The sequence below is a fragment of the Poecile atricapillus genome, chromosome 25, assembly GCF_030490865.1.
Source record: "Poecile atricapillus isolate bPoeAtr1 chromosome 25, bPoeAtr1.hap1, whole genome shotgun sequence".
Classification (NCBI taxonomy): Eukaryota; Metazoa; Chordata; class Aves; order Passeriformes; family Paridae; genus Poecile; species Poecile atricapillus.
Window position 1 is genome coordinate 5,820,185 of NC_081273.1, and position 139,140 is coordinate 5,959,324.

General features: G+C 49.8%; 4 protein-coding genes across 13 annotated transcripts in view; 3 read left to right on the plus strand and 1 right to left on the minus strand.

Moving 5' to 3' along the window:
* The first annotated feature begins 8,515 nt into the window (after positions 1-8,515).
* NCAM1 (neural cell adhesion molecule 1) lies at positions 8,516-93,042 on the plus strand. 10 transcript variants are annotated; one of them, XM_058857077.1, is made up of 22 exons: positions 8,630-8,810; positions 49,577-49,651; positions 49,785-50,003; positions 50,608-50,751; positions 51,392-51,529; positions 51,931-52,048; positions 52,696-52,865; positions 53,626-53,768; positions 57,639-57,668; positions 61,400-61,550; positions 61,974-62,158; positions 62,555-62,651; positions 63,240-63,410; positions 64,042-64,173; positions 66,066-66,080; positions 68,221-68,256; positions 76,171-76,295; positions 77,281-77,461; positions 85,201-85,408; positions 86,096-86,212; positions 87,162-87,917; positions 88,951-93,042. In XM_058857077.1, exons 1-22 carry the CDS (start codon positions 8,747-8,749, stop codon positions 89,063-89,065), a joined length of 3,390 nt encoding a protein of 1,129 aa, XP_058713060.1. In that variant the 5' UTR covers positions 8,630-8,746; the 3' UTR covers positions 89,066-93,042. The 10 variants fall into 10 exon arrangements, with proteins under 10 accessions (XP_058713061.1, XP_058713062.1, XP_058713069.1 ...); XM_058857078.1 differs by lacking the exon at positions 57,639-57,668 and having other exon boundaries at positions 8,516-8,810; XM_058857081.1 differs by lacking the exon at positions 87,162-87,917.
* A 2,488-nt stretch (positions 93,043-95,530) lies between these two features.
* On the plus strand, positions 95,531-106,947 carry TTC12 (tetratricopeptide repeat domain 12). Its single transcript, XM_058856850.1, has 20 exons — positions 95,531-95,594; positions 95,701-95,904; positions 96,587-96,664; positions 97,175-97,296; positions 97,788-97,847; positions 98,165-98,236; positions 98,581-98,641; positions 98,723-98,911; positions 99,407-99,473; positions 99,974-100,062; positions 100,600-100,765; positions 101,368-101,460; positions 101,629-101,692; positions 102,421-102,555; positions 102,886-102,987; positions 103,493-103,561; positions 104,300-104,401; positions 104,884-104,983; positions 105,828-106,050; positions 106,813-106,947. The coding sequence occupies exons 1-20, from the start codon at positions 95,531-95,533 to the stop codon at positions 106,886-106,888; spliced, it is 2,136 nt and encodes a 711-aa protein (XP_058712833.1). The 3' UTR covers positions 106,889-106,947.
* An 11,949-nt stretch (positions 106,948-118,896) lies between these two features.
* ANKK1 (ankyrin repeat and kinase domain containing 1) lies at positions 118,897-125,662 on the plus strand. Its single transcript, XM_058857121.1, has 8 exons — positions 118,897-119,084; positions 120,822-121,116; positions 121,486-121,637; positions 122,483-122,532; positions 122,617-122,772; positions 122,973-123,091; positions 123,968-124,013; positions 124,323-125,662. The coding sequence occupies exons 1-8, from the start codon at positions 118,897-118,899 to the stop codon at positions 125,660-125,662; spliced, it is 2,346 nt and encodes a 781-aa protein (XP_058713104.1).
* Positions 125,663-137,470: 11,808 nt separating this feature from the next.
* The window catches only part of DRD2 (dopamine receptor D2), a 9,247-nt gene continuing 7,577 nt past the window's right edge, over positions 137,471-139,140 (minus strand). Inside the window, 2 exon segments of the mRNA XM_058857189.1 lie at positions 137,471-138,097; positions 138,568-138,907. Of these exon segments, the coding sequence (XP_058713172.1) occupies positions 137,904-138,097; positions 138,568-138,907 (534 nt within the window). The 3' untranslated portion in view covers positions 137,471-137,903.

The following is a 139,140-nucleotide window of genomic DNA, read 5'->3' on the forward strand; positions in this document are numbered from 1 at the left end:
GGTGCTGCGGGTTTTCCTCAACAGAGGATTTCTTTTTTCTCATCTGCAGGTGCTTCCAGACGATGAACAGGATGGGAAATCTGGCCCAGTCCACCTTAAATCTCAGGGTTTAATGGAATTTCAGTGTTCTGTCAGGCTCAAAGGCTGTAATTACTGACCAGGACATAATCACCACTCGCACTCAAACACTCCAACTTTCACCCCTGTCTTTGGTAAATTTCAGACCTGCTCTGAGCCAAATATTTTGCTTCCTAATCACAGTTTACACCCTTTATTCCCAAACATTTGGTTGCAGCAGGAAGGGAAAGCCTGTGTTTTATCAGTTAAAGATTTCTTTATTTCAGCCTTGTTTTTAACACTATCAGCTAATCCCCAGCACCAAAACAACGTTGGAACTTTGTCAGGAGTTTGCTGCTGATATCCAGAAATATAATTACATTTATTTATCTCCCACCTCCAAATTTTAATGGAATTTTTTCCCCTCACAGATAACAACAAGGACACAATGGGCCACAGATAGGCTGTAAATGCAAAGTCACAGTTGTCTCCTTCCTTTTGAGCTCCTCTTGGGACAAATGCAAGCAGCACAGCAGGACCAGGGCTGCAGGGATGTCACAGCAGAGCTGAGGGGTGAGCCCAGATCCCGTGTCCCTGCAGGAAACTGGATTCCACCCTGATGGTGCAAATCAAAACTGCCAGGAGGCTTTGGAAAAATACAGATTACCCTCATCAGAGCACCCTGTTCCTGCAGTTTAGGGCCTTTTCCTCACACAGCATTACCCCACACATCCCCAGTCCATGGAGATCATCCTTCTGGGAGATTGTTCCAGTACCTTCATGAGACGATTCCAGCAGCAGCAATTCCCATTTTTCCTGCAGCAGAGCATCCTGGCAGCTGCACTGGAGCCCAGAGCTCCACCAGGGCTGGGGGAATTTTTGTTTGCCCCAAAAAACCTTGAGCTACCCCCACATTCGACGCAGCCCTAAGATTCACACAGCTCCAGGAGCTGGGTGGGAGCTTTCCCCATCCCCACTGCTGGAATGGCAGAAACCTCGGGAGCAGCTGCTTGCAGGAGCTTTTGGCGTGGCTCTGGTAAATCCAACACATTTTCTGCTCTGAGCACCCCCATAATAACACAGCAGAGTTCTGGCCCAGGCAACTGTTTGGAATTGGGTTTTACTGCCAGGGTGCAGCTTGCTTGTAACAAATCCTGGACTTTTCCAAGTTGGCCTTGTCACGTTCTGCTGAGAGAAACCTTTCATTTTTAATTCCATTCTGGCTTTTTTTTTGGTTTTTTTCATTGCTTTTTATTGGTTTCTCTGGAAAATAAGACAATCCACTCAGGGAATGTTCGAATTGAAATTATTCTTGCAGAAAGTCTTGCAGATTTGCAGGAGGTTAAACCAAGGAAAATTGGGAGCCATTATCTTCCCAATGCCAGAAAATGTGTTGCCTGAATTAATGGCTGATTTCAGGAATACACGCTGTAACGCCATACATCAGAAATGAGATGCTAAATTACCAGCAATAGCCCCGTTCTTTATTAAACACTTTGGCTAATTAGTCTGGGAACATTTCACAGGCTGGGGCACTGTGAAGAACTGCAGAAGGTCACAGCAGAAGGCAGCAGGCGATGGATTAGTGAGCACCAGGACTCAGCAGGTCTGTTCAGCCTCTGAAATCCGACTGCCTGAGCTCCCCAGCCCCGGTTTTTCCACCTGTAACCACATAAAATAAAAGTGAATAATGATTATTATGGTGAGGAGACCATGAAAATCGTTCCTTCTGAAGAGGCTTGAAGCTGCCAGTCTGAGCTGAGGACCAACTGCACCGAGTTTGTGTGAACCCAGGTTCTGTGCAGGATTCATCCTGCAGAGGGGCAGGGAGCCCACGCTGCAGCCTCCAACCAACCAGGGGCAGTAACAAATTCACCACTTTTTACGGGATACAGCGGGAATTCTCCCCTGCCACTGGCAGCAGGGGGTTTGGAGCTGTGGATTCTCACAGGCTGAAGCTCCCAGCAGAAGGAGAGGACCTTTCTCAGCCTGCATGATGAGTGTTGATACAATTCCCCTGGCACAGACCCCAGCCAGGTGATTTCCCTGTGCCTCCCTCTCTGGGATGCTCTGTGGTGATGCTGGCAGCTCTCAGGGCCTTGCCAGGACACCCCAAACACGACCTTTAAGGGATTCCCCCCTCTCCTTCTATAAAAACCTCTTTGGTGTCGAGTGACATCGTCGCTGGGGATCAGTGTTCCAGGGGGGATGTGCTGGAGCCCCCAGCTGGGATTGTTTATGTCCAGCTCTGCCCTGACAGGGGCTCTTTGTGCTGCTGGGCTTGGAGTGGGACAGCAGGGAAAATGATGCTTCTGTTCATGGGTAAGCACCAATTTCCAACTGGGATTTTACTGCAAAAAGGCCAGAAATACAAAATTACTGCTCAGCTAAGGAAGTAGAAACCGGGTCTTGATGTACAGAAGATTGTTATGCAAAAAAAGCCCAACCCTGGGGCTGCATTACAGAAAAAAATATGATGAGCTGTACTTTCAGCTTAAATGACTCAGATATCAAACTAAAAATCCAGGGACTAATTCCATAAGTTATTGCTGGATTTTTAATTATTTTTTTTTTCCCTCATGAAGTTGGAAAAGAGTGAGGAAAAAAACCCCAACAGTTTCAGGTGACAATGCTGATCCCAATAGTGATTCTCCCCCAGGTCTAGACAGGTGCCCCATGTCAGCTCCCCACACCTAACCCTGTGTATCCCTTAAATGAACTGGAAACACAGCACAGAAACATGAAATGGAATCTTCTGCTCTTGCATTTCCCTTTCATTTGCTGCATTTGTTCCGTGGTTGATATGGAGAGCACAATTTGGATGATTTCATCGTGCCAGCAGCGAGACCACACACCCTTCATGCCAAGATGAATTATTCTGCAGCCTTTTCCATGCTGTTAAATCAAAAATGGGGGCAATGGGCAGAAGATGAACCTGTGATTAAGCAGGATTTTCTTTTTTCACGTAGATTTCCCGATTTTGAAATATTTCTTGATTACATCATAGGAAGTACTTTTGGGGGAAAATTTAAAATAAGTGTAATAAGTTTAAAAATAAGTGTTCAACAAGTGTCCTGCAGGAAGATGCACGTTCCACATGCATTATAAAGGCCCTACAAATAAACAGCTTTGCTCCCTCTGCTGAATATTTTGATCTTGGTAATAAAAATAGGAAATACCAGCCTGACACCAGGACAGGATCCTTTCCCTACAGGCTCAGAAGGAACTTTTGTAGTGGGATTATTTTAGAAGTGAAGCTTGGTCAGACACATAAAGATGGCAATTTGAAATATTGAAAGTGATTTCCTGCAGTGCAACAACTTTGTTAAGCGTTTGACTGTTTATAAAATAAAAACTGATCTTAAAGTTAACCCCAGCACAAAGGCTGTGTTTGATGGGCTGGTGCTGTGGCTGGATGTGACTCCTGCCCGTGCTGGGAGTGAAGTGCAGTGTGGATATTGATTAGCCCTGGAATCATGAGTCATTTCCTCTGATCCACTGCTGAGTGTTAGCGTGCCCAAGGGGCTGGTTTAGGCTTCAAAAAAAAAATGGGCAATACAAAGGGAGTGTGGGCTGTGGAATGGCAATGGCTTTCATTTAGAAAAAAAAACATCTCTGCAGAAGAGCTTGGCTTTGAGAAGGAAAATATTTACATCCCTTCTAATCTGGAACTGGAATAACAAGAAACGAACCTTGAAATGGCAAAAAAAAGGGGCAAGATCCCACAGTTGCAAAAGCTTTGTAACATTAAATACACTTGAAAGGACAAATCACAGCTTAGGTTTTAATTACTCACATTATTGTTATGGAGTTTACATTTGGAGAAGGGCATGAGGGAGAGGGGAAGGGATATTTTGTTGTTCTTGCATTTATTTCCATCCTCCTGCTCTGAGGATTGGCCTTGTGCTGCACGGTGTAAGCTCTGTTTTCAGCTTCCTTCTGGCCACAGGTTCCCTACAGGGAAGCACGAGACACATCACTAAATCAAATTCCTAAATGTGCTCAGCTAAGGTGACTTTGGCCTGTTCTGGCTGTGCCCTCAGCAGGGGCTGTGCTGGTAAAAGACGCCGAGTTTGGGGTTTCAGAGCAATTTGGGCTTGGGGAAACCGAGTTTTGTGAAATGGGAAATATGAAATAATGGGGGAAGGTGCTGAATTCCAGCATCTCTCCAGGGCTGCTGCTGGAGTGCAGGGGAAGCTGCACAAGCTGAGCTGTATTTAGGGGTGATGATGTGTTTGTCTCCAGGAGATTTATCAAGACAAGTTACGGGCCCTGGGGACACCCCTGATTGCCAAGGGCGGTGTCTGTCCCTGATCATCCTACCTGACTGGGATCAAAATGGCTTCAAAGAGGATCCTGAGTGATAGAAAAAAGGGTTTATGTTGTTTTTTTCCCCTTCCATGATGAGCACAGCCCTTCTCCAGGAGAGGCTGGAGCAGCTGTGCAGATGGCAGACATCTGCCAGAGAAATGCATCATCTTACATCATCTGGCACCGCTCCTGCCAGCACAGAACCGCTGATTTGTCGCCCAACAATTCCTCATCAGAGATGAAACTTGTGTGAAGAGAGCTAAAGCCACACTAAAGATGTTCTCCTGATCCCATCTGCATGGCTTGAGTGGCATTCACGCCAACCTAAAACCTCCTAACCCTTACATGTAGATAAAAACCAGCACATCTATTGCTGCTGAATGCTTTATATGAAGTACCTGTGTGTGGAGCAGCATCTTGTGTTTAGGAAATCATTTCATAGCACTTCAATTCAGACTGGAGCACAAGAGCAGCAGCAATGAAAACTGACTAAAAATCAAGGGTAGGTCCATGAGGCAGAGCTCTGAAAATCGTGGTCAGGGCTGGAGGGGCAGCACAGGGGTCTTGGGGTGATGCTCATGAGTGAATTCGGGCCCCCAGACTGGTGATGGCAAAGATTAAATGCCAAATGTGGTGCCCAAAGGTTTCATGGCTGAATTTTAACATCCAGATGTGCCTGGGAAGTGCCTGAAAACAGCCTGGATGTTGTAAATCCCAGAGCCTCCATCCAGGCTTTGCTAACAAAGCAGAGGATGTATCCAGTTCCAGAAAAAAATGATTTTTGTCTCAACAGCAAGAATTTTCCAGGATCTTTTTCTTTCTCATTGCATTTCAGCACCATCTTAAGACCATTATGTAAAAATAGAAACACTCCTTTACTCATATTTTTATCCTCTCCACAATATTTTTAGAGAAATGTGAGGCTGACATAACACAGAATCAGAGAGTGAGATTCTGTTACAAGTTTTGTTCTTCTGTGCCTGAAATCCAGTCACAACCAAAAAATGTTGGGGAAACATTGAGCTCTGCTCTGGGCTGATTTAAAAATGGAATGATTCCTTTTTCTCATGGAATGACTGCCTACCTGCCTGCCTTGTGGGCAATCAGCAGAATCCTGTTTCGCTGCCTCTCAGCAAGAGGAAAGTTTAAAGCACAGTTCTGCTCCAGTGGATTCGTCTTCTGGAACTTTCCCTGTGGTAAGGAAAGAGAGGAGCAAAAAGTTGTCAATTACTCTTGGTTTTTTTGCTGGTTTTTTTGATAGTTCTGTGCATTTTGGGGCTGGGGTTCATTAAATTTCTAAGTGGGTCCAGTGGTGGCTGGTGCTTTAGAGGGAATTGTGTGGGATAAATCTGCAGAGTGTGGGTCTGGCACTGCAGCTCCATGTGCACAGAATGTGGTTCCTCATAACTTTCACATGTGCTTGAACATTCCTGCCGGGAATATTTATACTTTTTAAAATCAAAGCAGACTGAGGGATGGGTTTTTTCAATTAAAGCAATCCTTTATTGCTTGCTACCATGAGACACCCTCTTGTTTTAGTCTCTTCTACGCTAATTCTGCACACACTGGTTTTACACTTGCAGTAATGCGCATGACATGATGGTGAGGCTTGGAATTAAGGTTATTATAAATAAAAGCAGCAACTAGAACAGCTGTTCTTTTAAAATAGCCAGGTATTAGTGATGCTGATATCTGTTATTTAGAGGCACTGGGTGATGGAGGTGCTTTAAATATCCTTAATATTTTAAATTTAAACAGAAACTGGTGACACCACGGGAAGAGAGGAAGAGAGCAGTCAATTAATCCTCATGTACTCTTTACACCCCTCTTAATTTCTGCTATTCTGCTCAGCTGATAATCCTCTTCTTCTCTGAACTGAAGCACCAGAGTTGACTGGGTAGGTTAAAAATATTAAAATGAGACATTTGCTGCACACTGGCAGCGTGTAATGGTTTTATACATGGAAGCGTGCATGTTAAATTTAACATTTTGGCTCCAGAGATGGAAGATTTCCTTTATTCCCACAAGTGCCAGGTGACTTCCAGGAACGCCATCAGCTGGGTGACATGTGAGCTGTGAGTCAGGCTGACAGAGCACGGCCATGAGGTCCCTTTCCCTGGATATTTCCATGACTAACAGCTCCACACCCCTCTTCTCACAGCTCGGGGCATGGAAGGAGAGCTCCAGGAGAAATCCAGGCTCAAGCCTGGAGCTGGCTCCAGGAATGGACATAAACCAGAGCTTTGGAGTGCTGGGATTCTCAATTTGTGGGCTCTAATTTTACCTCTCCAATCCTTTGACTTCACCCTGATTCCTTTTGACATCACCAGAGCACACGAACATCTTTGTGAGCCACGGCGTCCAAACAAGGAAAGGGAGATTTTCTTCTCTTCTATATAAAGACTTTTAAAAATAATCCATGACAAGGAGAGGGATGTTTCAAGGAACTATCTCTGCTTTTATAGCCTGGCTGTGAAGAATATTGATTTGAGGTCATTTTGCATAGTGTTGTTATCCATCACCATAAACGTCTGCAGAGCACAGAATAATCCCTGTCTGAGCAGGGGGAATTCTGAGGTGCACTCCCTAATTATGTCCCTTTTCCAGAGCCTACAAATAAGGGAGAGCTCTGCTTTGTGGCTTACAAATCTGGGTCTAATATTTGTGAAATGCCTCTATGGTTAAAATTCACTTTTATTATATTTGCATAGCAGAAGTGGAATTAATTTGACAGATTCCACCGCTGCTGCTTTTAAATGTGGCAGAAAACTTCAAATTTCCTGCTCCCTTTTATGCCAAGTACCCGGTGAAGTCAATAACTGAAACTTGCACTTCAGTTATTGATTGATGGGATTTTTTTCCCCCTTTTCATTTTATATATTAACTAAAAGAAATGCACGTGCACGGCCCATAAACCTCTGTTAATGGCCAAAAAAAAAGGGAAATGTGTCAGGTAATGTACTTGGAGCACCTCATTCGATTTGGATATGCCTGGGACTCGCCTCCATTGGATTTTCATCATAAAAATCCATTATTTTGTTTTTAAATCACTTGGAGGCTTAAATTCAGGCTAGACACTTGGTGTCTTTGCTCTGTGGAGTATTTTTCATATTTCTGGAATTCTGCTACAGGTGAAATGGTGTCTCCAGATTCTCCTTTATTCTGCCCCATCCCTGAGCTGGAGGGGGTTTGGGGTGATTTTTCCTCTGCTGAATTCCCCGTGAGTTCTTCCCTTTATCCACCCTGGGAGTTAAAATTCCCACACCATGGACTGAAATGTTGTTTAATGGGAATAAAGATCTGCTGGAACAACCATACACAAAAATTCATGGTATTTGTTGCCTGCAATATTCTCTCTTCACATAACTTCTGCTCCAATTTTTGGGGATGTCAGCTGGCAGGGAAAAAGAGCTGCCTTAATTGAGGTAATGTTCTCTCCAAGACTCCTAATAATTATATATTATATATTATAATACTATTAATTATAATTAATAATAAATTATTAATAATATATATTTTATGTTAATGTGATAATAGTGATGGCATGATAATTGATAATAATAAATATAATAAATATAATAAATATAGTACAATACAATATAATACAATACAATAAATATAATATAATATAATATAATATAATATAATATAATATAATATAATATAATATAATATAATATAATATAATATAATATAATATAATATAATATAATATAATATAATATAATATAATATAATATAATATAATATAATATAATATAATATAATATAATATAATATAATATAATATAATATAATATAATATAATATAATATAATATAATATAATATAATATAATATAATATAATATAACATAATAATATAACATAATGTAATGTAATGTAAAGTAATATAATGTAATAATGTGATGATAATTGGTAATGATGCTATGATGATAATCATGTGACAAAAATTAATACATACGATAATATATTAATAATACATTATAATGATATTATAATATATAATTATAATATGTAATTTATCATATATAAGAGCATAATCATGCGCTAATAATTAATAACGATGCCATGACAGCTACCAACAATGCGACAGCAATTATCAAAGCTGATCAGGGGGTTTATTTATTTATTTGCCGGTTCCAGAAGCAGAGCGGGTTCGTTCCGCGCGGTCCCCGCCGGGCGCGCAGCGGGCACTATTTGCCGTGGCGGAGGGATCATGTCGGGCGGGGGCCGGACAGACCGGGCGGAGGGATCGCGGCGCTGTCAGTGAGCGCGGCGGCGCCGGGACGCGGCGGGCGCAGCGAGCGCAGCGGAGCGGCCACACGGGCTCGGCTCTCCGCGCCCTCCCCGCGCCCGCAGCCCCGGCGAGCGGCTCCATGGGTGCGATGCTGCTGCCGCTCGCCGTGCTGCCCTGCGCCTTCGTCCTGCTGCGAGCCGCAGGTACGCGGGGCGCCGGGGGCGGGGGCGCGCCGCGAACAATGGGGTCGGGCGGACCCCGGGGTGCTGCGGGGGGGCCGCGCGGCCGCAGCGGGAGGACGGCGGTGGCAGCGGCAGGAGGAGGAGGAGGAGGAGGAGGAGGAGGAGGATGAAGAGGCGGCCGGGCTGCCCCTGGGAGGGGGAGCAGCGGCGGGGCCGTGCGGGTCGGTGCGCGGGGAGCGCAGACAATGGGCGCGGAGGGGATGCTGCGGCTGTCGCGGCGGGCTCGGTGCGCACCGCCGGGATGCTCCGCGGCCGCCGCCCTCCGCCAGCCGGGCACGGACGCGGCCGGGGAGCGAGCGAGGGATGCGATGGCCGTGGAGCGGCTGGAATGATGAAAAGAGAAGGAGGAGAAGGAGAGAAAAAAAGAAAGAAAAAGGAGGGGCGCGGGGCGCTGCCGTTGTGGAGCGGCTCCGGGCGCGAGCGGTGCGGCGCTGGCCCCGCCGTGGCCGCTCGGGAGCCGCCGGTGGCCGCCCCAGTCGCCACCGCCCGCGTTCGGGAGCGGCAGGTTGGGCTGGAAGCGGCAGGATGGAGCGGCCACACCTTCGCCGGCCCCGCCCCAGCCGGCATCCCTCCTCCGAGCCGCATCCCTGTGCTGTCCATCCCGTCCGGAATGCATCCCTGTGCTGTCCGTCTGTCCGTCCGTCCCTCCTCCCGGCGCTGTCCGTGCCGGCGCTCCCCGGGGAGCGCTCCCCGAGCCGCGCTGCGCTCCGCCGGTGTTTGCTCCCTGTCCCGTCCTGTCCTGCTCAGCCCCGTGTCCCCCGTCCCTCCAGAGCATCCCGGGCTGGCTGTGCCGCCGCCACCTCGCAGATGTCACCGAGCCCCTCTCGGCTCCGCTTTTGGTGTCCGGCTCCCGGCGCTGTGTCCGTGTCCCTGCGCTCCCTGGAGCTGTCGGTGTGTCCTTGCCGTGTTCCATCCCTGGCTCCGCACCCAGCACCCCTCCCCAGGCTGAGCATTTCTATCTCCGTAAGCAATTCCCGCTGCCGGGGCTCTCCCTGCTCTCCTGGTGACAGTCGCTGTCGTGGTGACCAGTGCCACCAGTGTCCCCAGGGCTGCTGCCAAACCCCAGCCACCTGTTTAACACCAGCGCAGCACCCGCCCTGATCCGAAGCGCTGCACTTCAGCCTCTCTTTAATGCCAAAAGCCCAAAAAGCAGCGTTCACGAGAGGGTCTGTGCAATAAAGGAGGGGTTGCGCTCCCGGTGCCGGCAGCTCTTCCCGTATCCAGCTCCGCATCTGGCCCGGCCACACCCTCCCATCCCCGTGGCTGCACATTCCTGCTCTCCGTGCTCAGTGCCAGACTGCTCCCTGCGATTGCACAGCCATCGCCTCCCTGACACATCCACACTGCCTTTCTCAGCTCTGGGAGGGCACAATAAAGCGCCTTGCTTTGGGGTTTTTGCTGGTTTTTTTTTTCCCCAGGGGAAATAAATGGGAGTAAGCAAAAGAAAAATTATCTGCATATCATCTGTTGCCCCACTCAAATACATGTTTATCCAATAATAATAATTATGAATATGGAGACTGCCTAGGGAGCTGCACAGCTGGAACTGTTAAATCAGCATAAAATGGAGAACACAAAAACCAAATAAAATATTAAAAAGCTAGAACAAAGCAGCAGCAGTGTTTATGGTGAAAGCAGCACCAAGCACATCCAGCTCTGCTTTCCACCCTAAAAGATGCTCTGCTCTTGTACCTCTTTCCCAGCTGAGCTCACCAGTCTGTGATGGGGGAGAAGGAATTTTGCTTTGAAAGCTGTGGAGATGTCAGTTCAAGAGGGTGTTTTATTTATTTCTATTTATTTTATGATTGTGCTGCTAAAAAAAAACCCTTAAGCTTAAATATAAGAGGAGGCAAGAGAGAGATATTTTATCAGTGTGGATTTCCTGAGGAAACTGTTGTGGGGGGTAGGTTCACAAGCAAACCGTGTCTTTTATGTCTTTTAGAATAATTCCACATTTTGTGTGTATCTCTGTGGCCTGTGCTAGCAATGATTTATTTAGTCTGCTTTAAAATGAAAACAATCTCTGATAATTTAGAAGCTGATTTATAGACAGAGCAGATGGCTCCTCTCCTTTCATGTACATCCTGAGAACTGTGGTTTCCTAAAGAATAGAGAGGATTTTGTATCAACTTTATCCCCTTGACACATGAACTTGAAAATTCCCGACTTGACTCTCGGGCTGGTTTTTTTAGTCTTGGGTCTTTTGGGTGCGGGTTTTGTCAGAGGGGTTTTTTTAAGGACATTTAATACAAGAGTAACTCAGTGAATACCCAGTTTTTAAGTGTTAAACATTGTGGCTGCTCTCCAGGCTGAAAGTGCCTTCACTTTTCTTGGCTCGTCTCCAGAAATGTATTTTCAGGCTAGACTGCTCTGCCTGGGTACAGGCGCTGGTTTATCGTGGATAGAGAACACCATGGGGGTTTTTTAGGGGTTTTCCTGTTTGTTTGGGGTGGGAGGGCGATGCCATGGATTTCCTCCACGGGCTGCCAGGGAAGCAGAACCAATTGCTGGGGGAGGAGGAGGAGGAGGAGGAGGGGATCCTGCATCTGCTGCCATCAGTCTGCGATGAACAGAGGGATAGCTCGGCGAGGAGACAAAGCACAGTTCATTTCCTCATTTCAAAAGCCATCCCGCGGTTTTTCTCATTATTTTACACACCTGGTGATATAAAAAAGGGCATTTTCGGTGGGTTTCTGGGGTGGTTTTGGAAGCATTGGTTTTGCAGTGTATTCGGCTTTAAGATGGGTATTATGAACTTCCCCAAATGCCTCTGTAAGCGGCCTGGGGGAAGCTGTTTCCTTTGGAATTGTGTCCTGGCTTTTACACAGGGAATCCTGAGCAAGGTTCGAGGATCTGATGCTACCAGGGCAGTGTTTTTCAGGTGCACTGAAAGGAAGATGCTCATTTCTTTGTTTATTTCCCAATTCTGTCCCTTCCCAGGGACGTGAAATGTGATGGGAAACAAGCGAAGTGTAAATCCCGAACCTGGAAAGTGACGAGGAAACAGAATTGAATTTTCCTTGTTGTTTATAAACAGGGAGAATGGGAATAACTGTGCTGAGGGTGTGTCTGGCAGGGAACTACGGCTCCCAGCAGCTCCTGTCTCCTGGCTGCTTCCTTTGCACGTGTTTTTTAGGAATTAATGTGTCGCTTTTCATCCCAACACTCTCCCCCCGCCCTCCAAAAATAAATAAATAAAATATAAATAAATAAAAAAGAGCCACCAGGCAAATAGACTTGGAGCCATCCAAATCACAGGAGCAAATTTGAAGGTCAGCTCTGGGCTGGCTGTGGCTCCTTTTGTTTAGGAAAACACATTAGCATGGAGCAAAGGGCTGGCTGTGCACAGGGATGGAAATGAGCAGGGTTTGGCAGCAGGGCCATTATGGCCCCGCAGTTCCTGGTGGGGAAATGCAGCTGCTCATTAGGAACGAAGCCTTTTGAAGTGACCGTGAGAGCCAAATGGCAGCGCCTGCTCCTGCCTTTGGGGTTGGCTCCCAGCTCTTCCCCGGGTTTGGGGTCTGCAGCGTGCATGGAATGGAGGAAAGTAGATAAAATCTCAGATTAAAATAGTTTTATGACTTAAAATGCAGTGTTTTCCACTATATTGATGGTAAGGCAGATAATCCCTCTCCATGCAGTGGTGCCTGCAGATTCCAGACCTTCCAAGGATAAATGACAGACACAGGATGGAGTCACCATCCCTGGAAGTGCCCAGAAAATACCTGATTGTGGCACTTGAGGCTGAAAACAGTGGTGGTGCAGGGCTGACAGTGAGACCTGGTGATCTTAAAGGTCTTTTCCAGCCTTAATGATTCACGAATAGCAGTTTCAGGAGGAATTTCTTCATGGAAAGGGTTAAACACCGGCAGGGGCTGCCCTGGGAGGTTCGGATTCCTCATCCCTGAGGTGTCCAAGGATTGCTGGACAAGGTGGGGATTGGTCACAGCTTGGACTCGATGGCCTCAGAGGGCTTTTCCAAGCCCAGTGGCTCTGTGATTCCATGAAAAACCCCGTGCCAGAACGCATTGGGGTGTCCAGGGGAGGTGCTGACGTATTTTAACATACCCAAGGCCACCTGGAAACTTCCTCAGAGCATTTTTTGGACCCTGTTACAGCTGTGGCTTCTGAGGTTGCTTTTGCACCAAGAATTTATGTACAGGAGGTGCTTCAGCTAATTCCTGACTTGGACAAATGTGGGACATCAACAGCCTCAGTCCGGAGAGCTCCAGATCTGCAGGCAGCTGCCGGAAAAGCTGATTTTTGGGGAACAGCACACAATGGGAGGTTTATCCTGCAAAGCAAGTGCAAATTGCTTTAAGATTCCTCTGAAGAAGCAGCAGCAGCAGCTGTGGGGTAGAGTCACATTGGGCTGTGCTTAAGAGCTGGGGGGGAGTTCTCCGAAATCTGAAAAATGAAGAATAATTAGGATGGAGATGTGGTGTTTGCAGCAGAAGTCACGGAGCCATGTAGGGTTTGAACAGGATAAAAAATAAGATGCTTGTGCCTGGGGATGAATGTCTCCCCTTCCCTCTGCAGAAGCAGGGCTGGGCTTGGGATGTGGGGGCATTTTCAGCTCTGGAATCGCTCCCTGAGGCTTCTGTGCTCCTGCTGTGCCCAGGGGATGGAGGGACAGAAGGGGCTGGGTGTCCCCAGGTGAATTCAGGCTGGAAACCAGGTCAGAGAGGGGACAGAGCCCAGGGAGCCCTGAGGCCACAGGCAGGGATGCAGCCCTATACCCGTGCCTGTGGTGCAGGGAAATTCACTGCAGGCTGCAGGCAGGAATGGGATATGTGCTGATCCAGCCTCTATTTTCATCCCAGATCCTGTGACAGGACAGAGGCAGGGGCTGGTGGGGAAATGGGAGTTGGAAATGGCATCTCAGGGATGGGAAAACGGTACAACCTAGAAAAATATTTGGGAAATCCACTGAAATGGTCGATTTCTTAAAATGGGGAGCACATTTGATTTATTTTTATTTAAAACAAATGTCCATCGCTTCACCAGGGCTTTATTGGCCAGGACAAAATCCAAAAAGAAACTCTTGACTGCTTTGATTGTTCCAGAATTGTCAATCTCATCATGTCTTGAACAAAAATATTTATGTTTTCTTTCTAGCTGAATTTTTAAGACTGGTGCAGCCATTGGGTAAATCAGGGTAGGTACTTTCAACCATTTGTAATTAAAATCAGGCAAGTCAGGTTAATTTTCTGAAAATCCTAACCCTGACCTGCTCCTCGCTGCTGAGGCCACATTTGGAGTGCAGGGTCCAATTCTGGGTTCCCCAGTGGCAAAAATAAATCTGTGGATTTACTGCAGAGTCTGGAGGAGGGACTGGAGGAGCATCTTTGGTGTGAGAAGAAGCTGAGACTGGACAGAGAAGACTCGAGGGGATGCAGATGGGGATAAATCCCTGCTGGGAAGGAGTGGAAACAGCCAGGATCTCCCCAGAGATGCCCAGCGACAGAACAAACTGGAATACAGCAAATCCTCTCTGAACATATGAAAACACAACAAAATCCCTCTTTTATTCTGTGGGTTTTTTTTGTTGTTTTTTTCCTTTTTTTTTATTTTGTTGGATGAATCCTGGAACAGGTTGAGTGGAGAGATTGTGGATTCTCCATCCATGGACTGGATAATCTCAAGATGTCCCTTCCAACCCAGATTATTCTGTGATTTTTCCTACCTCTACTCTTATAAAAACAGTTACAATAGAAGCTTATTTGAATATTTAATTTACTTTTCCTTCTTTGTTTATACTCATGCTATTTATCACCCTTGAATCTTTAAGATAAATAAGAATGTTAATTGTTTGTTGCTGGTTTATGGTTAATTATAATTTACCACATTGATTCACTTGCAATATAATTCCAAAGAATGGGAGTGTGTAAATCTGTGTACAGAAATGGGGAGCTGGGTGAAATGAAGGGTTGGAGGAAGAAATGAGCCAGGTGAAATATTCGGGCCACATTTTGGGCAGAGTTTGGTCTGAATCAGTGCTTGAAATTCCAGTTCCTTTCCAGAGGAGAGCCCTGGCTGAGCTGTAGAGTTGAGCAGGTGATAGATGATGGAATTAAGTGGTATAAATTTTAGACAATGTAAATAGAAAATTGTTGCCTCCAAATTCGAATGGGCTTTTCCAGATGTTTAATATCTCTTGTCCCAAAAGCAACTGTATAAAAAAATACTTCAAATGTTGCTGCAACTGCAATACATTCCTGCAAAATTTAGTTAATTGTCCCTGAAATCAAACTGTAGGATTATAAATGTCCTTGCTTTATGGAAAAAAAAAAAAACCCTAAACATTTATTTAACAAGTGCAGCTCTTTGCAGCGGGTTCCAAATGAAGATTGATGTGCATTAAGCATTGAAAAATTCAAATCCCATTTCTTCCTATGTGGGATATTCCAAAGGAGGAGCAGCCAGTTTGGTGTTGTTTGCACAATATTGGCAAATTGGGCTTTAATGTGTGGCATCATTGCATAATCTGGTGTTTAAAATAAACACGGGGCGGTAATTGAGGGCAGCTCGGGGTTGGGGGATGCTCGGTGGTGGTTCCTCAGAGCCCAGCCTGTCCTTGCATATTAATCACCCTCTCAAAGGAGCTCTGATTTGCATTGTGCAGGCCCTGGGATTGTTGTGCTCAAAAGGGTTTTTTATTCCATTCAAGTGGTGGGGCTGAGAGCAGCAGAATCCGGGCAGCGTTTGGGTGAGGAGAGCCCCGCTCTGCTCCCTGTGAGCCCTGCCCTGCCAAGTGCCCACACCAAAACCCACACTGGGCTGCAAAATCAAATATTGACCCCTTGCTTTTGCCTTTTGGGATCACAGCAGGCCAAGCTCGAGGTCTTGTTCCCTTTGGGGAAATCTCAAATTGTGGGAGTTTGGGGGTTACAGGATTTCCCACTCCTCTGGTGTGGTTTTCTGGAGGTTCAGCTGCTCCTCTGGGGCACTGTGAGATGCTGATGAGCTGTGCCTGTGTGGAAAAATGCAGAAAATCCAAAAATAATCCAGATTTTGGGTGCTTTTCTTTGTACAAGTCCCAAAAAGCCTGTAGATATTGAGCCATGGACTTCAGTGAGCAGCAGAGATGTTTCAGCGGGTGACAGGCTGGTGTAGAGAAGGAGAAAATGGGCAGATAAAATATATAATAAATAAAATACATATCTCTATCTCTAGCTAGATCTAGATAGATACAGATTTACATACAAACATTGTACTGGAGGATAGTGGGAATTGTATTTTATTGCTATGAGTAGGAGAATTGGGCTGCAAATTGTGGTTGTGAATTACCACCAGCTCACAGGTGAAAACTGATCCTGGCTGTGCTGAAGAAAACCTTTTGTTGGAAGGAAAAATCTGCATTTCAGACAACAACTATCACAGTGCTCCCCAAATCCAGAGATGTTATCCTGGGTTTGTGTTTAATCAATATTATTGAGCTGTTTGCTGAAGTCCTTGGTGTCTCTTTGCTTGTGCTTTTCCTCGTTTTATCAACTCCTTGGGCACATTTTTTTACTCTTGATTATTTTGTTCTGTGAGAAAATTGGCAGCGAGTTCCCTCTTAGTGTGAATTTCAGGGGTGAGGTTATGTAAAGCAGCAGTTTCCAAACAGGACTCCAAGGAGCTAAAAAAGCCTGAGCAGCCTTGAGTGATGATCTTGGGGCTGAGCTGAGGTTGGTTTTAACGTGGAAAGGTCTTTGTGGAAATGAATCACTGGAGCAGAGCTTTTGGTGTGTTTATTGTTGTTCTCCGTGTTCAAAATGGCATTTTCAGGGTATTTTTGTAGGGAACATGAGGAATTTTTGTGTAATTTGGTAATGCTGTTAAGGCAACAAGACAGGGAGAGCGTTTTTCTGCCAAATGTTCATTTTGCTGTATTTTAGTGAGAGTTGTTGGGTTTATGTGTGGATGTTTTGGGGTGGGAATGGGTGGATTTTCATGCTGTAGCAGAACTTTGCCTGTGTCACTGCAGTCAGAAGGAAACCCTCAAACCATCCAGGCCACACAATTCCCATTTATTCCCCTCATAATTCCATGTAAAGGAATTGCAGTATTTCCAGATGAAGTGTAGCAGGAAATACTAAAATACTAAAAATACAAAATATTTCCCTTTAGTGACAGCTGCCTTCAGATTGGATTTATATCATTAATATAATATTAATATTGTATATCATTAATATTAATTGTGTGCAAGCTGTGGCGCTGTTCTGATGAACCCCTTAGAGCCCCCCTGTGTGTGCTTTGAAAGCCTCAAAACAACCATTTTAAATCTTCCTTTTAAATTTGTTAAGGTGCATCACAGATTCCACAGGACCCAGTGAGCAAAATTCCCATTCATGAGGGGCTGATTATGACATTTGAGGACTTAATTTTGCATTTTTCTCTGTGTTAATGGCGAGAGAAAGACGCTTGTGCGTGGCATTTTGGCAAAATACAATCCTGTCGTAGAGAAAATTCAAAATTCCTTGCTTGGAACTTCCTGGATTCTTGTGAGGCTGCAGGAATGAAAAGAACAGAGCTGGGAGTGTGTTGCAGTTGTGTTTGCAGCAGATAATCCCCCCCAGAGCAGCGTGCTCAGGGGCTGGGAGCAGACACACGGAATTACTGCCCACTCCCTAAATCCTCCTCACTTTAATCTCTCCATCAGCTCTGCAAAGGCTCCCAGCATTTATTCCCTGCTGCCTGGGGTTTGTCAGGAATATATGGAAGGAATAAAAGTGTAAATTTATTTATTGTAGACAGCCTGGAACAACTTTTATTGTTTTTGGTTTTTTTTTTTATTCTTCATTTTGCTTTTCATATTGGTTCACTTCGGCCTTTGCCATTGTATTTTTATTTGGGGATGGGCTTTGGCCGTTTTGCTCTCTAATTTTTCTCCATCTCTCTATAAAATGAATATTTCATGAAATAGAAGCAAACTTGGAGTAGTTTGTGCTTCGTGGACAAAAATAACGTAGTGCTGCAGTGATTTTTTGTGGGTTTAATTTCCCCCTTCAGGCCAGCATGACTATTAGCTCCAGAGCAAGAAATACAGTGAAATATTTCTGTTAAATAAAATAAAAGTTATTTTTCTCTAGAAATGGGTAGGATTGGTAGGATGCTTTTATTCCTGGCCAAAAAAACCAGTGTGTTTTTTGTGGTCACGCTGGTGTGCAGTTTGCTTTTGCACAGTATCAGGCATGAGGAGGTAAATCCTGCTTTTATCCAGTGCCAGGGAATATCCAGGGAGGAATTTCTCTCACCTGCTCACAGGTACTGAGGGATCCTTACAAAAATTCCAAGTGCCTGCTTGAGTAAAGATCAATGTAAACCTGCACAAGGGCCGTTTCTTTTTAAACAAATGACTTGTGCTGATCTTTCCTTACACCTGGTGAAAAACCAGGGTTTTAATTGAAAGAGAAAATGTTGTTTTTTCCCACCCAGACCCTTCCTTGCTGCTCACACTGCAATTAATGTGACCTGCTGCTCATTAATGGCTTGCAGTGGGTGTGGAGGGAAAAGCGCAGTAAATTCATATAAACAGTGCTCTTTTCCTTGCTGGGTGCTCCCAGCTCTGCTGAAGGGGAGCTCTGGGAGGGTTTTTAACCAATCTGTCGGCATTTTGTGCCGTTTCACACTTGGCTTCTGTTGGAAGAACAAAAATCTCCTTCGCTTGCAAGCAGCAAAGCTCAACATCATCAGCAAAGCATTGAGCAGACTCAGTCCTGAGAGATTTCTGCTCTTCCAGAAGAAAACCTGAGCTTCAAACCCTTTGATTGGGCTCTTTTTTAAAACACGCATTTTTCTGGAGCTGCTTTTTCCGTGATTTTACTGAGGAGTCACTGAATATTGGAGGTGAAAAGGTGCACTCGGAGCAGGAGCTGTTGGAGCGTGTTTGCCTTGGAATTTTTTGTGTTCTGGGCAAACACACTTCAGCTATTTCTGCTTTTATCAGTGGTTGGTGTTTGCTGATAAAACAATGGTAGAAATAAGTGATTTCTACGCAGGCTTGTGGGTTTGCATGGTTTTAATGTGAAAATAATAGCTTGTGGGAGATGGGAGAACTCTAAAGGCTGTTCTTCAGGACAGTCTCTGTTAGTGCTGTGTAATACCAATAATTAAAACTTTTTTTATGCTTTTTAATATGTGTGCTTCAGTTTCTGATAACCTGTCTCTGTTAATCCCCAAAGAAAAGGCTGAATGTGCCAGTTAGCTGCAGATGAAAGTCCCAAATTTTGGAATTCCCATTATTTTGGTTAAAAGAAGCCACTTTTAGATGAAAAATTCTTGCTTTGAGACTGGATCTGGATTTCAATGAAACCACAGAGCTGCTGTGGACCATTTTTGTTGCGTTTAACCCTGAATTTCAGGCTCTGGTTTGTAGCTGCAGTCACTCTGGCAGGTCTGGAGGGTGATCAGTGCCCTATTCCAAAGCTTCAGTGAATTCCCAGGAGTTGCTTTTCATCAACCTAAATTGCTTCATCCTCGAGACAAAAATAGCAAATCTCACACTCCCTGGTTTGGGGCGTTCAGGGCCTGCATTATTGATGGATTCCTGCAGCGTCCTCTGTGTCCAGAGGATTTCTTGTGTGTGATTTATTATTTAGTGGCACATGCAGAAGCACCTCCAAGCATTAAAGAAACAAAAGATAAAGGTATTTTCTTATCAGGTGAATGGTTCTCTTATCTCCTTTTCCTTGAAGATTGCAGTGAGTAGTGGGACCAGAGGAATTTAGTTGGAGTGGTGAGTGAAAGCAATGCTGCTGATTCCCTTGGAATTTAGCACTTTAAATGGATTAGAACTAAAAATATCCCTGCCTGGCATTGCGTCAGATGCAGAAGCCTTTCAGAGTATCTGCATTTCCATGTTTGATGGCAATTTCAAAAGATTCCCACGCTGGAGCAAAGTGGGAGCGTGGCGAAGGGGAGCCAGGATTCTTCAGTGGAGCAGCAGCAAATTGTAAAATTCCTGGGTGTTGCTGAAGTGGGAGCCCACAGAAGCAGCGTTTGGGAAGGAAAAGGGGATTTTTGTTGCAGGCAGGGTGGGAAATTCTCTCCTTGGACGTGTGGAAGCCTCAGTAGGAATCAGTTTGTGCCTTTGGGGTGGGATCTTGCAGCCTCTGGTCCACATCTTGTTGGTCAATTCTATTGCCAATTAATTCACTCACAGCTCATGTTTGGGCTTTTTTGTTAATAATGGTGTGTGAACACTGCAGTGGGGCTTGAGATGCGCTCCTTGTAATCCCAAAAACCAGGAAGGGGATTTTAACAATGGCAAGGGAAACAATCACGTTTTGTGCTTGTCTAAAAGCCTGGAATTTCACCATCACAAAGGAGGGGACTTTGACTGAACTCGTGGCGTGTGCTCCTGTTTTGTTTGGAGAAATTTGACTTTCCTAGAGCAGTGAAATGGTCTCTGTGCCCTTGTAGAGGAGCTGAACCAGAGCAATAGAGAATCCCACAGTGCTAATTGGGGTGCTTTCAATGAAATGTGGTGGTACCACTGTGTTAAACATCCTCATGCATTATTAGCTCCTAAACTGCTGGAAAATCCCTATAAATCACTGCAGTCATTTTTTCCCTTCTGCTGAACATTTCTGTTGATTTTTGGCCCATATTTCATGTGACTGCAGAGCTGTTGGCTGCACATTCAGGAGCTCTAAAGGTGAGTTTCTGCTGGTGCTGGGAGTGTGGTTTGGCTCCAGGTGTTGGTCCTGCAGGTTTGGGAGCTGGAGTGCGGTGTTCAGCTCGTCTGTTTGATGGATCAGCTGCCTGCACTGCAGGGAAGCTTCTTTGAGAGGTTATAAATTCAAGACAGGTAAGATTTGGAAGCTGTGGTCCAGGTTAACATTTTGGACTCCACTAGATGGCACTGATTTATTGTGCTGTTGATAAAAAACCATCAAATGCAGTGGGAGACTTTTATTTTTTGAACAGGAACCATAAAGGAGGTGATGAGGATGCTCAATATTTATCTGTTTGTCTGCTGGGTGCAGTGAGAGTTTCCTTCATGACCTCCAGCTTCTGAAGTGAAGTTTTGGGGAGATGGGGTAGGCCAATCATGAGCATATCTTTGAAATATTTAGCAATATTTATCTCTAAATAAATACCTGTCTTTTCTTATCCTCTTTGTGTGAACTTCCTCTGTTGGTGAAGGAAGAAGCTGGGCCTGTGTTGGTGCAGGCAGCTGGGTTTGCCATAATTGTGTCTCAAACCATCAGAGAATCCAGGATAAATAACAATTCTTATCTTTCTGATAAGAAAAGAGTATTCCTGCTGGGTTACAATCACACAGTTCCAGTTCTGGTTAACAGCAAAGTGATTTGAGTGTGGTGCTGCTGGAGGCCCCTGCGTGTGAGCAAATCATTAATTACTCCAGCTCCAGGGGCAGAAATGAGAGAGGAGTTTTGGTAAATCTGGTGCCCAAATTCTCCCCAGGAGCCTCTGTGTCCTGCTGATCAGGGTGGAAGAGCAGAGAGTTATCCCAGGAATCTGGAATTCCATCTCTCCTGTCTCTTCCCTGCATCCCCAGTGCCACCAAATGCTGGCCTTGAAGGCGTCACAGATGTCACGTGGAGCAGGAGATGTTCTGCTCAGCATTTGGGATGCTCCATGAGGATAAACCTGGAATAAGGCTTGGTTCTACCTCCTTCTCCTCCTCTAATCTCCTTTCCCTGGCAGCTGAGGGGGAGCTGAGCAGTTCTGCAGTTTGGCCTCGCTTGACTTCAGCACTCGTGGGTGTTTTAATCTGGTGCCTCACGAGAGAAGTTGTTCCTACAGAGAGCGTGCAGCTCTCCCTCCCTCCCAAAAGCAAAGCCTGGCTGGTTCCTTGCCTTCCTTTCAGGGGATTTGGAATGGAATGGTTTTCCGAGGAGATCAGCCTCCCTTTTCCATTCAAAGATGTGTTTTCTGTGGTTGGAGGGGTGCAGCCTTTCAGGAGCCTCAGATAAATCCAGCAACGACTCCAGCATTGAGCGTTTGGTAGATGCTGCTGGTTCCTGGAGCTGTGCTTTTTGGGGCTGTGTGTGGGATTTCTGCAGCTCTGGGCGTTTCCCTGGGGAATTTGTGTTTCCCCTCTCCAAAAACTGCGGGGGGAGCTTTGCAGGGGTTGAGCAGCCGAGGCACTGCAGCCATGCAGAGCTGGAGCCCACCTGTGTGTGCCTGGAGATGTGACTGATGTGCTGATATTCTCTGCCTGCTCTGGGCTTTCTTGGTGGTTTTCCCTCCTCTCAAGCTGGAGATTCAGTTGGTTCTTTGGCCTGCAGTTCATTTTTGGTGATGTTTCTCAGCCCTCTGCAGTCTGTGGGATTCCTTCCTGTGACATTGACAGGGTTGGGTTTTTCTAAATCTCCTTTTTTTTTGTCCCTTTTGACACCATGAATTTTTACATAAATTTAAGAATTTAACCCTCAGTGAGGAAATATCAGGTGATGTGTCCTGGCTTTGAATTAATTCTTAACACCATTGTTTCCTAAGTCCATGATTTATATATATTCCATTTAATTCTGGGATTTCTATATTATTAATTCCTAATTCCATTCTTTCCTGACTTTTCCCCATTGCCTTTTTTTTTCTTCTTCTTTTTTCCCCAACGTTTGTCTTTTGTTTGCTGTGTGTTGAAGTTCTGGTATTCCTGGATAAAGGGGTTATTGATAAATTGATGATGTGCAGTGCTTGGGAGCAGCCTGGCTGTCCCCAGGGCCAGGTGGGGACCGGGTGCCTGCTGTCCCTGGGATCTCCCAGATCTGCTTGGGAATTGGCCCCAAAAGGGGAATTCACTGGTTGGGAATCAGTCAGGGCTGGACAGGCACTGTTTGCTGTTCTGTTTTCCAGCACAGAAGGTGGAATAGTAATTTATTATCTGACATTCTTGTAAAACAGATGGAAACCACTCTGCTTGTGAATTTGCAAGGGAAAGGATTCTGGGAGCAGGCTTTGCATATGTCCTTCCCCCCTTGGATTTTTTTTGCATGCTTAGAAAAACAACAGTGAAGTCATCCCTTGTTGTTGGAAGGAAACTTGTGTGGTGTTCCCGCTCCTGCTGTTGAGATGGATAAAAACTCCCCAAACCATCTCTGAACATGGTAAATGGGGGGAAGAAACGGGAAGAAAATAATAGCTGAGAAGTACAATGAGCTCTGCTCGGTTCTCATCCCACATTTGCATTTTTAGTGTAGGGAAAAAAACCCTCTCTTGGATAGAACGACCTGGTGAAGAAAGAGGAGATGTTAAGGCTAAAAAGATTTAATTAAAACCCGAGCAGGTGAATAAATGGCTGAGGATCAGTGAGCAGTGAACGTGCCCTTTGCAGCAGTGACAGGTTTGTGTTGTAGTTCGCGTTTGTTTGTAGCTTTTTCAAGAGGGCAATTAATTAACTTGTTTCTTTGTTTTGGTGATGGTGTTTTGCCTTTAGCGAGCTTCACCCGGGGAGTTCTCGCCCTGCAGAGATAAGGAGGGGGCTGTGGGTTTGGGAGTGCAGATAAGAGCATTTGGGAGCTGGGATTTGGCTGCTTTGGGAATTGGGTATCTCTGGGTGTGTGCTCTGTGCTCTGCAGGCTTCCAAAAACACGGATTGCACTGAAACAGCAGCAGCCTTTGTGACTGGAGCAAAATGCAGGGTGGCAGTGGGAGGAATCAGACAGATGGGTGCTTAACCTAAATCCCTGAATTCCCTGGGGACTCAGAGCTGCTCTGGGAGGTGAGGGAGTGTTCATTCACTCCCAGGGTTACACTGGACATCCCCAGGAGAGGGAAACGCTGCTCCCAGTGGAGATGGCACCAAGGATCTCCCAATTCCCTGCTCAGAAACCTGCTCCACTGGGGAATTCCTTCCCATTTACAGCTTCACTTACAACTCCAGGGAATGTTTGGCTTTCCCTTGGAACTAAAAAAACAAACATGGCACGAAGGTAGACGAGTAGGAAACTCACATCCATGCGCTAACTTACATCAACCACTCATACCTATCAGTCCCATTTATAGAATATTTTCACCATCTGATGTTAATTTTAATCTCTGGAGCTCTGCCTTTCTGTTTCCCAGCACCCATTATCTCTGAATTTCACCCCTGGATCCTGGAAGAGGCAGAATCGGGTGCAGTGATTCCCTGTGAGGATGAGCAGCTCCTGCCTGACCCTCTCCAGGTTCCTGCTGCAGAATCAGAAAATCCCTCTCTAAATCGTGGTGCCACTGCCAATCCATCAAAGCCAGGCTCCAGCCCCGTGTTCCTTGTCCTGGTGCCCATCAGGAGCAGCTGCCTGGTGCACTTTGATGTCCTGGGAGGACAATGGGATCACTGTTCCAGCTCCAAACTGCCTTTCCTTGCTGTTTTCTTTCTTTGGGGGCTGTGGCAGTGGGGAAGACGTGAGGGGGAACACGAGATGTAAATCTCTGGCAGGAAATTGCTCACAAATGCCATCACTGGAACGTCAGGATTTTAGCAGGGATGCACTTGGAAGGCAGCAGAATTTTAATGCTGGCGAATAAATGAGGATGAAGGGGAAAATTGTCCTCATTGAAGAGGGGAAAATCCAGCTTAATTCAGAGCAGAGTGTAATTAAGGGGGAGAAAACTTCTGGCATAGATGGAGAGAGCTGAGAGATTGCAGGAAAAGTTCCTGTGCACAAATGAAAATTATCTATTCCTGTCTGATTTTTTTAGGGAATATGCCCACATTTTCCTGGGGTTTTTAATGAAGTGGACACCCAGAAAATTTGGGTGTAATTCCCTCCAGATCTGTGCAGCAAAGGAGGTGTCTCTATGCAGGAATTTGAATTTTTGCCAAGTGAGGTGCTTTAAAAGCAGCAAGAAAAGCAGAGGTGGTGGATCCTTGTGTTTCTGAGGAGGAAGGAGTCGGGAGGGATGGGGATGGGATCATGGGGTGACAGAAGCACCATCCCAGTGGTTTGGGTTAAGGCTTGATGTAAAATAACACTAAAAGATGCTTCTTTCTCTCCTCTCTCTAAAAGCTCTCATTATTTGCCTCATACACCCCAAAACTGAGGCTCTCTGAAGCTCAGAGATAAATTCTGATTTCTAGTTTCCCCATAATTCAGTGTCAGGATCCCAGTGAGTCACCTTCTCCGAGGGTTTTTGTTGCTGTTCACTAAATGACAGAAGTGACTGAATTCCTGCTTCCAGGCATGTAGGAGATCCCACATTTCTGGTGCCATCTGTTACCAAACTTTGCGGGTTTTGTTTTTCCCAGTTTGCAGCAATTTGAGGGAGAGTAGGGGAAATAGAGCAGGTGATTAAAAGGAGAATTGGAGTGATGCAAAACATTGGTGTAATGACCAGGAAATAAGAGAGTCTGGAGTGGGCCTTTAGTCAATTCAGCAGCCTCTGACAGAAGATGATTTCACTCAAATATTCTGACAAAACCCGCAGGTTCACCCCGTCATGAACCAATTTTAAATTTATTTCTTTATTTTCAATGGTGTCTGGCTGTAATTGCTGCTCATTATCTGTGTTGTGATGAAGGCAGGGGTGAGGATGTCCCAGGAGGTGCTGGCTGATAACAAAAATCACCTTGCAGTGAGCTCTGAGTGCCAGGCAGGCCTCCAGAGTGCATTTTTTAATGAGCTCACCCCGTGGAAAGATCCATTGTTCCCTCCACACACAATTGCTGGCTTGTGCTGTTTGCAGTTCTCTGCTTGGGCAGAATTCTTGGTTTCTGTGGGAATTGTCCTTTGGGTTTGGATTTTTCTTCAGTAGAGATAAAAAAAGGCAAAAAAAAAGGCAATAAAAACCCCATCCAAATACATATTTAATTATTTGTGTTTTAGTGATACAAAGCTTCCACTTTATTATGTGATGCTCGAAGCAGACTTTTAACAAGGATGAGCAAACAACACTTTGTGTTTTTCCCACAGGGGAAGAAAATGGTTCTTAAAACTGAAATCCCCCGTCATTCATGAGTCAGGGCTGATTTTAGGAAGGAGTTGATTGGACGTGAATTACGTAGATGCTACTCCAGAGTTGAAATTATCTTGGGTTACTGTGGGTATTTTTATCTGTGCAGCTGCAGGATTGAAGGCAGAACTGTGCCTACAGCTCTGCTTTCTGTAAAGGAGAATTTATAACAGAACATTTTAATCCTTTCCTTCAAATATTCAATTAGCAAGCTTTGATTTTTATCTTTTTCTGTCACACAGACAGATTCCATCTGCAGTTTGGATTCCCTGACCACACTGACTTAGGCACAAATCCTTTTTTCCCCTCACTGCATGAAGAGTGTGTGACTTCACCAGGCACATCTGTCCCCAGATGTGAGGGTCAGGTTCGGTTCAGGGTTGTGGTTTTGGCTGTTTCTGCCTTGAACCTGGCATTATTTTAGATATCTCAAAGTGGAATTGTGCTTAAACCTGAAACAGAAGCAGATGGATCTCGGCTGGTCCCATGTGGGGGCTCCTGGGGCTCCTCAAAGTCTGGTTTTGTACACCCTAAACCCCTTCATCCTTTTACACCTTTGACTTTTATACTTATTAATATTTATTTTTCCTAGAAGGCATAATGCATTTATTAAGAGCTGTGAATGATCTTGTTCAGGTATTTCTGAAACCTTTGGGGAGGAGCAGCCTGAAGTTGTTCCCGTTCTGTTTCTCACCTCAGTGACAATCACAGATCAGCTTTGGCTGCTGTGCCCCGTGTAAGGTATTATTAGCTGTGCTGAGCAGCCAATCCATCCAAATCCAGCAGCTAATCCCGTTGTTTGAAGGAAATTGTAATGCTGCAGTGTCAGAAACGTTTGTTGGTGCTTCTGTGCGTGCTGTGTGCTTGCTGAGTGCTTTGGTTAAACTGGAGTCGCCTTCAGGACGGTTTTATTTGCTGGAATGTCACTCGGGCTGGCCTGGGTGAAGGAATTAAATGAGTTAAGAGTGACAGCTCTGGGGGGAACAGCCCTGGCTGCTGCTGCTGTGCTGGATCCCAACAGGCTGAGCGTTACTGACGTGCAGGAGGCGACAGGAGAAGCGTTAGTCAGAGGAAGATGATGAACAATGAGTAACTGGGCTTTAAAAAACACTTGCAAGCCCCACTGGGTGGTCTGGGTGTGGAAGGCACAGAGCTGGGAGCTGGCAGTGGCTGTTTCTGCAGGGATGTGTCTGTGCTCAGCCCTTCATTGAGCACCGAAGGCATCAGAAAATCCAAATATCTTCGTGTGGCTTCGGCCCGAAATGAGCTTTCCTGAGCATCCCCAGGGAGTTCTGGGCTCTGGGAGGTGCTGAGTGTCCTGCCCTGGCTGCTCCTGATGGAACAGGTCCTGAAGGAAGGTGGGGAATGCTCTGCTGGCCCTGCCTGTGCTGCTGCAGGGGGGCCCAGAGAGTCACCCCTCACCTGCTGCCCTCCCGAGATCTGACATCCTGGGGATTGTCCTGAATCCCAGGGCTGTGTCCTGCACCCCAGGGATTGTCCTGCATCCCAGGGATTGTCCTGCATCCCAGGGCTGTGTCCTGAATCCCAGGGATTGTCCTGCATCCCAGGGATATTCCTGCGTCCCAGGGATTGTCCTGCATCCTGGGAATTGTCCTGCATCCCAGGGATTGTCCTGCATCCTGGGAATTGTCCTGCATCCCAGGGATTGTCCTGCATCCAGAGCTGCTGCTGTCTCCAGGTGTCTTTTCCTGGCTGATAAAATGGGATATTCCAGGAGGGGCAGTTCTGGATCTTCTGCTCTTACAAACAAAATCCCAGCTGGGAGCACGTTGCAGGGCACATCCCGAGTTTCTGAGTCCTTAGAGGATCCCCCTGCAGAGACTGATGTTGGAGAAGATGTGCATTAAATCCCTTGGCTTTCCTGGCCTCGGGTATCCTGCTAGCCACAGCCACTGACCCCTTTTAGAGCCCTGTTCACCCTTTTTATCACATTTTCTCTCTGTTCTGTGTTATTCTCCGCTGCTCAGAGAAGTTACTGCCATATTTAAATTGAGTTCTTCACCTTCAGGTGCTTCTGGAGAGCTCTGTGGAGACCTGATTACCCCTTCAATTGGCCAGAATTGGCCAGAAGGTTTGTTTTAGGGGATCTGGATTTTAGTGTGTCCTGTGGGGAGCCAGAGGCTTCTCCCTGGGCAGCCTGAACTCCTCCACCAAACTCCTGCCTAACTTGCAATCCACAAACTTCACTAAAAGTGTCATTTTTTAAAAGATGTGCCCAAAATGAGCATGAAAACCCTGCTCAGCACAGATGGCCTTTTCCAGCACTGGGGTTCCTTGTGCAGGGAGCCCCATCCCGTGCAGCCAGAGGAGGGAGAAGCGGAAATAATGGGAAGCCAGCAGTGCTCTATGGGAGCCTTTCACTGCCTGCCCACGGAGCACTTCCAGAAAAACTTGGAGCCCACACTTCCCTTGGCAGCAGCTGCTGCATTTTTGGTGGTTTTTTTTAAATTTTTTTTGAGTTAATTTAAATTATCATCTCCTACAGACAATCCTGACTCAATGTCCTTGGTTTAAGACCTCTCCAAACCAGGCACACGAGGCTGTTCCTGCTGGATGTGAGCAGCTGAAATCCCTGTGGATCCTTGGTTGTGGGGAGGATTTTGGCAGTGCTGGGATTTGATTGATTATGTTTTTTCCCCCCAATAACGTGATGTTGCTAGAATTTTCCATGAGTGGGCAAGCTTGTCCTTATATATCTTTTTTTTTTTGGAAGTTGTGTGGTTGAGGGGGTTGGGAACACACCCTGAAAGAACTGACAGCAAGTGGAATATCTGAATGGAATGGGGAGGCTGCTGAGTCCCTGGGAATGGGGATATCCCTCCCAGTTTGGGGTTTTTGGGAAGGCCACTGCAGCATTCTGGGGTCACAGCTGGCATCCAGGATTCCTGTGACTGGAGCTGATTTTACCCATTTTTCCCTGCTCAAGAGCCAGTTCTGAGCCCTCTGAGTGGGAACAGATTTCCCTGTTCTTCCTTCAGGGAAGCTTCCTTCTGGGCCAGTGCAATCCTGGGAGGAATTTCTTGTTTCCAAGGTGTGGGGAGGGCTCAGAGCTTCCCTGCATGGCTGAAATCTGCCGGGGACAGACGTGCAAACTGTGGTTTAAAAATGATAATTGTGCAAACAAAACAAGCACTGAGCTGTGAAGGAGGGCAGGATTCTGTGCAGGGAACAGAATGTGCCTGTTCTCAGGGCAAGAATTCCAGTGTTTGGGTTTCTGATTGATTTTTAATTGCTATAAATATTTCCCTCTGTGTGTGTGGACAACTCACAGAGGTTGTGCTGTATTTAAAACATCTTTCTTACCACACCACTTGAATTTCCAGTTGTTTTTTTCTCTTACCTAATTTAACATGGTGCCAAAGGTGTTTTCTTTCTTCTGTAAGGAGATTTTCCTGTTAATTCAGTGTGTCCCAGGCAGGGAGGCTGAAGGAGTCACTCCCTGCCAGCCTCAGCCTTTGGGAAGTGCAGCTTGGATTATTTCTGGAGGAACTGGAATTCCCAAGGGGCTCTTACCAAGAGCTCACTGAACAAAAATGTTGGGGATTCTTTGCACATCTGCTTGGGAAGGAATCCTTGGAGTGCTGGTGGGGGTGGAGCTCAGGGGTTGTAATTAGTGGCCGTGACTCTAATGAAGGTGGCAGTGTCCCACAAAGACAAACCCCATTTCCTTCTTGTTCTTCTCCAGTGGAAGCTCCCAGAGCTCAGGGCAGGATTTGGCTGCACTTTGTGCCTTGTGATGCCCTGGGATGAACAAGAGACCTATTCATGGCTAGAGTTCCCCTACAGAGACAATATAGAAAATAAATAAATTGTATCACTTCTTGTCCCAAAACATATTTCAGTTTGAATTTTCCTTGTTTTCACTCTTCCTGGATTATAAATCATATTTCCTTTCCCTTTTTTTGGTTGCTCCCAAGAGCTGCATAACATTTTTAAATAATAGAATGTATATTCATCTTTGGTGTTGCAAAAACCCCTGGGATTGTATTTCGGGAGTCGGTGGCTGTGTTGGATCCTTGACTGTGCCATTTCCCTGTGAGAAATCTGCTTTCTGAAATGATTTCTTGAATGGGGCTCATTGGAAAACAAACACAGCTATGTATTATTTACTTCTGAAGGGAAAGAATTATAAAAAAACGGCCTAAAAGCATCCCAAAGCTGCTTTAGGTTTTAATAGAATAGAAAATTCAGATGGAAAATGGTCGTGGTAGGACACGTGAGCTTGGGGAAGGTGCATGGGTTTGTAATCAATGATCAGGGAATCCAGTTCCATCATCAGTGCCCCTGTAGGATCACTTCTGCACAGCCTTTTCCCTTCCCTCTTCATTTTTTATTGCAGCTCATTTTTTCCTGGTGTTTCATTCTTTATCATCTGTTCCCTTTTCAAAATAATTAAGGAACGAAACATATGATTTATGGCAATTATCTTGCACATTAGAGGGGGGAAATACACAGTTTGTCTGGCTGCTTTGGTGTTGCAGTTTGCAGAGTTGATAAGCAGCCCCAATTTCCTGACACATTCATTTTTCAAGTTGTTTCGAGAGAATCTGATGTGACACAGTGAACAAAAGACTAATCTAATTTATCTTTTTTATTTTTTTTTTCTCATCTCTCTCTCATCCCTGTAATATTTCTGCTTGGCTGGCTGCATGTGTGAATGGGTTTTGTGGTGGCATTTCAATTTTGGGGTGGATATTGAGGCAGGGAACAACGTGTCTTCCCCTTCCTTGTGAAGACAGATTTCAGAGAAACACCAAAGTCAAACTGAAGCAAACCTCTCATTTCCTCCAGGGAAAAAGACTGGTGGTATTTTTCAGATTCATTTTCAAGAAGCAGGACGTGAACTTTGTGATGTTTTTACGGTTGATGTGCAGGAGGTGATGGAGGAAAGGCAGGCAGGCTCCGAGCTGGATGTTCTGTGCTGCTCAGGGCTGGCTGCATCCAGCCAGGAGAGGAGCTGCTCTGCTGGTGGCTCAGGGGGTGTCTGAGCAGGGAACCCCTGAGCTTCTGAGGGTCTTTGGCAGTGCCCAGGCACTCTGGGGTGATCCCATCATCTGCCTGCCCCCGGCCACTGCTGAGGTTTGATATCCCAGATGGGCTGTGCTGCCGGCTGGGCTTCACATCCCCCGATAATCTGTTTTACACCATTGCCTCCCGTCCCTTCACCGGCCCAGCCGGAGCTCAGCTGCCTGGAGGAGCGGTTTGCTTGGTTTTTAATTCCTTTTCAAGGGGTGAGCAATGAAATGTGTGTGTGGAAGGAAGCTCTGCAGACAACAAATGCTGTTTATGTGCTGCTGCTTTGCACCGAGGCTGGCTCCGGCCTTAGGAAGCGGCTGAGCCCTGAAAGGAAGGACCAAGGGGTTTTTTCCACTCCTGTTTTACCTCGTGGCAAAATCTATTCTTGCATCTGTTGGTTTTTAATAGTGCTGCCCCCAGGCATTAAACCAAGGGGTTTAGAAATGCCTGGTGATGCAGGAGATGTTGTTTTCATTGATGAGCTGTGGGGAGCGCGGGGAGCTCTGCGCGTTCATCTCCACAATCACGGCGATGGCAGTGGACGGGCACGTGCTGGGAGCTGAGGACAGGATTGCTCCTGGCACTGGGGAATGGCTCCTGTCCTGCCCATAATTGCACTGATTTGGGTGACAGGACTGGTGCCCTATTGGATTTGTCACCAACCTCAAGGAAATATGAAAATAACGAGTCAGGCTGAAGCATCGCAGGAGGAGCACGAGGATGGGCAGGGTTTTGCTCGAGGTAAAGCAGAATGTCAGGGGCAGAGTTCAGAACTGCTTCATCATTTCAGTAATTCAGGCTAGAGAAACCTCCTGTTCCTGCTCTCCCCTAAACCCAATCTTCACGCTGCTCACAGATATTGGGTATTAGATAAGGTTATCCCACGACTCCTCTGCCTCGCAGAATTTGCCACTTATGAAATGATTCCATTTAGCAGATTAGTTTCTGTAACTGCATATTGCTTTTCATTAAAATTTCATGGGGCTTTTATTTAACATGCACTGGAGCCTTGTTTATGTGGGACCTGTTGAAAGCAAAGTGGATTAGGCCATTTAAGCCATGTATAATCCATTCCCTATGGACTTGTGTTTCCTCCTGCCTGCCTGCTCCTCGTCCCCGTTCCCTGTTCCTGTCCATCCATCCATTCATCCTGCCAGGAGCAGGAGTTCTGCATTTGCTGCACAAGAAATTAGCAGTGCTTTAATTGCGTGATGACAAACTTGTTCCAGGCCTCTCCTCAGCTGAGTTCCAAATTCTGCTCCGTACTGAAAGCCCAGTTTTGGCTCTGGAATGGTGCCAGTTCTTGTTTGCAGGAGCTGGCTGCTATTTACATGAAGATTTCTGCCTTGTTTTCATGGATTGAGGGCAGGTGGAGGCTCCAGTTTGTGTAAAGGTTTGTCCACTGTGTTTGGCTGAGTCAGTAAGGCAGTGCTTGGGTTTATTCCTTGCCCTTTCCAAGGGTTTCTTGTGTTTATTCCCACATGTGGCACTGAATTTGGGGAGGATTTGATCCATTATGGGTTCCACACATTTGCAGCACGGGAAGGAGCACAGAGCCCGTGGAGCACAAGCTCAGGCACTTCATTCCCAGCTGATCCCATGGCCAGTCCCAGCACGGTGCAGGATGCTCCTGGGAGGCTGGGATTCCTCTGGGATCCAGCTTGGGAAAAGCACTGCATCCTTCCCAAGCTCTTTAATTACAGACCCAGCCTGTTGTGTCAGGGAACAGGGGAGTTCATTCCTGCTGGGAAATGTTCCCATCCCCACACGTTTTCAGGGAAAAAAGATGGAATTTCAGATGTGAATCCACCTTGGAATTGTGCAGGGGAGACAGCACATCCACAATTATTGACACCTCCTTCTGCAGGAGATTATTTCCCCCTCAATTTCATCCATTAATTGGCTGTAAATGTCCAGCTTTTATTTTAAAGCTGTCTCCATTCATTCCTGATGTCTCATTTGGCCATGGGGTTTGAAATAATTCTCAAAGCCCCTGGCTTTGGGATTGTTGTGCTCCAAAAGCTTTTCTCAAGGCTGTTTCAGGGCTCTGATCTTGGGGAAATTCCAGCTTGGATCAGCTCCTGCTGTCAGTGAGGTGATGGGAAGCTCTGGATCAGGTGTCAGGAGCTGGAGGAGTCACTGGTGAGGATTTTGGGTGGCATTCCCCAATTCACCTTCCCATGGGAATTTCCATTGTAGTTTTACCAAGGCAGGACCTGCAGTGCTGTAAAATCCACTCTAAAACATCTGAGGCTGAGAGGAGACAATAACCAGCAGGCCAAGATGCTCCAGAAGTGCAGGATGGAGCTTTTAATCCTCATTTATCAGGTGGGATGATGAATTTTACCTGTTGATCCATGTCACCGGGGAAGGTGGGACCTGCAGGAATGATGAAGGATGGATAACTCTTGATTCCTGCTTTTTTTCTGCTTCTCCTGGGTTTTTGTGGATTCCAAGGAGCAGCAGAGCCCTTTGGAGGAGCTCTTTGCTGCTGAAACAGTGCAAATGAAACGGTTCCTCGGGTGTGTTAATAGGTTAATTGTCACTTGTAGCTCTTCTTGATTTTCAGCTTCTTTATCCTCTGAAAGGTGATAAAATAAAGCCAAAAAATCCAGAGGCATTTTCCTTTCTAAGCCTCCTTTCTCCAGGCTTCTGAAATGTATTTATGCACAGGGCTCCCTCCTAACAAAGGCCTCTTTGAGGGTCCTGTGGTCGTCTAACATTCCCTCCTTTCACATGAAATTAAGGGCTGTGATTTACTGCAGTGACCTGAGTGCTCTCATTTACAGCCAGCCTGGCTTTTATTTTTTCCTTTTTTTTTTTTTTTTTTCTTTTTTTCCCCCCCACCCTTTTTTTTTTCCTCCTCTTTTTTTTTTTTTTTTTGAGGGAAGATTGCTTTTTGTGCCCCCCGTGGGTGCTTTAGTTATGCAAACACCCTGTGAGGGTTGGGCTGCTGTCACACAGCTCCCAGTGGCCCTGCTGGGCTCCCTGGGCTGGGAGCCTTTGCCCCTTGCAGGTTTTTTTTCCCCCCCCCTGGCTTTTCATCCAGTGAAGAAAGGACCCAGATTTATTTATTTTAATTAACCAATGCATCGATTGCTTTTAGTTTTTTTTGAGGTGCTGATGGAGGGCACGGAGTGGGGAGGCTTGGGGACACTCTGTCCCAACTTGCTGCTCACTATTCTTAGGAAATAAGAATTTTTCATCCCCAAATTCGGGCTCCATTCCCTAAACCATTCCTGTTGCCATGGCAGAGATTTTCAGAGCTGGCTCAGAACTTTATCCAGCCAGACAAGGGACCTGCAGCTCGCTCCCCCCACAGCTCCATCCTTCCCCAGGGCATTTTTGGGGTGTCCCTGGCTCTCTGCAGTGATTTTGGACAGATCCTGCTGCAAGTTAGACAGAACACATTCAGATTTTTCTCTTTGCAGCCAGAAATTTTTCTAAAAATATATATTATATATACATATTTATAAAATTATCTATATTTCCAGGGTGTTTCACAGAGAATGTTGTTTAAATCAAGGAGGCCATGCAATTCTCTTTCCTTTTACTGGAAACAACCCTACAAAACCCCATTATTTTTCTGGTGAGGACACTGGTGAGCCACAGAAGAAACCCTGCAATGCAGATGGTGCCCTAAAGCACCAAGCACAGCACAAGATTTGGCTTATTCTCTAAGACTTGTGAACTAAAACACATATTGGATCCTGTTGGGCTTCTTGCAGAAAAATCTGGTTTCCTAGGTGGATTTGGCAGGAGGTTTGTAGGGTATTGCAATCTGGGGCTTCTTCCACCCCTGCTGCCACCTCCTCCTCTCTCAGCATTTCTCCCAAAATTGTTGTTTCTGTGGAAAGCCCAGGAGTCTTTCTCACTTGAAATATTCTATTCTGTGTTGTTGTCAGGGCTGCCTGGTGGGGTTTGGAGTTTCCTTTTTCTCTTGTTTTTTTTTTCTTCTGTGGGATCTGCCTTTTCCCTAGCAGGTGGAGGAGGAGGAGGAGGAAGGCTTGGCTGCTCCCAGTCCCCAGTGAGAATGTGATGAGATTCCATTAAAACCTTGGTTAATTGGTGGCTGTCTGCACTGATCAGTCTGGCTTTGAGGAATTGCAGAGGTGCCTCTCCCGGGAGCTGTTTTATTGCAGGAAATACAAATTCAGCTCAGGACAAGGACTTGCACAAGAAGAAAAGTGGAAAAAAAACCACCAAAAACAGCCAGAACTGGGATGGAGAAAAAGGAATGGATTCCTTTCCTTTAATCATGGTTGAGTTCGTGTTGGATGGAGCTCCCAGCCCCCAGTGTGACATTGCTTTGCTGATGTCTCATCCTGCCTTTAGCCAGATGAGCTCTCAAATAAAGGATAAAATGCAGTTTTTTTGCAGAGTGTCAGCGTGGTGTGGTGGGTCAGGACAGAGGCAGCACAGGGGGCTGCTTTGCTCCTGTTTATTATGCTTGGCATGCAGCACAAACTCACTGAGAAGTGCTGGAATTACCCTTGGCAGTGAAATTCTCCTGCTTACTGCGGGCTATGGCGCTTGCCTTTGTTTCAAGAAGTTTTTTCCACTCACATTTTCAGTGTGGTGCTCCCTTGGATGTGGCACTGCAGTTGCGTTGCTCTGTCATCTTCTGTCTCCTTTTCTTCCTCTTATTTTTATCTGTCCTTGTCTGTCTTGTCCTTCACTCCAGCAGAAACAAAACGCCCTTTGTGGCTGTAAACCCGCCGTGCCAAATACTTTGAATAACTGTAGCACTGCACGAGTGAATGTAAAACATAAAAGCGCCAGTAAATTCCTTTTAATGCCATCCTATAACAACAAGAATTCCCATTTTAATAACTGGGGCAGTGGAAGGGTTGACCCCGTTGTTTGATGCAGCCATTAACTTGCTTGGCTGGGTTCAAAGATTGTGTGTTTAACTCCGCAGCCATTTGGTGTTAATGATGCTGCATTCATTAACATCCCAATGAGAGCGCTCTGCTCCTCTTGCCGGGGCAGATGATTCCTTTACCTGGGTCCCTGCTGGAATCCGGGCTGGAATTGAGCTGTTTTATTGCTTTTGTTGTGCCTGGGGAAGGGGAGGGCGCTGGGAGCACATGGATCAGCCCCACACACAGCTGGATAAGTCATTTGGTGTTAGATTATCTGCACACAAGATTCTATGCAGGTTTTGTGTCACCATTCCGTTTAAATTTCCTGGTTTTTACCTCTTTCCTTCGCTCATTCCTGCTCTCTGCTTTGCCGGTGGTTGGGGTTGTCATGTGGAATTATTTTGAGCCTGACAGATTTCTCTGCTGCCTTTTCTCCTCAGAGATGAAAGAGCAAAGATTCTAAATGAGTAAATACTAAAAAGATAATGAGGGAATATTAAAAAGATTAATGATTTTGATGGATAATTTCAAAAGAAAGAGACTGGACTTCAGTAACCACTTTGAATTTGGGGTGCTTTAAGATCCTTATGGGGAGGTGTGGAGTGGAAATGAAGCAGCACAGATCTGTAAACTCTCAGAACAAAACTGCATCTCCTGCTCCGGATTCCTGGCTTTTCTGGAGGATTCAGGTCATTTCCAGGTGCTTTGCTGTACACCTGCCATATGAGCAGGCTCCCAGGCTTTGGGTTAGTGATTTATGTGTATGGAAATCATCCAGCTCTTCTCTTTATCTGGGGGAGCACATCCCAATCAAAGGGGCTGGGAGCTGAGGCTGCAGGGCAGGCACCAAAAATCTCCAGACATGAGGTGTTCAAGTCCACTTGAAACCTGAAAAAGGATCTGGGGGTTCAGATTCTTCATGGAACCTAAAGGAGAAAAACTTTCATTAGAGAAATCCTGCCTTGGACCTTTAATTCATGCCCCAGTATTCTGAAAGTCCTGGTTACCACTGTGGTGTATTAGCTCTTTCTGTTTAATTATTTCTGTTTGCAGAATTTCTGTTCCATTCTGTTTAAATGTGGTGCCACTGATGTCACCCTGCTGCCAGGGCCATGCTGTGCCCACCTGCCCTGCAGGTGGGTGAGGAATTCCCCAGCTCTCCTCAAACCCCTGCTGGACGTGTCTGTGTGGAAATCCGAGCTGGCAGCTGTCCATGGCATCCCTGGAGCTCCTGCCCCTGAGCAGGGTCACAGGAGCCAGAGCATCTGTCCCCGTGGCAGGGCTTTCATTCCTGGGGATCCTGCAGTGAGTGGCATCTGCAGGAAGGTTGGAGACCCTGATGCTGAGTGAGAAGTGGAAAATAACCTTAAAAGAGCCAGGGAAAGGATTTCCCTTTCCATTTGTCCATTCCGTTTGAGGGCCTGTATGATTGGGAGCTGGCAGTCTGTGAATCTGGGGTGAAAATAATGGAACTGATGAAAGATTTGGGTGGGAAGGGACCCTAAAGCCTTCTCAGTGCCACTCCTACCACGGGCAGGGACACCTTCCTCTATCCCAGGCAGCTCCAAGCCCATCCAGCCTGGCCTTGGACACCTCCAGGGATTCTTTTTTTGAATGCTCACCCTGTGGGTGCAGGAAAGAAAAGGCTTCAAACCCAAAACCACCCCTTGGTAATGATGAGTTAGCGACCAAGTCGTGTTTGTTTGGAAGAACTGGGGTAATTTTGCTGTCAGGAAATTAGAAGGCATTTTGGTGGGTTGTGGGGTGGAACAAAGGAATGCTGCAGCTCTCAGAGTGGGATCTGGAGAGTGGAGCAAGGGCCTCTCCTGCATTTCTGATCCCAGCAGAGAGAATAGGCACATCCAGCAAGGAAGGCAGTGCTGAATTCCAGCACTTTCCCCCCTTTTTTCCAGGTATTGCAAATGTTGATCTGTTTCCAGTGTTCCACAGGAATTTTCTGTGGCATTTTTGGGGTCACTGTGCCCAAACTGAGCCGTTCTTCAGAGAGGATTGGCTCTTAGTGCCAGACTCCTGCTTTGGAAACTCCTGCCTTGGGTTCTCATTTTGGACTGACCCAAGCAGAACAGAAATAATCTGGGATGAGTGGACAAGTCTTTCTTTCCCCTGCAGTGACTCTGGGATGAGGAATGTTGATTATTTCACCTCTCTGGTCTGCATTGCCTTCGTGCTTCTTGCAGCCCATCCGAGCTGCTTTTTTCTCCTGGGGAGGGGCCACGTTCATGGGATTTCATTGTGGGATCCAGGAATACAAAAATAAACCCCTCCACACTGGGAGAGAGCTTCCCAGCCCTGCTGTGGTCTTCATTCCAGCAGGGCAAGCAGTTGTTAGTGGCAGGAGGAGCCTCTCTCTCCCCGAGGTGCAGAAATAGCAGTGGCAGAGCTGCAGCAGGCACCGGGCACGGGCCCCATCTGCTCCCGATCAAAAACGCAGGGAAAGGATGAAAAAGCTTCTCCTCCCTTTCTGCATCTGCCCAGAATCTCAGAATACCCTGAGCTGGAGGCTCAGGCAGTGCTGGCCCTGCACAGATCCCCCGAGCAGAGAGGGGTTTGTGTGCAGCATCTCCCAGCACAGGCTCTGTCCCATTGAATTCTGCTGTGCCCGAGCTCATCACAGGGCTGGGGCTGTTCCCACCCCCACAGCAGCTCAGAAATGCTGGGGGCTCATTTAAGGCAGAAGGAAAGCGTGAGGTGTTTTTAGGAAGAAGTTGAAGCTCTGCTTTGCCCTGATTTCCCATGAAAGTCACAGACTGGAGGACTGAAAAATAAAGTATCAGTTTTTCTGCTTTTCTGACCCAAAATCCATAACTGGGATTATTTGAGTGGAACCAGCTCACAGATGGGAGGGGATTGAGCTGGAAGTTTGTGGAGCTTGAGATCTTCCAGGCATTCTGATGGAAGTGGGCATCTCAAACCTGTTGCTTTTGGTGGCAGAAAATTAATATTGCTTCTCCATTCGCTGAACTAGCTTTGATGTCAGTTCTTTCTTCCTCATAAGGCGTGCTGGAAAATGGGAACACAAAGTCCTTTTTGCCCTTCCATGGCCATTAACCTTGTGTTGTCTGACTGAGTCCCAGCCCTTTCTGAATTAGAGTGGAAAATACGCCTGTCCTTGAGGGCAGTGATAATTCCTGGCTCTCTGTGGAATGGATGGCACGAGCTTGCGCTTGGATTTTTGGAGAACTTAATTTGAGGGTTGGAATGCTGTGTTGTGAGTGCCTGACTTGTAGGCACAAGGAAATTTGGGTTAATTTCACTGAAATAAAGGCAGTTCTTCGGCTGTGCTGATCTAACAGAATCCAGATTATCCACAATGAATATTGGGGCTGAACGAAACCATTCCTGGCAGGTTTTGCCTTTATTCCTTCCTGGATCCTTGGAAGGAGCAGATAATCACAGTGGTGCTTTCTGACCTTAAAATATATGGTTTAGGAGGGAAAAAACCCCCATCCATGTGTAATTCAGGAAACTGGCAGGAATCCCAGTTTTCACAGACAGTTACAAAGGATTATTTCATGTGCTTGGTGGGCAGGGGATGAAGGGAGGAGGCCTGAAGACATGTTTTCCTTTTTATTTTTCTATAAGGAATGTTCAGTTCTCCACTTTTATTGCCACTAGAGAATGTCAGGGACATTGCTCATCCTGTCAAGATTTTCTGCTGCAGTCTGGAGCTGTCCTTTGTCCTTCCTGGCCTTATTTGCCCCAGTTTCCACCAGTATTGTTTTTATTATAAACCAAAAAAAACCTGCATTTACCTTTTATTGTTTGCACAGTCAAATAAATTCCATAGGTTTTGATTTGTGGGTTTGTTTTTTTCCTGCTCTCTGTTGATAGGGCAGGGTTTTTTTTCCTCAGGGAAAAGGTGACATCCTGAACTCTTTTTTTGGGAGATAGTGAGAAAAAAACCCAAATAACCAAAGGACTTTTGGTCCTTTTTGCAAATAACCAAAGGACTGTAGATACCGAGGAACACAATTTATTATTTATTATTTAATGGAATTTGTTGGGGAGGTGTTCTGGTTTCATCCCATCCAGAATCCTCTGCCATGGTTGGTTTCACTCTGCCCTGTCCACACATTTGTTGCTGGGCAATGTGTTGTCCCAAATTAAGTTTTGTGCTGATCAAATTCCCTTTTTTTCAGGCTGAAATGATGGGGAGAGTTTGCAGTGAGTTAATTTTCCCTCGTGTTCCTGGTTCTTTGTGCAGCCCTGGCTCTGGGTGAGGTTGGGAAATGCAGGGATTTGGGCTGGGAAAGCAAATATTGGCTCTGGGTGGTGGAGGTGGAAGCAGGATATTGTATCTGGGACATTCATCCCAAGGGATGTTTTAAAGTAAAGAGCACTCGTGGGGGTGATCCCAGGAGGGTTTTTAGTGCAGGTTTAGTGCAGGAGGGTTTTTAGTGCTGCAGGAGCTGTGGCCATGCAGTGACACTTGGCTTTGTCCTCTCAGCACAGCCCCTGCATCCATCCCTGCTGTGTGTCTGCCTTTGGGTTTGTCATTTTGGGGACGTTCTCATTCTGCTGCTACTCTCAGAGGACATTTCTCTTGCTCCTGCTGCCTTTTCTGGCCCTTTTCTGTATTCCAGAATAGTGCTGCTGTTCTTGAGCTGTCATTTCACACCCTGGAGAGGAGCAGGGAGTGCGGGAGGGGAGGAATTCAGCAGGAATCCTCAGGTGCTTTAGAGGTCTTTGCCCTCACAGATCACTGAGCATCTCCTTTCCTTCCCATTCCCTTTCAGTGAGTAGATTTTACACTGTAATTCTAATTAAAACATTGTAAGTACCAGGAAAACATGGTAAACCTGATTAAATGAGAGCTCTGTTGCTAACATCAATCAAACACATCAGTGTTCAAAGTCATCTGGAGATTTCTGGGGCTTGGAACCCTTAGCAAAAGGGTTACAGAATATCCTGAGTTGGAAGGGACTCAGAAAAATCTCCAAGCCCAGCTCCTGGCCCTGCAGGACACCCCAGCCATCCCACCCTGTGCCTGGGAGTGTTGCTGTTGCTGGAATTTGGGACATTCACGTGCAGAATTAAGGAAATTCACGTTCACAAGGCAGCTGTAGAAGACATAAATCCTCAGGCCTCGTGGAGCACTCGCAGCCATTAGCACACAGGGGTCAGGTGCAGTCTGTCCCTGGATATTCATTATCCCAGGGATTAACCTTGCCTGCTTCTATTTCCAAAGCTGCTCCTGCCCGTGGCTGGAGCCCAGGTATCACCTCTGGCTCATCCCTGCCCCGGTGCAAAATTCTCTTTAAACAGAGCAGCCCCTCCCCAAAGGGGCTCAGCTGCATTTCCAGGCTGGCAAATCCCAGTGCCAGTGCCTGCTCAGGCTCCATAAAGGGGCTGGGAGCTGAGGCTGCAGAGCAGGCACCAAAAATCTCCAGACATGAGGTGTTCAAGTCCACTTCTACACCTGAAAAAGGATCTGGGGGTTCAGATTCTTCATGGAACCTAAAGGAGAAGAACTTCATTAGAGAAATCCTGCCTTGGACCTTTAATTTATGCCCCAATATTCTGAAAGTCCTGGTTACCACTGTGGTGTATTAGCTCTTTCTGTTTAATTGTCCTGCCACTAATTTCCAGATTTTTCTGCCAGCACTTGGAGCAAATTGTTCTGATATTTCCCTCCTGTGAGGAGAAGTTCTGGAGGAGACAGAAAAAATGGGAGTGCAGGAGAGTGCAGGGCTGGGAGAAAAGCAAAGTGCTGGACTGGTGTGTGTGGCTGGCCCAGGCTGGTGGTGCTTCCCTGGGATTACAGATTTGTGTTTACATTTTGGTCATTCCGTTTGGTGGGGCTGCACTGGTTTTAGCACAGATTAAAAGCCTTTATGGATTTAATACAAGGCAGCCTTTTGGTGGTGGCAGTGATGAGCTGTGGCTCAGGCTGTGCTCTCTGAATTTACAGCCTGCACCCGTTGTTTTCCTCCTGGAGGGGAGGTTCTTTTCCTCCTTTGATGGGGTGTTTTCTGTGTGCAGCATCAATTAAAGATGCTGAGCACGTGGGGCCTGAGGCCGCTGCTCTGATTTCAGTCAGAGCCAGAGGGACTGAAGCACTGAGGAGATGGAAATCAGAATATGGCACTGAAGGAATAAAGGAACCAGCTCCGAGCCACATTTGTGCCCTGTGTGTTTGGATCTGTGTGGAGAAGATGAATCTCTGTGTGTGCCTTTGTTATTTGATTGGGGATTTTCAGAGATCTCTTCCAAAAGCAGTGTCATGTCCAACACCCAGCAGCAGGAGTCTGGTTCCCTTCTCTTCAATTTTCCCTCTATCCTGTATCTTACTGCCTCAGGAGAGGTGTGAAAATCCTCTTGTGGTTCACTGGAGCTTTTCTTTTGGAGTAAATTCTTGCAAGTAGGAGTAAGTTATTTCAAGGAGTCTCTTGCAGAGACCAAGAGAGGTTCAGAGCAGAACTCCTGACAGTTCTCTTCATTTTTGGGGCACAAATGCTCAGCTGAAATGTTCTTTGTCTGCCTTGCCTGACTTAGGAGTTGCAGTGATTACATTTCTTGTGTTTGCTGGGCCCAATTCTCCCTGGGTTTCCAGGAGACTTCCCAGAGGAGCGTGGCTGAAGCCTTTTCTTGGCTCTGGCAATCTGGGGAGTGTTTATCCTGTCAGTCACAGCTGATGCTTAAGGCCTTTGGATACCCTGGCTGGGTTCAGATTCTTTCTCTTTCTCCCTTGGCATCACTGATTTTTGAGCTTCTGGAGCTGTAAATGATGTCTAAATTTGGGTTTGTGTAAACTCTTCCTGTTCTATGCATTGGAGGGGCTGAATGAGGAAGGGTTCTGATTTATTGCCTTTACCTTGGCTTTATTCTGCCAGCCAGAGAGCTGAAATGGTGCTGAGCAGCAGAGAGCAGTAAACAAGCTCAGTTCTCTCTTGCCTGAGGGATTTTTTGGTTCCTATGCTTGCTGAGCAAATAGGGCAGTGTATTAGCATGCTATTCTTCCCAGGCTTTTGCCTTCTGTTCTCATTGTAATAATATTTCAGTTTTTATTCAGTGGATGCTGTTAATGACTCCAATAGTCCTGGTGATATAATCCAGAGATTCTGGAGGTTCTCTCAGTGTGCTGCTTCCAAAAGCTCTTGCAGTTAGCACAGCCCTGAAACGTTACCCACAAATTCCAGGGGTATTTCCAGAGGCACTGATGTTTTTAGCAGGTCCCCAAATTCCCAGAAACATCTTCATGGTCTGTCCTGTGACAGGGCTTTGGCCTTGGGCTGAGGTGGTTTTCTTCAGCACTGAAAGCTCATCTAAAAAAGGATAAAAATGATAAATACTGACATGTGCTCTTGTTCTTTCACCTCCTTGTGCCTTCTGCTCTCCCCATGTGGCTTTATTTAGTGAGGCAGCTTCCCCATGTTCTTAATGTCAATTAATTTATTAATGAAATTTCTTCTTTGCCTCGCATAGCAAGGAAAAATGAGTCTGTTTAATCTTAGAGTAAGGCAGCACTGGTAATTCCTGTTTCTTACAGGGGAGTCAGGCTAAGGCTGTGATTTTTAGCTCAGTCTAAACTATCCAGTGGTACTCAGCTACCACAGAATTCCCAGGTCCCACCAGGTATGAAAGATTAATTGACACATTAAAGAAACTATTGATTTCTGACACTTTACACTTGGCACAAGACGGCTCCAGATATGAATTTAAACTACTGAAATCTCCAAAGCACTTTTGTGAGCCACAATTCATGAGAGGCTGTAACTCTCTGAAATGCAGGTGGAATATTTGATGTTTTCCTGCTGCCAGAGGGCATGGCTGGATGGGATATTGGGAATAAATCCTTCCCTGGGTGAGTGGCTGCCTCTGGATGTGTCCAAGGCCAGGCTGGACAGGACTTGGAGCAACCTGGGGTAGTGGAAGGTGGAGCTGGATGAGCTTTAAAGTCCTTTTAGGTGCAGAACACCTCAGAACCACAGCCTGGGTGCCTTGGAGATGGGTTCTCCATCTTCAGCCAAGTTCTGTTGTCACTCCTCAGAAACTTCCACCTCCTGCTTGAGCAGTGAGACCAAAATCCACTTTAAAGCATCGAATGGTGCTTCACCAACAGCAATCCAGAACATCAGGGCCTTGCTTCTGCCTGGTTTGACCTCTTTGGGGACAGAGAAAAGGGAGAAAAACTACATTCCATGTGTTCTTTTAACTGAAATAGATGAGAGGTTTATTCTTCTCCTGAGGTTCCAGTGCTGTGATAGGCAAAGGGAGAAATGGCAGTGTGGGATGTGCAGGACCTGGAATGTGCCTTCCTGGAGCTCAGTGTTCCACTGGAATTAATAATTTCTGTAGAGCAAATACTGAATTTCAGGCTTTGCAGCTGCTCCAGCTTCAGCCATTGCTAAAAAGGCTAAACTAAACTAAACCACCACGTAGAAAAGGCTGGGGAAAGAAATGTTTTCAACACTTTAGGATCAAATCTCAGGCTAGGGATGCTCCTGGGGCTGACTGATGGACTGTGGGGGAATGGAGCAGGAATTGCTTCCTTTGAGGAAGAGGAATAGCTCCTCCCTGGAGCTGCTCCTGCCTGACAGACGCAGTAATTCTGTGTTCCCCTCAAGGATGCAGCTTGTGCTGCTCAGCACACTGCCAAGACAAACTGGCTGCAGCAAGATTAGCCTCGCATCCTGAGCTTTTACAAATCCTGTTTTTCTCATCTTCTCCCGGTCCTTCTCTCAACACAGTGTCACCCACCCAGATTTCTCTTTCAGCAGAAGATTATAACTTGCTTGGTTTTTAATTAAAATTGTCCATACTCTGATTTAATGGCTCCATAAAGCATCCTGGCTTACCCTGCCTCAGGTAAATGAAAATATTTGCTGTGGTAAATAGGGCTATTAGTTTTATGATCCATAGTAATAAAAAGCTTTTATCAAGAATGTCGTCAAAAGAGGCATAAAATTGTGTTCCATGTAAAAATACTGAGATGTCTGGCAAGTTTTACTGTGAATCATAAATTTCTGTAGGAAAAGGTGTAATAGTGTTTTTTGGTGTGCCCTGTGGTCATTTAAAAATTAAAAGTGCTTGTGAGCAGATCTTGTACACGGAAAGGATGGGGTCACAGCGTGGACATAATTGGAATTATTCCCTTTTCCCTGCGCAGATTCCCTGCATCAGCTTGGACATGTCACTTTGTTCAGAGGCAGAATAATTCTGACTGAAATGAAGCAGAGGAGAAACATCTCCGAATTTTCTGCCTGTGTTTTTGTGCTGCCACAGCTGCCTGGGCCCCTGATTGCAGCTGCTTAGCCAAGCACATCTTTCCCTGGCACGGTGCACTTTGGAATAGTCCCCAGGGATCTGCGGGAGGGCAGAGATGGATGGGTGCACGTGGATTTTGGGATTTTGGCTGGGAGAGCCCTCCTGGCCCTTGGAGGCTGTGTTGGGTGAGACCCACAGGGCAGAGAGGTTCCTCCCTGCCCAGGCTGTGCTATTGGATAGAATAATTGGAATTATGGTTGGTTTGCAAGTGAGCAGTGCCTGGTTTTCTTACAGCAGTGAGTGAGTGAATTACCCTTCTGCCACCCCCAGCATCCTCCTTTACTGGAAATGGGGATTTTCATCCCCTGAAAGGCAGAAGGGTGGCTGGAGCAGAGCTCCCATGGCTCTGGATGCTGTGCCAGCTCTCAGTCCTTCCCCAGAGCCCTGTGTGTTTGGAGCTGGGACTGGGACAGGGCAGGGGATGCTCCCTGTGTGCCTTCCTCACATCACTGCGGGTGAGGAGCATCCCCCACATCCAGGGCCACCAGCTGGGCAGAGGTGGCTTCATTTTGGGCTGTTCCTCCCCTGCGGGTGGCTCTGGTTCTGCCGTGGCACCGTGCTGAGCTGCTGCTCCCTGCCTGCCTCTCCGAGATCTGATATTCCCCAAAGGAATCAGCAATCCCCTCCTCCAATTCCTGGCAGATTTAGGGAGCGGTTGCCATGGCGACGGGGGAGGAATTGGATCTGCAGCCCAGCTGGGATCAATCCCAGCTGCTGCCTCCTCCTCCTGAGCAGTCAGCGTATTTTTAATAAAGTGACCGTGTACAGGAGCCTTGTCTTTGTCTTGTTAAGCCTTTGTTGTGTATTAAATCCTGAGGGCTTTCACCATAATCTGCTTCGCTCACCAGCTTGACAAATCCCGCCCTTACTCCACGAGCTGTGGCCATTAGATCCAGGAGATATTTCTTTCCTGATGGTTTTTATTTCTGGAATTGAGTTTAATTGGTGAATCGTTGCTAGAAATGAGCGAAATTAAAGGTACAGCCTGTGAGAATGGAACCAAAGCTTCATTCCCAGCTGAGTTTCCTCCATGCTGCGCTTTATTTGCCCGAATATTTTTAATGGTTTTTTTTTGGTTTTGGGTTTTTTCTGGGCTTCACTGACGTGCTGTGGTGGTGCATGGTTACCTGGGTTACCTGTGACAGGGATTCCTGCTCCTGGAGACACCCTTGGAGGCAAACCCCATCCAAATTCCCTCTTTAGAACTGGGTTTAGCCCTTAGAACCGAGTTTAGCCCTTGGTGGGACTTAGAGGTAACCCAGGAGCTGCAGTGTGAGCACATCACTGGGGTGAGGAGAGCCCAAAGGGAATTCTGTCCTTTTCCACTTCCAGGGCTCCATCTGGGAGCGTTTGGGCTCCGTGGTGAGGGGCTGGGGGCTGTAAAGGAGCAGGGGTTCTGTAGGAGGGGAAGGATGGGAGGGGATGATCTCCATGAACCCACGGGAAATCCTTGACTGAGTGTGTTTAGTGTTCCAGGACTTTGGTGGATCCTTCTGTGGATCCAGAGCAGCGTGAGCATTCACATTCCTCTTTCTGGTGTGTCACCTTTGGAGATTGGGCAGCCACAGACCCAACACACAACAATTATCCCACTTTTCTGTGCTGCCCAGGACACTTTATTTACTGCCCAGGTACAGCCTCCTGCCGTAACCTCAGTCTCAGCCCAGCAGGGACACAGCCTCCCTGCCTATTACCAAAATCACAGCTTAATTTGAGCTCATTTCTTTTGTTGAGATGCAAAACTAATTATATTGAACTACAGATGAACAGGAAGTTGCATTAGCAAATTTGTTGGGTTTTTTTTTTTGTTGTTTTTTTTAATCAATGGGGAATTATTCAGCATTTTTTGGGGGCTGGGGAACTTTATAACCAGATAAAAGATATGGGGGAGGGCAGAGCTATAAAAAGTGTTATTGTGTGATTATGAAGAGGCCTTTTAATGCAGTTATTATGTGATGCTAAAAAGGCCTTTATTGCTTGAAGTTGGAAGCAGAATACAAATGGGCTCGCAGTGTCTATTAAATGAAGAGTGGAAAAAATAGTCCCCATTTCCCTGAACTGCAAAGCAAAAATAACGATTAAACAGCGATTAAAATCAGCAGTGCTGGCTTTGTTAGTGCGATCACAGGCGGAGCAGCAGAGCTGAGGAGTGGGGAGCGATTGTTGGTGAGGCTCCAGGCACAGCCCATTGTTCTGGGGACCTGTTTGTCCAGGTGACAATGGCAGCTTCTGCTCAGGCAGCCGGGGCTCAGCTCTCCCCGGTGTGAAATAAGGACAGATGAGCTGGAAGTGACTCATTCCAAGGGATGCTTCCTTCTCCTGCAGCTGAATTGCAGAAGTTACCTGCAGTTTCTGTGGCTGGAGCTGCTGGACAAACACAGCTGGGCTCTTTTGTCCCTGGTTTCATCTCCAGCCATCTGTAGGACAAAGCCTTAGAAGTGTTTGCAAACCAGGGCAGCCCCACAGCCCATCCAAAATCCTCCAAAGAACCACCAGGAAAAGCCACTGGGAGAGACTGGGGAAAAAAGCCAGGTAGAATTTTGCTCCTGGGCATCTCTGGCAGAGCAGAAATGTTGTGATTTCTCAGTTTTGTGTCTGAACTCCCCTTTTTGTGCACAGGTGAGCACTGGGAGCTCCCAGTCCCAGTGGAAAAGGGAGGGAATTGGCTCTTGGGATCAACCTCTGAGCATCCTGATCTGGGCTGAGCACGCTGCTGTGAAGTGTGTTTGTTTATCCTGGGGGTTCACAGTTCCCGTCTCGTGGCAATTCCTGGCTTTGAAAAGTGCCTTTCTGGAGTCAGGAGCAATCCCTGGGGGCTCCCCCTGTGCCTCCTTCACGCTGGGAAGGGGCTGTGCTGATGTTCAGTGAAGGAATCGCTGCCCCTCTGCACAACCTTTGCAGAAATGCTGTTCCTTGTTCCATAATGATGGGATTTAATGGGACCTGTACAGCTGGGGGAGCAGAGGGAGCACTGCCTGAACCAGCCAGAGCCAGGGACCTCCTTCTTCCTCTCCTTTCTAAAAGTTTTGCCTTCCCAGGGGTGGTTTCCAGGTTTCATTCTCTTGAAAATCCACCTAGCACTTCAATGCACAAAAGGAGCTGAGCAGCAAAAGCAGGAGAATCTGAGAGCTGGGTGTTGCTGCCTGGGCTCAGATCTCCTGCCTGGCCCTTCTGGCTGTGTTTCCAGCGAGGTATTCCCTGGCTGTGTAGTTTCCTCCTGTTCTGTGCAGCTGATGTGGCACACACCGGCCTAAAGACGCTGAATTCGGGGTGATGGAGAGTTCAATGCTTTCCACAGAGCTTTTCTTCTCCTTCCTGGCTGGAGCAGGAATCACCTGAGGATGGAATGAAAGGCATTGACAAGCCCAGGCTGTGTCCCTGCCTTTGCAGCAGGCAGAGCTCTCCTGAGAGCTGCAGAGAGCCGGGGCTGCATTCACAGAGTGCACCAGGGGGGAAATCTGAATTTCTGTTCATCTCAACGAGCCCCCAGCCATTTCAGCAGCACCCCAGTGCTGAGCTGAAAGCTGAGGGCTGCTCTGAAAGCCCTTCCTGGGGCTGGTTTTCCAAGCTCCTTTCCATTAGTGAAGAGGTCCAGGGGTGCTTTCATGTCCCTTTTTGGGATCCCTGCAGGACGTGCAGCCCTCCCTGTGGCTGTGACCAGAACTCAGCACTCAGCACTCCCAAACTCTGCTTCCACTTGAGTCCTGGCTGGGTTCTTGGGGTTTGGGGCTGTGTCCCAGAGCTTTGGGCTGGAGTAGCAGCGTTTATCAGGACAGGCTGCTGAGAGGAGACCCAGGAAAGTGCAGGGAGCTTGGTGCTGGGATCCAGTCTTCCTCTGGAGAGAAGTGCTGTGTCAGGGTGGTTGTTGGCTAAAGGAACGTGCTCAGAAAATCCTGATATTCCTGTCCTTTCCTAATGGGGCAGGCAGTGCTCCTTCAGCTGTGGGAGCTCCAAACTCAGTACCTGACCCCCATCCATGTGTTTCCCCAGCACTTGAAGGAATGTTGCCATTGGCACACACAGCCAGGTTTTCATTTCTGAAGCAGTGCTTGTTCCTCATAACCCCAGGTGTGCTTGGCAGCTGAAATAATGCCTCTGTGGTCTGGAGGTAAAATTAGCTGCTCTGAGAGAGAGATTTTCAGATTTTCATGCACTACATGAAAACACAGAGAGTTTTTTCCCCAAACAAAGCCTATTTTGGCGTCCTCAAATTCAACTTGACCCGGGCTTGTTAGGCCACAGATCTGCCGTGGAATTAAGCTATAGCTGGAGGAGAGCCAGAATCCAATTACATTTTCTGCCTAATGGGTCATAATTTATGCAATGAGAAGGAGGCAGGGATGCTGCTGGGGGAAAAGGGCACTGGGCCTGGGTGGGTGTGCCCTGGGAGGGGCTGCTGGTAAATGGGGATGGGGAGGGCAGGGGTGCTGTCCTTCCTCTGGTGTTCAAAACCTTCCTCTCTTGTTTAAAACCTTCTTCTGGTGTTCCAAACCTTCCTCTCATGTTTCAAACCAGCAATTCAGATCAGAAGGTAGGTGTCATCCTGGACTGTAAACTGAATAAGGGATCCACGGGCACTGTGAGGTTGGCAGAGGTTTTTTGCTGGAGCCCACGGCCCTTCTATAACTGTGCTTATTCCTTTCCCAGCCTCTCTCCAAGTGGACATCGTTCCAAGCCAGGGGGAGATCAGCGTTGGAGAATCCAAGTTCTTCTTATGCCAAGGTGCGTGGTGGCTGAAGGTTTGTGCAGCTGAGGATGAGCCAGCCCCTGCTGGGCTCCCCCTGCCCGCTCTGGGGGTGCTCAGGGGGTGACTCCCAGCTGGGCTGGCTCACTGGGCTCTTTGCTCCCCCCACAGTGGCAGGGGAGGCCAAGTTCAAGGACATCTCTTGGTTCTCCCCGAACGGGGAGAGGCTGACCCCGAACCAGCAGCGCATCTCGGTGGTGCGCAACGATGACTTCTCCTCCACCCTCACCATCTACAACGCCAACATCGACGACGCCGGCATCTACAAGTGTGTGGTCAGCAGCCTGGAGGAGGGAGACTCCGAGGCCACCGTCAACGTCAAGATTTTCCGTAAGGCAGCGCCTCACAGGCTTCTCCTGCGTGTCTGTGGGGCAGGACTGGGGATAACCTTCCTAGGAAGGGCTTTGGAGGGGGAGGAGGAAAGGGGGTGTTCAGATGCAGCCTTCTTTCTTGGTGTGAGGGGATGAATTGGATGGGCAGGGCATCCCCAGGGCTGGAATCCTGAAAGGCAGAGGGCAAGGGGTGGGAGGAGAAGGTTCTGGTGCTTGTGGTAGGAGTGACAGAGAGGAGCTGCTGTGGGTGACACACACCTCTAGTGTGGAGTGAAGAGAGGCCCAGGCATGCAGAGGGTTTGCACTGAGCCCTCAGCAGAGCCCTGCCAGCAGCTTCTCCCTCCCTGCTGGGGGATGAGCAGTCCCAAGTTCCCTCCCTGCACTGGGGATTGTTCAGAGTGGTAATTCAGCCCACTGTGGGCACAGGGCTGGAAATGGGGGTGCTGTGGGCAGTGCATTCACTCAGACCTTCATCCTCCTCTGGGAACAAGGAGATTCCTGGGGATTCGGGGGTTTCTCTGCTTCCCTCAGGCTGGAGGCAGGAGCACAGCCACAGGTGTGCTGAGGAAGCTGCAGTGACCTTCTCCTTTCCTTGTTTCCAGAAAAGCTGATGTTCAAGAACGCTCCCACCCCTCAGGAGTTCAAGGAAGGGGACGATGCTGTGATCGTGTGTGACGTGGTCAGCTCACTGCCCCCCACCATCATCTGGAAGCACAAAGGCAGGGATGTCATCCTAAAAAAGGATGGTAAGGGCTTGGTTCTTGTGCATTTCGGGGTCAAATGTCCATCTCCCTCCCACACCAAATGCTGGTGGTCACAAGGGGCAGGAGAAGCAGTTTGTGGCTGGCACGAGGCCATGGGATGTGAATTTGGTTATCCCAGGTGCTGTGGTTTGCCAGTGGCAGGGCAGTCATATTCCCACTGAAATGGCCATCAGGCTTTGGCACCAGAATCAGTCAAGGAATGCTGGAAAAAAATCAAAAAAGTGCCATCAGACAGAAAAGCTGGAATTTGTGACACCCTCCAGCCTTTAAGAGGAAAAGGGGTGAAAGCTCCTTGCAAGAACTTTTCCCTTTCTTCCCAAATGCTGCAGACAGCCATGGGCAGAGGGGCTGGCTCAGGCCCTGGCTCCAGCTGAGCACACAGGTGGTGAGGCTGGAGCTCTGGGCAGGAGGGGTCAGTGGGAGCATTGGTCTGTTTATCTCCCTGAGCACAACCACAGCACTTGGCTGATCCCCACAGATGTTTCTTCCCTTGGCAGAAGCAGATCCAGCTGCAGCAGCATCTCCATTTCATGGTGGGGAGGGAGATTTCGTTCCACCAAGGCCAGAAGGGGCGAGCAGAGGAGAAGCTGGAGTGAGCTCCCCTTCCCTTTGTCCTTTGCAGTGCGCTTCATCGTCCTGTCCAACAACTACCTGCAGATCCGGGGCATCAAGAAGACGGATGAGGGGACCTACAGGTGTGAGGGGAGGATCCTGGCCCGTGGGGAGATCAACTTCAAAGACATCCAGGTCATCGTCAACGGTGAGGGGCTCGGGGCTCAGAGCAGCGCCTTCCCCCAGGCTGCTGCTGGAGGTGCTGCCTCAGGTTCACAGCATCCTCTTCCTCTGCTGTGTGCAATGAAAACCTGCAGGGAATGCACTGAGGGTTTGCCAGGTGTTCATGGGATAAAAACACCTTGAGGAGCCTGAAGCTTAGAGTGAGGAACTGAGCTTGGTGGTGCTCACGAGAGGTTTTGGCCACCACACTGAGTTTTTTTGTTTCTCTCCACCCACTGCCCATTCTCCCCTGTGCTGATGACTTTGGACACACCTCAGACTCATTGCTGAAACCCTGCTGGTGCTGGTTTGGGTGACTGGTGCCATCAGAAACGCAAAGAAACCTTCTGTCCTTTCCAACTCAGCCGTGGCTCTCTTCTCTTGCAGTCCCTCCGTCGGTGCGTGCCAGGCAGAGCACCATGAATGCCACTGCCAACCTCAGCCAGTCTGTCACCCTGGCCTGCGATGCCGATGGCTTCCCCGAGCCCACCGTCACGTGGACAAAGTAAGATCTGTGTGCAGCGTTCCCCTGGGCTGGGAAGGGAATGTTCTAACTGGGATGCGTTGATTTTTCTCACAAGAGTGGTCTCACCATGGGGCTGGAGTCACCTTCTGCTGTGGGTCAGGCAGGGAGCACAGAGCACACCCAGGGAAGGGAATCTGAGGGTAAAAACCTGGTTGAGATAAAAACAGTTCAGTAAAGCAAAGCAAAGCAAGGAGTTCCTTCAGTGCTCCCCATGGTTCAGCCAGGTCAGCTCTGTCCCTTCCTATCTTCCTGCATTTCCCTGGCAGGCAGTGATTCCCACTCCAGGGACTCTTTTCCTGGAATTCTGTAGCCTTTGGTGAAGGTTGGGAGCACAAAGTGATGAGGAAAGGCTGGTGGCAGCGTGGAGTGGTGCCTTGGTGTGGCTTTGGTGGGCTCACAGCTCCAGGAGGTGAGAGTTCAGCTGCCAAGAGCCCTGAGGCAGGAAAGGTTGGGAATGGGTCTCAAGCTGAGCTCTGGGGACCATGGGGAGAGGAGAAGGTGCTGGTTCCTCCCAGCACGAGGAGCTGCAGTGGAATCATTTCTGTTATAAAATAATTGCATGAACAAGCCTGAGCCAGCCTTGGGTCGCTTCTGCCAGCACAGCCCCGTGTGCTTTGTGCCCCCAGGGATGGAGAGCCCGTGGAGGAGGTGGAGGATGAGGACAAATACAGCTTCAACTACGATGGCTCTGAGCTGGTGATCCAGAGGGTGGACAAGAGCGACGAGGCCGAGTACATCTGCATCGCTGAGAACAAGGCTGGCGAGGCTGATGCCACCATCCACCTCAAAGTCTTTGGTAACCACGCCCTGGCAGCCCAGCTGGCTGTTGGTGACTCTGCTGGGAGCTGGGGGAACCTGCTTATCCCAGTTAATGCCTGCTGGGTTTATCCCGAGCTGCTGCTGTGTGCACCACCCTGCCATCGTGTGTGTGCGTGGGGAAACTCATCCCAGCTCCTCTCTGCTGAAACACAGGCAGGGCTGCTGGGATCAGACCCACAGGCTGCTGGAAATCTCCTCCAGGCCTTCCAGGCTGAACCCTGATCCACCAAAGCTGAAGTTAAAAGGGTTTTAGCACTTGAGTGGGGCTTGCTGCAGCCTGGACAGTGAGGTGAGCTCCAAGCCACCTCTGTGTGAGTGAGCTCAGGCTTGGAGGAGTGAATCAGGAGCTTTCCTGCCTCCCAGGAATCTGGAAGTGTTGAGGAATGTGGGATTCTCCCTGCCTTGTGTGCAGCCACCTGACAAAGCTGCTTAGCAAAGGGCTGATTTGGGGCAGGGAAAGTCGGCAGGGAGGTGGAAGAGTGAGCTGGTAATCCTGGGGGCTGAGCATTTGTGCACTCTCAGATGGGTCCTCAAAAGGAGCCTCAGCTGTGAGAATGAGCAGAAGAGGCTCTTGAGGTCTTCTGCAAGGAGGTGCTCTCATGAAAGTCACTCTGCTCCTTCCCCAGCTGGCAGTAAATTGTCACAGTTCTCCCCAGTGCTGCTTGTTCCAAACACTGCTGTGACAAACCAGCTTCACCCTGAGCCCCACCTGAGCAAAGGCTCCTTCTCCTCCTCAGCCAAACCCAAAATCACCTATGTGGAGAACAAGACAGCCATGGAGCTGGAGGACCAGATCACGCTGACCTGCGAGGCGTCAGGGGACCCCATCCCCTCCATCACCTGGAGAACCTCCACACGGAACATCAGCAACGAGGAGAAGGTACAACCCTGCCCAACGCCCCGAGGGGTTGTGGGGTCAGCACAGCTCGTCCCTGCCTGCCCCTGGCCTGCAATTGCATGTGGATGCACGAGGAGCTGCTGCTGCTGCTGCTGCTGCACTGGTGCAGGGCTCACAGCCACACCTGGAGCGGTGCCACAGGCGCCCACCTCGGCACAGAGCAGCTGGGGACACCTTTTGTAATTCCTGCTGTGTTCCCTGGGGGGTGAATTCGATTGGAGAGACCCTAAACCCTCTTCAGAGGAGCTCCCACAGTTGCAGGAAGCTGCTGGGAGTGGGAATGAGGCCCCTGAGCCCAGAGCTGTGCAGGTGGCAGGTGAGGGGTGCTCCCTCTCCAGGATGCAGTGGATCCAAAATGAGCCTGTTCATTCCTCCTCCGTGCTGTCCTCTGACACTGCACATCCCTGAAGCACAAAAGCCTGGCTGCCTTTTGTGCTCACCTGTTCTGTTGATCCCATCAATACCATTTTGTTCTTAAAAGGCAAAAATAATTAGCAGTTTTTTTCTTCTTGAAGAAGAGTGCTGGTGTTGTTATTGGCGACAGCTCCTTTAATTAGCCGGGGTTAGGAAGTGCTGCTGTACTGGAGATGTTTCATCAGTGATCAGGAGGCAGAATGTGGAGCCAGAGAAAGCCTAGACAGAAGTAAGAGTGAGGAGTTGTTGCTAATTAATAATCTCCTAATAACGGGATGCTTCAGGGCTCAGCTGCCTTGGCCATGCCAGAGGTTCTGGCTCAGTGTGGAGGCAGCAGGTGACACCCTGAAAGTCTTGGAGCAACAGAGGTGTCCACTGTCCCTTGTCCCCACAGCTGCTGTCCTGCAGTGCAGCTCCTAAATGAGCTTTTTTAATTGCCCCCATGACGTCAGCCCCTCCCCACGTTGTTCATGTGTAACTTTATTAATCAGGGTGCCAGAGTTTTCCAGCTTCAGCTCTTTCTTAGCATCCTCTGGATCCCAGGGCTGCTGTGAATCCCTGCAATGTTCAGGGAGAGGTTTCCAGTGCCTGCAGAAGCTGAGCCTGACTGGGGGACCTGTTTGGGCAGGATTTGAGGTTATTTATTCACGGGTTTGTCTCTGTTAGGAGAGCCCAGGGAGGTGCCAAGGGCTCCAGTGCTGCTGGCTCTGGAGTTTGGATGACAGCCATGGACAGAGCTGGGGCAGGGAGGAGAATGTAAAAACTAAAGCAAGTGGCAGAACCCCCCCCTCTGCAGCCCAGTTAAACCATCAAGAGCTCAGTGGCAAAACTGCTAACTCATTTTTGCTGGTTTTTGAGACTCTGCTTGATGCTCTCAGGTTGGTGATCAATAGCAAGGGAAATGTTCATACTCTGACACTTGCAGATGGGGGGAAAGCCAAGGTTTGAGGTACTGCCATGTGTTCATGGGCTGGTTCAAACCTTCAGGGCAAACATTATTTTATCATAGCCCATACAGTCTCTAGGCTGGATTATTTTTTGTTGGTGTGTGTGCATTTTGTTTTGGTTTGTCTTGTACTTTCCCCATTCTCTCTCTTGTGCTCTGAGTTGAGGTGAACATTTCAGATGTCCAGAAAACCCTGAGGTCAGAACAGCTCTATAAATATTCTACTACAAATTCTATTAGAATATTTAATTCTATTACATATTCTGTTACAAATGCATACATTCCATTTATTCTCCACTTTCTTTCTCTGGGACAGCACAGGGGAGTGGATGGTCTTTGATGCAGGACAAACAATGCTATTTTAAGAATTATCAAGCCTACTTTTGAATATTTCTATTATCCAGCTACTTGGATGCTTCTCTCTTGCTTCGTGCTGTTTGCTCTTGTAATCATCCCTCAGTGTGGATTTTTAGAGGTGTGGAGGTGCTTTAACTCCCATAACATTCTGGAAAACTTACCCAAACCCCCAAAGAAAAAGGGAGTTTTAGTTCAGCTGTGTCTCCTGGCAGATTTTGGGATGTCCCAGGCGCCCTTCCCATGGGAACATTCCGGGTTTGTCACCCAGCACTGGAGCTCAGCCTGTGGGGATGGGGGGAAACACTCTGCAGGTCCTTGATGCTTTATCCAGAGCTGGATTGGGAGCTGCTGTCCCAGCCACATCACCATTCCCTGGAGGGCAGAAAACAAAGGGAGCATCTTCTCACCAAGGGCTCAGCTCTGATTCCTCCCTCCTGCATCCCAAGCACAGTTTAACCTGTGTGCTGTCACTGGGCCTTTCCCCCAGGGCTGCCCCTGTTCCTCAAGCAGGAAAATGCAGATTTCTGCATGGATCTGAGTTGCTTGGCTGGATTACAGGTGTCTGTCACCCCTCTGACAGGAGAATCCCATCACTGCATTGTGCTGTCCTAGAAACAGCCCAGCCCATCCTTCCTCTGGTGTTCTGGGCTGCTGTTGCTGCCCAGCAGCCTCTCTCAGCTCTGTGTTCTTGGCAGCCAAAGCAAATGGATGAGTTTTTAATAATTTAGGAATCTGAAGGTGCACGAGGCTTTGGATTCCCCCCTCATTGCCTGGGTGGAGCTGCTCTGTCTCTGTCTAGGTGAGGAAGAGTTAGTCTGGAATTCCCTGGGATGGGGAATGTGGCTCTGCCTCTTTCCTCACACCCCAAGGGCTGTTAAAAACCCTGAGGGTTTGGGAATGGGCTTTGTTCCTTCTTCATCTTCCTTCAGGTTGCCACCAAGGGGTGAAAAGTGTCCCCCTGTGCTGCCACCACGGAGAGCAGTGGGCAGGAGTGGCAGGGGACTCACAAGGCAGGTCCCTGGACTGAACTGGGACTGGAAAAGGGATTCCTCTGGATTATTGGGCTGCCTGTTCAGCTTTCGAGCAGCTCATGCACAGCAGGAAATACCCAGCTAGAAATGGCCAGGTCTGGGAGTGTCCCAACCCCTGCAGGGCTCGGTGAGCTCCACCTCAGTCCCAAAGAAACCATTTGCTTTCCTCAGAGGCACTGTCAGACCAGGCTGTGTGTCCCATCTGTCACTATTTTGCTCTCACAGTGTTCACTGGAAGCCCCCTGGCAGCAGTGCTCTGTTTTTGATTCTCATTCCCTGAGCCTCCATCTCCATCCCTGTCACCCGTGTGTGCTGTGACATCCCCACAATGTCACTGTGCCTCCCAGCCAGTGATGCCATCCTGGCTCTCGTGTTAGCAGCTGATTTTTGACTCCTGAACTGAAGGGGATCAATGGAAATAATAAGAGACCAGGAGATAGCTGAAATATAAATTCCAGGGGAGGGAATGGAAAGCAGCACTTTGGCTCTTTGTGAAGCACAGGGAGCATGGTCCATGGTGCTGCTGGCTTTCTGTGAGTGGGAAATATTTCCTTTAATTGAGGTTTGTGCATGTTTGACTGCTGGGGGCTGTCCCCAGCCCAGCAGGGGCCGGGTGCTGCCATCCCTGAGCACAGGGAGCTCAGCCTGCATGGAACCAGGGCTCCAAATGCATGATGAGCACATTAATCAGTGTTAATTAATCAGTGTGGGTTGGCAAACAGAGCAGGGGCACAGCACCAGGTCTGTACTCTGCCATTCAGTGGCCAGAGTCACTTCCTGAGCAGCAGGTGTGTAGGAGAGGTGAGATGTGATGAGGAAACCATCACTGCTATGTAATAAATCAGTCTGGAGGTGCCATCAGCCTTTGTTCAGTCATTTAAAGACCAATTGAGAGGCTGTGAAATGGTGAATGGCAACCCAAATTGATGGGAAAGGGAAGCTGTGATCCCCTCCCCACACAGGAGATGTACAGCTTGGAGCCTGCATGTGCACGCAGCTCAATGTGCTGCAAACACTGGTACCTGAAAGCAACCTTTGATAAACTTTTATTGCTTTTTTTCTGTTGTTGTTGTTGTTGTTGTGTTCTATATCTGTTCTCTCCAGGCTTCGTGGACCCGGCCCGAGAAACAAGAGGTATAAGATTACCAGACCTTTAGCAAACTTCTTAGGTTGTTGGTTTTTGGTTTCTCTTGTAAGCATTAACAAATCTCTAGTGCAGTAACCGACTAAACGAGCATTAATCTGACCCAGTTAAATACCAGTATGTAAAAGAAGCAGCTTCTAGAGGTAGAAATTGCTTGGCATGTAGTGATGCATTTTTTGGATGAGCAAAGTAGCTGTGTTGGGAGTGAGGAACTCTGCTTGTCACTTAAAAATTAAAGAAAAGGCGATTAAAATTAAAAACGAATGTAAAATGCTGGTTTTACCATTTTTTTTTTTTTCTATGCTGCCAGTGTGAATCATCCTCTCTTTCAGAGAGGGGAGAATTAACACCAGCCTGTATTTTGGGAAAGTAATTTTTCCCCAAGAAAGCCTCCTCTGCTCCAGCCAACTCACCTATTTGCTTATGGCACTCCTTCAGTGTGACCTTCTCTTTAAAGGACAACTGCATCGTGTTCCATTTCCAAGTCAATGCAGAGAAACCTTTCACGAGGAGCATTTCTCCAGAAAATGCTCCAAATTGCTCAATTCTTTTTATTTGTCTTTGATCTGCAAGGGTCAGCGAGGGGGAGGTGGGATAATGCAGGGACTGGGGTTGGTGCAAGTGGGGTTTGATTTTATTTCACATTCAGTGCTGTGCTTTAATAATAACAATAATAATAATAACAATAATAATAATGCAGCTGATTTGTGGCATTCTTGCTTCAAAATGGACCAGAAGGAAAGTTCCCAAACAAATAGCAGGGGTGAGGTGGAGAGCAAAATGAGCTGTCAGAACTGGGTGACTCGGATTTGTATTTTTAGGATCAACTTTGTGGAGGCTCTGATTTTTTTAAAATTATTTTTAAGCCATCTTAAATCCCAGAGGCTGAACAAAGTGAAGCTGTAACTCGAGCACCACCCAGCTGTGTCTCATGGGGGGCTGAGAAGATCCTGCCCATTCTTCCTTCAGAATAATCTGTTGGATCGTGGCAGGTGGAGGCCTCAGATATTCAGAGCAGTTTGCCTTGAAGAATTTGGAATTTGAGTAGTTGCATCTCCCCAGGACTCACACAGATTCCTGTCACAGCTGTCCCCTCCCTGCTCCCAGTGTTTCCTCTGTGCTCTCTCTCTCCAGCTTTTGATTAATATGAGCACTAATATTATTAAGTTTGCTGTCTCTAAATTTCTTACTGCCTCTGTGTCTCTAAATACCCCAGTGGGGTGCAGGGTAGCTCTCTAAAATTGCTTTTAAATTGATTTAAAGTTGCCTGGGGGCTTTGGGCAGTGGATTCCAGCAGCAGGATGAAGGTCAGGGAATGTTTGGCATGAGGTGTTTCGCTTTCACTGGAGGAATTTCGGGTGAGGAGGTGAAGTCAGTCCTGGCAGCATCTCTGGGTACCCTCAGTCACAGCCCAGACTGGTGCTGGGTAAGGGGTGCAGCCTTAGGAATGTTCAGGGCTGCAGGTAAATACAAATATCAGCCACTGCAGTGCGAGAACAGAGCAAGGACAGACCCCTCACCTTCCTCCAGTGCAGTTCCTGCCTGGGGTCAGGATTTTCAGGGGGTTTGTGGGAGGTGGGTGAGGAGGAGACAGGACACTGCAGAATTATTCATGGATGCTTCTTTGGGAAAGGCCTGAAAGCTCCAGAAGGTGAAGGGAAGGGGGATAAATGTGTTTTATTTGCCTCTGCCTGCCCCCTTTGGCCCTGAGCAGCTGAGCTCTTGCCCAGCTCTGATCACAGTGGCTGTGCCCCAGGGCATGGCCAGAATTTGGGGAAAAATACCTGCAGTAGCTCAGGATAAATGCCAATAATTGGCAATGTAGGGAACATGGTGCTCTGTTCCAAGGAGTGCTGCACTGCCCGTGTCCCTGGGCTGCTCTCCCCAGCACCAGGGAGCATTTTGTTAACCCAGATCCTTGCAGCCAGGGAAATTTGACTAAAAGGGTTACAGATGTCAACATCTGGCTCCCAAATTCCTGCAGCAGCCAGAGCACCTGATGGGATGTGCTTTCTTGGGTAGGTGTTTTTCTCTTCCTTAGAGTGTTTTTTCCTGATCTCTCTTTTTCTTCCCTTTTGCCTTTTTGCATTAAAAAAACCAGAGCTTCATCTTCGGAATCAGTTGCATTGCTCATGAAATCATCACTGACCATGATTTCCTGGCAATCCTTTGTGTCAGATCTTGAGGAGGTGGGGAGAAAGGCAGGAGACATTTGGGTGTAAAATTGCCTTTTCTAGAATCACCAGTGGTGACCCTACAATGCTGTTTTGTCCCTTTCACTCTTCTGGTGAGGTCACAGGGACAAGTGTTGAGAATTTGCCCCCAGACCTGTGGATCCTGCTGGAAGTGAGCTGTGGTTTTTGGAGGGAAATGGGAAGTCAGACAGCAGGAGAGCAGTGCAGTCAGCCAGGGGAGTGAGACAAAAGCAGATTTTGGTTGTGTGATACCACAGTAGTTTCATGTTAGGCTCTGGGAAATGAGCACCACGTGTCCGTGGAATAGCTGTTCCCAGCAGGAGAGGAATGGAGTTTGTAGCTCATGGCACTGGCCAGGATTGCAGCAGGGAAGAGAGAGGAGAAAAATACACTCAGTTGTTTATGTGTCATCAAAAGATACTATTTTTGTGCATTTGAAATTGGCCTGGTGCCCATGAACTGATACTGGAACTAACCGAGGTGACAAACAACATTTATTTGTAGAAACTTTGTCAGTCTCAGGGGCTGAGACTTCAGCTCAGCACAGAAAGAGGCTTCAGGCCCAGAGGTCTCACACCTGAGGTACCAGAAATGCTTTTTGTGCACTTGGCTGTTGGAAATCCTCAGGGTTTTACTCATTTATCAGCACTTGTCCTGTACCTTCCAAGAAAACAGATGCTCCTGGAGAGTGGCAGGATGGAGCAGCAGGCACAGCCAGGAGGGTGCCAGATTTACTCCCTGGTGCTTGTGCTGCAAAATCAGAAACCAGAGGAGGGAGTTGGTGCTTTAGAGCTTCCAGGAGGGAGAGAGGAGTCCATGGCTTTGTGTCCTCGTGGATTAGGGGAGCTTTGGTGGCAAATGGGAGAGGGAAACGGTGTGGGCAGGGATGGCTGGGTGGGTGCAGTCCCTTGGCAATCCCCTGGATTTTACATTCCCTGTTTCTCTCTGTCCGTGGCATCCCCGCACTCTCTTTCGTGTGGGAAGCGGTTCTGGGATTTTCTTGAGGCAGGGCTGTCTCTGGAGGTTTTCTTGCCCTTTTCACTGCACTTTCCTCTCTTCCTGTGCCACGTTCAGGTGAAAGTTCTGAGCTTCCTTTTTGGCTGATTTGTTTCTGAGCTCTGGATCTGTTCTTCCTTACCCGTGTCAGGGACACTGAGATAAAACCAGTATTGCTGAGAGGACAGGAAGGGCTGCATTCTCTGACTGGAAGCTCTTGGGGAGGTTTCCTTTTTTTAATTTTTATTTCTTTGCATGCTGGCAAAACTTTTTAACCAGAGCTGGATCTCTGCACTTCCCATTCTGGGGAGAAGCTTGACTTTGTTCTCAGACACGCAGTAGCTCCCTTGGTCCTTCTTTTCGTGTTTTCCCCTTCCCCCGAGCGCTCTGAGCCGCGGCGGCGGGCGCTGTGTGATTCCTCTTGGAATTGCCTCTGGTGCTCTCACCTGGCCCCAGGTGAGGGGATCCCGTGGCGTGGGGCAGGGTTTGTGTCCCGGGGGACAGCTCTGACCGTGCTGTGTGTCCCGCAGACGCTGGACGGGCGGATCGTGGTGCGCAGCCACGCGCGCGTGTCCTCGCTGACGCTCAAGGACATCCAGTACACGGACGCGGGCGAGTACGTGTGCACGGCCAGCAACACCATCGGCCAGGACTCGCAGGCCATGTACCTGGAAGTGCAGTGTAAGTGGGCTGGGAGCCTCCCTCCGGGGCTGCTTCGTTCCCCGAGGGTGGGGAAGCGGCTCGGGCCGGTAAAAGTCTGCTCTGAGATGTTGGGACGCTCCTTGCGCCTGGCCACGGATCTGCTGCAGTCCCGTTTGTTGGGAATCAAATGCTCCCTTGAAACAGCTCTCCTGCTGTCATTTCCCAGCTCCATCCTGCTGGCTGCTCCTCCAGCAGCCGTGGGGCTGAGCAGGTTTTCTCCTCGTGCCCTTCAGTGAAGGACATTCCCCACCCCCTGGGTGAGAGGACAGCTCCCATTTCCAATATTAGATTCCCTTTCCCGCATTGAGGTGGACTCCAGCCAAGGGATCCTTACGGTGAGGCTGCCTGGGCTGCTCTGGGAGCTTGGCTGGCTCCAATTGCCTTCCCAAACTTGTCTTTCAGATGCCCCCAAGCTGCAGGGCCCTGTGGCCGTGTACACCTGGGAAGGAAACCAAGTGAACATCACCTGTGAGGTGTTTGCATACCCCAGTGCTGTCATCTCCTGGTTCCGGGACGGGCAGCTCCTCCCCAGCTCCAACTACAGCAACATCAAGATCTACAACACCCCCTCAGCAAGTTACCTGGAGGTGAGGAAAAGCCAGCAGGGCTCTGTGCCATCAAATAATTAATGCTGAAAGAATTCAGCCTTGTCCTCTTGGTAGAAATGAAGTTGAGATGGTGTTTCCAGCATATAAATGCTGAGAAAAGCGGGTAAGATCAGGTAAGATAAAATCTTTATCAGAAGATAAAGAAGATAAAGAAAATTAGGAAATGGAAGATAAAGAAAATCAGGAAATGGAAGAAAATCAGGTAACAGAAGCTCAGCCCCCGTTTGTCTCTGCTTTGTGCCCACTGCAGTTCTCTCCCCCATGGACAGCCCTGCGAGCACAAACGCCTGGATTTTATTGTAGCTAAATTCAGGGCTCCTCAGCAGAGTGAAAAGGGTTTTGTGATCCCAGCCTGAGCCTTCCTTCCCCCCACAGGTGACCCCAGACTCAGAGAATGACTTTGGGAACTACAACTGCACGGCTGTGAACCGCATCGGGCAGGAGTCCTCTGAGTTCATCCTGGTGCAGGCAGGTGAGCAGGGAGCACTGGGACAGAGTTTGTGTTGCTGGGGTAGCAGGAGAGCAATTTCTGCCTTCCAACAGGCTCTTGATAGGTTTTGGGCTGGGTTGGACCTGCTCAGCATCTCTGCTCCCTCGTTTCTCCGGGGGCTGGTTCTTTTCTGTGCTCCCAGAGCCCTTTGTGATCTGCTCCCAGAGCTGTGATCTCGGCTTTGTGCACCCCAAAGCAGCCAGGCCCCCTGGCAGCAGCTGAAATCCAGCAGGATCCAAGGCTCAGGGCTGTGCCAGCCCCTGGAGGGGCTCCAGGGCTGCCAGAGGCAGATTTGGGACTCGAGCTCTGCATTGCAGTGCCCTGTGAGGCACAGTGGGGACATCCAGGACACTGCCCTGCCTGTTTTCTTTTGGAGAAGGGACTGGGAGTCTCCAGCCTCTTAGAGAGGAGACAAAATGAAGATCCATGCACTAATTAACATCTTTAAAAGCTGCCTAAACACTCTGGGAGCCTCAGCCCTACCCCTGTCCTCCGCTGCAGGGAGCCAGGGGCTGCTGGAGCTCCTTTCCCAGCCCCGGTGTCTCACTGCCTGCTGTCCCTTGTCCCCAGACACGCCGTCCTCGCCCTCCATCGGCAGGGTGGAGCCCTATTCCAGCAGTGCCCAGGTGGAGTTCGAGGAGCCCGAGGCCACGGGCGGGGTGCCCATCCTCAAGTACAAGGCGGAGTGGAGGGCCCTGGGCGAGGGGGACTGGCACGCCAGGCTCTACGATGCCAAGGAAGGTAGGAGCCACAAAAACACCTCATTCCTTCCCCACCAGCACCGAAAACAAACTGGCATTCCTGTAAGGAAAAGCCAGGGAGGGTGGAGGGTTCAGGCTGGAAGCTCCAGGTGAGTTTTTAAACATTTGCTGTGAGCAACAACTGGAATTTTCAGCTGGAAATGAGGGTTGGGCTTTGCTGAGAGCTCTGCCTGAGCAAGGTGAGGAATCCTGTGCTTGGAATAATGGTTTTCACTTGCTGCTTCCCACAGGAGGCTTTTGAACCCTCATCTGTCACCCCTTGGTCCCCCTTGGAAAATAAACTCTGCTATTCCAGCAGCAAACCCATCTTGTTGAAGTGATCTATAGCAGTGCCCGCTGCATAAAATCCATCTTGGAGTCAAATAAAGCAAAAGAATTTTGATCTGGGGAGGGCTGTGAAAAGGAGAGTTCTACTCCAGAGCTGAATCTTCCACCACCAATCCTGTGTGGAGCTGAAATTCCTATTTTAGCCCCTCTGGAGTGGTGTGATCCCAGCTAGAGTCAGGTTTATTTGTCCCTTTTCTCCCTGCGCAGGGAAAACAAAGTTTGTGTATTTCTTTCTTTGAGTCCTGAGCTTTTCTTTGCTTTTTTTTTCTTTTTTTCCCCCCCAGCCAACGTGGAGGGTTTGGTGACCATCACAGGGCTGAAGCCTGAGACCACCTATGCAGTGAGGCTGTCAGCAGTCAATGGCAAGGGCGTGGGGGAGCTCAGCCTGCCTGCCGAGTTCAAAACACAACCAGTTCGTAAGTACAGCCCTGCCTCGCTCTGCTTCCCTCCCCTGCAATCTCTGCCATGCATGGATCTCACCTTTTCTCTCTCACAGACCTCGCTGCACCCTCTGTTTTCTCTGTGGTTTTGGGTTGGAGTGGATTTTGAGGATAATTAAAAAGCTTTCTTTGAAGGGAGGAGGCAGAGGAGTTGTTTCATTTGCACTGGGTGGTGTTCCCAGTTTAACCTTGATGTTGACAAAGAGAAGGGGCTGTGGAAAGGAGAATTTTAATGAGAAAAAGCAGCTGAGAAGGGTTTTGGTCACAGAGAATGCAATGTCACTGTCACAAGGCTGGTTTGTTTTCCAAATTAAGGTGTTCAGCACAGCTCTGGGCTGTGGAAGGTGAGGGCAGGGTTACTCTGTTCTGATGATGCCTGTGCAGCTCTTGAGGGCATTCCATGGATTGCTCAGGCTCTGCTCTGCTCTGCCTGGGCCATCTCCACCTTTTGCTGTGGCCCAGCACTGTCCTGTTCCAGGAAAGAATTAAATCCCAGGGAGCTCTCCAAGGTGGGAAGGAGAGGAGGAGGAAAACGTTTAAAAAGCAGAATGGGCAGGGGAGATGTGCCCAAAGCAGTCAGGGAGAGGTTCTGCTCCCGTGGTTCTTTCCCTTTCCTCCTGCATCCAGCCCTGGACTGTGGTTCCCAGTTCTGGACTGTGGTTCCCAGCCCTGGACTGTGGTTCCCAGCCCTGGACTGTGGTTCCCAGCTCTGGACTGTGGTTCCCAGCCCTGGGCTGTGGTTCCCAGTTCTGGACTGTGGTTCCCAGCTCTGGACTGTGGTTCCCAGTCCTGGACTGTGGTTCCCAGCTCTGGGCAGTGGTTCCCAGTTCAGGACTGTGGTTCCCAGCTCTGGACTGTGGTTCCCAGTTCTGGACTGTGGTTCCCAGCCCTGGACTGTGATTCCCAGTTCTGGACTGTGTTTCCCAGCTCTGGACTGTGGTTCCCAGCTCTGAGCTGTGGTTCCCAGCTCTGAGCTGTGGTTCCCAGTCCTGCACTGTGGTTCCCAGTTCTGGACTGTGGTTCCCAGTCCTGGACTGTGGTTCCCAGCCCTGGACTGTGGTTCCCAGCTCTGAGCTGTGGTTCCCAGTCCTGCACTGTGGTTCCCAGTTCTGGACTGTGGTTCCCAGCCCTGCACTGTGGTTCCCAGCTCTGGACTGTGGTTCCCAGCTCTAGACTGTGGTTCCCAGCCCTGGACTGTGGTTCCCAGCTCTAGACTGTGGTTCCCAGCCCTGGACTGTGGTTCCCAGCTCTGCACTGTGGTTCCCAGTTCTGGACTGTGGTTCCCAGCCCTGGGCTGTGGTTCCCAGCCCTGGACTGTGGTTCCCAGCTCTAGACTGTGGTTCCCAGCTCTGGACTGTGGTTCCCAGTCCTGCACTGTGGTTCCCAGCTCTGACCTGTCGTTCCCAGCCCTGGGCAGTGGTTCCCAGCTCTGGGCTGTGGTTCCCAGTTCTGGGCTGTGGTTCCCAGCTCTCCACTGTGGTTCCCAGTTCTGGACTGTGGTTCCCAGCTCTGGGCAGTGGTTCCCAGCTCTGAGCTGTGGTTCCCAGTTCTGGACTGTGGTTCCCAGCTCTGAGCTGTGGTTCCCAGCCCTGGGCAGTGGTTCCCAGCTCTCTGCTGGGATTCTCTCTCTCTGGACCCTGGACTGTGTTTCCCAGCCCACCCTGAGCATGTCTGGAGTCCCCTGAGCTGTGCCCAGGCTCGACTTTGCCACCTTCTGCCCATCCCTGCTGAGCAGGACCCACCTGGGTGATTTTCCAGCTCCATATTCTCTGTCTCCTCACATCTTTTACATTTATTTTTTTTGTGTGTGTGTGTCTATCTCCCACTTTTTATTTCGATTTTGTGTCCCATCCATGGATAAACCGCAGGCATCCCTCACCCACGTAAGTGCTCTCTGCATTTCTTTCACTCTCTCTTTGTGTTTTTAGAGTGTTCCTTTAACACCCAGAACTTTCAGCTTTTAATTTAGTGCCTTTTTCCTCTCAGGGGCTTTAGGATTGGAGTAACTGGTAGTGTCCATTTCCTAACAACACTGACTGGGGTAGACACTCTGCTCTGTTTTAGAACAGAATTAGGGTTAACTCTTTGTCTGTGCTCTACAGCATGCAGTTGAAATATTTAATGTAGTGATTATCTAATAATAATAATAATAATAATAATAAAAATAATAATAGTTAGCTTCTTGACTCAGAGTGGAGTAGTGGAAGGCTTTGTATTTATGAATCCATTAAAAATTGTTCAATTTTAATGATACTGGGATAATTCAGGGAAATCAATTCAGCTAAGCTGCAGATCTGGTTTAGACCAGAGCCAACCAAAAACTTCAAAATTTTGAATATCTCCACAATTTTGAAAGCACAAGATTGAAGGAAAAAAATTCAAATTTTTTTTTTCCTCTTCTCACTAATGATTTTTACCACTGGTCAGTCTTCCAGCACTTGTGTAGATTGTGTGATTAAATAAATAAACCTCATACTAAATTTTAAAGCATGGCACGTTCCCCACTTGCCCATGCAGAATGAGTCAGGAATGTGATGGATTTGTGTGATTGTGAGAGAAACACTGAGATGGCTCCATAGCTTTGTGCCTTTCCAGTCAGAACTGATCAATGGAGCTAAAAAAAAACCTCTTTATCCCAGTGAGCATTATTCCATTTATCAATGCATCCTCGTGGAGAGCTGCTGTTGTTCCCAAGATTACCAGGACAAGCTCGAAGAAGCTGCTGTCACATTCTTTGAGATTCCTGAAGTGAAAAACAGGAGAGGATTGTAAAATATTTTTATTTTAAATGGCACTGGTGCCATTTTCCCCTAAAGATTGTGTTGGGCAAAAGCTTGGATTTGGTGGAGCAGGAAGGAGGGAGGGGCAGCTGGACAGGGAAATTGCAGTGGTTTGGGAGCCACTGGGAGGCATTTCCAGAGCATTTGTGCAGTCTGAGCTTGTTGGGAGCCCGTTAATTGCAGGAACATTAATGAGGATGATGGGGCTCAGGCTGAGGATTGGGGATGAAGAACCCCTGGGAGAGCAGGGCTGCAGGAAATGGGGGAAAATCCAGTTGGGAAGAGAGGAGAAAGAGCCTGAGAAGCTGCGCTGCAGCCTTGTGGCCATCACCTGGGGACAGGTAGGTGCTGTGCAGAACATTCCAGCACTTCTGGACTGGAGCCTTTGACTTTATTTCTTGTATTTTCACGTGGCAGTGGGCTGTCAGTCACTCTGTGCTCCCCAGCTCCAGTTCTCCCTCCTTTAACTCATTTTTCATTTACAAATCCACCCTGCTCTCCAAGCCCTGCAGCTGGGATCATCCTGTGTCCCCCATTCTCTCTGCTCCTTCCCAGAGCCCATCTCAGAACCTGACTGAGGAAATGGCACCACAAAAACTCCTTTTTTTCCATCTCTGCTGGAATTCCCATCACCTCTTTGTGGGCAGGAAGAATTTCTGTCCCTTCAAGTGTGATTTGAAGGTCACAGAGATGTTTTAGGAATTTTACAGCTCAGATTAACCAAAGACACTTGTTTTTCTTGCCCTATTATTTAAAGTTTCTGTCTGAATGTAAAACCTGACACAATTTTTAATGCCTGCTGGGATAAGACTGAAGTCATTTTGATTTATTTAATTTCCCTCAAAAAGAAAAAGAAGTTTCTGTCTATCTTAGAGGGCCTCTCCATGAGGTAATTAGTGATAATTATGGATTATAGTGGCACAGATGAGAATTCTGGAGGTTGGGAGAGTGTCTGAGTTGACCTGGGTTTGTATTTTCATTTTAACCATTTGCTGCTTTTCTTCATTTCATTTTCCTCACAAATCTGAAGCCTGGGGAGCAGGGGAGGGGATTGAACCCAAAAAAATGTGTAACCCCGAGAGTTCTGTGTGGCTGCTACCAAAATATCTCCGTGTACCAACCCCCAGGCCAACAAACCAGCACTAAAATCACCTCCCACCTTCCAGATCTCCTCATTTCCTGGTTTTTGGCAGCATTTTCCAGGGATGCCCTCCCTTTGCTCACCTGATTTCTCTTCCTTCAGCCAGTGCTGCTGCCCCCAGCTCTGGTTTGGCTCACAGTGAGTACGGCAGGGGCTTTGCTCCCGTGTGCTCTGCATGAGCCCCTCACCAGTGTGATGTGTTTCTAACAGCCCTGGATGTTTCCCTGCTTCCCTGCAGGGCTTTTCCCACCCCAAATCTCTGCCTGGAGCTGCTCTGCAGCTTCCCAAGGTCGGATTTGCCCTTCTCGTGTCCCTCCCCGCTGGAGGCACAGCACTGAGAATTCTTTTGGTTGTAAAGGTTTTGTGGGGACCAACAGAGAAATCCCTCCCAGTTTGTGTCCCTCCTGCTGGGTCCTTCCCAGGACTTTTGGAAGCAAAGACATTCCTTGTCCTCCTGCCCTGGAAGTCTTGGTGTCAGTGCTGGCACAGTCTGTGCTCTGGGGAGTGCAGGCTTCTCTCCCTAATAACAAACCCATTTATTTCCCGAGGTGTTCACTTGTTTAGGGTTCTTAGCCCTGTTTTCCTCCTCTCTCTGTGTTCCTGGGTGTCCTGCAGGGAGGTGAGCAAGCAGGGCCTCAGATCTCCTCAGGAACTGCCCCTAGAGGCCTCCCAAATATTCCATGAATGGGCAGGTTGGGGCCAAAACGAGGCAAAAAAGGGATATTGGGTGCTGGGAGAATGGGGAGACAGAATATCCTGCAGGAGAGATTCCAGGGCCCTGCTTGCCTTTAAAGAGGCTTCCAAAAAATTCCCCATCTGTGGTGGGAGCTGGGTTCAGGCTCCCTTGGCTGGGTGGTCAAGGGAGAAGAGAAGCACTCAGTGAAGATCTGGATTTACCTGGTGCATGTGTGTGTTTTGCATAATTAATGATCTCTGCAAAGCCAAGTGCTCTCCTGGTGATTTGCAATAATAAAAAGTGTGTTTGTGGGAATGTGAGCTAACTGAGGGGTTTACCTGAGTGGGTTAAAATGGTTTTCTGAATGGAAAACACTAAAAGCATGAAGTGTGGGATTGTCTTGGGGGTTGGGCTAGAAGGAGAGTATGGCCAGTCAAATGAATTTATAATTTTAGGTACAATTAACACTGCATTTATGACTGGCACATTGCATGGTCTTACACGAGGCTTTAAATGTCCCATATCTGCCAGTGGCCACAACCAGCGTGTTCCTTGGGCAGTAATTTTTATTATAATTTATTATTATTTTTTATTTTAAATTTATAATTTTTATATCTAAAAATCCCTGAAGAGACCTTTTAATTCCCATCAGGCCTGGAGAGGGTGAAGGGCAGGGTCTGCTCATCATCTTTTATTCCTTGGCAGGCAGAGATTCCCTTCTGGCTGCTCATGTGTGGGCTGGAGAGAGCTTCCCTCAGAGGGAAAACGTTGGGTTCATGTTTTACACAACAGTTTGTTCTTAAAAAAAAAAAAAAATCCTTACCCAGAAAAGCTCCTAAGAGCTAATTAATGATAAACATTTCCCCCAGATTTGTTGGCGTGGGGGTTGTGTGTAGAGGAGGAGGAGGAGGAGGAGGAGGGTGAAGGTTTCCCTTTCCACCTGGAGCTGGGATTTGTGTGTTCGCTCCCTTTATGCAGATGCTGCCCACATTTGTATTCTGGGCCGTGCTGCAGCCTGTGGAAATGAGGAATTGAGCAGCAGAGGAAGGGCACGGGCACGGGGCAGCTGCTCCTCCAGCTCTGCATCATTTCATTCCTGCTGCTGCTGGGGATGATCTGTGCTCTCCCCTCGGGGGTGCAGTGAATGAAAGCAGCAGCAATTGGGGACCAGGAGCTGCTGTGTGGCACCACAGAGGCAGGGACAGAAACCTAATGAGGCTGCAGGGCTCTCCCCACTGCCTGCCTGGGCTTTGGGTGGCGTGGGGGAGATGTCTCCGGGCATGGAGCAGCTTTGGGAATGTCTCTCCTTGGCTTTAACCCTCTGAGCTCGCTCCAGGAAATGGTTCTGTACCAGTCTTGATGTTTTTCTTGCAGCTCTCTCCACTCTGGGACCTGTTTTGCCTTGCAATGGTTGAGCTCACTTGGAAAAGGGGATTTTTTTTTCAGGTTGGACGGGGCTTGGAGCAGCCTGGTCTAGTGGAAAGTGCCTCTGCCTGGGACTGGATAATCTTTAAGGTTCCTTCCACCCCAAACCAGTTTATTCTATTTATGCTGCTAACTCTGCCCTTGATCTTCACCTAAAGCTCCTCTCATGAGGACAGGCAGCCTCTCTTGCCTGGTTTGAAATCTCAGGATCTGTTGAGCTCACTGGAGTTTGGGAGATGTTTCCTCCTGACCAGAAGACACGGATTTTCCTTCCAGGCAGTCTCACAGTAACTCTTAAACCTCCCTCCCTCCTTCCCAGTGCCCAGAGTTCTGTGAGCCTGTGTTTGAAGAGAATGGATCGAGGGCTCGGCTGTAACAAATGGATTTTACATTTTGTGCCGTCAGTTTTTTCCCCCAGTAATGGTCTGTCCTTAATCTTGTCACAGACAAGCACCCAAAAGATTAAAGGTTTAATTCTCTATACATCAAATTAACAGAGCACTGTGGAGTAGCCTCATTAGGATGAGACAGAGGCGCACAGGGTGTGAGAAATGCGAGTTACGGAGTGATTTGGGAAGGGAATTTGGGCTCAGTGCTCTGCTCCGGGCTGGCAGCTGGTATTTCCTCATTCCCTGCCCCTCTCCCTGCACTCCTCCATCTCTCCCAGCAGCTGCTGCCTTGCCTGGGCCCCTCTGCTGATGGATTCCCTGTCCTTGGGGTTCCTGGGGATGGATTCCTCCTGCTCACCCCCTCCCCTCGGTGGCACTGCCAGCTGCCTCCCACCGACCCAAATTCCCGCATGGAAAAGTGTCCTTGGAACGTCCCCTCAGCAGGATTTTCTCTTCTGCTGCTGTTGTTGTTGTTGTTGAGGGGTTTGTGCTGCAGAGGGAGGACGCCCCAGTGTGGGAGCCAAGGTTTGCCCTCGTTTTGGGCTGGTTTCACCCTTTCCCCTCCTCTGCCTCAGAATAACAATATTCCCTTTTTCTTCCCAGCAGTTTTGTGGATTCCTCCAGCAGTCCTGGCACACTCTACAATGATTTTTGTCCCTTTTGTTCTTTGTATGACTAAGCAGTGACGCAGCTGTGCCTAACACAAGGCCATAACTCAGTGCTTGCTGTGGTTTAATATTCTTATTTTCCAGGCGATTTTACTCTTCCCCCCCAGTGTTTCTGATATATGCTGGCTAATTTAATTTTGCTCCTATTTTTATTTACTCTGTAATTCTGTTGTTGATTTTTTTCCCTTGCCCATTGTTTACATCAGTTTTTTAATTTTTTTGTATTTTCCATGTGACCTCCTCCACTTTCCTTTCAACCAAACTCATGTGCGTGCGTATCATGTGAATTTGTCATGTGGCTTGCATGGTGCTGATGATGTCGTCCTCGCTGGTGAACAGAAGGTAAAATAACTTTGTTCTGATTGGTTGCCTAGATTTTTGGGGTGAGGATTCCCCTCTGGGATCTCCAAATTCCAAAAAAAAAAAAAAAAAAAAAAAAAGAGAAGAAGAAAAGAAAAATTTAAAAAAAAAATCCTTTCCCACCGAGCCTTTTTGGAAGAGTTGCTCGTCACTGTCTGCATGGGAAGAACTCGACTTCAGTCCTCTGCACTGAGCTGGGGAAAAACCAAACAAAAAAAAATCACCTGGCTCAGTCATTTGCTTCTTCATTCTCAGAGTCCAGCAAGGAACTCTCCTAGGAAGGTTCTAAAATCCTCTGGAATTAACACCAAAGGCTAAAAATCCTTTTGCCTCTCAGGGTACCAAGCACAGACTCGAATTGGATGGGAGATTAGGGCTCGGATTCTGGGAGCAGCCTCTCTCCTGTTGCTCTAACAGCATTTGGACCCTATAAAACACACATTTATATAGAGATTTGTGCACACAGCCACACTCCACGTGTTTAGCTGCCTTCCAGAATAATCCTGAGTTCTTTGAAATCTGATTATTTGGAGCATGTCACAATTTGATTTAAGAAACAAATATTGTGAGTAAAACTTCAGCGTAGCTAGAATGAGAGCTGTGTTATGAAATACCCTCTCTCTATAAAATGCTACTATAAAATCCTCTCTCTGTGTGAAATTCTAGATATAAATCCTGTGAAACAGCACACCCAGGGTTCCTGGGGGGAGCCAGACCTCACACAGTTCTCACCAGAGGTGCTGCTGCTCTTTTCCTGCCAGAGCCCCTCGTTCCTCCCACGGAGGCTCTGGGAGCCTGGCAAGGCTCGAACCTGAGCTCAGCTCACAGGAGCTGCTGATCCCCAGCAAGTCAAGAAGCAAATGATTGACCCTGGCACTTTGTGGAGATGGAATCAGCCTCCAGCAAAGTGTGGGGTGGTGAGGAACAATTCCTGCAGCGCTGTGATTTTTACAACTTCGCTCTGTGCACAGTCTCAGCGGGGGGAGGGAGGGAAGCTCCTGCTTTTCTGCTGCCCCAGCCAAAGGAGGAACTGTAAGAACCAGGGAGGAATTGGCTTTTTACAATCCAGGAGCTCTGGAATCACCTTTTTTGTCTGGGATCACCCCCAGGAAAGGATTCAGGCTGGGGTTTCCAGGAAAACAAAACTAACACCAGTAACCTTCCCACATGAGTGCATGCACAGAAGAGCCCCTGCCCCGGTCTCTTCCCTCTCTGCTGGAATTCCAGGAGGATGGGAGGCGTCCCTGTCTCGTTTCTGCACGTTCTGTTTGTGTTCCTTATTTCTGCTGCTGCTGTTTGCTCCCCTCGTGTGCACCCCGACCCCCAGCCCGTTCTTGCTCTGGTTTTCCCCTCGTGGAGGCTCTCCCTGGTGTCTGTTCCCACTTCATGTGGTGCTCAAAGGTGGCAGAAATCAGCCTTTTCCTCCTTCCTCTGCTGCAGAATTTTCCAGGGAGCAGGAGCTTTCCTTGCTGCCAGCTGGGCAAGGATTTAAGCTCAGTTTAAAGTGCTGGGTTTTAATTTTTTCTTTTCTCCCCACCTCAAGCTGCTTCCACTCCTGGTGCTTGTGGCACTCTCTGAAAAACACAATAAAACCAAGAATTTCTGAAGTGCCACAGACCAGTGGTAGAACAAAGAAGCACTGAATAGAAACCAAAGGGTTGAGAGGATACCAGGAAACATTTCCTGCTCCCCTGCAGCAGCAGATGATTGGCATGCTGATGGCTTAGCAGGGAGTGGGTGCAAAATAAACTGGAAATGTAATGGCTCAGAGCAGTGCCCTCGGCTCCCCTGCCACCAGCAGGTTTGGGAAGCCATTCAGGCTCTGGGAGCCTGGAGAAAAATCCTTTTTTCCTTGGTCAGGGTCTCCCTGGGTTCATTTGGAGCCCGGGGAAAGGCTGGGCTGTCCTGTGAGCTCAGCCTGGCTGCTGGGAGGGAGAGCACAGCTCCTCTGACAGCTAAAGCTCCTGTTTGGGGCCTTTTCTCCTTTGCTGAATGTCCTGGGGGAGAATTTTGGGCATGGCTGAGCCTCAATCCCTCGGCATCACCGCCAGGAGCACAAGGTCCTGTGTCCCTCCTGCACAGAGAGGATTTAAATCAGATATTTGATGATCAAACAGAGGAAATCTGGGCTCTGTGGAGCTGCTGGCTCTCACCCAGCCAAGCAGCAGCAGCAGCATGTGGGGTCCTCAAAGGGTTCCCCTGGTTTGAAGGTTGGGAAGGGCTCAGGAGGGTGGGACAGGCTGATCTCTGCCCTGGCATGGAGCACCCCTGCCCTGCTGTTGTGCATGTCTGAGCATGAGCCCCCTCTCCTGCTGACCACCTTCTCTCTCCAGCTACTCACATCTTCACTCATTGTAGGGTTGCTGATTCTGCTGGACTAAACTTTTCCCACTAAAACTTCTTCCTCCTCTGTTTGACACACTAACCCAGTTTTCATTTTACAGCCCTGTGTTTGGATTGCATCCACCTGCTTGAGATAAATGAAATAAACACACATTTCTGGAGAGAAAACTGTGCTTTACCAGGGCTTGCACTGCTCCACCTGTTGGTTTTCAGCACTTAGGAGCATTCTCTTCTTTAAAGGGAAATGTTTCTCAAAGCAGAAATGAATTTAAACTATTGGGGGGAGGAAGGAATGAATCAGGAGCTGGAAATTAGATAATTCAAAGTGAAGAAAAGGAAGAAAAGTTTCAGCTGAGCGGGTAATTAATCATGGGAACGGCTGTGTGCAAAGTACAGCAGCATCTCTGACATTTAAAATGGAGAATAAGCATCTTTTCAAAGGATGTTCTTATTAGTCTTGGTGCTCAATCACTGGGAACAAGATTCCAGGCTGTGTTAGATAAAAGGTCAGATTGTGTAGGTGCAGTGTTCCCTGGGCACTCGGAGATCTCTGTCCTCATTGTCTCTGAGGCTGGGCAGGGAGCAGGAGACGCTGCTCTCCTTGTGTCCCTGTGCCCAGGGAGGGCAGGGATGGGGCTCTGCTGCTCTGGGGGGCTCAGGGGGCTCAGGGCTGCCCCTGGGAGCTGTTTTGGGGCACAGGGACAGAGCCAGGCACTGCTGCTGCTGCTGGGAATTCCTGGTGTCTGTCCAGGGCACTTCCTGCAGAATGGCTCCTGCCACACAGCTCCAGTCACAAGCAGGGGCTTTGTGTGGTGTTTGTCTTTTGGGATTGAGGAAAATAACGTCATTGCTTGTTTAACTGATGTGTTCAATATGCCCAGGTGAGGATGAAGTTTTCCTGTTTATTTGTGCCTTAAACCACACTTGTGTCACCTTTTCATGTTCAGTGTACACTGAGAAAGCTGTCCCAGGGTGGAATCCACAGCTGGAACCTCCAGGGGGTGTGGGAGCCTTGCAATAAAGGGATAAAGGCAGAGGAGAGGATTTGGAAAAGCAAAATGTAACCTGGAAAAAAGGAGTGTTGCCTCTCCACATCCATCAGAGGAGTTGCTGTGTTGTTAAACACAAATGTGTGTGTCCCACACCCCTGGAGTGAGATTGATTCCCTTCTTGGAACAGTGCAGCAAAGTGGGATTCATCTTAAATCCCAGTTTCAGCCCAGGCTTTCCCATTGGTATTTCACAAAAAAATTGTGCTCCTGTTCCTTTGAAAGGGAGGAGGGAGGGAAAGGACTTCAAATTCCTCTGCAGATGAACTTTGGGAGGATGTTGGAAGGTGAAGCTTCCTGTGGCCACTCAGGAGTGCCTGTGCTGCCCATGAGGAGCTGGACACAGACCCAGGGGTGTCAGTCTGGGATCAGACCTTCTGCATTTGGCTTTTTCAGCAGAGGGACAGGGTGGGATTGGGATCCTCCGAGGGACTGGGTAGGAGGAGCAGTGTGGGAGCTGGGCTTGTGGATCAGTGTGCCCTGCAGGAGCAAGGGACATTTCCATTTCCTGCTGGTGGCAGGGTGTACTTTGGGAAATGATAGCCTTTTTCTCCAAAAAATGGTTATTCCAGAAGAGTGAAGGGGTTTCTCTGAATCTCTCTCCAGTATCCACTGGAGCTCCACCAGTGCAGGCTGAATGAGGGGATGTGCTCTGGGGAGAATTCTGTTCAGGTGTTCTCTCATTTAAGTGGTCCAGCAGCTCAAAAAGCCCTAAACAAATTGAGAGTGCAGCCCTGGGTCTGTCTGAGAGGCACAAGATCCTTTTCAGTGGTGCTCTTTACATCCCATCCCACAGGAGCAGCCACAGAACCCTGCCCGATGTTTTCCAGGTGTTTCACAGCAGTTCCTACAATAAAAGCAGCGAGGAATTCCTCACTGCTTAGGGATTTTCTTGGGGAGGGGGGATCTTTGTCACTCTGACTCCATTCCAGCACATGCAAAAATGGAAATTTGGTGTTTCAAATGCAGGGAATGCTTGGGTGTGGCAAATATTTCCCTCAGACACACGGTGCCCTCTGTGTCTGGGTCAGCTCATACCCTGAGCTGAGGATAATAAAGCATTCTTGTGATTGTTATGAGCACTTTTTCCTTGCTAATGCCTGGTTGTTTTTTTTTCACAAATAACCCTGAATGTTGTTGCAGGGGAACCCAGTGCCCCCAAGCTGGAAGGTCACATAGGAGAAGATGGCAACTCCATCAAAGTGAACGTCATCAAGCAGGACGATGGTGGCTCCCCGATCAGGCACTACCTGATCAAGTACAAAGCTGTAAGTGTGGCACAGCCCTGGGCTCGGGGAGGGGCTGCAGTCAGCAGAGAAACCTCTGTCACTCCCCTGCTTTAAATGTGAGTGCTGAGATGTCAGGGAGCTCTTTGGCACAACTTGCAGCTTTTGCCCTCTGGAAATAGTTTAGTGGTGGGGAGAAGTGAGAGGAGGAGGTGAGGGGATTTCTTGTCAAAAACAGGGTCTGAGCAGGAGAGAGGCTGCTTTGGCATCTCACCCTCTGTGCCCAAGAGCATGTGATGGTGTCACTGAATCCCAGAATAGCTGGGGTTGGAGGGAGCTCCACAGGGACGTGCCCAGGTGGGTTTGGGATGTCTCCAGAGAGGGAAACCTTCCGTGGGTGCCTGTTCCAGAGCTCTGCCACCCTCCATGGGAAGAAATTCTTCTTCATCTTGGGGTGGAACTTGTAGTGTTTTAATTGGTGGTCACTGCTCCTCATGCTGTGACATGGAACAGAGCCTGGCCCCGTGCTGTGACACCCTTTGGGGGTGTCTGTGTGGGGTGACAGCGCTGCTGAGCCCCTGGGGTGCCCCTGGCCCTGGCTGATGCCTCATGAGACTCCTGGAACAGAGTTAAAGGAATAAATCTGGGATTTATTAAAAGCCCTTCCAAGGATCACCTTGGGCAGTGCAAGCCACCCAGGATGGGCCCCGGCTCAGGAGTTTCACACTTGGATCAGTTTTGGTCCATTTCCATCTCGGGGTGAATTGTGCAATTGCAGCTGCAGGTGATGCAGTCCCATCCTCCCAGGTTGCTCTCCTCAATTCCCTGCTGCTTGTGCTTTTTGGGGCTGGAGCTGCAGCGCTGCCCTTGGCAGCAGTGGGGCTGGGGAAGGATTGTTGTGTGTGCCTGAGCTGTGAGGAGACCCTGCTGACACTTTGTGTGGAGTTCAGAGTCAGGTACCAGTGCAGAGCCAGGGAAACACAAAAGCTGAACCCTGAGGCGTGGTGTGCTCTGTCCCTCCCTGCAGAAACACTCCTCGGAGTGGAAGCCCGAGATCCGGCTGCCGTCGGGCAGCGACCACGTGATGCTGAAATCGCTGGACTGGAACGCTGACTACGAGGTGTACGTGATAGCAGAGAACCAGCAGGGCAAATCCAAACCTGCCCACTACGCCTTCCGCACCTCGGCACAGCCCACCGTCATCCCAGGTACCGCTGCTCTGCCTCCTCCTGCCCATTAATGCCACACAGCCGCCCTAATGTGCCCCAGTAACCCTGGCAGCTCGCTTGCTTGAAGCCCATCCTCTCATGGTTGGTTCCCCGCCCGGAGCTGGGGGTCGTGGCTGTGTGCATACCTGTGGCAGGTATGTGGGAGTGCTCCCTGGCAAATCCCTGCCTGGCTCTTCCCAGGGGGTGCTGGCTCCTTGTGTTGGGTAGGAAAAGCTTTCCCAGAGCAGAAAGTGGAATTCCCGTTTTACGCCCTTCAGCTCTGCTTTTCACAAGGCAGATTTCCCAAATCTCCCTCCCTGCTTCTTTGTCCGTCTTTGGAGGGATGGAAGCACCAGGAGTTTGCTGGCAGTTGGATGGGAAGGCAGTGAAAATCTCTCTCTGAGCATTTTTCACTTCAAATTACCAAATGACAGCCATCACAATCCAGTGTTGAGGAGGGCATTAGGAAAAAACAACTCAAAGGCTTTAGGGTGCTGCTGGAAGCAATTAAAACAGACTGTACTTATTAGTGTGCTCATAAAGTGAGGGAGAAGAACAATTCCTGCAAAAACCAAGCAGAACTCTCAGCTGGGAAACTGAAATTGAGCAGTTTGTGGCAATCTGTTGAAAGGACAGTTAAGATTTCTTTTCTAGATGTGGACATTTAAAAAAAAAAGAGGGGGGAAATCCACACAAAGGAACTGAAATGTGAGGATGGGATTGCTGGAATGAGGAAGGAAGTTGTGGTGGTTAAAGACAGGGATGCTGAGCCTGGGTTGGTGCTGCCAGCCCATCCTGAAGGGATTTCATTCTGATTTCATTCTGTTCATGTTTTCTCTTGAAACCAGTGAGTTTCCTTCAGTCTTTCCCCAAGAATTCAGTCCCTGCTCCCCTGTGCCCATTCCCTGGCTGAAGGGAACAGCTCAGCCCCTGTGGGAATGCTGCAGTCCCCCTTGGCTGAGGCAGATCGTGGTGTTGGGCACAGAAATGGGTGAAAAAGTGGGAAAAGTGGGACTGGCAGTGAGGAGGAGGGAGATGGGGCAAAGGAGAGGCTGGGGGTGCTTGACCAGGGCGTAGATTTGGGTGGAAGGACCCTCAGTAACTCATTAAACACCTCAATCTCTGCTTCTCATTTTCAACAGCTCTAATCCTTGCTCCCCCTCTGAGCCCTTTAAATCCATGTAACACGTGCAGGACCCTCAAAAATCCAGGGAAAACCCAGTTTTTGTTGCCAGAGGTGAAACTTGTCTGGCCCCCCTGAAGTTATTCCTGGCTTAGCTTGGTGTGAAGCACAGGAGGGGCCGGGATCTGAGGCTGCCCCTCCAATGCTGCACAAAACAAAAGCAGTTTTGGGCTGGAATTCAGGGGCTGGAATTCAGGGGCTGTGTCCTTGTGCAGTGACGTGATTCTTGCTGGGTTTGTGACTGGTTCTCCTGGGTTTTTTGTCATTTTTGGCCTTCCAAGGTGTTCCCTGGTGCCCCAGACTGAAAACACTGGGGAAAATATTTCCAGTATTTCCAGGGACAGGTTGGTTTTTCCTCTGCTGTGCAGCCCCACAGGTTTTATCAGCAAACTGGAGCTCTGTGTGTTCCTTTCCTCGTTGTTTCCGTGGCATTTCTGTGGTTTTCTCTCAGATGAGCTGTGCAGGAGTCAGAGGCAGTGCTGTAACAGCCATTGCTGTGCCTGACAGCAGTAACCAGGGATTTCCTGCAGGAAAATGTGCTTTTATTGTGTGGAGTCCTTTGTTCCCCTCACCTGTGCAGAGGCCTGAGTGGCTGGAAGGATAAGGGTGTTATTTTCAGTAATAATAACAATAATAATAATAATAATAATAATAATAATAATAATAATAATAATCACACTGGCATTGGAGTGGTTCCCGAGCAGCTGGGAGGCTGAATGGCAAAGTCAGAGGATTCCTGAGACCTTGGTGCTCCTTCAGGATAATGTGGATTTTTTATCCAGGCTTTGGGGAAGGGCTTGGACAGTCAGGTGGATTCTCTGCTGCACCAAAGCTTTTCTTGTTTTCCTTTTTTCCCTGTTAAAGGCTGTGCTCTCAAGCTCCAGACACATCTATCCCTGTCTCTCGCTGAGCCCCTTCTGTCCCATCATTTTTAATCTCATTTGCTTGCAAACCCCACCCACCCTGCCTTGGACCCTGCTCTGCAGCTTTGGGCTTTGCTGAGCTTCTGCCCCTTTTGTGGTGAATGTGCTGCTCCTTGAACCCTGAGCCATTTTAATTTACGAGATTAAATAAACCTTTGATTCTTATGTTTTCTGTATTTATGACCTAATTTTTTTTATCTATTTTTCTCTCTCTTTCTCTCTCTCTCTCTCTCTCTCTCTTTTTTTCTTTCTTTTTTTCTTCCTCTCTTCCTTTCTTTCCCTCCCCTCTCCCTTTTTTCCCCCCAATTCCTTTCCTATGTCTGTCATCCATGGTCACCTTGGATCTCACGGGGAACATCCACGCTTGCCACATGCACCAAATTTGTTTTTAAAACAACCATATTCCCCCCTCCTGGGAACCATTGTCTGGCGCCTGCAGCGACCTTGGGAAGTCCATCAGCGTCGTCCTCCTTTGTCTCATTGCTTCTTTCTGCAGTGACTCTGCTTTTGCTCTGTTAGAAACTTTCAAAAAAAAAAAAAAAAGAGTCAAATAAAGCAATATTTGCTTGGGAAGGCCTGGGTCCCACCAAGGTGTGGAAGGAGATAACTTTGCTTCAGAGGATCGTGTCAGTTCAGAGAACAAAACAAAAAAAAAAAAAAGAAACAAATGCAGAACATTTAAAAAAAAATGTTTAATTTGAAAGAGTCAGTATTTTGTAACAAGGAAAAAAGGTTTAAGCCAAGTTTTTTCTCTTTAACATTTTTTTTTTGTTACTTGTAATGATTTTGCCCTTTTAAATGGCTGTAAAGAAAGATTTTTTTTGGTGTTGTTTGCTTGCTGTTTTCATCAAAGGAAGGTGCAATGCTGAAAGCCTTTAAGATCCTGCTTTTTACTGATTTCTTTGCACATCTGGTGCCGATCTTGTGCAAAAGGAGGTCCCATCCACAAACCCAAACCCACAGACTGTAAAAAGAAAGAGAAGATTTGTCAGAGACCATCCTGCTGATTGCCCAGATGTCTCTGGGGGCTTTTGCATGTGGATTCAAATGTCTGGAAGGTTTTCCTGCTGTGCTGGTCTGACCAGAAACATCTGCTGGGATCACACTGGGGGCACTGCTGCTTTTCCTTCTCCTCCTGGGCGACTCCTTGTCCCTCCCTCGTGTGCAGATTCCTCCTGGAACACAAATTCCCAATGCTTCTCTAACGCTGCCTGGATTTCCACTGCTGTGTTATCACAGAGAAATCCCTTTCCTCGCTGTTCTAACAGAAAAATCTTAGCTTGGATGGAGTTACCCGAGCAGCAGAATTATTGTTACTGATCCTTAATAATATTCCTGGTTAACTGTGCGTGTGACAGGATTAATCCATGGTCTAAACTGGTGCACTAGAGCCAGCTTTGTTATCAAATCCTGGCAATTTCCCTCAGCAAAATTCAGATGATTTTTTGCTTTGCTTCTTTAAAAAAAAAAAAAAAAAAAGAACAGAACTCCCCATCCCCCCCCAAAATAATAAACCACAAAAAAATCACAAAAAATCCGACACAACAACCCCAATGAAGTGTTTGGGATAGGAAATCCATTGGGACAGGAAATCCATTGGGATAGGAAATCCATTGGGATAGGAAATCCATTGGGATAGGAAATCCATCCCCTCTGATGCTGTCCTAAAATCAGGGAGCTCTCCCTTGAATTGTGTGTCCACAATGTCTCAGACCCTCCCAGCTGGGTGGGATTCATCTTCCTGACGGAATTCTCACAGGGACAAACGAAATCCTGTCCCCACTCGTGTCTGACTCTGCCTTTCCTGCTCTGCTGTGTTTGTTCAGACCTCGTTCTTTATCAGTTCTGAACTTTTCTGTCTGGGTTGTAAATGAGAATTTGGTGCAGGTGTCACACACAAAAAGCCTGTGGATTTTAATTTTTTTTTTTAACAAAACCCCCTCATTTCCAGTCTTGTAGAGTGCAGACACTTCGTGAGAGCTTTGGAGTTTGCTGAAGTGCAGCAAAATAATGCTGATGCTAAGAGATGGTGTGAGAAGAGGTGTGATTTCCCCTCTAACTGGATTAACTGAGCTCGCTGTAGATCTGGAATCAGCTTTTCGTGGCTTTCCCCACAGAGGGAGGTCACTGCCTGAGGCTGAGATGTTTCTCACCAAAATCAGAGTTATTAAAATTCTCTAACTCTCTGTGGTGTGGAGTGGAGAGAGAGCAGCCCCTGTGGAGGGGGTTCTGTCCCAGGAGAGGATTCTCTGAGCAGAGCAAGCAGCTGAGACATCCTGAATGGGGCTGAAATGAATCCCAAAACCAGCAGCAATCAGGAGCCCATCCAGCTTGGGACACAGACAAAAAGTGTTTCTTCCTGTTTGCAGAAATAAGGAGCATAACTGGGGTTTTTAGCACTATTTTGTGCAGGTTTGTAACACACCAGGTACCACAGATCTGTCAGACCCTCCAGGTCTCGTGTCCAAGGTCCTAGGCTGTGATGTGAGTAAAATAAAATTGAAATAGAGTTTTTAGAAAAGGCAGAGATTCAGATCTGGAAGCAGGAGATGCTCAAACACTGGGATTTTCATGCCAGCTGCAGTTCCCGTGTGTGTGTGAGGGGCTGCAGAGCCTTGCAGGGTTCCCACCATTCTTAAAGCCCCTCCACATTCTCAGAGTTGTTTGTCAGGGCTTTGTTTGGTTGTTTTCATGGGCAGGAAGGTTTGGGAACGCCCTGTTCCACCTGCAAGTGTCTGCACCTCCAGGTGCTGGGGAATAAAATGAAGGTTTTATCTAAAAGGTTTTAATTTAAAACAACTTCTCCCAACTCTTGGAGCTGCTGGAGTGGGGTCAGATTTATTCCAGGAAAGAGGATTTTGGTGTCATTCTGTGTTCAGCCTGGAGGAGAAGCTCTGGGGTGACCTAAACCTTCCAGGACCTGAAGGATCTGACAGGAAAAGCGGAGGGGGATTATTTCCAAGGGATGGAAGGACAGGAAAGGGGGAATGGATTCAAACTGTCAGAGTGCAGGGTTAGGTGGGATCTTGGGAAGGAATTCTTCCATGTGAAGGTGAGGAGGGGCTGGCATGGAATTCCCAGGGGAGCTGGGATCCCTGGCAGTGCCCAAGGCCAGGCTGGACGGGGCTGGGAGCAGTGGGAGGTGTCCCTGGACATGGCAGGGGTGGGATTTAAGGTCCCTTCCAGCCCATTCTGGGGTGTTTCGATCCCCTGACATCCCCAGGACAGTCCCAGGGAAACAGCAGAGCCTGGAGGAGCAGAGCACTGAGGTTCCAGCAGGAATTCAGCGAGTGTGGGATATCCCCCCTGCCCCAGGCTCTGTGTGCTCCCTCACAGATGCTGAAATGTGCATTTGTGGATTTCTGCCGCTGGCAGAGAAGGGTCCCTGTCCCCAGGGTGAGCTGGGGGTGTCTGAGGGAGCAGCTCTGTAAAACCTCCTGCAGAGGGAACTGCTCAGCCTGCACCGAGAGCAGAGAGCTTCTCTCCTGGCTTCTGCTGCTGGATGCACAGAATGGATTTGTATTTGTTTTGCCCGTTCTTCTTTCTTTTGCCAAACCCTGTAGGACCTTTGAAATGCCTGGAGTCCCTCCTGCTCCTCTCCATCCTTTTTGTCTCTTTGCCTGTGCCTGGACATTGTGTAGCTGAGACCCCTCTGGGAAGACACAGCTGAGCTCTCTCTGCCAGGGCAGTTTTTGTACAGAAACTAAAACTGCTGGCTGATTTTCCTGTGCACTGTGAAAAGAGGGGGATTAGAAAAGCCAGTCTTGCAGGAAGCTCGTTTTCCGTTGGAAAAACGTAATTTGTAATTAATAAATTCTTCACTTCTTTAGAATTAAGGACTCCAGAAGTTCTTTAATGGTTTGTGTTTCCTTATTTAACTGGGGGTAATGTTGTTCCTCTTAGTCCTGAGAATGGCAAAAGGGTTGGACGTGGATCAGGTCAGAAATGTCCAACATCAGTTTATTGCATTTATTTCATACACACAGTGGGAGCAGCTGCTCCACAGCCCATTTATTTATACATTTCTTTTGTACACAGGGTTGGTTTAGGCCCCAGAAAACCCTTCAGGGATGTCTAAGTATTATTTTCATTAAATACAACATAAATCCAGCTACAGGATGGAGGGGAATGGTTCTTGAAAGTATTTGTAGATCAATTTAATTTAATCAGATGGGACAGTCTGTGAAAAGAATAATCTCCACTGTGGTTCCTGCATTTTATAGGAACAGCAAAATCCCTTTACAAGGAAAAAGAAAGGCAGCACCAAGAGCCTCCCAAGTTCATGGGGTCGTGGAGGATTTTTATATTATGTTTCCTTACTGCCAGTCTCTGGAAGGTTTGGAATATCAGTTCACACCATGAATTGGGATTTATGAAACCACAGCTAATGGAAAAGGTTCGAAAGTTCCTGCAAATTGCAGGGCTCTCTTACCAGCCTAGAAACCCAAATTGCAGGCAATTACCTCGGCCCAGTTTCGTTGTCTGAGGTGTAAAATCCCAGAATAGCACAAAAACAGGGACATTCCTCTGCAGGCTTGCCCTGGTTCTGCCCAGCTCCATCATCCCCCTGCCAGGGCAGAGGAGCAGGGCAGGGCTGGAGGGCTTGGTGGGGAGCAGAGGGGTCTGTGCCTGTCAGAGCAGGAATCTGGGGGGGTGACAGCTCCTGGAAAAGCTGGGGAGGGGAGAGGAGGCAAAGAGCAGCACCCTGGTGTGAGTTGAATTTTCCAAAAGGGGAAAATTCCAGCTCTGGAGGCACCCAGGGATGTCTGATCCCGGGATCCTGCATGGAAGGGGTGACAGCTGCAGGAGCACAAACACATCAAAAGAGGGAAAATCCACGTCCTCCTCACTCCCTGCAGGCATCAGAGGGGGGTTAATTCATGTCTTTATTCAGCAGGGGCTGAGCTGTGGGGCAATGTTCTGCTGCCCAGGGCTGGACCTGTGATGCCAGTGTTGGGCAGGTGCCTCACAGGGGTTCTCTGTACTTGTCCTGCTGGAATCTGCATTCCTTGGTCCATCTCGGGGTCACAAAATGGAACAACCCCTCTCTGTTTGTTCTGAAATGCGTGGCAGAGGGGGTGGCTCTGTCTGGAGCCCTGGGAAGGCTCTTTCACCTGTCCACATGAATGGGGCTGAGGGGATGGAGGGGCTCTGCTGGGGGGTCTGCAAAGCAAGGATTCCAAGGGTTTGGGGCTCCAGGGGCTGGGACAGTGAGGGATTGGGGAGCCATGAGCAGGTTCTGGAGTGCTGGGTCTCACCTGAGCCCCAGGGAGGGGTTTAACCCAGTTCCACCACCATCACCCAGTGATTTGTATCCCACCAGGAAAAATCCTGCTGCAGAGTCTGGGCTTTGCTTCCACCGCTCCTTGGGCCGGGCTTGGGCAGTGCCAGAGCCACTCTGGACCTTCCTCCTGAGGAGGAGGAGGTGGAGGGAAGCAGGAGGAGATTCTGCTTCCCAGGGATGGGAAGAGCCCCCTCAGGTCCATCCTTTCAGGCAGGGTAAAGCACTGGTTATGGCACAGGGCTGACAGGGGGTGGACTTCCCAAAAAAACAACTTAAGCCGAATCTGAGCCCTGGAACCTCCAATGTTAACCCGAACGCCTTCTCTTCTTCTCTCCCGTGGTCTCTGAAGCCAGCACTAGCCCTACCTCGGGCCTGGGCACTGCTGCCATCATTGGCATCCTCGTGGTGGTCTTCGTGGCGCTGCTGGTGGCCGTGGATGTCACCTGCTACTTCCTGAACAAGTGCGGGCTGCTCATGTGCATCGCCGTCAACCTGTGCGGCAAATCCGGCCCCGGGGCCAAGGGCAAGGACATGGAGGAGGGGAAGGCGGCCTTCTCGTGAGTACTGCCCCCAAATACTCCCTGTGTGCCCACCTGGCAGGACACGAGCTGCCTCGGGGAGCGGGGGTCCCTCATCTCCCTGGGGAGGGGCTGGGGTTTGCTTGGTGCCTGCAGGAAGGTGGTTCTGGAGTTGTTCCTCTGGTTTTTTGTCTCGTTCCTGTTGGTAGCCATCAAATAGGTGCTGGACATCCCACTGCTGGACATCCCAGTGCTGGACATCCCAGTGCTGGACATCCCAGTCATTACAGTCATCCCAGTGCTGGACATCCCAGTCATTCCAGTCATCCCAGTTCTGGACATCCCAGTGCTGGACATCCCAGTCATTACAGTCATCCCAGTTCTGGACATCCCGGTGCTGGACATCCCAGTGCTGGACATCCCCGTCATCCCAGTGCTGGACATCCCCTTCATCCCAGTTCTGGACATCCCAGTGCTGGACATCCCCGTCATCCCAGTGCTGGACATCCCCTTCATCCCAGTTCTGGACATCCCAGTGCTGGACATCCCAGTCATCCCAGTCATCCCAGTGCTGGACACCCCATGCTGGACATCCAGGGAGTTCCTGGAAGGAGCAGTGGCCGCAGGGAGGGAGCTGTCCCCGCTCTCCCCGTGGCTGTGTCTCCCCGTGGCCGTTTGCAGGCTGTCTTTGCAGGAGGAGCCTTCACTGCCCTTCCCTCGTTACAGGAAGGATGAGTCCAAGGAGCCCATCGTGGAGGTGCGGACGGAGGAGGAGAGGACCCCCAACCACGACGGGGGGAAGCACACGGAGCCCAACGAGACCACCCCGCTGACAGAGCCAGAGTATGTGGCCTTAGGCAGCCCTAGCACAGGGTCACTGCATTGCCCTCAGCTGCCCTAATCCCTCAGGAACACGAGTTAGGGCAGGAAGAGAGGAAGAAAGGTAAAATCTCCACGTGCCAGTGAGGAAGTGCCTCCTCTCAAGCTTCAGTGGTTGCTGCTTCCAGCGTTGGAAGGGAAAGGGGAAGGAAGCAGAGGTTCCTGAAGGGCTCTGCCAGTGTGTCCAGTGTGGAGATCCAGCTCTGTCCAGGGGCACTGCGAAGGATCCGGATCCGGAGCAAAATCGGCCCCAGCTGGCAGCGAGCCCCGTCCCAGCAGTGCTGGGTGAGAGCTGGGAGAGATCCTCCCGAGGAGCTGGGCCCTGCAGGTGGAGTCACAGCCAGGCTGAGCATTCCAGGGGAGACCTGAGCTGAGCTGGGGCCTGAGTCTGCAGTAATGTGATGTGAGAACAGGAGCTGGGGTTTGATGGGGGCTCTGCAGGCCTTCAGACACACTGCAGGACAGGACAGGACAGGTGAGGGGCTGGATCCAGCGTGCACGATGGCACCGTGCTGTGTTGGTGGCAGGTGGCACCGGGCTGCAGGCTCAGGGAGTTGGCAGAGAGCTGCCTGGAGAGGTCATGACCGAGAGGCTGAGAGGAGATTTAGGTGAGAAGAGTCTCTGCAAGCAGACAGGATCCCATTTGCCTCAGCCCACGTGAACGAGCCATTCCTGCAGGTCACGTCCTCTTGGCTTTTTTGCTCTTCCTGATTATCCTGAGCCATCCCTTTGCATGTCTGACCTCTGCAATCTCTGCTCCTGAGTCCCTCTCCACGTCATGTGTGTGTGCTGTCCTCACTCTCCCTCTCTGCCCCCTCTCCCCGCTGTCACTTCGGGCCTTCATTGTCTCTCTCTCTCTCTCTCTTTCCCTCTCTCCCTCTCTCTCTCTCTTGTCCCCGTGTCCCCCTCGCAGGCACCCCGCCGACACCGCGGCCACCGTGGAGGACATGCTGCCTTCTGTCACCACGGGCACCACTAACTCTGACACTATCACTGAAACCTTTGCCACGGCCCAGAACAGCCCCACCAGCGAGACCACCACGCTCACCTCCAGCATTGCCCCTCCGGCCGCGGCCGCTCCCGACGCCAGCGCCGCCGCCCCCGGCCAGGCCACCCCGGCCAAAGGCGCGGCCCCGGCGTCGTCACCGCCGCCCTCCTCCGCCCCCAAAGTGGCCCCTCTTGTTGATCTCAGCGATCCCCCCAGCTCTGCTCCGGCCACCAATAATTTATCTTCAAGTGTCCTGCCGGGGCAGGCCGTGCTCAGCCCCAGCGCCGCCGCGGCCGACGCCGCCAAAGCCGGGAGCAAGGCGGCCGCCCCCAGCCCTGCCAACCTCAGCAGCCCTCCCGCTCCCTCGGAGCCCAAGCAGGAGGTGGCCAAGAGCCCCGAGAAGGAGCCTGTGCAGCCCAGCGCCGCCAAGAGCCCGGCAGAGACCCCCAAGAACCCGAGCAGCGTGAAGAGCGAGGCTGCCTCGGGCGGCGCCGCCAACCCCTCGCAGAACGAGGACTTTAAAATGGACGAAGGGAGCTTCAAGCCACCAGACATTGACCTTGCAAAGGATGTTTTTGCAGCTCTGGGCACTGCTTCTCCTCCTGCTGCCAGCGGGGCTGGTGGGCAAGCCCCCGAGCCTGCTGCTGCCGCTGCAGACGGCTCTGCCCCCGCAAAGACCGAGTACGGCCAGCTTTACTCTTGTCTTGGTTGTGTGCTGTGTCCCTCGTGCCCTGGTGCTCGTGCTGTGTCCTCTGTTGGGTGTTCTCTTGACTGACCTCGCTGTTTCCTTAGCCAGCCACCTCACCCCAGAGCCCACGGGGTGCTGGAAGGTGCCAGGAGAGCAGGAATGGGCTGTGCCAGGGAGGCAGAGGAAAGGAAGCTGGGAGTTTATCAGAAATGTGTTGTTCCTCAGGCTTTTGGGCAGCTTTGTCTATCCTGGGTTATTCTTTGCTACAGAAGAGCAGAAATAGTCCAGTTTGGTGTAAGGAGCTTTTGGTGTAAGGAGGTTGTGCAGGTCAGTGAGCCCAAGCCCCCAGATCCCATCTCTCACAGGTCAGAGCAGCCTCGGGGCTCGCTGGGGGCCAGCCTGGGCACAAGCAGTGCCAGGGTGCCAGCTCTGGAATCTCTGGAGCTGTCCCCAGGCTGGCAGGAGCCTGCCTGAGAGAGGGGGGAGCACCCCGAGCTGGGCAGGAGAGAGAAAACAGCAGCAGGGGGCTGGGGGAGGGCTCCAGCTGTGCTGCAGATGTTGGGCTGTGCCTGGGCTGGCACTGGTCACCTCCCTCACGCTTGTGAAAATGTCTGTGACAGAATTCCTGTCCTCTGTGCTCCCCTTTCTCCGGCATCCTGGGGATTTCAGGCCTGGCTGTCTGTAGGAACACAAAAAATGGGATTGCTGCTAAATTATCAGGGAGTTGGGTGCTAAAGCCAAATCCTTCTGCAGTTGTGTGAGGTTTCCTTGCTGCTCCTTTTTGCAGCCCTGCAGCTGAGCCCTGAGCAAAGCCAGGGCAGGGAAAGCCGAAAATTGGTTAATCTAGAACTGAATGAGCCAGGGCGGAGGAGCTGAGCTCGGTTTTCCTTATTCCAAATGCTGGTTTTGCTCTGCCAAAGCGAGTTGTTCCCACACAAACTCTAATTCACTCCTCCCCCGTGGCTAACTGAGCCCAGCCCGTGTTTCTGTGCCTCTAAACTCTGTCCCTCTGGTGCTTCTCCCCAGGAAAATGCCAGCAGAGGACAAAGGCGCCGTGCAGGACAGGAAGAGCCCCCCAGCAGAAGTGAAGACGGTGCCCAACGAAGCCACACAAACAAACGAGAACGAGAGCAAAGCATGATCAGCACCGGCAGAGGGGACGGCAGAAACCTTCACCGAGCATTGAAATCACAACCCACACACCCATCTCATTCCTCTAGTGTCTGTTGCCTTTTTTTAAAAAAGAAAAACAAACAAACAAACCAGAAAAATGCATAAACGGGGGGAGGGAGGGAGGGAATGTCTCTTTTTTCCTTTTTATTTTTACTTTTGTTTTGTTTTGTTTTTTCTCTTCTTCTCTTTTTGGTTTTGATTTCTGTTTTTTTGGTTTCGTTGAGATTTCTAGACAGGTTCTATTCGTTGTGCACTTGCTTTTAAAAAGTAAAACATGTTAAAAACAGGGTTAAACCCATCACCAAATCAGGGCCCAGCTGGCCCTGTGTATATTCAAACAAACAGACATTGCAATGCTGGTTGCAGTGTGGTTGGGAAACTCAAAATCAAGGTAGTCCTAGACACAAAAAAAAAACCACAAAAAAAGACAAAAAAAAAAAAAAAAAAGAAAAGAGACCCTGTTGTTTCCTTTGTTAGTATAGCAGAGATAACCACTGTGCTGCTGGGCACGGCTGGTGCTTAAAGAACAAAGTCCACAATTTATTTTTATACTTTTCAGTCGAGTTTGAAATATGTAAAGCCTCATAAATAAGTTATAATTTCTGTTCACCTTGTATCTGGTCAGTATGCAAAGTGTCTCGAGCTCTTTGTGACTGAATCCTGCTCGCCACGTTAGACCTTTATTTGGGGTTGATTATTATCTGTTTTTTAGGAAGAATGCCAAAATTGCAGCTTTGGGGGATGTATTTCAATTTGCAGTATTCAGACTCTTACATTTCTTTTTCAATTTTACTTTCAATTTTTTTTTGTTTGTTTGTTTTGCCAACTTTGGTTCTTTCCAGTGTTTACAATTGACAGATATTTTTTAAACTTTTGTTGTGTTGAAATGGATGTGTAAAATAGCTGCCTTTTTTTTTTTTCTTTTTTCTTTTTTTTTGTTTTTTTTTGGTTTTTCAGTCAATCCAGTCCTGTAGACACTAGGGTAGCAGCATGCTTGCTTTGCAAAGGGAGACATTTTCAACCATGGATGTTTACAGTAGTCGTTTCCCCTTTTCTCTTTTCTTAATTATTGTTATTATTATTATTATTGTTATTATTATTATTATTATTTCTTACTGGAGTAAGAAGAAAAGCGATGCTGGGGTTTGGTTTGGGGTTTTTTTGGGGGGTGGGGGTGCTCAAACCACTTGCCACCACTCAAGGGCTTTATCCAGCAATCCCCAAATCTGCTTGGGGTGAGGGAACTGCTGGAGAAAATCCTTCTGTGCTTAAATTTAGTTTGAAGTCCCTTGCTGGACCTGGGCCTGACTGCATAAGAGAAATATCATCTCTGCTTTTTTAGGACATTCTCCCCTTTCCTTCACGGAACCCTCCCGGGGCTCTGAGGAGCACAAGGGAGGTTGGACAGTTTGGGCTGGTCTGGGCTCAGGTGTGTGACCAAATCGATCCCTCCTGATTATGGCAGAAAATTCCAGTTGCAGAAAATACCAATTTCAGCAAATTGCAATTTTAGCAAATTTCCAGTTTTGGAAAATATCAGTTTCAGTAAATACCGACTTCAATTAACATCAATTTCAGGAAAATCTCAATTTCAGAAAATACCAATTTCAATAAATTCCAATTTCAGTCAATTCCAATATCAGTAAACTCCAGCTTCAGTAAATACCATGTCCTCTGATCCTAAAAGAAAAACAAACCTAAAAGCGAAGATTTTTTTTTGTTCCCCCAAAAGTTGCTGGGCAGATTCCAGACCCTTCCTGCAGCTCCAGCTCCAGCAGGAGATCCTTGGATCCCTCCCGTGGGAGCTCCTGCAGGACACAACCCCTGGAATCAGGAGCAGGGGCTGGAATTCCGTGCCAGGGACATCCCTGGGCATCCTGCAGGGCTGGGCAAGGGCTGAGACCTGGCTTAAATCATGGATTAATGGGATTTAACATCAGGAATCACGGAGCAACACTGAGATTTGGGGTTGGAGAGCTGATTAATGGGATTTGTTATCAGGAATCATGGAACAACACTGAGATTTGGGGGTGAAAAGGAGCTGTGAGCGGAAGGAAGGCAGAGGAGTGTAGGGAGAGACCAGCCCATTGTATAGAGATGTTCCTCCTCTTGGGGTTTTGGGTTTTATTTTTTTTTTTTTTTTTTTTAATTTTAATTTTATTTGTCCTTTTCTTTTTTTTTTTTTTTTTTTTTTTAATTCTACTTTAGATCTGCAAGCTTGTGCACTGTGGGTGCGTGACTATTTTAGTGTGAACCGTGTTTTTTGTCATAGTATTGAAATAATAAAAGCTTCAACATAGTTTGGATGTGGAAGGTGTAGCGCTAGTTCAGATTTGAGAAACAGAAAGAAAAAAAAATATTCAGGAATTAAAATAATTAAAAAAAAAAAAAAAAAGAAAAAAACAAAATAAGAAAAACCAGAAAGAGAACAACTCTTACAAAGAGCAGAAGCCTTTAAATGAGAAAAGCAACCCGAGCTGACTCTGGCGTTCCCAGAAGGATGAGGGGGGTGTGGAGGCTGTATCCATGTATTCCTTGGGAATATGCAGTCTGTTCCAGTGGCATCACACCATTTCCAGCTGTGAGAAACAATGGTCTTGTCGTTTGCTGAGTGTGGGGTTTCTTGCGTTTTGTTTTGCTCAGCTCCTGGGGTGCGCGGGAGGGCGATGGAGGCGCAGGCTGAGGCTCCCCTGCCCGTCCTGGGTGGCTTTGGGGCAGGACAGGGCCCGATTCCCAGCCCTGGTGCCAAACCCAAACCCGTCCCAGCGGTGTCCCTGAGCCCTGGGGACGCTGGGCTCACCGTGCCAAGGATTCCTTTCTTTTCCCCAAAGAAACGAGTCCATAAACAGCAGCGGTGCCGCCGTCCCATGGGTGACCCCACTTTGTCCCTTTTGGTCCTGCTGCTTTTGTCACCTGGCTGTGCTGTGAGCCCCAGAGCTGAGCAGCTGGTAAGAAACACATCACCATTCCCAAAACCCCGCCAGGAGGGAACTGGGGCTCTGCCCCACCCGGACAGGTGTGTTTGTCCCAAAAGGTGACAAGCTCAGAGCCCAGTGGCACTTTGGGGCTGGGCTTTAAGGTCCCTTCTGTCCCAGAGCTCTGGTTTGGGGTGGACTCTGAGGGACAAGGACACCCTGAGCACTGCCTGAGCTCCTTTGTGACCCCTCCCCACAGCTGTGCTGGCTCTGCACCGCCCTGAACAGCCAAAAATCGAGATTCCACTTCCAAGTGCCCCGTTCACAGCCAGCTGCAGCCTCACGGCTTTGATGTGTCCCCTCGGGGAGGGACCAACCTGGGGCTGGTGGCACTGCCAGGGCTGCTGTGGGGCTGGTGGCACTGCTGTGGCTCTGTGTGTCCATCCCTGGGGTTGGTGGCACTGCTGTGGCTCTGTGTGTCCATCCCCAGGGTTGGTGGCACTGCTGTGGCTCTGTGTGTCCATCCCTGGGGTCGGTGGCACTGCTGTGGCTCTGTGTGTCCATCCCTGGGGTCGGTGGCACTGCTGTGGCTCTGTGTGTCCCTCCCTGGGGTCGGTGGCACTGCAGTGTCTGCTCCAGGGTCGGTGGCACTGCCCCGTGCCCGTCCCCAGTGTCACAGGAGCGGTGCCATCTCGTGCTGCGCCATTCGTACCGGTGACAATAGTGCATCCGTCAGCTTCCAGCGTGGCGTTTTCTCTCCACACTTTTCTATGGAGCCTTCAAACCCCACATTTTTCACCACCAGGCTGTTTTGATAGTTGTTCTCAGCCCCTCCATGGCCATCCTTCCCCAGCATTCCCTACTTTTGGGGGCCTTCTATCTTGTTAAAAAAAGAAAAAAACAAAAAATCTTTTTACCGAGTGAAACATCGACTCCACCTTTATCCCCATTCTCACTGGTGTAAATACTGATACTAACTGAGGATTTTGACTTTGCATTCTGTCAGAATACTGTGTTCAAATAAAAACTAAAAAAAAAAAAAAAAAAAAAAAAAAAAAAAAGCTGATGCCTGCAGTCTGCCCTTCTTTAGCCTCATCCCAACTGAAAGCACTTTAACATTTATTTCTTTGTCCCTCTGTATTTATTTACTTATTTCCTGGAGATAGGAAACACAAAAATGCAGTTTCACAGCTACTGTGGAGGTTTTTTTCCCCCAAAAAAAGGCACTTTTCTGTTGCCTGGCTTGTGGAAAGTGTGACTGGAGTGTTGGGTTTAGGAGGTGACCTCTGCCCAGCCTGAACTGGGTGCCGGAACTTAATGAGCTTTGAATGTAATTAATTTATTCAATTAATTCATTTAGAAATCTTGATCTTTTTTTTCTAAATTCTAGTTAAAAATTGACCAAATGCCCAACTTTAATTTTTTTTACTCTGGGTGTTATGGGGAGGGGAGGGTTGTCTTATCTTCACGATTCTGGCAAAACAGACTTGATTTCCACACCAAAGTTTCCATTTTAAAGTCGCTCCCCAACCATTTGATGTAAAAAACACCAACTGCTCTCAAGTGGGGAAGCATCAACTGGCCCAAGCCCCTGGTTGGGGTTGAAGGGGAGGCTCTGGGGTTGCCCTTTGAGATTTGGGGTTGCCCTTTGTGGGTGCAGAGGTCCCTCAATCCCCACGGTCCCTGTGCCCTGCCTGCTTCCTGCTGCTCCCTTTGGACCTGGAGGAGCTCAGGGCTTCCTCCCTCCTCTCCCAGAGAAGGGAAAAGGGATTTTCCTGCCCCTGGAGCTGGGGCTGTGCTCAGTGGTAAAACCACTGACAGATCCTTTATTAGATCTTGATGTTTCTTCGGCCGTTTTCTCAACCCTCAGACCTTTTAATTTCCATTTAATTTTAATTTTCCCTCGTCTCTCCCTCTGTTAAGGCCATGGCACCCGACTGGCAGTGTCACCTTGGCTGAGTGTGGCTCCTTTTCCCCCAGGCTGAGTTTGGGGTAAGTCTAGCGGGGTTGGGGGGGCTGGAGGGACGTGGAGGGAGATTTTTGTGCTGCCTCTTTCTCTCATCCCTTCTAGAAATCTAGATAATTATTTATCTGGCCTTTTATCAGCTATCAGTGTATCAATATCGTGCATGAGCTTCAGAGCATCATTTCAAGTGCTTTTTGGAGTGCCCAGGGACTAAAGGTGTCTCCCCGCTGCACATTTGCTGCCCCGTGTGGATTTATTGCCCAGGTTTTGTGGGATAACAAACAAACTCCAAACTCCCGAGCATCCCACTGCCCCAGCTGTGGCCTCGTGGGTGTTTTTAATGGGACACTGGGCTGGAAAAAGCTTCATTAGAGGGGAAAAAAAACCCTTTGGGATGAAGGGTGGTGCAGGCAGAGCCGATGGCAGTGAGGGGAGGGACGGGAATCTTTTGGCTGAGGGGGAAAAGGGATATCCTGGCTGTCCTACAGCCAAGGGGGTGGGAGGGCTGGGGGATTCTGGCTGCCCGTGGAGCTCAGCACCTCTCTGGCACTCGGGATTTCATCTCCCAGCCGATGGGGTGGGATGGAAGCGGAGGCAGATGGATGTGGCCGGGCTGTCGGTTCCCTGTGAGGTGTCCCACTTCACCCCCAGCAGCCCCGGGGAGACCCGTCCTTGTGCTCCCTGCGTGTGGAATGTGCTGCTCCCGGGAACGGCAATCCTGGGAATGGCAATCCCTGGAATGGCAATCCCGGGTACGGCAATCCCGGGAATGGCGATCCCTGGAATGGCAATCCCGGGAATGGCAATCCCGGGAATGGCAATCCCTGGAATGGCAATCCCGGGTACGGCAATCCCGGGAATGGCAGTCCCTGGAATGGCAGTCCCTGGCAGCGCAGCTCCGCGATGCTCTGGCTCCCTGCGGTGGCCGACAGCTTCCATCGCCTCTCAGAGATCAGGAAAGCCACAGCCTTTCAGGGAGATCGAAAAAGAAAAGCAATCTGAACCTGGCATAAAAATCAGGACAAGCTCCAGGTTGGACATGGGCAGGAATTTCCCCATGGAATTAGCGGGGGAGGTGCGGAGCGCCCGTCCCTGGAGGCGTCCCGGGAAGGTCCGGGGCCGGCACTCGGGGCTCTGGGCTGGGGACAAGGTGGGGATGGCTCACGGGGTGAGCTCGGTGCCGCCGGAGCTCTTTTCCATAAAAACATCCCGGGATAATCCCGGGATTCTGAGCCGGGAGCCCGCGGGCGGGACCTACCGGTTTCCCGCCAAACTGCCGGCTCATTTACATAACCCCGCCCACACCCGCGCAAGCCCCGCCCCCTTTATCTGCATATCCCCGCCCCTCATTTGCATGGCCGCGCGTGCCGCGTCCGGCGCGTCCCCTTGACAACGGCGGCGCGGGTTCGAGCCCGGCCCCGGCGGCTCCGCTGTCCCCCGGTGTCCCCTCGGTGTCCTCTCGGTGTCCCCTCGGTGTCCCCCCGGTGTCCCCTCGGTGTCCCCTCGGTGTCCCCTCGGTGTCCCCCCGGTGTCCCCCCGGTGTCCCCCGGCCATGCTGCGCGACGAGGACACGGAGGCGGATTTCCAGCGCTTCCTGCGCCGCGTGGACGATGTCAGTGAGTGCCGGGGAGAGCGGGAGAACACCTGACCTCCTGGTCCTTCCACGTTTGAAGTCCTGTGTGTATATATATTTTATTTGGGGTTTTTTCTGTGCCTTTTTAGCCAATTTGCTGCAAGGCCTGAGCTCCCCGGACGCGGCTGTCAGGGAAAAATCCCTTGCTGAGACAGAGAAAAGGCTCCAAGAGCAAGGAGGCAGCAGGGAGGAGGAGGAGGAGGAGGAGGAGGAGGAGAGCAGGACCACGGTGAACAGAACACTCATCAACACTTCTGTAAGAGCTTTTCCCTCTCAGGTTAAAGCTGGACTCTGTTCAGGTCTTTCCACAAGTGGAAACTTCCCAGGAACGTCAGAGTTTATCAAATCCTTCCCATCCTTAGTTTAAATATCCCCCTGATGCTGGTTCTGGGTGTCAGGAGGGTGTTTCAGACACGCCCTGATGCTGCTGTGCTGTGTTTCTGTTCCTGCAGGGCACGGCGAGGCCGCAGGCGGTGGATGCAGGTAGGACAGTGCCTCTGTCTGTCTGTCTGTCTGTCTGTCTGTCTGTCACAGCTCTGGAACCACGCTGAGCAGGGATGGAGCTCCTGCAACACCCGGTTCCACCCCTGCCAAAGTCCAGGCTGACTTCTTCTGCTATCTTTAACCAAAATCCAGCCAGATGTAGGACCAGGCTGGAGGTCTTTGCTGGCATGGCTGTGTTTTTCACAGGAAGGAGCCTTGTTCTATTCTGTCTCCTCATCTGAACACTTTTTATTGTGAATTTCAAGGTTTGTTTGCCCCTGGAGAGGAGCTGCAGCAAGGCAGGTGTGCAGATCCTCATCACTGTCTGTGACAGCCACTTCCACTTTAACTGCTGAAATGTCCCCTCAGCATTTGCTTTTATTAAGAAATGACTCAGAAATACCCTAGGAATTATTGGGTTTTTTCTCTGTTTTAATGAAGTTTGCTCTTATTTTCCCCCTCTGAAATGGCACCAACTCTCCTGGCTGGAAGATGGCTTCCTGGCAGCTTTGGAAAAGGATGCCAAAGAGCGAGCCCAGCGAAGGAGGAGGAAGGAGCAGCTGGCAAACGGTGATGGCTGAGAGCTCTTGGGGCTGGTGCCCTGCCAGGGGCTGGGGGAGCACAGCTGGGATTGTCTGAGCACGGGGAACCCTCAGGGATCCCTCAGAGCTGCTGTTCCCCATCCCCTGCTCATGGTGGGCTGGGATGGAGGGAGGGAGGGAGATGGGGCTGAGTTTTCCCTCTGGAGGAGGAACGGCTGGAGTGGGAGCCTCGGGAGCAGTGGAATTGTGGAACTGTGGAACTGTGGAATTGTGGAATTGTGGAACTGTAGAATTGTGGAATTGTGGAACTGTGGAACTCTGGAATTGTGGAATTGTGGAATTGTGGAATTGAATTGTGGAATTGTGGAACTGTGGAACTGTGGAATTGTGGAATTGTGGAATTGTGGAATTGAATTGTGGAATTGTGGAACTGTGGAACTCTGGAATTGTGGAATTCCAGCAGGGGAGCGTGGCCTCTGTCTCCTCAGGCCCACCTGGGGGGACAGGAGGGAATTTCTATTCTCAATTCACTCTGCAGCCCTGAAGGAGCAGGGGAACGAAGCCTTCAGGGCAGGGGACTTTGCCCTGGCCGTGCAGAAATACTCCCAGGGGCTGCAGGAGCTGAGGGACAAACAGGAGCTCTACACAAACAGGGCTCAGGTCAGTGCAGCCTCTTCCAGCTGCTTCTTGTGTTGCTGTGCCAGGATAAAACCCCAAAAACATTGCTCTGTCCCAGCCTCTTGGATGTGGTGAACCCCTCCAGGGCAAGTGGGGAAAAATCTTTGCAATTCCCAGTTTTATTTAAACACTCTGATTTTATTTATTTATTAATTGATTGATTGGTTTATTGATTTATTTTATATTTTTTCAGTAATCACTTCTATAACTGCAGAGTGAAATATTTGCTCTGCATTCTCTGTAACCTTTTGTACTCTGTGGGTGTGTGCAGAATTCTGTTAAATTGACTTGAAATTAGAAAATCCAGGGAGATGGTGAACCAGAATGGAAATTACCCTGCAAAAATCAATGGCCAGGCCAATCAGCAGCCTAATTTTATTCTTTTTAATTAGACAGTGTTTGTACAACAGTGAGCAGAAATTGTTTGAAGGGTTCTCATTCTTCTGCCTGGATTTTTTTTGGGTTTCTTTCAGGCCTACCTGAAGCTCCATGAGTATGAGAAAGCCATCAGTGACTGCGAATGGGCATTAAAGGTAATTCCAGAATTGTCAAGGGGAAAAGATCTCTGAAATCAGCATTATTTACAGAAATCCATATTTTTGACTCAAATGAACAGGAAAATAATCACCTTTTGGAAACCCTGCTTTCCACCCTCACGTCAAGCCTGTGTTTCTCGGGTCCCTGGGGGCAATAATTCAGCATAAAAACTTTACACACCTCTGATAAATGGTATAAATACCCTAATCTTTGCCTTGGGCAGCTCTACTTATTAATCAGAATGCTGGAAAAAATATTGAAAGGCTGCAATTTTCTAAACACATAGCTAATAATAATTTCTTTTTTAACTCAGTGCAATAAAAACTGCCTTAAAGCCTATTTCCTCATGGGGAAAGCTCACCTGGCACTGCAGCACTTTGCTGAGGTAAGCTGGCTGGATTTTGGGGCCATGGGACCAAGTTTTGGTTTGCTTTTGGTGGGTGAGAGGGAGAAAGTTTCATGCCATGCCTCAGTTTCTGTTTTCTCACTCTGATTTTTTGCTCCTTGGGTTTTACTGGAAATTTTCCTTTTAATTTGCAACAGCAGGCAGATGGAGGGACTGGGAATATTTGACTTTCTGGGGAGTTTTGACATTTGTGTCTCCATAAATTTTACTTTTCACATTTATTAAGAACCACAGCCCTGAAAACTTTTGGGATCTGCCTGGGATGTTGTTGATATCTTCCCATTTCTAGTGAAGCTGAGAGCCCTTTCCTTCTCCCCCTCAAGTCCAGGCAGTGCTATGAGAAGATGCTGCAGCTGGATCCCCAAAAGGAAAACCTGTTCAAAGGTAAGAAATCCACCTTCTCCCCCTGGATTTCCACTGAGGATGGAGCAGAATTTCCCTGCCAGGTTTCCCTGTGATCCCCAGAGTGCGTGGACGAGGCCAGGCTGCAGGAGAAGAGGCTGAGAGAGGAGGAGAGAGCAGAGAGGGAGCTGCAGGCTGGGAATGCTGCTGCTTTATCCATCCAGGAATTGCTGCAGAGGATCAGCAGCCCTGAGCACGACATCCTCTACTACACGGGGGGCATCAGGCTCCTGGCAGAAGTGCTGGACAGCTGTGAGTGTTTTGCTGCCAAAATTGTTCATTTTTGGGAGGTGTAGCCCAGGCAGAGGAGGGCAAGGGAGCAGTTTTTAAAGGACCTCAGTAACTGTTCCTGTGTTTGAAACATAAAAGTGGCAATGTTGGATATTGCAGCGTGGCCAGGAGGTGTTTACACATGTAAATGTTGAGAGTTCTCAGGGATTTGGGTCTCATTTGTTTATAAATATTTGCAATTCTCTGTTAAAGCCCATTGACTTACAAAGCCAATTTTGTGTTTCAGCCGTCCTGAACAGTCTTTCACTTGAAGCCAACAACACCAGGCAGGAATTAGAGCAATTTTCAGCTTCAAAACCACTCCTAATTCATTCATTCTTGAATTTCCCCCCGTTTTCAATGATGTTTTTCCCCAAAGCTGCTGATGCAGTGACCTTTTCTTTTAGCAGTGTGCAGGAAGAGCAGGAGCCTGCCTGGCTGTCACACACCTGAGCTGTTTGTCTCTGCCTCTTCCAGGCACCGGGCAGACGCTCTTTAGGACAAACAATGGCTTCAGTATCCTCAGGAACGAGACTGTCAGAGGGTAGGAGCTCTCCAGAGGGGGATTCCAGCCTGGGGAAATGGGAATATTGTTTTCAAGAAACAGAATCACCTCTTGAAATGCAGGTGAACTGATCAGAGGAGGATGTAATCCCAGATTTGAGTGTCTGAATGGAGGGACTTGTACCTGACTGTGACACAAACAGTGCTCCCTTACATGCAGGGAGGGGAATTCATTGATTGCTGTTTGTGCCTGCTCTTTCTGGGAGTTATCCTATCCCTCGTGGTGAGAGCAGGTTTGCAGAAAAAATCTGAATACAAAAGAAGATCTGAAGGCTCTGGCTGCACCCCCTGGTGCTCTGGTTGGGCCCCAGGGAATATTTGGGTGCTCAGCTCCGGGACTTTTTAGGGTTCATCCTTTCTTGGGGTGGTGGCTGCAGACAGAGCTGAGGGATGGAGCACGTGCAAATCTTCATTCCCTGGATATTTCCCAGGGTTTGGTCCATCCTTGGCTCTGTCCACACGATGACTTCTCTCGTTCAGGGCCTTCTGTGCAGAGAGCAGAAGCCCTGCAGAGGTGGAGCTGTGCATTTCCCTTCTCCTCCTGTGGCGAGCTGCCTGTGCTGGGAATGGTAAATCCCTGCAATCCTCCCTCGTCCCTGTGGGATCCATGTGCCATTCCTGCATGGCCACCCCTCTCCCAGAGCACCTGGCTCCATCCAGCTGTGCCTCCACCCCGAGTTTTGCAGCTCAGGGGGAGGTGCTGGATGCAGCCATGGTTTTGGCAGGATGAAATTTCCACTCTGTGAGCATTTCAAATCCACCCAAGGGGTGGAAAGTAAATTCCCTGTGATTTTTTAAGATAACACCACTTGCACAGTTTTCTCATAGACCTGAAAAGAGCAGAGTTTTATAGAAGAGAAGGCAGAATTATTTTAGAATTATCAGTAGTGCTTGGGCAGGTACCTGCCCCTGCTTTTAGGGAATACCCACGTGGGTGAGCAATGGGCTGGGGTGGGCTGTAAAGTGGAAATGCGGAATTTTGGTGTCTGTGTTGACCTGTGGGGTTCAGCTGACGCCAAATAAAATATTCCTGCTGGAAAACCATACCAAAATAAAGTGGGGATGCCAGTGAGAGACGCCGCTCTGAGATTTCCCCTCTCTTGCAGAAGAAAATCAGCGTCTCCTGTTGGCCCAGCCCGAGGTGGGTGCCCAGCTGCCGGAGCTGCTCTCCTCTGGCACAGCCCAGATCCACAGGGAGACCTTGGCACTGATTTCCCTCTACTCAGAGAGCCAGAGTGGCCGGAGGCTGCTGCTCAGGCAGGACCTGAGCAGGTGAGCAGCAGCAGGAACGTGTCCTGCAAGGACACCTGTCCCAGAAACTCCCTGACAGCGGCACTGAGGCTTCTGCCCCGTGGCAAAAGTCAAAGTTGGATGTGTGGGGTAGAGCTGCAGGAGGTTTTGATTCAAGGTAGGAGGGGGTTCCTGCAGTTTTGAGTCCCCTCCTTTAAACCTGTGTAGGGCTCAGGCACAGCTCACCCTGGTGCCTCTAAAACCTCCTGGATTCCAGCTGGGAGTCTCTCCTCATTAAAAAATTGGGGTTTGTGGTTATTTAGTGTTGCCATGGCTCAGTGAGAGGGGGAAGAAGCACCATTGCATTGCCTTTGTCCCATTATCCTGCTGCTCCCTCCCAGAGTTACACTGACAAATGTCCATTTACTGCTTTGGAGTAAAAATGGGCAATCAGGAGAGATTGTTCATTTTTCCTGGGGAGGAAAGCTCCAAAGAACAAACCACATCTCAGAGTGTGCTTAAAAAAGCCAGATTGAACTGTGATTTGCAATACCAACAACCTAAAAAAATAGAATTTTGGTCTTTAATGATTAATCCAGAGCTGACACTGATTTTTGGTCGTTGTTTTTTCATTTTAACACCAGATGGCTGCAGATTTTGCTGGCATTTGTCAAGAGCACTGATGCAAGGGCTGACAGTGCCATGAATATCCTGTCTGACTTAATTGGAGAGGAAAGGTAATTTAAATTCCTCATTCATTTCTATAAAGTTGTGCTTGGAGTTGTATGAAACGAGCCAGGTGGCTGTGGGCACCTTTGCTGTGAGGTTACTGAGGTTTCTTTTCTTTTTTCTTGCCTTTAGCTCTGGTTTTGGACTAAAACTTTGGGTTTTTATCCCCCCAACAGGTTCCAAATCCAGTGTCGGGCCACGCTTTCCACAGGGGTTTTACCTGTATTCACCCAGCTGCTGGTAGGGAAGATCTGATTTTGTATTTCCAGTTTATTTTTGTGTAACATGTCCTGAGGCTGCTCTGTGGGTGTAAGAGATTGACTTTTGTCAGGAAAATGTTCTTTTTCTCCAGTATTTTGTCCTACACATCCCTGGTTTAATATTCAGTTTAAACTCTGGCCTTGGTTGCAGATTCCCACTGATAATTTCACCTTCAGCTTTGAGTTTTGCTCTTCTTGATGTGACTTTAATCCCCTGTCAGCAACCTGTTCTGTCTTGGATGCTGATTTTTGCCTTCTGATCTGAGGGTGAGGAGATGACATTGTCTCCCGAGTTAAAGAATTCCTTTCCTGGCTGTCCTTTATTCCAACAGCAAATTTAAAATGTGTTGGTGCAGAAACCTGTCCTGAGGAAGGGGAAGATTGCTGCAGAATGGCAGAGCTGGGCAGTAAAATACTCCCATTTCTCCAAATGAGCAGCAAGACAATCATTTCCTAACTTCCACATTGTTTGTGGCTCTTCTTTCTGAACATTCCCTGCTGGAATTCCAGCTGCAGCAGCTGTTCTGTGCCCTGAGGAAATGTTCACACCTAGGGAGCACAGAATCCATCCCTTTTCCTCATAAAGAAGAAGGAAAACGAGGGAAATGCGCAAACCTCGTGCAGCTGGGATTTAACAGAGGGGTTAAATGTGGGTGCAGAGGGGCTCTTTGCTGCTCCTGGTGCTGTTTGCTGCTCACTGTGTTGCAGGTGGGTGCCAGGCAGGTGGGGCAGGCAGCCCTGGCCCGTGCTGTGGCTCTGCTGGGCAGCCTCTGTGCAGATGTTGTGCTGCGGGCACAGCTGGCTCAGAGCAGGGAGTGCTGGCACGCCTGTCTGCAGCTGCTGGTAAAGGAACCTCTGTCTGCTCCCCTCCCAGCCCTTCCCCTCCACCTGGGGGTTTGGGGGAAGCTCTGAGAGCAGCAAACCCTCAGCTGTGTCCCCTGAAAGCGGCTCCTTGCAGGGGAGCACAGCCCTGGGGAACGGGAGGTTCGGGGAGTGGAAGGGATCCTTGCACCATCCCAAACATCCCCAGCTGGGCTCTGCACCTCTGGGTGCCAAACACACGGATTGGTGTCATAGGGGTGTCCCCAACTCTGCTTTTCCTCACCCTGGGGCTGCCCCAGGAGGATGAGGAAGGGCCCTGGGAGCTGATTTGCCTGCCCTGCTCTCACACAGGATGGGTGCCCTGCTGCCAGCAGCCCTGAGTACCAGCAGTGTGTGTTTGCAGTGCTGGGGCTGATGATGAACCTGCTGCTTGAATCCAACACCACCATCCAGGTAGGCAACATATTTAAAAAACATTATGGTGTTGCAGGTTATCATTATTTAAGGGTAATTGACAATTTAAGTAGGCTGAAAAGTAAAAAAAAAATACTGAATTTTCTCCTCTGCCACCACCTCCAATACACAAACACGAGGAGAAAACAGTGTCAAGTGCATAAATTATCTTTCCATAGTGGTATAAATGTTCTGTTTGGATTCACTCTCCAATTGTGCCGTGTTCTGAGATCCTGGTTACATTCCAAGATTATCCCAAACTCAGGATTCCATCAGGAAGGCAGAATTCCCAGAGTCCCCCCAGGGTGGGTGCAGAGCTGGTGACTCCCCTGGTTTCCAGGGGATTCCTTTGTCCATGAGCCCATTTCTGCTCCAGCTGCAGCTGAGTTTTCCCTGAGTTTTCCCTGAGTTTTCCCTGTGTTTTCCCTGAGTTTTCCCTGAGTTTTCCCTGAGTTTTCCCTGTGTTTTCCCCAAGTTTTCCCTGAGTTTTCCCTGTGTTTTCCAGGACTTTGCTGTGCCCATCAGTGGCAGGTGCCTGGCTCTGCTCAAGCATCAGGAGGGAAGGATTATCACAGTAAGTCACCAACAGAAGCTGGGTTTGGCTCTCCTGAGCTCTTCAGAGCAAACTCCTGCCTGGTGCAGGGGGCTTTGAAGGCTGAAACATTCCTAATGGCAATAAAGAAGTAACAGACCACTTTTATATTCATTTTTATATGGTTTGATGCAAGAGGTTTTCAAGGTTCTCTTGCAGCCTGCTTAATAGAATCTCTTACAAACCATTTCAATATGAAACCTTTAAGAACCAGAGCAGGAGCAAAGGAGCAAGAGCAGTTTGGGTGTTCAGCAGCTGTTCCCCTTTGCAGTTCCTGTGTGGGAATTACAGTTGTTCTCCTGGGACTGGGGTGGGACTCCAGGGAGAGCAGCCCCTCCAGGCAGGGCCAGATGTGGGCTCTGAGTCCCTCCCCTGAGCTCTCAGGAACTTTTCTGAGCTGTTTGACTCCTCTCAGTGCCACCAGTGCTGGTCTCTACTATTTTTCTACAGCTATTTTTATTTTTTTAATGAATGAACACCCTGGGAGTTGTGCTGGTCCCAGCTCACATCTCTGCTGTGCTCAGTCCCCAGGAAACCACCAAAAAAAAGCCACATCCTGAAGATGTTCTTTGCTAGATTCTGGAATTGCCTTAATTTCTGTGAATTTCTTCTTCTAGCACTTTAATTACTTCAGTCTTACTCTGCAAGGAACAAAATAATTAGGCTGCCTGGACCAATAAATGTTTGGTTTTGCTTCTCTCTCCTTTTCCCCTCATTTAGAGAGCCATTGGAGTGCTGAGCCGGGTCCTGCCAGCGTCCCCCTCAGCAGTGGAGGAAGTGCTGAAAGGAGGAGTGGTGAAGAAAATGCTCAAATTCCTGAAAGTAAATCCAACTTTCTTTATTTCTGCCTGCATTGTCCCCTGAGCAAATCTAACTCCCCCTGTGTTTATCCTCCTTTCCCTGGAGGATGTGTCTGCACTGTTGTAACAGCGCTCCCAGCTTTCATTTTAAGCCTTTTTAAAATTTATTTTTAATTCCTATTTTAATTTTTGCTGTACAGCTGTGTCCAGCAGGTGTGGATTATGCAGATCAAGTTAGTCTAGAAAAAAAATCTGTGGCACAGGGCTCTTGTCAAGGGGAGTTGAAAAGGATTGGGCTGCAGAGATCCAGGGAATGTTGTGTGTTTGTTACTGGCAGGAATTCAATGAGTTTTATGTGATTCTCAGCCCGTGTTCACCTTGAGATAAACACCCTGGGAGGGTTTTCAGCTGGAATTTGGGCTCAGGCCTGGGGAACTCCTGAGTTCCCAGCCTGTTGTGGGGCACAGTGGGGATGTGTTTGTTCACTCTGCCTTAACCCACCAGGCTGGGGGACAGCTCACATGCAGCTATGCCATAAAGACCCTCTCCATCTGCACCAAGAGCAGCAGGAGAGCTCAGGAAGAGCTGCTGAGGTGGGATAAAAGTAAGTGAAACTTGTGATTTCCAGGGCTTGGGGTTGTTGGTGGTGTCCTCAGTGGGGACATTAAAAGCAGCTGGAGCTGCAGGCAGAGGAGTGGTGCCAGAGCAGTTTTAGGGGATTTCTGATCTGTTTGCTTGGATTGCTTTAAACCCAGCCCCAATCAATGCTAATGGAACAACAGCAGAGAATACTGAGATTTTATTGAAATTTCTGTCAGGAAGCTGTCAGTGCCTGCAGTTCAACCTGCACCCCAAGGATTTCCTCTCACTCCAGCTGCAGACAGAGCTTTCCTTGCCTCAGATCAGCAGCAACACTTCACCCTCATTCTCTCCACCAGAACTCTGGATTTTAACCTGTGAGAAGTCATTAATTCTTATTTTGTCAGCTCTGTTTGCCAGAGGAGACCTCACAGGTGAGAAAGCCGTGGCTGCATTTATCCCACCAGTGCTCAGTGATCCCTGAGTGTTTCAGGATCTCTGGCCTGAGATGTTGCTGCTGCTTTCAGGTGTCAGAGCCAAAACTCTGCTGTCCTCAGCTCCCAGGTGAGCTGAGCTGCTTTGGTAGCACTGGAGGTACACAAAGCTTTTTTTATGTTCCTTTTTCCAGCTGTTCTCTCCACTAGAGCATTTCTGGTTTAAAGGGTTTAATGTGGCACGTTCAGCTCTTTGTGACAGACACATCTGGGCAGGTGGAGCTGAGGCAGCCTCCTGGATGCTGAAATTGCCATGAAATTCCCTTTCTGCCCCAGCTTTTCTGGGGAAACAGCCCCAAACTCACTGCCTGCAGCCAGCAGGGAAGAGCTGGAGCGGCTCTGGGTGTGTGTGACAGAGATTCCCTCTCCTGCCAGGGTTGCAGGTGCTGCTGCAGCTGCTGGAGTCGGGGGATGAGCTGACTGTGGGGAATGCAGCTTTCTGCCTCAGCCAGTGCCTGCTGCTCCCCGGGGCAGCATCATCGCTGCTGGGCTCCGGCGTGGTGCAGCTGCTGCTCCGCCAGGCTGCAGGGGATGCTCCCGGAGCCCTGCAGCGCAACTCAGCCATTGCCCTGGGCAGGCTCTGCCTGGCTGAGCCAAGGTAGGAGCAAAAACTCCCTTCTTGTACTTCCCTCCTCTGCTGGCAGCTGATAACCCCTGGAGAAACAACCAGGGTAACTCAAATCTGCAATTATTCGGTTAATTTCTATAAATAGGCTGTGAATTCTATTTCCCTCCTCCAACCAGAATTCCCTCTTGTGATCCCGTCCCCAAATCCTGCTTGGGGTGTCACTTCTGTCTCCTCATCTTTCGAGGAGTTCACTGACCTGTGCTGGAAGAACAGAAGTGATGTTGGAAGTCTGTAGATCCCAAATGAGCAGTAGAGAAAGTATCAGCCCTGAGATCTCTCTAAAACAGCAGAGATAGAAAGGAAACTCATTCTTTTCTTAGTTTTGTTCATATGAAAAAATATTTATAATATTATATAATATATAAAATATAGAAACATTATATATAAATTATATAATATAAAATTTGTCTATTAAATTTATAGATTTTTATAGATACAAAAATATATATAAATTTATATATAATATATATATATTTATATATTTATAATAAAGAATATTATTTATGTGCCTTTCTGAGGGCAATAATAAACTAAAAACTCTGTATTAAGAGTATCTGTATTAACTCTGCTGTTATTATTATTATTAATAATAATATTAATATTATTATTATCTAAAACCTCTTTTTTAAGAGGAATTTATTGAATATAGCATTAAACACCCCTGGAAGTTTGGGCAGAGCAGTGAAAAGTTGAATTTTTAGTCACCACCTGTTCCCCCTGTTGTCTCTCCAGGCACATGCAGCAGCTGAGGCAGCTCAATGGCTTGGCCATCCTCAACTCCTCCATGAAATACGTGCAGAGCAGCTGAACTCTTCAGAAACCTTCCACAAGTGCCCTTCATCTCACTTGCTGTTGAGTTTTCTTTGCTTTAATAAAATTCATTCAAAGCACATCAGCTTTTCAGTGGCTTTTTTTAGTGGCTTTTTTCAGTGGCTGTTCCTGGGCTGTCTCTGACTGTTCCTGGGCTGTTCCTGACTGTTCCTGGCTGTCTCTGACTGTTCCTGGCTGTCTCTGACTGTTCCTGGGCTGTTCCTGGGCTGTCTCTGACTGTTCCTGGCTGTTCCTGGGCTGTCTCTGGCTGTCTCTGACTGTCTCTGACTGTTCCTGACTGTTCCTGACTGTTCCTGGGCTGTTCCTGGCTGTCTCTGACTGTCTCTGACTGTCTCTGACTATCCCTGGACTGTCTCTGACTGTCTCTGACTGTTCCTGACTGTTCCTGGGCTATTCCTGGGCTGTTCCTGGCTGTCTCTGACTGTTCCTGACTGTTCCTGACTGTTCCTGGGCTGTTCCTGACTGTTCCTGGGCTGTTCCTGACTGTTCCTGGGCTGTTCCTGGGCTGTTCCTGGGCTGTTCCTGGCTGTCCCCTGGCTGTCCCAGCTGTCCCAGCTGTCAGTAGGAGCCTTATCTTCCCTCTGCTCAGGTGTTCAGTGCCTCAGACAGGCAGGGCTGTGCCAGGACATTCTCTGCTGTCCCCTCCGCCTGTCTCAGGTCTGGCTCGGTGTCTGTGTGCCTGGCACTGAGAGATTCCTGCTGGGTGCTGCCTGCAGGGGATTATTAATTAATTATTAAACTGTAATTAATTACAGTTCTTTGGGGGCTTTATGGCTAAAAAAGATGTAGCTGTGATTGTGCCCAAGAAGCCTCTGGGCTCTCCCTGGGCTGTTGGGAAGGTTTGAGTTCTGTGCTTGTTTCACTGTGGTTTCCATTCCTCCCTGGGATCCAGGCTGATCCCTGTGGATGGTTTTATTGGCACAAACTGGCAAAAAAAATTAGAATTATAGAATAGATCAGTTAAAAAGAGCCTACAGCATCACCCAGTGCAACTGCCTGAGCACTCTGGGCTGAGCAGGAGTCAAAGTGTGTTCAGGGCATTGTACAAAATCCCCTCTCCAGGGTCTGACCACCTTCTTGACTAAAAAACGCCTCCTCATACCCAGTTTGAGCTCAGCACCTGCCCTTCCACATCCTCCACATCTCCATGTGCTCCTGGGGAAGCTGCAGAGAGCCAGGAGCTCTCCCCTGAGCCTCCTTTTCTCCAAAGGGGTCTCTCCCTGAGCCCTGAGCTGGCAGGAGGCGCTCCCAGCCCTGCCCCAGCTCTGTTCCCCTCCTCTGGCTGCATCCAAGCCCCTCCACATCCTCACCCAGCCCTGCAGGGAGTGTTTTAACTCTTCCCCCAGGGCTGCACAAGCACCCTCTCGTGTTCCCAGACACATTTCCCACCTTTTGGACGTAAAATCCACCTGACCTCACTCTGTTCTTTTGTTAAAAAGCGATTGATTCCAATTGGTGCAGGGTTTTTTTTCCTGGACCAGGTTATTGGTTGGTGTCTGGCCTAAGCTCTTATAAAGTAACCCAACCCTTCAGAGCAAGCAGCAAATGCCCATTGCTGGGAGGCAGCAGAGGCTCCTCTGGGAGCTCCCAGGGAGCTGCTTCCAGCTGGGATATTCTTTACTGGGATGGCTCAGGAGCTGCTCCACGAGATGCAGGAGAAGTTCCCCATCGTTGTCCTGCTGGCAGCTGGACTGTTGGATTTGTCTGGTGAGTGATGGGCTCTGTTCTGCTCTCAGAAATCGCTGCTTTTCTGCCCCTTTGCTCTCGGTGGTGCCATCAGGTGTGGGCAGCTCTGGGGTGAGGGAGAAGCTGCTCCCATTTGTGCAGCCCAGGGTTTGGGGGAAATGCTTTCACCCAGGGTTTGGGGGAAATGCTTTCACCCAGGGTTTGGGGGAAATGTTCCACCCAGGGTTTGGGGGAAATGCTTTCACCCAGGGTTTGGGGGAAATGCTTTCACCCAGGGTTTGGGGGAAATGTTTCACCCAGGGGTGATGACCCCTCACCAGCACATCCCTGTGCTGCTCAGTCCCCAGAGAGAATATTCTCCCTTTAAGGCAAAACAAATGAAAAATGCCTTTTCCCCAGGGGCTGCAAGCAGTGCTGAGGATCAGGCTGGTGCTGCTGAAGGCTTGTTCAGAATCCCCTCTGCCAGGCACCACAGTCCAGCAGCACTGACACGCTGTGCTGCCTCTGCTTTAGGAACAGCTGTCCTGCCAAATATTCCTGACAGCACAAAGCCAGGGCTGGGTTTGTGCTGCTGCTGCCCCAGCCGAGCTCCTGGGGCTGCTGTCACTCACAGCCTTGGCTTTCCACCTTGCTGGGTGCCTGTGAGCATCCCTGGGAGGGCTCATAAATTAACTGGGCTGGTGGAAGCAGAGTCCTCAGGCAGGCTGTTCTCATCAGGAAAGAGAAACTTGGGAAATGACAAAGAATATTCTACCCAATCAATAATTTTCTTCTTTTTGTGGAGCTGTTAAACCTCTGCTTTGCCTTTGTCAAAAACCACAATTTAAATGCATAACGCTCAAGCTTTTAGATTTGTGTCTTTCCTGGCAGGTGCCTAAGGAAAAATGCTTAAAGTTTTTTTGGGGAGGAAAATCCATTTTAGTCTGTGGTTTGGAAAGTGTAATTTGGAACATCAGCCTTCTGATGGGAAGACAGAAAAAGTCAAATGTGTGGAGAAAAGAATAACCTTTCAAAGGCAGGACCTGCCTTTTTCAGTGACAAAGTGGCTGCTTTGGGTTTGAGAGGTTACCGTGTTCTCTCTGCTCTGTGCCAAAACAAACCTGCCTGGACACCCTGGAGGGATCAGGAAACTCCTGGTGGCACTGGGATGCTGGTGGAGGGGGAGTGCTGAAGGAGAGCCAGGGGAGGGAGCTCCTTTAGGTTTATTTTAATCTTGCTCTGCTGTGGAAGAGCTGCCAGCCTGTCCTTGGCCAGGGTTTCCCTCTCCCTGCATCTTCAGTGCAGATCAAGGGATCCCCTGTGGCTGGTTCATGCCTTGGGTCCTTTGTATGATGCTGCACATCAGCAGCAGAGAATGAGGTTTGTGACAGCTGGGAATGGGAATGGGAATGGGAATGGGAATGGGAATGGGAATGGGAATGGGAATGGGAATGGGACTGGGACGGGCAGTGCCAGAGCTCCAGTGTGGCTCTGGTGCAGGCAGTGCCTGCTCAGTTCAGCTGCCCTGAAGTGCTGCTGGAGCAGTTTGAGGCTGATTTCAGCTGAGCCAAGGCCTGTTCTCATTCCCCAGGTGCCTCCAGGAGCAGCCCTGGGATGCTGGGGCTGAGCTCTGCCCAGAGCAGCCCCGTGCCCATCACCAGGGGTGGCTGGGGTGAGCTGAGCCTGCATCCCCCGAGCCCAGGAGCTGATGCCAGCACTGCAGCAGCCTCTGACCCTGCATCCCAGCCCCGGGGAGCTGCAAACACCACAGCTCTGCTGCCTGGGGCCGTGCCCGGGAGCCTGGCGGGGGCTGAGCTGCTGCACACAGCAGCCAGGAGAGCCCAGGATGGACACGCAGCCCCTGGCAAGCCCTGGAGCGGCTCCACACGGGGACCACGGGCCTCCACAGCTCTGGAACCGCAGAGAGAAGCAGAAAGTCCTCCTGGGGCTGGGCTCAGCCCTCCCAGCTCCAGCCCAGGGCTGCCCCAGCCCTCTCCGGGTGCAGGGACACACCAGGAGCCTCCCCAGGGCACAGCTCTCTCTTCCCCTCCTGTCATCAAGCACAGGGAGGTGCCAAGCCCCAAACCTTCTCCTCTGACCCCAGCGCTGGGTTTTCACCCAAGGAGAGAAACGTCTGCATTTCCCCCCAGAGCTGGGATTTCTCTGGGAGGAGCAGGGGAGGGCTGGCTGCCCACGGGAACGCTTCCCACTGGGAAAAGAGCCCCGGACACGATCCCTGCAGCCCAGCCTGGCCCCGGGGCAGGGGTGGATGCTGCAGCCACAGCTTCTGCAATCCCAGCACAGCCAGCTCCAGGGGCCCTGGGCTCAGGCTATGCCAGAACAGCACAGGCCAGGCCCGTTCTGTTTCCCCCTCTCGTGTCTCTGCAGCAGGAAACCACAGGCAGCAAAGGCAGCAGCTCAGCCTCAGGTGTAACAATCGCTTCTGGACACCCAGCCCAGCTGCCTGCTCCTCTCTCCCCCCTGTCAGGCAGTGGAAACTCTTCATTCTCCATGGAAACTCCAGCTCCTGATGAGCTCCTGCCATCTCCATTCCAAACTGGCACAACTGATGGGCCACAGCCCCTCTCTTTGCACAGGGCTCCCACCTGCACCAAACACGTTCCCCCAGAGAGCAACAGGAGCTCTCAGGAGATGGCAGCTCTGGCTCTGCAAGGAGATGCTGTTCCTTGGGCAGTGACAGGGAGACCTGGAAAATCTCCCTCCCCTGAGGGCCCAAAGCCTTCTCTGAGCTCATCCTCATTAATCCAGTTGTGGATTTCCACATTTAAATCTTCCCCAACTACTAAAGAGCTCAAAGAAACAACACCTGCCCTCTCCCCAGGAATGCCCAGCTTTGGGAACGGTGACCTCCAGCCCTGGGATTCTGTCCCAGCAGGGCTTCAGCCTCCTGGTGCCTCTGCTCCTGCTGGTGCTGGGATGCAGCCCATGGGCCTCCACACCCCGACCATCTCATCCACATCTCCTGGCCCTGGGCCCCAGCTCCAAGGAGCTTCTGTCCCTCCTGTGCCTCGGGGAGCTTTGGCTGGGATGCTGCAGGTGAGCACAGGGAGAAGAAGCAAGCCTGGTTCTCCTCCACTGTCCCCAGCTGCCAGCCCTGTCCCCAAACCTGGCTCTCCAATGCTGTCCCCAGCTGCCAGCCCTGTCCCCAAACCTGGCTCTCCAATGCTGTCCTCAGCTCCCAGCCCTGTCCCCAGCCCCTCTGGAGCTCACAGCCACAGGGACCAGGCAGTTCCCCTTCCCAGCCTTGTCCCTCGCAGCCCCACCAAGCTGGGAGCTCCTGCTCCTCTGCTGCTCTCATCCCCTGCCCAGGGAAGCCATCCCAGCTCCCCCACAGCACTTCCCACTCCAGGGGTGCCCCGTGAGGTCCCAGCAGCCCTGGCACAGGCTCTGGTGCAGCAGTTCAGGATGTCCCTCGATGCAGCTGCCAAGAACCTCAGCACAGTCAGAGGTGACGCCCTGACCCTGCTGCCCTCGTCCCCACACTTGTCCTTCGTGCTGAAGAGCACTGATGGCACAATCTGCCTGCAGCCCATGCAGGATTCCCCTCTCCCTGCAGAATTCCCAAATTCCAGCCTTGGGGGGATGCTTTCCATCCAGCAAATCCTGGCAGCACCCAATTCTTCAGCGCTGGAGCTCGCAAACTTCCACCTAAGCCCTTCCAGCTTGGTCCTGGTCAGGCCTGTGTTTGTCCTGCTGCCCAGTGACACAGCACATTCCCAGGTGCTGCCCTCTCCTCTGGGTGACCACAGGATGGCCCAGCTGGCCACCAGTGTGGGCACAACCAGGAGCAGCCAGGACATCCCAGTGACAACCAGTCCCTCTCATCCCCCTGGGAAGTCTGTGGGACCTGGGACTGCTCTGTCCGCTGTGTCCAAGCAACAAGCAGAGAGAGCAAAAGTAAATTCTGAGCCAGTGCCAGCTAATCCTGTTCCTACAGCCCTCAGGGGCTTGTCCCCAGCTGTCACCTCAGCCCCAGGGCATGTGCTGGACCCCAGGACGAGCCCCACAGTGCAGACCATGCCCAGGCTGCCTGAGGAGATGCAGATTCCTGCTCCCCATCCCCAGCAGGCCACGGGCACTGCTTTGCTCTCCTTGTCAGCAGAGCCTGGCACCTCCCCTGTGCCACCAGAGCTGGTGTCCACTCAGAGCCTCCAACCTTCCCCCAAAGTGTATTTCAGCACTGAAAGGCCTCAGTCTTCATCTGGAGCTCCTTTCCTGGCAGCAGGGGAGCCCCAGGGTTCCCCAGAGCCTGCCCAGGCTGGGAGCAGCACAGGGGCTGCAGGGCAGGGGGGCTCAGCACCCACCCCCAGCCCATCCCATGCCCCCTGCACGGGGTGTTTGCCTTCCAAACCCCTGCCCAGGGCACTCCCCAGCTCCAAACCCCTGCAGCCCTCCCCTCAAAGGCTCCTGGGCACCGAGCTGCTGCCTTCTCCAGCTGCTCCCAGCACGTCCTCAGCCTCCTCCGCGCTTCCAGCTGGGAATGAGCAGAGCACAGTGAGCAGCACAGCCCGGGCTGCAGCCCCTGTGCCTGCCCCAGCAGCTCAAACCCCCAGCACTGCTGGAAAACCTCGTCTCACTCAGCGTTTGGAGCTGGGATTCACCCCCACCATGCCTCAGCCCTTCACAGGCACACGGAGACCAGCACCAGAGCAGACTCTGCTCTCCACAGAGCTCCAAAGGGAAACAACGATTTCTGGGCAAGCTCTGGCTGTGGTGACGCACACAGGGATGTCTGCCAGCGCTCCCACACCTGCCCCAGCTCCTGCTGAGCTCTTCTCCCAGGCCAGCACAGGACAAAGCACAAGAACTGAGAGCAGCAGCAGTGCAGGGAAAGCAGGAGCTGCTCTGGGATCCAGTGTGTCTCCACGGGCTGTGTTCAAGCCAAGGACACCACAGCCCCATCCAGCAGCCCTGGGGAACGAGCTGGCTTTAACTCCCACCCCAGCTGTGGCCACAGGCTCTGCCCCTGCCCTGGGGGACCATCCCAAACCCAGCCGGGGCCCTCCTCTCCCTGCAGCCAAGGCTGTCACCTCTCCACTCGGAGAGCTGCTGCCCCTGCCCAGCCCAGCCCTGCAGCCTGACCCCAGCGTGGGGCTCAGCTCCTCAGGGACCGGCGAGGGGGCAGCAAGAGGAGCTGCAGCCCCCACTCAGGCACCCGTGTCTGCTGCACACCCGGCATCAGCCAGACTCCTGCTGGAGGAGGTGTCCCACCCTCTGGAGAACGTATCCCACCCTCTGGAGGTATCTCATCCTCTGGATAACATATCTCATCCTCTGGAGAATGTATCCCACCCTCTGGAGAACATATCCCACCCTCTGGAGGTATCTCACCCTCTGGAGAACATATCCCACTCTCTGGACAAGGTACCCCACACCCTGGAGAACTCATCCCACCCTCTGGAAAATGTATCCCACCCTCTGGAGAAGGTGTCTCACCCTCGGGAGAACATATCCCACTCTCTGGAGAATGTATCCCACCCTCCAGAGAACATACCCCACTCTTTGGAGGTATTCCACCCTCTGGAAAACATATCCCACCCTCTGGATAATGTATCCCACCCTCTGGAGGTATCTCACCCACTGAAGAACGTATCCCACTCTCTGGATGAAGTATCCCACACACTGGAGAACTCATCCCACCCCCTGGAGAATGTATCCCACCCTTTGGAGAAGGTGTCTCACCCTCTGGATAACATATCCCACCCCCTGGAAAACGTATCCCACCCTCTGGAGATATCCCACCCTTTAGAGAATGTATCCCACCCTCTGGATGAGGTATCCCACCCTCTGGAGATATCCCACTCCCTGGAGAACGTATCACATCCTTTGGAGAAGGTGTCTCACCCTCTGGATGAGGTATCCCACCCTTTGGATAATGTATCCCACCCTCTGGATAATGTATCCCAGCCTCTGGAGGTGTCCCACCCTTTGGAGGAGGATGTCACGGAACCAGGCACTGGTCACTCGAGGCCTGGCACGGCTGCCCTGTCCCCCACACCCACAGCAGTTCCTGTCCCTGCTAATTGGCTCGTTAATGAGGGCACTGATGAGCCCGCTGTCCGTGACCCTGAGCTGCTCCCAGCCAGGGGCCTCAGCCAGGAGCCCTCGGCCACAGAGAGCCCCTGGCTGGGTGCTGCGGGCACTGACTCAGCCCAGGGGCTGCTGCTGAGCACGGAGGGGGCCGAGGAGCAGGGCAGGACGAGGGAGGTGACAGATGGAGCAGATGGAGGCTTGGGGACAGCGGTGACACTGGAGCCTGGAGCCCTGCGGAGCGGCTCCCAGCAGAGGAGGGGGCTGCACTCGGATATCACCGTGCTGGACGGGCAAGTACCCCTGACCCCTGCTTTGGCTGCTGCTGCTGCAGCATTTTATTATCCATTTTTATGCATTTCATTCGTAGTTTTATTCATTTGATTCCCTTTTTTCCCTTTCTCCCCAGCCTCGCCATCGTGAGCGACTCCTGCGGCTCCGGGAACCACTCTGTGCGGCTGAGGCTGAGCCCTGCAGGGGACACGGCCCCCGGGCCCCCTGGCTCAGAGCCCTCCCAGGACACCTTCCTGGCCCAGGTGGCCCTGCAGGGTGACAGCAGCCAGGCCCTGCTCCAGCTCCACTCGTGCTGCGTGAGCCCCTCGGCCAGCGCCGGGGCTGCGGGGGCCCAGTGCTGCCTCTTCCGCAGGTGGGAAAGGGAAAAGCCCCCCTTGGGCTGGGATTGATGGAAATGAACCGTCCTGTCCCCCTCAGTGCTGGCACAGCTGTGCAGAGTCCCCTTCTGCTGGGGAGGCTCATCCCAGGAGAGGGGGTGCAGGGATGGCAGCCAGGCTTCTCCACAGCCCATTCCAGCATCCCACCCGCCTTTCCCAGGCCAGGGGAGAGCAAGGATTCCTAAGGTGGGCTTTGGAAATCCACTGGGTGTGAAATGTGTGCTGCAGGCAGCTCAGGGGCTGGGTGGCACACTGAAAAAAGCAATCTCTGAAACAGCTCTGCTGCTCTCGGGCTCTGAGCAGGGCAGGCCCTGCTGATGTTTTGTGGATTTTCCCGTATGGGGATGAGGAAGCAGGGCTGTGCTGGGGGGTTTGTGCAGAGCTGGGATTTGGAGCTGTTGGCTGTTTGTTCCTGCCAGGCTGCCCTTGGAGTGCAGACACATCCAGCTGCTGAAGGGTGGCAGCTCCAGAGCCACCAGCTTCTCCATCCAGCTGTTCCAGATGTTGAACCACTCCCTGGCCTACCTGCACTGCGAGCTGAGGCTGTGCCTGCCGGGCTGTGAGCAGGTACTGAGGGCAGCTCTGACCCTGCAGCACTCAGGAGGGATTTGGTGCTTCCAGAGTCCCCAAGGTCACCCCATGGCCACCCCAATCCTCTGTAAATGTCTAGGAGTTAATGGTGTGGAATGGTGGCAATAGTCGGTGATCCCTAAGAAAAGGAAATTAGAGAATAAAGGTTTACATGTGCTGGGCTGAGAATTGGCAATTCACCTTTTGGAATGGCAGCAGAGCTGGAACAGACTGAGGAGACCCAGGGCCCTGGGGCAGGAGGTTCTGTTCAGGACACATCCAGGTGTTTTCCCTGTCTCTCCCAGGGCTGCTTGGAGAGTGTGGAGCCCCTTCCCCAGCCCAGTGACAGGACCAGCCATGGAAACCTGCACAACCTGGTCTCCCTCGGGCCTGTCTGGAGGATGAACAACAGGTTTCTGTACAAACCAGTGGAAGGTGGGGCTCTCCTTGTTTTAATTCTCTTGCAGAGGTTTTTTTGCTCAGCTTTTCCCGCTCCAGGGAAAGCAGCACATTTATTAATCACTGTCTTGATTAGATTATATCCCAACAACTCCCCACCTTTGCTTTGGCCTCCCTAAGTCCCAGACATGGGGATTTAGTGTCACATCCAACAGAATTCCAGCCAGGAGATGCAGCCAAAGGCACCCTGTGAAGGAATTGAAGCTTTAGGAGGAGGAAAGGGGAGAAAAATGAGGCAGAATGTTCTCAGTCTGCAGAGAATTGCAGCATTTTGGAGCAGAATGAGGGTGGCCACAGGTCAGGAGTGTTCATAGGTGAAATGCAGAAGCTTGTTAATGTTAATTAAATGTTTATAGCTATTAGAAAAGAGTGGCACTGAGCTGGTAAAACATGAGAGACTTCTCAAAGCCCACTGGCACCATCCCTGACTCCTCGTGTCTTTATTTGTGCAAAGAACATTTCTGACTGCCCGATTCCATCTCTCTGTGTCCAGGCTCCGCTCCTGCCATGCTGCTGCCCATCCTGCTGGGATCCCTCGCTGCCTGTGCTGTCCTGGCCACTGCTCTCATGGGGCTGTGGCTGCAGCAGCGGCACAGAGCCAAGGGCAGCCCTTATCCCCGCTCTGGAGAGCTGCAGGGGCTGTGATCCCGAGCCCTGCTCCTGCAGCTCCCCCAGAGAAGCAGCTGGATTTGCTTTGCCTCTGTAGAGCTCCTGCTGAGCCAGGGAGCAGGAGATGCCACCTCTGCTCCGAGCCTGCCGCTCCCTCCTTCCTTTCCTTCTGCATCAGCGACTCCACAAACTGCGGGGTACAGAAGGAATCCTCGTAGTGCTCCAGGGACAGCAGAGCTGGAAGCCCAGGCCAGGCTGGGCACAGAAATGGGGAAGCAGAGAGGAGATGGGGGCAGGTGAAATACAGCACTGTGCACTAGAGCCTGGCACCAGGGAGAAACAGCAGGGAAATGATGGAATTGGGAGCGTGGACGGGACCCAAGAGCTCCAGAGATGTGTCCCTTCGGCAGAGGGAGTGACCAGCAGGACTCCTCACCTCCTGCTGCTCCTGCCCTCAGAGCTGCTGGCCCAGAAATGCACCTGGAAGGTGTGGGGAGGGAGAGGAGCAGCAGCAGCACAGACCCAGCGTTCCCCCAGCGCCTCCTCCTCCTCCTGAGCTGTCTGTAATAAACCTGAGCATTGCAGTGTTTGTCTGGTCTGTGCCTGCACCTGAGGGAATGGGGCCCGTTGTCCTCAGCTCCAAAACTGAGTTGGCAGGTGGGAGTGGAGGGGAGCAGAGCATCACTCCCAGTGGGCACCTCCTGTGCCAGGGAATTGGCAACAAACCCTTTCTAATTGGGTTTTTATTCTCCCTAAAAGGCTGCAGAGCCTGGCTGGCTTTTTTTCCTTTTCCCCTCCTTTCCTTAAAAGAAGAGTCCATTACCAGAGTTCCTCGTGTCAGGGCAACAGAAGTGACTTACATTTCCACCTGGGTCAGCCTTCCCCCAAGGATTCCTCAAGATTCTGCTACAGGACTAAAAATCCCAGTGGCAGTGAGACAATTAACCTGCAGCAGTGCTAATTGTTATTTGTACTGCAGTGGCACTGAGGAAATCAGTGTGTGTGTGACACTGAGCTGCCTCCAGAGAGAGCTGAGGCATTAAAGACACAAATGCACAAGAGTTTTTAAACCCCTTTTCAGCTGAAGGTGTGGGTGCTGCTTCTGGGGCTCACGTGGTGAGGGTTAAACTGTTCTGACCAGCCTTTGTTCCTCCAAACACCCATTTCCAGGGATTTGACAGCAGCTTTTATTTTATCCCTGAAGGAACTGCTCTGCTTTACCACTTTCTGGTATTTCTGCTGAGGTTTTTTTCTCAGGCTCCATGCACTTCTGTGCTAGTTCTGGTTGTTCAGGAGTTTTTCCTGTTCTTTATCTTCCTGGAGTGTTTTCCACCCCTCCATCCAGCTGCTTCTGTGGGGTTTTTCCCTCTGTTCTTTGTGGTGTGTTTTGCACATCTCTCATGTACAATTCTGCCTCGTGGATTGCTCTGTTCCCCTCAAGCATCACCCACTTCCCCACCTCCCTTTCCCCCAGGCCATGCCGATGTCTCAGGTGAGGAATCCCCTCCTCAGCACGGAGCAGCCACGAAGGGATTGTTCCTCACACCATTTCCCACCTGGAATTCTTCGAGGATTTGCCCATCCAGTGCTGGATACGAGCGAGCAGAGCCGCACTGCGAGCTGGAGCTGAGCCAGCTCCTGTGTGAGCTGAAGGCAGCAGCAGTGAGGATCTGCCCCCAGGTGAATTCACCTGTCCTGGGGTGCCTCCCCTCCCTGGGCAGGGCAGGAGGAGCTGGCTGTGCTCCCCAGCAGCAGTGAGGATCTGCCCCCAGGTGAATTCACCTGTCCTGGGGTGCCTCCCCTCCCTGGGCAGGGCAGGAGGAGCTGCCTGTGCTCCCCAGCAGCAGTGAGGATCTGCCCCCAGGTGAATTCACCTGTCCTGGGGTGCCTCCCCTCCCTGGGCAGGGCAGGAGGAGCTGCCTGTGCTCCCCAGCAGCCAGACAGGAGCAGGAGCTGGGCCATGGGTGCGGAACGGGGCCGGCAGCTGGGCAGCCTGACCGTGTTCAGCAAGGAGGATTTTGAGGATGACTGGGTGCGAGTGGCCAGCGGGGGCTTTGGCCACGTGTACCAGGTGAAGCACAGGAGGTGGAGGACGGTCTATGCCGTGAAGTGCTCCCCGTACCTGCTGCAGGACTCCAGCACCGACAGGTAACCCCTGCTCTGCCCTGCACCTCGCTGGCCGTCCCTGCTGCGAGGAACTGGGGGTAAAACTGTGGGAAAGAGCTCCTGCTCCTCGGGAAATGCAGGGCTGGGCACCCAGAGGGAGTGGGGAATAGGAGCTCTACATCTCCCTGCCTCGTGTGTGGATGTGCAAAGGGACAGAAGGAACGGGGGAATAGGACAGGGCTGAGGTCAGCACCTTAAACAGCAGCCTGGTGGCCGATCTGCAGCTTCCACTGCACATGGGGGCTGATGTGTATCAATCAAACTGAATTAACCACCAAAATCAGCAGGTTTAGAGATGTGGGGCAGAGGATTTACAGCTGGTTTCGCTGCCCTGCTCCCGTAGCCTCCAGACATCTCTTTCCTCTCCGTGGTGCATCTGCAGCTCCTCTCTGCCTCTTGCTCTGTCTTTCACCTGCAGAGACTCTTCTGGTGCCCAGCTCGTGTCTGGAGATGGAGCAGGGCCAGGTAATCACAGCCACTGCTGATAACACATCCAGCACAGGCAGAGCTGATGGCAAAACAACCGAGTTGGTGAAGTTATTTCATTTAAAATTTTATTCCTTTCAATTTGGGAGGATCCTGCCTGGATAAAAATCTCACTCTTGTGTGATTTCTTGTTACAGACAACAACTGAGCTCAGGCTGAGCACTGACTGTCCTCAGTTTGCTCTGCAGATATTACATTTGCATTTTGTTCTTATTTGGTGGAGGGGAAAAAAGAGTCAAATAATCCGTTTTACTTCTGTGTCTTATCAATTGTAGTAAAATACCCGAGATTCCTCAGCCCACGGGTAGGTCTCTCTGTGAGGAGCCTGCTAGAGGAAGTCTGGCAGAAGATTTTGCTTGGCTGAACCATTTTAGATCAATTAATGGCCTGGCTGAATTGCTGGCAGCTCAGCTCCACTCCCAGGGTGTGCATTTTAAAGGCACTCCTGGCACTTTGCTGCTTGGCTGCTCCCAGAGCACCCCAGACTGGTTCAGCAGGTCGGGAGAGGTGAAACTTTGGAGAATTTGGAGAAGCAGGTCTGCCAGAGCTGGCAGAGAGGAGCAGACGTGCCTGGGTCCCCCCTGAGCAGGGTCACCGTGCCCAGGGACAGCAGCTGCAGGAGAGCACGGAGCTGTGCCTGCTCCTGGCATCCTGCTGCCACAGAAACCCTGGGAATTTCACAGAATCACAGAGTGGTTTGGGTGGGGAGGAGCCTTAAAGCTCATTTAATTCCATCCCTGCCGTGGCCAGGGGCACCTTCCACTATCCCAAGCTGCTCCAGCCTGGCCTGGGACACTTCCAGGGATGGGGCAGCCTTTGGGAATTCCATCCCAGCCCCTCCCCACCCTCACAGGGAAGGATTCCTCCCCAGTATCCCATCTAACCCTGCCCTGTGGCAATTTAAAGCCATTTCACCAGTGTGACAAGCACAGGCTCTCTGTCCTCGCTGCTAAGGATTGAAATAAGTGCAAGTTTTTCATCTCTTTCCCTTTTTATTTTGCCCAAATAAACCTCAGCTCATTTTGAAAAGTCACACCACCTTCTATGTCAGATTTTAGTCTGCAGAAGATCACGGTGTGGCAGCATTATCACCAGCTCAAGGGGGGATTTGGGATGGATCTGTTTGGGCAGGCAGTGCTGGGAAAGGCTGGGTATCACTAAGTTACTACAGAGTTAGTGAACCTGTGAACTGACTGATAACATTTCCTTATTTTTTTATTTTCAATTTTCCAGGACCAGCATGAACTGCCTAATGGAAGAGGCAAGCAAGATGGAGAAAATCAAATTCCAGCACATTGTCACCATCTACGGGGTGTGCAACAGCCCTCTGGGGATAGTGATGGAATATATGGCCAGGGGGTCCTTGGAGAGAATCCTTCCCACTCACAGAATGTCCTGGCAGCTGAAATTCCGCGTGATCCATGAGATGGGCTTGGCCATGAATTTCCTGCACAGCATGAGCCCTCCTCTGCTGCACTTGGATCTGAAGCCAGGGAATGTCCTCCTGGATGGGAACATGCACGTCAAGGTATGGCCTTAGTGCTGGCTTTGTTATTTCTCCAGTAAGAGCGAGGTTATTTCTGCCAAGCGAGCCCAGAATCCCAGTAAATCAGGTTCTTCAGGAGCACTCCATGGAAGATTGACCTGTGGGGTGTTTAACAAGCAGCTGGAGAGCAAATTACACGGTGTTCCCAAGATCCTACAGGGAATCTGGGCCAGCACTGGGAATTTACGGCTCCAGCTGCACTCAGTGGCTGCAGGTTGTCAGGGTTTTATCAGGTTCCAGCCGCTCACACCTCCTCCAGTCCCTGATCCCGAAGGATGGGAGGATTCCCAGGTGACAGCAGGAGGGATGAGTGTGAGCATTTCGGAGCAGTTTCCCTGTTCCTGCTTGCAGATCTCTGACTTTGGGCTGTCCAAGTGGATGGAGCAATCCAGCAGGATGCAGTACATCGAGAGCTCAGCTCTGAGGGGCACCCTGAGCTACATCCCCCCCGAAATGTTCCTGCAGAACAGCAAACCCCCGGGGATCAAGTACGATGTGTACAGGTGAGGGCTGAGCACCCAGGGGTGTCCTGACACACAGCAAGGGGGGCTGGAACGCTGCCTCAGATTGTTCAAATTCTGATTTTCTGCCTCGTGGAACCTGGGGAACACTGGGGTGCCCCAATCTCAGTGGTGGAGACTGAGGGAGGGGGATTCTCTGTGGGTAATCATCATCCCAGTGAGGGAGCTGTGGGCTGCACTGCCCCAGGTGCCACCACACCCTGTTCCCATAAACCCGAGCGAGATCAGAGCCCAGAACAGCCAGTGCTGCTCTTTCATCACAGACTCTGCTGAGATTGATTTTAAAACAATTCCAATAGTGGCTTATCTGCCTCAGTGTTCAGCTTCATTTTGGTCAGGAACAGGCAGAGATTTCGGTTTGGCTTTTGTCCTTTTGGGCAAGGAGCTTTGCAGCACATCCACACGAGCTCCGTGTCCATGTCTGGAAATTCCTCAGCTCCTTGGCCTTCACAGCACAGAGTAACCTGAGGGAAGAGGGGAAGGAGGATTGGCACAGCCACAGGAACTTGCAGGAGCCAAGGGCTCTAAACCCCAATGAGAATAAAGTGGAAAAAAGGCACTGAGAGCCTGACTTTGGCAGGAAAGGCTCCAAGTCACTCATTCCCTGCACAGGGTGATGACCCCACTCTTAAGGGAGATGTATTAGGCAGAATCATAAGGCCAGAACATTTTGGATCCTTTCATCTGGGGGATGAAATCCTTCTGCTCAGGGAGATTAAATCTTTCCCTCCTGAGGAACTTCCTTCCTGACCTTCCCATTTCTCAAGAAGGCAGAAGCAATAACTGCATTTAACCTCCATGTGCTCACAGTCTCTCCTCTCCCGCAGCTTCGGGATCGTCATCTGGGAGGTTCTCATGCAGAAGAAACCTTACGCAGGTAAACACAAACCCTGCAGCTGTGGAGTGTTTCTTCCAGCCCTCTTCCCAGGGAAAACACCCAGAGTGTGCTGGTTCTTTCCAGGGGCCAACATGATGGCCATCATCGTGAAGGTGGCAGCGGGGAAGAGGCCGGGGCTGGAGCTGGTCAGGGATGACTGGCCCGGGGAGTGCCACCAGATGGTCGACCTGATGAAGAGGTGCTGGGACCAGGACCCCAAGCAAAGGCCGAGCTTTGCAGGTGGGACTGGGATGTGGATCAGCCAAGGCTCAGCCCCATGGGTTGACAAGCAGGGGAGAAATTTGTGTCCAGTTTTCCCAGTTACATCTCCCAGGCTGAACAGCTTGGTGCCCTTTTGCTGTCTCACATCCCCTTCATCCCTCTGCCCTCCCCTCCCACGTGGGTCCTGCCTGCCCAGCTGAGCTGCTCTGCCCTGGCAGATATCCCTGTGGAGACAGACGTGCTGCTGGCCCTGATCCAGAGCCTGGTGCAGGACCCGGAGAACGAGCGCCTGGTCAGGAAGATGTCCCACAAACCGGCCATCTCCAGGAGCCAGCAGGTGAGGAGAGCCCCCCTGGGCCACTCAGGAAATTCCAGTGAGTCTGCTCCTTGTTCTTACCAGATCCTGAGGCTGTTTCCCCTCCCAAAGGTGCACCTCAGCACCTTCGCAGGGTGTCTGCACAGGCTGTGCCTCTGTACTTCATTTATGGGGATAAGACACTTGCAAATGAATTAACAAATGCACTAAATGGTAAATGGTCAGAGAGGAAAACCCTTTTCTAGACCTGCTCAGGTGACCTCGGTTTATCACGGTGGCCTCAGACACTAAAAGAAACTCAAGCAAACAAAGGATTACAGAGTTCTGTTCATGGCACAAAACCGAGGATGTTCCAGTTTGAACAACTCTTACAGAAATGAAAAAAAAAAAAAAATTAGTTTTAAATCCCCACGTTTCTCTGGCTAAGAAAATAATTCTGGATCATCACAGCGCAATCCCAGCTACTGGAGTAATTATGCTTAGAAAACAGGGAGAGATTGGAGTTGGGAATTATTGGTATTTAGAGGGTTTTGTCAAGCTGTGCAAGAAACCAGAGGCTTGAAGAGGTGGGGGCTTGGGAGTCCCTAAACAACAGAGGAAATAATTCTGGGATGCTGCCATGCAGTCAGGAAGCAGAATATGTGTGTGTTTAGGAGTAAAAGAGCACGAGAGGGAAAAGCTCATGGATATCCAGAGATCACCTTCAGGCTCCCCCATTCCTGCTGTGTCACGATTGGCTGAGCTGAGTTTTGGGTGCCAAAACAGGACTGGATAAAAAAAACTCTCAGATGATGACACAAAACTGCAGAGCAGCAGCAAAGCACTTTGTGCAAACATTACAGAATGCAAATAAACACTTTGTCTTATCCTTTTTCTTCCCTCCTGTCTGAAAACAAGAGTGACAAAGAGGAGCTCACCTTCCCCCCAGACACCAGGAGTGGGGGTAAGTAGGGGACTGGCTTTAGAGCTGAAAATTAAAGAAGGGGAAGCTATAAAAGCTGTCTATTTGTTGTAGAAGGATGTGGCTCATAAGATTTTCCACGTGGGTGACATTTTAAGTTAAGGAAAATGAACTATTCAGGAAATAGACACCGAATGTCCCAGTGCACGTCTGGCCTTATTTTACATTCCTTATCTCTCAAATGACTTTATTTCATGTCATTCTATCAAGAGTCTCAAGCTCTCCCTCCCTCCTTGGCAGTTTCTCACTCGCTTTCGCTCTTTTTCTCCCGTTCTGTGTCCCTGCCTGTAGGAAAGGCCAAGGAGGAGGCTCCTGGCCCAGCTCCGTGCGGGGAGGCCGGGAGCCCCGGGGAGCTGGGGCCCGAGGAGCTGGGCAGGCTGCAGGAGAACGGCCTGACCCTGCTGCACCTCATGGTGCTGCAGGGCAACGTGGGCAAGGTGCGGCTGCTGCTGGGCCGCCGGGCCGGCGTCAACAGCGCGGCGGGCGGCGGCTGCACCCCGCTGCTGGTGGCCGTGCAGCGGCGGCTCCCCGAGATCTGCTGCGTCCTCATCGAGCACGGCGCCGACGTCAACGCCGCCGACGAGGACGGCTGGACCCCGCTGCACTTCGCGGCCCAGCACGGCGACGACCGCACCGTGCGGCTGCTGCTGGACCACCAGGCCCGCGTCAACGCCCAGGAGCGCGACGGGTGGACGCCGCTGCACCTGGCGGCCCAGAACGACTTTGAGAACGTGGCTCGGGTGCTGCTGTCCCGCCAGGCCGACTCCAACACGCAGGAGGTGGACGGCAAGACCGCCCTGCACGTGGCCGCGTGCTTCGGGCACGTCGGCCTGGTCAAGCTGCTGGCCAGCCAGGGAGCCGACCTGGAGAGGAAGCAGAAGAACCTCAGGACCCCGCTGCACGTGGCTGTGGAGAGGGGAAAGTTCAGGGTGGTGCAGTATCTGCTGAAGAAGGGCATCTCCGTCAACAGCCTGGACCAGAACCACTACAGCGCCCTGCACCTGGCCGTGGCCCGGGGCAAGTACCTGATCTGCGAGAAACTCATCAAATACGGGGCCAACGTGGAGCTGAGGACGGACAAAGGCTGGACCCCCCTGCACCTGGCCGCCTTCAAGGGGCACGTGGAGATCATCCGGCTGCTGCAGGGCAGCCGCGCCCGGCTGGACGCCAAGGGCAGCATGGACTGGACGCCGCTGCACCTGGCCACGCGCTACGGGGACGAGCCGGCGGTCAGCGAGCTGCTGCGCTGCGGGGCCGACCCCAACACCGCCGAGAGGTCCCACTGGGCCCCCCTGCACTTCTCCGTGCTCAGGGGCTCCTTCCTCAGCGTCATCAACCTCCTGGAGTGCCGGGCCGACGTCAACGCCAGGAACAAGGTGGGCTGGACCCCGCTGCACCTGGCCGTGCTCAAGGGCAACATGGCCATCATCAAGACCCTGCTGAAGGCCGGGGCTCTGCTGGACGTGGAGGACATCACCGGCTGCACGGCCCTGCAGCTGGCGGTGAGGCACCAGCGGGAGAACATCATCACCCTGCTCCAGGGCAAGGAGTCCTCGGGGAACAAGGGTGAGAACAGGACTCTGAACGATGCCAAGATTGCCAGGCTCGTCCCAGGAAGGACAGATCTGTAAATTCGTCAGCTCTGGAATTTGCAGCTTGAGCTTTCCCACGTCAGGTGTGATGCCTTAAAGCACCTTGTCCTGTCACCTGCTGATTGCAGGAAAATATTTCCCCTTTTTAAATGGAAGGTTTTAAGCATGAACACTGAGAGAGTAAAAGAAAATGAGGTTATTTGATGGCAAGTTCTTTTCCCAGCTTGTAGAAGGTTTTGGCTTGGTGATACTTTAGGCAGTGCTTTCCTACTGAATCCTTCCTGAGCAGGGATTTATGCACCCCCTGTTCATGCAGGCAGTGCTGAAGCTGTGCACAGCACACACACGCCTTCCACAGCTTTTATTGCTTTGATTCCATGTTTTCCTACAGAGAAAATTGGTGTAAAATGGCCCTGGCACAGGTGGGAATTGAATCGTGAGATTCTCACCTGCTGCTGGCACAGCAATGTGTCAGATTTCCTGACATCTCCTTTCTGCAACAAGAATCAAATGAGGCAGGAAAATCACTGGGAGAGAGTATTGAAATGGATGCAGCACAGGGAGCAGAAATTCCAGAACAATCACACACGAGATCTGGCTGCTTGCAGGTCAAGGTTCGAGTCGTGTCTCTGGGGGGAAAATAATTCCTGGTTTCCTTCGGGAAGATGTTCCAGAGCTCGATCACTCCAGTGAAAAACATCTTCTTGGTGGATTTGCTTCCCTCGTGGCAGTGAGCAGCGCTGTGTGCAGCTCTGACAGCCCTGCTGTGACTCCTGTCCCCAAAAGTGCCTGCTGGGAGGATGACTTGTGGTGGCCTGGAGCTGGGTAGAGGCTGGAATAGAAACAAACAACCCCAGCTCTGCAGGGAAGCTGTTATGGCCTGACAATGTGAGATTAAACAGGTTAAAAAGAGGGGTTAAAAAGCCCAGCCTCTACTAATTTTGTTTTCACTTTATATCAGTTTAAAGTATTGATGTGTGTTGTATTCAAACCCAGTTTTTCACGATGCTTTGGCACCAAAGCCTTTAGATATCATTTAAAATAAATTGTAATGAAATGATTCATTTTTAACATTTGCCATTGGTGAAGTGAGGAGCTGGGCAGGTTATGAAGTGAAATGCTGGTGACATTTTGGGTTGCAGGGAGTGTAAAAAATGGACTTTTTTTATTGCATCCACAAAAGAAAAAAAAAATAATCCCAAAACTGCTTGACATTTCCCTGATTTACCTGCCCTTGATATTCTCTAATTTTGTCCAAGGAGAAAGGCCTGGCTGGAAGGAATTCTTGGGATGCTCAGCCCTTCCTGTGCAGCTCCTTCCCTCAGCTTCAGCTGTATTGATTCAGGAAATGTCTCCCCTGCTTGGTGTCAATTGAAATATTTATCCAGCAAAAAGAAATCCAATTGCCACATAATTCAGCAGCTCCTTTCTGTCCCTGCTCCAGCAGAAAAACAAAACTCAGCTCATATGTCATGGAATGTTCTCTAAAAGAGCTTAATTAAATTTATAATGAAAATAACAGGGGATTAAGAAGACACGAGGGAAATACATTGCTCTTGCAGAGCATTCCAGAGGTGATAGAAGCAATTTGCAGAGAAAATTACCTGTTTGCTGCTCAGTTTCTATAGAAATTAAATGAGTCTTTACAAACTCTGGAAAAGTGCATTCCAGCCTCCGCTTTGTGACTGTGCAACTTGCAGCTTATTTCTAAAATTATTCGTAGATCTCCATCCCCCCCTTTTCTTTTCCCCTTTTTCAACTCCATTTCAGTCTTTTGTCCCTGCTGATAGATCTGCTGCTGATTATCTCATGTTCTCACCCAAGAGCTGCCAAAGTTCACAGCCAAGGCAGCTCCTGGCAGGGCAAGGCAGCAGCAGCAGGGCAGAAACCTCCTGAACAGCTCGTTTAGATTCAAAAAGATCAAAACTGTTGACCTTTATGCCTCAAAAATTGTGGTTTTCAGGTAGCCAGAGCTGCCTGGGTGAGCAGGGTGGTGCTGCTGATTTTAGCAGGGAGTTCTGTGGAATGAGCCTGGACATCCCTGTCCTGTAGCAGCTCCAGACATCCTGAGCCACGGGGATATTTCCAATCCAATTGCCCTTCAAAACCCCCAGAGAACCCCAGGATGGTTTGGGTTGGTCCCTCAGTTAAGAGGGAAAACCGGAGGGGGGAAATTGGAGGTCCCTTAAAGGTGATCTTGTTCCACCCTGATGGCAGCTGGAGCCACCCCGAGCTCTGTAAATCCTGGGATGCCATTTGGGCTGCCTGCATCCCCTCCCCAGCGTTTCCATCCAGGATATCCGTGAGGAAACGGGGTGAGCCCCCTGTTCTCCACAAACAGCACACAGAGAAACCCAGAGTAAAGAAATCAACAGAAGCAGGGGATGCTTTCACCAGGGGTGGAAGCTGGCATTGATTTCCTAAGTGCTCTCTCAGTGCTGGATCTGACTGTAATACAAATTTTCTGAGGTAAAATTAGTTTGAAGGGGAGATGCTTGTTGTGATCAAAACGTGGACATTCCCGTGAGAAGCGTGGCTCTCCTGTGAGGGAATGTTCACAGGAAAATGTTTGCAAGTGAAGTCGGTTAAATCCACATTTTGCATTGCTCCTGCTTCCCAGCCACTGTGATTTGTTTGTTTGGCAGCGCTGCAATTATGCAGATATGGGATTAAATTGAAATTAAAATAATGCTGCGTTTTAGAGGAAAAGAGATCTGAATAAATACAGCTTGTGGGGGGGGAAAAAAACCCTTATTTTTAGCAGAAATGCTTGTTTTTTTCCATAGCCCCTTAGGTGTGGAAAATCAAGATGTTTCTGACAGCAGTGATGTGAATGTAGGAGGGAGTGATTTTAATGTAAGAAGGAATAGTGAATTCTCTGTGTTTCTTTTTCTTGCAAGGAGGTGGTTGTAGGCTCTGTGCTGTGGCAGACGTCAGTGTGAGACGTGCCTGGCTCCTGCTCAGCCTTTCCACGGCCTGGCAGAATTCACCCTGCTCCCTTCCCAGCTCTCCCCAGCCCCAGGGATGGGTTCTGTCCCCTTCCCTTGCAATAAATCCACGTTCTCACCTCCAAAAGCAGCTCCCCACCCAGTTCCATCAGTGCAGGTGTGAGCTCCACTTCCATTAGAATAATGGGAAAAGGGGCCTGACTGGGAATCAAGGAGCACTTGCTGTTTCCTCCTAGCAGGCATCTCATCCCCAGCAAGTTCAACATCTTTTGATCAGCTGCTGCTTTCCTCTCCTCTGGCTCAGAGCACAGCAGGGAACCCTCCTCTTGTGCAATTTGCTGCTGGCCTCGTTCTCTTATTTGGGAAAAAAAGCCCCACAAACCCAAGCCCAAAAGTGATTGTTTTTGAAGCCTGAGGTTCTTGGCAGTGAGAGGTGGAGTTCAGCTCTGTGGGGACGGTTTGGGGAGGAGATGTCACAGCTCAGACTTATTTTGGAAATTCAGTGCTCCTCACACCCTCTGTGGCCTTGGGAAAAATCTTTTGTACCCAAACAAAGCCCAGGGAAAGATTTATATCCCTCCTGCAAGAACAACAGGGCACCTCAGAGGTTCAGAGCCATAAATCTGCTGCCCAGCCTGGGCTTGGGAGGTGGTGGAACCATGGAATCTGTGAGTCTAAAAAGCTCTTTTTGTGGCAAGGATTGGTGCCACGCACAGCAGTGTGCTGGGAGGAACAGAAAACCCTCCCTGGAACATCCCTGCACTGAATTTCCCTTAAAAAAAATATCAGGTACAGAGATCACTTCCAAATCATCCAGGAGAAAAGCCAGAGAGCAGGAGCGAACTCCCCATCCTGGAGGGAATTTCTCCTGGATAAAAAGAAATAAATAATCCCCACCAGACTCTCTGGTTAGAAAATATCCCATTACAGACTCAAGTCCATCTGGAGCAATTACAGAGAGGAGCATTAGGCCGGGGTCAGCAATCAGGAGGTGCAGTAATTAGCTGCAATAAGGGCTAAAATGAGCCTTTGTTTGCTGCTGTGCTACAAGGCCATTACTTTAGAAATAAAAGGGAAATATTACAGACACTGAGAAAATTCAGCTTTGACAGAATTGTGGTTTGGGGCATTTCTGGCCTCGTTCCATGGCACTTTCACTGCTCTTCAGCACCAGCCTGCTCCTCAGCAAGGCACAGCAGCCTTCTTATCACCAGCACCATTTTATTGCTATTGTTTGGGCAAACCCTTAATATCTGCTCCAAGCAGGGAAAAAAAAAAAAAAATCCTTACAAGGCATTCAGGGAATTAATTTTCTCGCCTTGGAAAAGACTGCAATCCGCCAAAAGGTTTTGCTGAGGCTGCCCTGCCTTTATTTTGTTTAAGTCTTTGTTTTGTAAGCCCCAGCAGGATTCCTCCCAGGAGAGCTGAGCTGCCCAATGTGCTGCTCCTTTCAGCTGAGCACAGTCGTGTTCTGCTCCAGGGAATGCTGGAAAATGCCACAGGACATGAGCCCACTCAGACATTAAAAAGTGGCAGGGAAAAATCAACAACAAAACCAGAGAAAAGACAGAATTCATCTGAAATCTGGTGAGCTTGGAAAAGCGCTGCTTTTGAGGTTGTTTGGGAGTCTGGGAGCAGCTCGTGGCATCTCCTTGGCCCCACAGAATCTCTGATGCTGGGAAAGGCCTCCAAGATCATCTTTTCCAACATTTTTACATCCCAGTCAGGACAGCAGGGAAGGGCAGCCCTGGAATTCACCTGGGAAACCTGGCCCAGGGCCTGGCCTCTCTCTGTAGGCCGAGGGGGGAAATTTCAAACCGTGCCTAAAACATAAGCAGGGATTTGGGAATTTTGGAGGCTTAGACAGCTGGAGGATGAGTCTTGCTGCAAAAGCAGCTTTTTGCCAAGGAGTTAAAGCTGTTGGTGAGCTCGTGCAGTGAATTTCTCCTCCCTAGACACCCTGCTGCCTTCCCCTGCAGCACAAGGACGTGCTGGGATGAAGCCCCTGGGATGTCACCCACAGGGGACAGCTTTTCCCCAAGGTTTTGGGGTCTCAATGCCTGTTCCCAGCTCTGCCAGCCTGTCTGGGTGAAGAAGAGCGTCTCAGTCACTCTACTCATGGAACACTTCCTTCTGTTTGTTTGGTTTTGTTTTTTTTAATTAAGAAGGAGGTAGAATTTGCTGTGATTTTCCCTGGTATCTCTGAATCACGTCCCAGTCCCTACTATTTCACTGTCTGCAATCTTCCCCAGTGATTCTGGCCTCAGCTTTGAAGTGATTTAGGGCTTGTTTATCACAAAGGCAATCAGACATGTTCCTTCCCAGACACCCTGGAACTGCCAGGGAGCTGAATATTCCCTTTGCTGGGGGGGCTCAGACACAAAGGCAGAGCTAAACAGGTTACCAGGCACTACCTGAGCCCCAGCAAATCCCTGCCTGCATGTCTGCCCTCCCAGTAGCTCCAGGTAGGCATTTCAATGTAAGCATGAAGAAGGAATGTGACCCGGAGCATCTGCCACCAGCTGGGAACATGCACAAACTCAATTACTGCAGCGCAGAAAATTGCCAGCCACAATAATTCAGTCATAAATCTGCATCCCCGAGGTTCATTCGGTGTGGCTTTGGCACAAAAGGCTCCAGAAGCTGAGCCCCTGCTCCTGGCCTGGCACCTGGAGCAGAGCAGTGCCAGGTGGGTGTTTGGGGACACAAAGGCAGCGACATTTCCCCCGTGTCTCAGTGGGGCCGTGTTCAGGGCCCATCCCCAGCTCTGTTCTGGGTCAGAACCTCACACTGTGCATCATTCCCTGGCAGGGAGCACAGCCCACAGCCCACGGGAGGCAGAGGCAGGAGTTCAGCTCTTCCATGTCCTGCAATCATCACCACTCCGTGCCATGGATCCTCTCCTGCCGTGGATTTGATCCGGGCTGGGCTCTCCCCGCTCCCCAGAGCTCCTCACACCTCGTTCCTGTCAGCCCAGAGCTGGCCCTGCTCCCGTGTCCTCTGCAGGACGCACAGCACTGCTTTGCCGTCTTGCTGGGTTTTATTTTTTTTCCCCAGCAAACTCCAAGAATTATGCCAGATCAAAGTCACTTTTGTTTTTGACGGGAGCTGTCCCAGGGGGAGGGAGGTGTTCAGATGTACATATTTGTTTAGACTGGCACTGACTGCCCATTTCTTCACACAGACGAGCTCCCAGCTCATAACCTGTCTTGTTCAATCAGATTTGCAGCTCCTGGGTTTCCCTCTGAAGCTTTGTACATTTTCCAGCTGGTGATTTGACAGAGCTCTCTGAACTCACACTCAGGAGCTGCTCAGAGATTCTCTGTGTTGCTGTTAGCACTTGCAGACGAGATCACATTTCTGGCTGATGTCAGTTTGGGCTTTTCTTGCTTTTTTCACGCGGCACGAATAAAAATATCAGCTTTGTGGCTGTACTGTTAAATAAATATTAATGACATTGTTACAAAACATTTGATGCAGTGACAAGGGCTGAGGTTATGACCTGGTCTTCTCCCAGGTGATGTTTGCAGCCCTTTCAATCTGCCCTGCACACAGCTCAGAAAGGTTTGGGGAGCAGCTGGATACAGAGAGGAAGCAGAAACAGCCATGAGGACACTTGAATTCTGCTGATTTATTTTTCCCCCTGTCTGCAGCATCGAAACTCCACAATATCAGCCATAGGAAGAAGGATCTGGCTGCTCTGTGCTGCTGTCCTGAGCCCAGGGGCAGAGGCTGCAGTGGCTCCCTGTCCCTGGGCCCTGTAATTTGGATCAGCAGCACAGCAGGCATTGCTCAGGAGCTGCTCACCCTTAACATCCTTGAGAAATTCCCCTTCCCAAGGCTCCAGATGAAGAGGTGAGGCAGCTCCTGTCCCCAGGATGAGCTGGGCTGTGGAGCAGGCTCAGGGCTGCCCTCCCAGCAGGGAATTCTCTGGAATGGGCTGTGTGGTGATGGAGGGGATGCCAGAGCAGCCTGTTCCTGCAGAGACACCTCTGCCAGCGGCAGGAGCACAGCCCCCTGCCCTGGGGGTGACTCTGTGCCCTCTCAGCCAGCTCTGGGGGCTGGTTTACCCTGCTCTGTGCTGAGCTGATCCCCATCCCCCTGCAGAGCCCATTTCCCTCACTTTCCTGTGCTTTTGTGCCCGTTCTGCTGCTGTGCAGCGCCTCGTGCCCTGCTCTGTGTCACCAGCTCCCCTGGCAGGCAGGGACTGCTTAAAACCAGGGAAAAAAAAACAAAACTGCTTTTCAGGGAGGGCAAGAACAAACCTGTGCTGCTGCCTGCCCTCCCCGAGGCTGGCACATGGACTGGGGGGCTGCCCCTGGCAGGCTCATCAGGGCTGCCCTTGATTGCATGCCAGGGAGGATGGCAGCAGGGAGGAGAGGATAAATGTGGATAAATGTGCTCTCATCAGCCCACTCCTTTCTCCCGGGCCCAGCATGGCAGCTTGCTGAGGCAGAATGTTTTCCTCGCCTTTAAAAGGGTTTTGCTTTGCTTCTTAAGTCTCTTTAAAGGCATTTCTAGGCCTGTTAATTATTCATGACGCCTTAATTATGTTTAGTCCACTGTGATCACTCTTTCTTTGGTGAAGAAAGTTGTTATTTGTGAGTCAAAAGCTCTTTATGAAGCAGACAGGCTGGTATCGTCAGAAAGACTTGGGGGAGCAGTTGAAATTATTAAAAGAAGCTTTGATTAAAGACAGGGAGTTAATTTAACAAGAGTAACTGGTTTTATCCTTTTTTTTCCCTGGGTGTGCAGAACAAAGCACACCCATGGATGTGTCAGGCCTCACCTGGAGCAGCAGGACTCTCTCAGATGCCCCAGGAGATGGGCAGGTCGTTCCTTTTATCTCTTTTGGGTGCTGGGAATGGCTTTTGTCCACAGGCTTAGAAATAAAATTTGGCTGTAAGGGTGAACCTCAGAGTAGCTGCCTTTGATCTGGGCAGGCTCAGGCCAGACAGGCTGAAAACAGCCTGGTGTGTCCTGTTTGGTCTGAAAATATCATTTATTCTGGTGTGTTTGGGAGGGGAGGGGGCATTGGAGCTCCCCATTTTCCCTCAGTCACGGTGGCACTGAGGTGAATCATCCAACAAGGAGAATTCAGCCTCATTTGAACTCAGCTGCTCTGGAAATTCTGGTTCCTGCATAAACTGAGGGCTTCGGGGCAGGGATTATTCTGTGTTGGCTCAAAACTGAGCAGGCTTTTGGATCTGAAATGCCATTAAACTGAAAATTTCGTTTGTTATTTCTTGGAGACAGACCTAGCAGTGGGAAGGATTTACTTTTTATTATTTTTTCTTCTTCTTTTATATCAAGAAAATAATCTTTATTTAAAAAGTGCTGATTAAGCCTGGCTGAGGGTCCACCTGCAGAAACACCAAACCTGAGCCTGTAGCTTGGGAAAACAGTGCAGCATAAATCGAAATATTCCAGAATGAAATAATTAAGTCCTCCAGCATAAACTCAGCTGGGCACCTCTGTCTTCCACCCCGTCCTCCTCCCATCCTGCCCAGCCCACTCCTGTCTGGGAGAGGAGAGACATTTCAGACCATTTCCTTTCTGTCTTTCTGCATCTTCCCTTTCCCATGTCTGACTCTCGTGGCTGCAGGCAAGACAAACACCAGAATTCTCAAGGATGGACTGGGGTAAGGGAGGAAAAAGGAAAACAGTCTGAAAAGCAAGGCAGAAAAAAGCCAGATCTCACGTGAAGGCAGATGTTCCTCTGTGTGTGTGAATTCTGCAGCAGAAGAGCGGCTCCCTGGAGCCTGAGCCCTCAGAGCCAGGTGTAAAACAGAACAAAACAATCAGATCGACATCAGGGTGGCTTGTGCAAGTCTCTATTTAATTACAGTGCTGCATGAAGACATTGGTTGGTGTCACATGTACCTGTGATGGGCATTTTATACATTCCTGACTCCCCAGGGAGTCGTGTTTGCACTGGAGATTTTCACCACAAGAGGTAGTGGCTTTCTTTTTCCTGTTTTCCCTTTTTTTTTTTTTTTAATTTTTTTTTAAATTATTTTTTTATTTCAGCAGGATTGGATAAGCTGGTTAGACCTACTGGAGTTAATTTACTCTTCAGCCAGGAAGATAAACAGTTCTGTGGAGTGGGAGCAAGCAGGCAAGCAGCAAATACAGAGCAGGCAGAATTCACTGGCTTTTAATTCAAACCTGTTTGGGGGTGCAGAGAGCCCCACCCAGGGCTTCAGCAAGCTGGGAATCACAGGGAGGGAAAGCAGGAACAGGAAGACTCAATAAGCAGAACTAAAGCTTCGATTATAAATAATGAATCACAAAAGAGGGGCTAGAGCAAGGCCCTGAAGTTCTCGAGGAACAAAGAAATGAAATCTTCTCGTTAAGGTGTTTTTAAAACCCAGCTCAGTTTTAAAACCCTTCCCAGCACGTCCTGCCAGCAGAAGTCTTTGGGGAAGCAGAGGTTTTTGTTTTCCAGAGCGGAAGGAACAGTGAGGTCTGGATTTGCCAGGCTCAGAGCTGCGGCGAGCGGCGGCTCCTGTGGGATGCAGCCGGATCGTGGGGGGCTCCAGGGGATCCTGAGGGGTTCCTGCCAACAGGATCCACCCCACCACCTCTCCTTGTGCCAGCACACACCGGCCCTGCCCGTGGCATTGCTCGATTCCTTGGAGAGCCAGAGGTGAGGATGAGTTTTGGTGCTGTCTCCGGAAGGGGAAGGCTCAGCTCCGGGATTCAAAGTGCTTCATTTGTTGTCTGGAAGTGCAGGAGTTTGATGGGGAAGGAAAACCTGGGCAGAGATGGCCAGACCTGGCACTGCCACCTTCCCATGGCACTGGGGATATTCTCATTCCCACAATTTAGCCTGGAGTGATGGGAAGGAGCAGCTTCAAATGTCCTGGGGATGAACGATGGGCTGCAGGTAATTCCTCACAGATATTGGAGCTCTGGGAATCACACCTGGGGATTTTTGGTCCACATGAAGGACAGAGGCCTTTTCCAGCAGCTTTGTTTCCTCCATGCCATTTTGGAAGAGTTTTTCAGGTAGTGGTTCAGGTTGAGCTATGAGGTTCTGTTTCTAGATTCAGAAAAAAATTTGGGAGCGAGGTACACAGCATTGGAGATGAGGATTTTCCTTGGGTTAACACTGGGCACAAAGTAAAATTATGGCACAAAGTTAAGATATTATCCACATTATCCTGAGGGATATTATTATTCCACTTATCCTGAGGGTTCACACCAGTACAGGGCAAGAGTCACCTATGGCAACTTCCAAATGCTTTAAAGCTTTTTGTCTATATATGTAATATTTGCTATTTTTGTTTAGCTCCCCACCTGTAAATTCCCCAAGTCAAACGGACCTTTCTGCTTGTAAATACATTCAAAAATGGACCAGTCTTTTGTTGTTATTTTTCTGCCCAAAACCCTCCTGCCTTTGCATCATTCTGTGAATATTGGGGTAGGAGTCTGAGCTGATTCCCACCACTGAGTGAATTTGTTTGGTTAAAACTGTGGGGAAGAAAAAAGAGCTCATGTGTGCCTGAGATCTCTGGAGCTGGCGTTCCCAATTCTGCAGTTTTTAGCTATGAAGAGCCAGATTCAAATGTTACACAAGGCTGTGGGCTGAATATCAAAACCCCTGGATTCCAGCCCATTCCAGGAGTGCCAGCTTTAGAACAGAAACCTGTGGATTAAGGTGGGAACTGCTGCTTCAATTTTAGCAAGCAGCTGAGATTATGTGTTAGAGCTGCTTGGCGTAATCTCTTCCTGAATCAGAGCTGGAATCCTACCAACACGGGAAAGTGCTCTGCTACAGGAAATCAGGGAGTTCAAGGAAACCTTGGCAGATCTTCACCTCATCAGAAGCAGAAACCGAGTGAATATTCCACAAGCTGCATAGAGAAAAAAGGGATTCTATTGCTCTCCCAATTGCGTTTTTACTCCTTTAGAAACCCTGGGAGTCTGCCCCTGCTTATGGCTATTGCAACCCTCTGCTGCTCCACAGCCTGCAGGAATTTCTAGCCAGACCTATTTCCACGTTGTTTTATTCACCTTGCTGTGTTTTATTTACAGAGATATTGCAAAACATCATGTGAAGTGAGTACAAGCAGCAAGTACAGCGTGGGTTTGGCAGTGCCAGATTCAGCGTGGTGAAACGATGCTCTTGTGGGGTTTCAATTCCTAGAATCCAAGGAAAAATAGACAGCAGAGAGTAAGGGCTGCTGGAAACATCCAGACCTTTCCAGAGTCCAGCTTGGACACAGGAGCTGGTCCAGGTAGGGGCTTTCTTGGGATTTTATTCTGGCTTTTTCCAAAATGCACAGTTTTATCTCCTTGACTGTTGATTTAAGTTAGGCACAATGTTATTCTGCACTCTCTGGGGAGAGTCAGAGGCAAATCAGACCCGAGGCTCTCCTTGGGGCCCCTGGTTTAGGTGAGAAGAGCCAGCCCTGGCCTGGCTGGCGTGCTCAGGGTGCCTCCCCTGGCACAGTGTCCTCGTGTCTGTACATTCACCACGCTGCCACCCCTCCCCTGGCCTCACCCTGGGCAGAGCCTGGAGATGAGATGCTGGTGGGCAGAAATTGCTGATGGGAGATGAGGGGGTCCTGTTGGATGTACACCATGCAAGACAAGGTTCCACTCCTTGAGTTTCTCTCTCCATCTCTTTTTTTTTTCTTTTTTTCTATTTTTTTTGGCTTGGGCTCCAAAATCCATCCTATTTATTCCTATTTACACCGATGCTTTGGCGTGAGACTGATGCCCCCTTCTCCCTTCCACCCACGGCTTGTAGGCTCACACTGCTGCAGGGTCTGTGGGTGGCAGAACCTTCCCAACCCGCCTGGGGACCTCTGAAAGTTTTTGGGTTGGTTTTTATTTCATCTGTGAAGGCTCCAGCAGTGAACCCCCGGGTGAGTCAGCGCGAGGCGAAGGCAAAGCTATTGCACAGAGCTTCCACGGGCCCTGTCTGGCTCCTGCTGCCCAGGAAGGGTGGCCTTGTCTTTGGTGAGAGTTGTGCCCGTGACCCAGCGCTACCTCCTGGTGGCCCCGTGGCCACTCAGTGTCCAGTGCGCTCCAGGCCGGGTGGCCACGGGCGAGAACCCAGCGAGAGCGCCTCGATTCTCGCGCTTCCACTTCCAACACGGTGTGAGGGCGGCTCTGAAAAGCGCCCTTGGGACTGGTCCAGAGGTCACCCAGCGGGGTGAGAGACCCTCCCACCTCGTTCCATCCCCACCAGGCGCTTGGGCACTGGGTGGTGCCCAAGCCAAGAGCTCCAGCCCCCTCCCCGGCTGCCCCGCTGTGCATGGATGGCATCGCTTCCTCTTCCCCCTCCGTTCCTAAAAAAATGCGGGTGCTGTTTGTGACTTTTAGCAGTGGAGGATCTTCATGAAAGCCTTGCGAAACTCGATGTTGAAGGTGGTGTAGATAATCGGGTTGACAGCGCTGTTGACATAGCCGAGCCACGTGAAGGCACTGTACATGGCCGGCGGGATGTTGCAGTCGCAGTGCATGTTCAGGATGTGAGTGATGAAGAAGGGGAGCCAGCAGATGATGAAAACACCTAGGGGGGAAAAAGGCAGAGAGGAGGATTTTGATTGCTGAAAGCTGGGCGGATTCTCAGGCTGGGAGAGCAGTGAGGTTCTCTTTGGTAGAAGGGGAATATATTTGCCAGAGGAATGAGCTTTGTGTTTGTGTGCTCAGTGTCCTGCTCTGCCTGGGCCCAGACACTGCAGAAGCTCTGCCCTGCAGAGGTGCCAGCTCTGCTCAGCTCTGCTCCCTTTTGTTCCAGAAAGCCCAGGAGCTCTTCCCCCGTTCTGGGAGCTCAGGTGCCCCCGAGAGGGGCAGCTTTGGGCACCTTTGGTGCAGCCCTGCCAGCTGTGGGTGGCTGGGGATGGAGGGACCCCTCCCACCGCCTGTTCTCTCACGTGTGAAGGGAAACGGATCCTGAGGGGCCTTGGAACACCAGCCTGCACTGAACTCAGGGACTGGGACTTCTGCAGGGACCCAGGGGCAGCCAGGGCACGCTCTCACCGAGCACGATGGCCAGCATCTGGGTGGCTTTCTTCTCCTTCTGCTGGGACAGTTTCCTCCTGATCACGGCCTTGAGCAAGTTCCTCGTCTTGCCGTTGGGCAGGGAGTGGATCTCGAAGACCCTGGCTGTGTGGTGGGATTCTTTGGCATGGCCATTCTTCTCCACCTTCCCGGGGCTGCTCAGGGGTGCCTGCAGGGTAGAGTTGTTGCCCCGATTAGAAGCAACTGGCACAATCAACTGGTGGTTACTTGGTGCTGTGGGTTTGAGGGCCGTTTTCTCAGGGGGACTGGTACTGGACACCATCTCCATTTCCATCTCTTCTATGTGACTCTCTGCCTCCTGGACAAGAATCAAATGTCCACAACATAATGACAGGTAAATACACAGAGAGGAGCAACGAACATTCCTTACAGAGTGAAGCTGGATGATGTTGGAGAACAGTCAATCCCTCTTCTCCCTCCCTGCGTGCTGCCTGGAGAAAGGGATGTGGTGCTTTTGGGTGTTTTGGGCAGATGGGATTGACAGAGCTGCACTGGAGGATTCTCCTTTTTGGCACAAAGAGGCTCAGAAAT

Excerpts from the sequence above, each read along its gene's own strand:
- NCAM1 (XM_058857077.1), top strand. The coding sequence starts at position 8,747 with ATGGGTGCGATGCTGCTGCCGCTCGCCGTGCTGCCCTGCGCCTTCGTC. Across the intron at positions 53,769-57,638 it reads ACATCAGCAACGAGGAGAAG|GCTTCGTGGACCCGGCCCGA; the intron begins GTACAACCCTGC and ends TGTTCTCTCCAG. Across the intron at positions 68,257-76,170 it reads CAGCTCTGGTTTGGCTCACA|GGGAACCCAGTGCCCCCAAG; the intron begins GTGAGTACGGCA and ends ATGTTGTTGCAG.
- TTC12 (XM_058856850.1), top strand. The coding sequence starts at position 95,531 with ATGCTGCGCGACGAGGACACGGAGGCGGATTTCCAGCGCTTCCTGCGC. Across the intron at positions 98,642-98,722 it reads AAAGGAAAACCTGTTCAAAG|AGTGCGTGGACGAGGCCAGG; the intron begins GTAAGAAATCCA and ends TGTGATCCCCAG. Across the intron at positions 100,063-100,599 it reads AGCTGCCTGTGCTGGGAATG|AAGAAAATCAGCGTCTCCTG; the intron begins GTAAATCCCTGC and ends CCTCTCTTGCAG.
- ANKK1 (XM_058857121.1), top strand. The coding sequence starts at position 118,897 with ATGGGTGCGGAACGGGGCCGGCAGCTGGGCAGCCTGACCGTGTTCAGC. Across the intron at positions 123,092-123,967 it reads CCATCTCCAGGAGCCAGCAG|AGTGACAAAGAGGAGCTCAC; the intron begins GTGAGGAGAGCC and ends TCTGAAAACAAG. Across the intron at positions 124,014-124,322 it reads CCCAGACACCAGGAGTGGGG|GAAAGGCCAAGGAGGAGGCT; the intron begins GTAAGTAGGGGA and ends CCCTGCCTGTAG.